The following is a 122,716-nucleotide window of genomic DNA, read 5'->3' as shown; positions in this document are numbered from 1 at the left end:
TCAACAAGATCAGCTCTCATCCTTCGGTGTCTGGCTTAGTCCAGCCAATCCCGGGGCAGCTTCTTCGACGATGAGCGATGTATTTTTTATTATGAATCTTGAGCGAATCTGAAAGGATGTAACGTGGGAGTGAATGAAAAAGTCAGACCTAAATGTGTAATGTTGGGAGCGTCTGCTATCATACTGCACAATTCTGAAATGGTAAATTTAAACTCTGCACTGTGATCTGGGGGGGGGGGGGGGGGCAGCCTGAAATTAGGGAGGACGCAGATTCAATTGTAACTTTCAAAACTAAATTGGATAAATACTTGGAGGAAAGATTTGCAGGACTGCGGGAAAGAGCGGGAGTGGTGAGAATAATTGGGTCGTTCTTTCTGAGGCCCAGTACGGACAGGACGGGCGTGGGCCTCTGCCAGAGATATATCAACAAATTCATACCTTGATGTTGGGCAATGTCTAAGGTTAAAAGTTAACTTTAACTTATCATCATTGACTGTGTTCTGTGCCAGCTGTCTATGGTCTTGTGAAATGGGCACCATTGCCAATTCCCATCGCCATTCATCGAAACATCCGACTCTGGCTCCCACTCGAAGACTGGCTTCCGAGTTTTTATATTTGTTTCTGAATGTATCCCTGCTCAATAGTTACCTCACCCGCAACACCAGCCTGCATTTATATAGTGCCTTTTCTTTAGTAAAAATACCACAAGGCACATCACAGGAACATTATGTGGACATAATTTGAGACCAAGTCACAAAAAGAGGCATCGAGATGTGAATCAGAAATGCCTGACAGAAAGAAAGAGAGGCAGAGAGGGGAGAGAGGGGGGGGGAGTGAGAGAGGGGGGGGGGCGGGGGGGGGGGAGAGGGGGGGGAGAGGGCGGGGCGGGGGGGAGAGGGGGAGAGAGGGGGGGAGAGAGGGAGAGAGGCAGAGAGGGGGAGAGAGAGGCAGAGAGGGTGGGAGAGGGGGGGGAGAGAGGGAGAGAGGCAGAGAGGGGGAGAGAGTGGGAGAGAGGCAGAGAGGGGGAGAGAGGGGGGGGGCGGGGGGGGGAGAGGGGGAGAGAGAGGGGGAGAGAGGGAGAGAGGCAGAGAGGGGGAGAGAGAGGCAGAGAGGGGGAGAGAGGGGGGGAGAGGGGGAGAGAGAGGGGGAGAGAGGCAGACAGGGGGAGAGAGAGGCAGAGAGGGGGAGAGAGGGGGGGGAGAGGGGGAGAGAGAGGGGGAGAGAGAGGCAGAGAGGGGGAGAGAGGGGGGGAGAAGGGGAGAGAGAGGGGGAGAGAGGGGAGAGAGTGGGAGAGAGGCAGAGAGGGGGAGAGAGGGGGGGCGGGGGGGAGAGGGGGAGAGAGAGGGGGAGAGAGGGAGAGAGGCAGAGAGGGGGAGAGAGAGGCAGAGAGGGGAAGAGAGGGGGGGGAGAGGGGGAGAGAGAGGGGGAGAGAGTGGGAGAGAGGCAGAGAGGGGGAGAGAGGGGGGGAGAGAGGGGGAGAGAGAGGGAGAGAGGGGGAGAGAGAGGGAGAGGGGGGGGGAGAGGAGGAGAGAGAGGGGGAGAGAGGGGCAGAGAGTGGGAGAGAGGCAGAGAGGGGGAGAGAGAGGCAGAGAGAGGGGGAGAGGAGGAGAGAGAGGGGGAGAGAGGGGGAGAGAGAGGTGGAGAGAGGGGGAGAGAGGGGGAGAGAGAGGCAGAGAGGGGGAGAGAGAGGCAGAGAGTGGGAGAGAGGCAGAGAGGGGGAGAGAGAGGCAGAGAGGGAGAGAGAGAGGCAGAGAGGGTGGGAGAGGGGGAGAGGGAGAGAGAGGGGGAGAGGGGGAGAGAGGGGGAGAGAGAGGCAGAGAGGGGGAGAGAGAGGCAGAGAGGGGGAGAGAGAGGCAGAGAGGGGGGGAGAGGGGGAGAGAGAGTGGGAGAGGGGAAGAGGGGGAGGGAGAGGCAGAGAGGGGAGAGAGGGGGAGAGAGAGGCAGAGAGTGGGAGAGAGGCAGAGAGGGGGAGAGAGAGGCAGAGAGGGAGAAAGAGAGGCAGAAAGCGGGAGAGAGGCAGAGAGGGGGAGAGAGAGGCAGGGAGGGGGAGAGAGAGGCAGAGAGGGGGAGAGAGAGACAGAGAGGGGGTGATGTTTAGGGAGGTTAATCCTGGAGATTAGGCCCTCAACATTGACATCACTGGTGGAATAGCTAAACTCAGGGATGTGCCAAAAGGCAGAGTTGGAGGAATGTAGAGATCGGGTAGGACTGGAGGGAGTTCGAGTGATAGGGGAGGGGTGACGTCACAAAGAGATTTGAAAACACGTTTGAGATATTTCTGGATCAGGAGCCAATATTTCTAATCTCCAGTGATGAGCCATCTGGGAGTGAGAGAACATCACGGGTATTTTCCTTGACTTGACTGTGAACCAGTCAACATCCTGTCTGATGGACTAGGTTGTCCTCTGGAGCACCTGGAACTGGGTGAAATGAGTGAAAACCAGTAGAGACAAGGGCTTGTTGCTTCATTCACCGCATCAGGGGACGAGTAACAAAACCATATCACAAAGGCCCACGAGGAGGAGATGCAGCAAATCCATTGCTATACAAACCTTTCCCTGTGGGTGTGATCGAAATGTTCAGAACAGATTCTTCCAATAGTGTATTAGGTCACACAATTCCTCTTCTTCAAAAAGTGATTGAATAAATAAAACACTGAATGGTCCTGCTGCTTAGTAACTACACAGTTGTGTACATTGGTCTCCTTGCTTAAGGAGGGATATAATTGTACAAGAAGCAGTTCAGAGAAGGTTCGCCAAGTCACCCCACTCCACTCCACACCACTATCTGTCCCTAGTTGCCCTTTGACCCACTGCTCACCTTTGTTCTGCCATTAACACATCCTAATCTCTTTATGTGCCACTATCTCAGCCTTAATCACCCCCATTGACACTCCTTTTTGTCTTTTGTGCTTGACTTCTTTGTCAATCTCCACCTATCGCTGGCCCCTATCCAGCTCCACAGTATAAATCTGACCCTATTTCCAGTCCTCCCCAGCTTTGAGAAAGAGTCACCCAGGCTCGGGACGTTAGCTCCGTTCTGTCTGCTGTGGGGGGAGCAACCCCAGCTTCTCCACATTCACTGGATTCATTCACCCTGCAACCAGCCCCGTAAATCTCCTCTCTAACCTTTCCAACGCCTTCCTCAAGCTCAGGGTCCAGAACTGGACACAGCCCTCGAGCTGAGGTTTAACAAGTGATTTATAAAAGTTCATCTTAACTTGCTTGCTTTTATACACCGTCCTCTATTTATAAACCCAAGGATCTGAATGTAGTTCTTTTTTTAAAATTGCTTTATCAGCGTTCCTAACACCTTCAAAGTTTTGCATCTGTGATTGGACTAGAGAGCGGGAGAGAGAGAATACAGGACAACACATCAAATCTAATTTCACTCTTGGCGGAATGCGTAAACAGTTGGCAGAGGTTACAGAAAGCTCTTTTGCGGGAGACTTTAATATTGAACTAACCAAGCATCTTAGTGCGGGGGAATGCTTTGAAAATAGAAAGGAGCATAAACAACATAAGAACATAAGAGCAGGAGTTGGCCATTCAGCCCCTCGAGCCCGCTCCGCCATTCAATACGATCATGGCCCATCTCCTCTCGGCCTCAATTCCACTTTCCTGCCCATTCTCTATAACCCTTCAACCCACTACACAAATCCATTTCAGCACTGCTATTCGCTGCTTCCTGAGAGGGGTGTGTACACCACGATTGTTGTGCTGAGTGTTTCTGTCACATGACTCTCTGATCGCAGGAGCTTTAAATATTAAAATTGACCTCAATTGGCCCAATTCCCCCACTCACATTCTGGGCGGGATTCTCCCCTACCCGGCTGGGCGGGGGGGGGGGGGGGTCCTGGCGGGATGGAGTGGCGTAAACCACTCCGGTGTCGGGCCGCCCCAAAGGTGCGGATTCCTCCGCACCTTTAGGGGCCAAGCCCTCACCTTTAGGGGACAGGCCCGCGCCGGAGTGGTTGCCGTCCCACCGGCTGGAGTGGAAGGCATTTGGCGCCACGCCAACCGGGGCCGAAGAGACTCCGTCGGCCGGCAGGAGTCCGCGCATGCGCGGGAGCGTCAGTGGCTGCTGACGTCATCCCCCACCCATGTACGGGGGGGTCACCTCCGGGTCGGCCGTCGCGGAGGGGAAAGAGTGCCCCCACGGCACAGGCCTGCCCGCGGATCGGTGGGCCCCGATGGCGGGACAGGCTACCGTGGGGGCACCAGATCGCCCCGCGCCCCTCCCAGGACCCCGGAGCCCGCCCGCGCCGCCTGGTCCCGCTGGTAAATACCTGGTTTAATTCACGCCGGCGGGACCGACATTCCAGCAGCGGGACTTCGGGCCATCGCGGACCGGAGAATCGCCGGGGGGGGGGCGCCGACCCGCGCGCTGCGATTCCCGCCCCTGCCAAATCTCCGGTGCCAGAGAATTCGGCGGCCGGCGGGGGCAGGATACACGCCGTCCCCGGCGATTCTCCGACCTGGCGGGGGGGTCGGAGAATTTCGCCCTCTATGGTATATTAAATACCACGATCATACAGTGTGCATTTTCTGTGTCATACTTAATTCCTTGAACATTTTCCCCATAAAACTGTTCCGGCAGAGTGTCCAATTAACCCGCCTGGGAAAAATACGGCACATTGAAAATCCCGCAGCACTGACTGAAGGCCATTCTGCCCATTCAACCTGTGCTGGCCCGATGAAGGAGCGAGCAAATTAGTTTCACTCCCCTGCCCTTTTCTCTCGAGCCTGAACATTTCTCACAGTCAAGTGTTTGCCCAGTTCTCATTTGAAAGTCCCGGTTCAATCTGTTTCCGTCGCCTTTCAGGCATCACCTGCCAGATCCCAATAACTTGCTGTGAGCGAAAGAAACTCTCCTCATCTCCCCCTCTGCTTTTCCTTTACCAAATGCCTCCAATCTGTGTCTGCTTGGTGACTGTTCTTTCCTCTATCCAAGCCTTTCATGATTTTGAATTCCTCCCCTTCCCTGCTCACCAATCCCAATTTATAGAACATTACAGCGCAGTACAGGCCCTTCGGCCCTCGATGTTGCGCCGACCTGTGAAACCACTCTAAAGCCCATCTACACTATTCCCTTATCGTCCATATGTCTATCCAATGACCATTTTGAATGCCCTTAGTGTTGGCGAGTCCACTACTGTTGCAGGCAGGGCATTCCACGCCCTTACTACTCTCTGAGTAAAGAACCTACCTCTGACATCTGTCCTATATCTATCTCCCCTCAATTTAAAGCTATGTCCCCTCGTGCTAGACATCACCATCCAAGGAAAAAGGCTCTCACTGTCCACCCTATCCAATCCTCTGATCATCTTGTATGCCTCAATTAAGTCACTTCTTAACCTTCTCTCTAACTAAAACAGCCTCAAGTCCCTCAGCCTTTCCTCATAAGATCTTCCCTCCCTACCAGGCAACATTCTGGTAAATCTCCTCTGCACCCTTTCCAATGCTCGTCTCTCCTCACTGCAGCTTGTGAACTCACTTAACCTAACAGCAGTAATCAATGGAACATTTGAGAGATAACGCCTTATCTAAGAGTTCCTTCACCAGAGCTGGTTTCTGGATTTTATTATAGATTTACTGCAACACAGTGTGTGTGTGCAGAAGTTAATCATTTAAAGAGTATGTCTGTATTCTTAAACAGAATTGTGCTGGAAAGACGAGGCTACATGTCCAAACAATCGCTGACAAGTTAACTTAATTACAACAGGCATTTTATACCCGGAGCCTCACCTGTTGAGGGGTGAGATTCGTTGGCAAGGCTGCCGTTTATTGTGTTGCATTGCAGACAGTTCGGAGAAGATTCGCTCGGCTGATTGCTGGGGTGACGGGGATGCCTTGTGAGGAAAGGTTTAAGCGAGTCGGACCAATACTCACTGGAGTTTAGAAAAATGAGAGGTGATCTGATTGAAATGTAAGAAGTCTTACAGCACCAGGTTAAAGTCCAACAGGTTTGTTTGGAATCACTGGCTGTCGGAGCACAGCTCCTTCCTCAGGTGAATAAAGAGGTGGGTTCCACAACCACGTATATAGACAAAGGCCAGGATACTCCAAAATCTCGGCCAAGTGTTTACGCCGGCGTAAAGACCGGAGTGGTGTACGCCGGCATCAACGGGCCTCCTGGGCCAACAACTCAGAGGTCTTCAGGGGGCTGGAGTGCTGCTCCGGTGCCGAAAGGGGGCCTGGCATGGGCAGTGTGGGTCCGTGCATGCGCGCGGTTGCCGTCTCCGTGCCGGTGCGGAGCAACATGGCGGAGACCTACAGCGGGCCCGCGCAGAAGGAGGTAGGCCCCCTCCAGATCGTGGGCGCCCGCCGATCGGTTGCCCCAATCACGGGCCTGGACCCCGTGGAGGCCCCCCCCTGGAGTCAGATCCCCCCGCCCCTCCACCAGGACGACCACAGCGGCTGCGGGTCTGAGCTCCTGCCGGGTGGTACCAGGTTGGAACCACGCCGGCGGGACTCGGCGGAACTCGGTGGGAGTTCGGCGGGTCGCCTGCGGAGAACCGCCGCAGGGGTCGCGGCAATTGCACTCGGGCGACTAGTGGGTCTGCGGGGAATCGTGGAAATGCTGTCACGCCGGATTTCCGGCATGAACGGCTATTCTCCGCCCCCGCGCCGGGCGTGATTCCGATGCGGAGGGTCAGAGAATTCCGGCCAAGTCAATGATGCAAGATGATACTTCGAATGTGTGACTTTGCAGGTAATTAAGTCTTTACAGGTCCAGACGGAGCGACTGGAGAGAGATTGAAATGTATAAGATCCTGAGGAACCTTCACAGGGTGGATGCTGGGAGGATGTTTCCCCTCATGGGGGGAACGTACAATTCGGGGGGGACACCATTTTAGAATAAGGCGTCTTCCAAATAAAACAGAGATGGGTGATGGTTAATCTTTGGATTCTCTTCCCCAGCCAGCAGTGGAGGCTGTTGGGTCACTGAATATGATCAAGGCTGATTGGACTGGTTTTTGATCGACAAGGGCGTTGAACGTTATTAGGGGGTGGCAGGAAAATGGGGTTGAGGCCACAGCCAGCTCAGCCATGATCTGACTGAATGCTGGAACAGGTTTGAGGGACCGAATGACCGACTCCTGTTCCTATTTCTTCTCTCTTCTTTGTTATGGTGATGAGCCGCCATCTTGAACCGCTGCAGTCATGTGGTGTAGGTGCACCCACATTGCTGTTAGGGAGGGAGTTGCAGGATTTTGTCCCAGCGACAGTGAAAGAACGGCGATATATTTCCAAGTCAGGGTGGTGAGTGACTTGGAGGGGAACCTCCAGGTGGTGGGGTTCCCAGGTATCTGCTGTCCTTGTCCCTCTAGACGGTAAGGTTATTAGGGGGTAATGGTCACTGATGACTGCACAATCTTCAGCACTGTTCGTGACTCCTCACATAATGAAGCAGTCCCTGTCCAAAAGCAATAAGAACTGGACAATATCCAGGCTTAGGCTGATAAGTGGCAAGTTACATTCCCGTCACACAAATGCCTAGCAAAGACCATCTCTTACAAGACGGGATCTAACCATCACCCCATGACATTCAATGGCATGACCATCGCTGAATCCCCCACAATCAACATCCTGGGGTTACCATTGATCAGAAACTGAACTGGACTCGCCACATTAATACTGTGGCTACAAGAGCAGGTCAGAGGCTGGGGATCCTACGGAGAGTAACTCACCTCCTGACTCCCCAAAGCCTGTCCACCATCTACACGGCACAAGTCAGGAGTGTGATGGAATACTCTCCACTTGCCTGGATGAGTGCAGCTCCAACAACACTCAAGAAGCTCGACACCATCCAGGACAAAGCAGCCCCGCTTGATTGCTCCCCCTTCCACAAACATTCAAGCCCTCCACCACTGACCAACAGTGGCAGCCGTGTGTACCATCTACAAGATGCACTGCAGTAACTCACCAAGGTTCCTTAGACAGCACTTTCCAAACCCACGACCACTACCATCTAGAAGGACAAGAGCAGCAGATACCTGGGAACCCCACCACCTGGAGGTTCCCCTCCAAGTCGCTCACCACCCTGACTTGGAAATATATCGGCCGTTCCTTCACTGTCACTGGGTCAAAATCTTGGAACTCTCTCCCTAACAGCACGGTGGGGTGTACCTACATCTCAAGGACTGCAGCAGTTCAAGAAGGCAGCTCACCACCACCTTCTGAAGGGCAATTAGGGATGGACAATAAATGCTGGACTAGCCAGCGACGCCCACATCCCGTAAATGAATATTAAAAAATCTCAGGTTTGGAAGGTGCTGCCGAAGGAACCTTGTCAAGTTACTGTAGATAGAACACACTGTTACCACTGTGCACCATTGCTGACGGTGCAAGTATTAAGGTAGCTTGTCAAAGGCTATTCCCGTTGTTCGCACCCCCTGCCGCTTCGGAACCTGTGACCGGGGTCACCATTGGTGGGACGAGAAGATCCCGCCAGCAGGAATGACCAGAACATTTTGGCCATTGTCTTTACACGGCGCAGGTGTCTGAATGGAATGTGGACATGTTGACATTGGCTGTTTTTCTGCATGACGTTCTTTGTTTGGAGAGTTGAACACTTTCCTTCAGTACGTGCATTTCATGACATAGCTGTGGGCGGCAACCATCTTGTGGTTTACTTGAATATTGTCTCACTCCCTCTCTCTGGGGTCTTATTTCCCTCTCTCTGTTGGCACGTTCAGAGTTGTCATCTCAATGTTTAGACTTGCTGCAGCTGAGAAGAGAGTTGTTATCTCCCATCCATGATCTGGACCTTGAGGCCTTCCTTCTTATCACTGCAGTGGGCTGTTGGATGAATTTGTCCTTCGGTATGAATATCAGGCCATCATATGGCTTTACCCTTAGTCTCAAAGGTTTCATTTTTGCATCACCACTTTGCACAAGTCTGTGAAGGTCAGTATGTTGCATGATGCCCCAGGGTGTATCTAACCATGATGCCCCAGGGTCTATCTAACCATGATGCCCCAGGGTGTATCTGACCATGATGCCCCAGGGTCTATCTAACCATGATGCCCCAGGGTGTATCTAACCATGATGCCGCAGGGTCTATCTAACCATGATGCCCCAGGGTGTATCTAACCATGATGCCGCAGGGTCTATCTAACCATGATGCCCCAGGGTCTATCTAACCATGATGCCCCAGGGTCTATCTAACCATGATGCCCCAGGGTCTATCTAACCATGATGCCCCAGGGTCTATCTAACCATGATGCCCCAGGGTCTATCTAACCATGATGCCCCAGGGTCTATCTAACCATGATGCCCCAGGGTCTATCTGACCATGATGCCCCAGGGTCTATCTGACCATGATGCCCCAGGGTCTATCTAACCATGATGCCGCAGGGTCTATCTAACCATGACACCCCAGGGTCTATCTAACCATGATGCCCCAGGGTGTATCTAACCATGATGCCCCAGGGTCTATCTAACCATGATGCCCCAGGGTCTATCTAACCATGATGCCCCAGGGTCTATCTAGCCATGATGCCCCAGGATCTATCTAACCATGATGCCCCAGGGTCTATCTAACCATGATGCCCCAGGGTCTATCTAACCATGATGCCCCAGGGTCTATCTAACCATGATGCCCCAGGGTCTATCTAACCATGATGCCCCAGGGTCTATCTAACCATGATGCCCCAGTGTCTATCTAACCATGATGCCCCAGGGTCTATCTAACCATGATGCCCCAGGGTCTATCTAACCATGATGCCGCAGGGTCTATCTAACCATGATGCCCCAGGGTCTATCTAACCATGATGCCCCAGGGTCTATCTAACCATGATGCCCCAGGGTCTATCTAACCATGGTGCCCCAGGGTCTATCTAACCATGATGCCGCAGGGTCTATCTAACCATGATGCCACAGGGTCTATCTGACCATGATGCCCCAGGGTCTATCTGACCATGATGCATCACGGTGTATCTAACCATGATGCCCCAGGGTCTAGCTAACCATGATGCCCCAGGGTCTATCTAACCATGATGCACCAGGGTGTATCTAACCATGATGCACTAGGGTCTATCTGACCATGATGCCCCAGGGTGTATCTAACCATGATGCCCCAGGGTCTATCTAACCATGATGCTCCAGGGTGTATCTAACCATGATGCCCCAGGGTCTATCTAACCATGATGCACCAGGGTGTATCTAACATTTCCTTTTTGTTTGATATTTTCCTCTGTGGTAATCATGGTTACAGTCACAAACTGATTGTCTCCTATACATTTGACTGAACCAACCTGTTGTATGTATGATGTCTAGCTCTCCGTCAGACACTTGTGTGGATAGCTCTCCAGTGGCCATCTGTATCAGCTTGTTTTCCTTTTTCAGGCCAAGCACTTGTGTAAAATGATTCTGTTTCTTGCAGTTAAAACGCTGCTATCTCCATGCTGGACAATCCTTCCTTTCCTGTGAATGCTGTGCTGCATCCTGTCCATTCTCTGCGATTACTCAGCTCTCTTGGCTTACAGCGTCTCTCTGCAGAATGTATCTCCTGGTCTGCTCTGCAATATATGTTCCAGCTGCCGTTTCACAACTTCCGCACTTCAACTCATGTCAATCACTTTCTTTAGCATCAGATTCCCATCTTTCAGTAGACTTTCTTTCACTGAGGTGGCCCTCACTCCTAAAACCAAACTATCTTTGATCAGATCATCTTTCAGTTGTCCAAAATCACATGATTCTGCGAGTCACATTACTGCCATGATGTACCGTTCAATTACCTTGTTTTCACTTTGAACTCTAGTTTTGAATACATAACGTTCATATGTAACATCATCTCAGCGTTCAAAAAGTGTATTCAAGGCTTTCAAAATCTATGTCATCTTTTTTGTTTGCTCATTAAATTAAGGGTGATATACGCTTTGTAGCATTACCTCCCAGCAGTGTTAAAAGTATAACCACTCTCATCATTTCAGGCTTCTTAATTAAGTCTGTTGCAATCTCAGTTTTGCCATTATAATTGCAAAACCTGCCAGGTTTGCCATGCATCAGTTTTTAACTGGACTGGAGATGAAATTGAAAACTTTTCTGTCGCCATTTTTACTCACTTTGGTCATTTACTTGCAGACTTTGGCCTTGTCTCCTTTTTCTCTGCAGCCAGTAACTTCACTCGCAGCTTGTGTGTACTTTTCTTTTGACCTTCTCTTTGCAGACAGTAATTTCACTTGCAGCCTGTGTGTGCTTTTCTGAGCTGTCTCTCCTGCCACTCTGTTTTCCTTTGTTCTTTTCAGCAACTTTTTTCCTGCAATTACTGAACTTTTTGTGGGTTCTCGTTGTCCTCTCTGCTCCTTTTGCAGGTTTCAACAATCTATATTTTGTCTGGTCTCGGACACCATGTTGCAAGTTATAAGGACAACTGTACTTCTCCAGTTTGTGTTTCTGTGAGAGGCTTTTATTGAACTGATCTTAAGGTGTCTAAGTACGCAGCCATGCGGGGCTCCGGTATTGAGGGCTATCGTGCAGGAGGTTTTGTTGTTCATTCTTACTGATTATGGTCTGTGGGTCAGAAAGTTGAGGATCCAAAAATAGCCATGCTGAAACATATATTGAACTGTTTAATCGCATATATCGCAACGATACAAATGCTGCATGATGGCTTTCTCTACACCCTGATGGGCGGCACGGTAACACAGTGGTTAGCACTGTTGATTCACAGCTCCGAGGTCCCAAGTTCGATTCCCGGCTTGGGTCACTGCCTGTGCGGAGTCTGCACATCCTCCCCGTGTCTGCGTGGGTTTCCTCCGGGTGCTCCGGTTTCCTCCCACAGTCCAAAGATGTGCAAGTTAAGTGGATTGGCCATGATAAATTGCCCCTTAGCGTCTAAAAAAAAGGTTAGGTAGGGCTATTGGGTTACGGGGATAGGGTGGAGGTGTGGGAGGTAGTGTGCTCTTTCCAAGGGCTGGTGCAGACTCGATGGGCTGAATGGCCTCCTTCTGCACTGCAAATTCTATGATTCTATGATCTATGTCTGCCCCTGAGATGGACTCATGCTCGAGTCACGGACTATGGCTAGTCAGTTAGCCATGCAGTACAGGATTGCATTTCCAAAACCCAAACAGCAGGGCTTGAATGTCAAAGGTATGGATGGAGTTCTGATCAAATGGGCTGCTTTTTCCCAGATGGTGTTGAGCTTCTTGAAGCTCATATCAGAAAATAATATACGCAGGCTACGCAATTCACCACCTATTCAGTTTCAATGGGTGGAGAACAGGGGGTGGGGTGTTTGCAATTTCCTGCTATCTACCTGAGGCAGGTAAGTTTCTGAACTGAGAGCATGTACTTGGAAGGGGGGGGGGGGGTGTGGGGGGGGGGGGGGTAATCAGGTACCGTCCAGAGAAGACCCATAGGGAACTGCTGGAACTGTACATTATAGTTAACGTGTTAAATAAAATAAGTTTTGTGTTTCTCTACAACTTGGTGTAGACTCCTTTCGCTGCCCCGTACAAAGGTATTCAAAACCATCTGGACTTCACCATCGGAATCCTTATAAGTCCCAATTGGATCCTTACCACCTGAGAGACACAACCCTCAGGTACGGCGACGTCAAGAAAAAAAGCAGCAGGAATGAAATTCTAATTCCCTGCACTAGCGACCTGGTGATATGCAATCCCGAGGTATTAGCAACACCGCTGCCAGCCAGCAAGGCCGCTGATCCTGCTGGTTTCATCTTTCATCTGCTTTTCCAAACCTTCTTGTACTGACAGCCAGGAATTCATTCACTTTCTCCTCCCGTTTGATGGATCTCGATTTGCAGAAACAGGAAAATGGAAACAAAACTAACACGAAGGCACAAAACAAACTCCAATTAACAACAATTCCACAAAGGTGTCCGAGCGGACAGATAGGAAGGTGAGGAGATTTAAGGTATTTTATGGATGATACTACAAAGTCTCATCATCCAAACACCTGTCGTCTCCCAGTTTTGGTTTCAGCAAATTGTGGATTTGTTTACCTTCTGGAAGATTTATATTTAGTTCTGGTTTTTACTTCAAATGTCACGCTGCCGAGTAACATGTGGATGGCAAGCTCTCCTTCTGGCCTCTGGGAAATGCCAGGGAGGGGGAGGCAGCCGTCTGACCGTTTGGAAGGACATTGGAGGGGGCGTGCCGAGATAAGAAGCTCGCTGGCTGAGACCAGGAGGCCAGTGAACCGTGCACCTTCGCCACCCACGGCCTTCCTCCGCAGTCACTGCCAGCCCAGGGCCAGGCTGCTGAAGTCAAATCGGGGTGATGCTTATCACAGAATTGACCAACACGGCACAAATCCGCGTCTTATAAGACGAAATGCCAGGAGGCTAAAAAAGGCCTTTCAGGTGGGCAGGAGCAGGAACCTAATAAACGTTTATCGATCTCAGCTTTGACGTTTCGAATTGACCATCAGCCTCAACAGCTTCCTTGGGGGTGAAAGTTCCAGATTTTCCTCCCCTTTGTGTGAGGAATTCTTTCCTGACATCACCCCCAACGGCCATGCTCCAACTTTAAGATTCTGTCCCCTTGTTCTGCCCCCCCCTAACCGCCCATCCCCCCCCCCCCCCCCAATCGCCCATCCCCCCCCCCCCAACCACAAGAAATAATTTCTCTCTTTCTACTCGATCAAATCTTTCTTAAATACCTTGTGGTAAGCCACTGTGTTCTGATATTAGAGGTTTGTGGTAGTCTGTGTAGAGGTATTACGGTACCTGGTAATGCTGGAACACCATTGGTAGATATTGTATGCTTCCTATTGGTCAAGCTGTATGGTAGCTCCGCCCTGCAAGGCGGGGTATAAGAGCCCGTGCCGCTCCAGCAGCCTTCATTCTGTACCTGAGCTGCTGGGGGAAACATCTAGCTTATTAAAGCCTTCAGTTGGACTACAACCTCACTTTAGTGGTCATTGATTGTGCATCAAGGTTGTACGGTAGAACCTGCGCTACAGGTTCACCTGTGGCCCCTGCATGCTAGCTCCGCCCAGGAAGCGGAGTATAAATATGTGTGGCCTCCAGCTCGCAGCCTTTCGCCAGCTGCTGTGGGAGGCCACACATCTGATACTAATAAAGCCTCAGTTTGGATTCAACTTTGTCTCCAGTCAAATTAATCGTGCCTCAATTTATTAGTATCAGATTCAGAAGATGGACCTCTGGATTAAACCAGATCGACTGCAGCTGGATCCACACGCAAGCGACGCCAGAAAGGACTTCCAACACTGGCTAGCTTGTTTTGAAGCGTATATCAAAGCGGCGCCAACACCTGTTCCAGAGATTCAGAAGATCCAGACATTGTACTCCAGACTCGGCTCCAAAGCCTTCCCGCTGATCCAGATGCGCCCAATTACGCTGATGCCATGACTCGACTCAAAGAAAATTATGAGCAGAAGACGAACACGCTCTTCGCCAGGCACGCGCTCGCAACTTGTACTCAACTACCTGGTGAGTCAATCGAGGGCTTCTGGAGGGCCCTGATCCCACTAGTTCGGGACTGTGACTGCCAGGACGTTATAGCTAAGGAGCACTCAGATCTCCTTATGCGGGACGCTTTTGTAACCGGGATTGGGTCCGATGTTATCAGGCAGCGGCTCCTAGAAGGGGCCACGCGCGACCTCGCAGAGACTAAAACACTAGCGCTCTCCATGACGGTCGCCCTGAGCAATGTACAGTCCTATGCCCCCAACCGCGCAGCCCACTCCTCCTACGCTTCATGGGCCCCACAGGCAGCCGCCCCAGCGGGGGCACTACCCACCCAATACGCTTGCGCTACACGCCAACCAGTGATCTCCGGGGGGCCCCGATGCTATTTTTGCGGCCAGCAAAAACACCCCCGCCAACGCTGCCCGGCCCGCGCTGCCCTTTGTAAGGCCTGCGAGAAGAAGGGCCACTTCGCTGCGGTGTGCCAGGCCCGCTCAACGGCCGAGGTCGCCCCCACCCTCCCCGGTCACGGACAATGGGCGCCGATAGCCTCCTCTCCTCCCCAGGCCATGTGAGAGCAATGGGCGTCGTTCATCTTCTCCCCCGCACAACACGTGCATTTCATGGGCGCCGCCATCTTGCTCCACCCCCGCAACGTGCGTTCCATGGGCGCCGCCATGTTGTAAGCCCCAGGATCTCCGGGCGCCGCCATCTTGTCCACCCCGCAGCACGTGGACACCAACGGCATTCCAGCACCTCAACTCAACGGCTGCCTCACTACCCGACGATCAACCACTGCTCGCCTCCATGGCACTCGACCAGTCTCGACCACAAAACCTGACCAACGCATCCGCCGGCGTGAAAGTCAACGGCCATGTGACCTCCTGCCTGCTGGACTCCGGGAGCACTGAGAGCTTTGTTCACCCAAATACGGTAAGGCGCTACTCCCTTAAGGTACACCCTACCAATCAGAAAATCTCCCTGGCCTCCGGATCCCATCACGTAGCGATCCGGGGGTACTGCATGGTCACGCTCGCAGTAGAGTTCCACGGCTTTCGCCTCTATGTCCTCCCTAACCTCTGTGCTGCACTTATCCTCGGCCTGGACTTCCAGTGCAATCTCCGGAGCCTGACCCTTAAATTCGGCGGACCCTTACCACCCCTCACTGTATGCGGCCTCGCGACCCTAAAGGTCGATCCTCTTTGCCAATCTAACTCCAGATTGCAAACCCGTCGCCACCAGGAGCAGATGGTACAGCACCCAGGATAAGGCCTTCATCAGGTTCGAGGTCCAGCGGCTGCTTCTGGAAGGCATCATCGAGGCCAGCAACAGCCCCTGGAGAGCTCAAGTGGTCGTAGTTAAGTCTGGGGAGAAAAACCGAATGGTCGTGGACGACAGCCAGACCATCAACAGGTACACGCAGCTCAACGCGTAACCCCTCCCACGCATATCTGACATGGTTAACCAGATTGCACAGTACCGGGTCTTCTCAACGGTAGACCTGAAATCCGCTTACCACCAGCTCCCCATCTGTAAATCGGACCGTCCATACACCGCCTTCGAGGCAGACGGCCGGCTATATCACTTTCTTAGGTTCCCCTTCAGCGTCACCAACGGGGTTTCGGTCTTCCAAAGGGAGATGGACCGAATGGTCGGCCGGTACGGCTTGCAGGCCACGTTTCCATACCTAGACAATGTGACCATCTGCGGCCATGACCAGCAGGACCACACGCCAACCTCGTTAAATTTCTCCACACCGCCACTCTCCTCAACCTCGTGTATAACAAGGAGAAGTGTGTGTTCCGTACAAACCGCTTAGCCATCCTCGGCTACGTGGTCCAGAACGGAGTTCTGGGGCCCGATCCCGACCGCATGCGCCCCCTCATGGAGCTCCCCCTCCCCCACTGCCCCAAGGCCCTCAAAGGTTGCCTGGGGTTCTTCTCATATTACGCGCAGTGGGTCCCAAACTATGCGGACAAGGCCCGCCCACTCATAGAACAAAGAACAAAGAACAAAGAAAAGTACAGCACAGGAACAGGCCCTTCAGCCCTCCAAGCCCGTGCCGACCATGCTGCCCGACTAAACTACAATCTTCTACACTTCCTGGGTCCGTATCCCTCTATTCATCCCATCCTATTCATGTATTTGTCAAGATGCCCCTTAAATGTCACTATCGTCCCTGCTTCCACCACCTCCTCCGGTAGCGAGTTCCAGGCACCCACTACCCTCTGTGCAAAAAACCTGCCTCGTACATCTACTCTAAACCTTACCCCTCTCACCTTAAACCTATGCCCCTGAGTAATTGACCCCTCTACTCTGGGGAAAAGCCTCTGACTATCCACTCTGTCTATGCCCCTCATAATTTTGTAGATCTCTATCAGGTCGCCCCTCAACCTCCGTCGTTCCAGTGAGAACAAACCGAGTTTATTCAACCTCTCCTCATAGCTAATGCCCTCCATACCAGGCAACATTCTGGTAAATCTCTTCTGCACCCTCTCTAAAGCCTCCACATCCTTCTGGTAGTGTGGTGGCCAGAATTGAACACTATACTCCAAGTGTGGCGTAACTAAGGTTCTATACAGCTGCAACATGACTTGCCAATTCTTATACTCAATGCCCCGGCCAATGAAGGCAAGCATGCCATATGCCTTCTTGACTACCTTCTCCACCTGTGTTGCCCCTTTCAGTGACCTGTGGACCTGTACACCTAGATCTCTCTGACTTTCAATACTCTTGAGGGTTCTACCATTCACTGTATATTCCCGACCTGCATTAGACCTTCCAAAATGCATTACCTTACATTTGTCCGGATTAAACTCCATCTGCCATCTCTCCGCCCAAGTCTCCAAACAATCTAAATCCTGCTGTATCCTCTGACAGTCCTCATCACTATCCGCAATTCCACCAACCTTTGTGTCGTCTGCAAACTTACTAATCAGACCAGTTACATTTTCCTCCAAATCGTTTATATATACTACAAACAGCAAAGGTCCCAGCACTGATCCCTGCGGAACACCACTGGTCACAGCCCTCCATTTAGAAAATCATCCTTCCATTGCTACTCTCTGCCTTCTATGACCTAGCCAGTTCTGAATCCACCTTGCCAGCTCACCCCTGATCCCATGTGACTTCACCTTTTGTACTAGTCTACCATGAGGGACCTTGTCAAAGGCCTTACTGAAGTCCATATAGACAACATCCACTGCCCTACCTGCATCAATCATCTTTGTGACCTCCTCGAAAAACTCTATCAAGTTAGAGTTAACTCTATCAACTCGATCATACAGTCCACTCACTTCTCCCTGATGGCTGAGGCCCAACAGGCCTTCGCCCGGATCAGAGCTGATATTGCCAAAGCTCAGGAGCCTCAGCCCTTGACCCTGTCCAAAAGGTATGAGGCACTTGCTCCCTGTGTGGATGGCGAACAGGGCTGTAGGAAGGATAAGTCAGCTGACCAAGGCACCATGGTTCAGCAGGCCTTACAAAGGGAGGGAGTAAATAGGCAAGTTGTAGCTGTAGGGAATTCTATTATCAGGGGGATAGATAGTATCCTTTGTGAGCAGGATAAAGAGTCCCGCATGGTATGTTGCCTGCCCGGTGCTAGGGTGCGGGACATCTCTGACCGGCTTGAAAGGATACTGGAGAGGGAGGGGGAGGATCCAGTTGTTGTGGTCCATGTCGGTACCAACAACATAGGCAAGTCTAGGAAAGAGGACCTGTTTAGAGATTATAAAGAGCTAGGATTCAAATTAAAAAACAGGTCCTCAAGGGTCATAATCTCCGGATTACTGCCCGAGCCACGTGCAAATTGGCATAGGGAGGCAAGAATAAGGGAAGTTAACACGTGGCTGAAAGAGTGGTGTGGGAAAGAGGGGTTCCTTTTCATGGGACACTGGCATCAGTTTTGGGACAGGGGGGACCTCTACCGTTGGGATGGTCTCCACCTGAACCGAGCTGGGACCAGTGTTCGGGCGAAAAGAGTAAATAGGATGGTCAATAGGACTTTAAACTAGAGATTGGGTGGGAAGGGAAAGTCAGGGAACCACGAGGTGAAGTAATCAGTGGGAAGCGTAGCTGCTTAGGAATACAAAAAAGCACGAAAAGACAGAACTCAGGAGAGGTTACGATAGTCCCCGTCTCACAAAATATGACACAGTGTATGGAAAGGCTCAGTAAACCAGGTCCACCACACTAAGAAAACAAAAAGGGACGGTCAATAGAGAATTAAAGGTGCTATATTTAAATACGCGCAGTGTACGGAACAAGGTAGATGAGCTTGTGGCCCAGATTGTGACTGGCAGGTATGATGTGGTAGGCATCACAGAGACATGGTTGCAGGGGGTTCAGGACTGGCATTTAAACATCCAGGGATTCACAACCTATCGAAAAGACAGAGAGGTGGGCAGAGGGGGCGGGGTTGCCTTGTTAATTAGGAATGAAATTAAATCAATAGCACTAAACGACATAGGGTCAGATGATGTGGAGTCTGTGTGGGTAGAGTTGAGGAACCACAAAGGCAAAAAAACCATAATGGGAGTTATGTACAGGCCTCCTAACAGTGGTCAGGACCAGGGGCACAAAATGCACCACGAAATAGAAAGTGCATGTCAGAAAGGCAAGGTCACAGTGATCATGGGGGACTTCAATATGCAGGTGGACTGGGTAAATAATGCTGCCAGTGGACCCAAGGAAAGGAATTTCATTGAATGTTTACAGGAGGGCTTTTTGGAACAGCTTGTGATGGAGCCCACGAGGGAACAGGCCATTCTGGACTTAGTGTTATGTAATGAGCCAGACTTGATAAAAGATCTTAAAGTAAGGGAACACTTAGGAGGCAGTGATCATAATATGGTAGAATTCAGTCTGCAATTTGAAAGAAAGAAGGTAGAATCAGATGTAAAGGTGTTACAGTTAAATAAAGGTAACTACAGGGGCATGAGGGAGGAACTGACAAAAATAGACTGGGAGCAGAGCCTTGTGGGAAAGACAGTCGAACAGCAATGGCAGGAGTTTCTGGGAGTAATTGAGGACACAGTACAGAGGTTCATCCCAAAGAAAAGAAAGGTTATCAGAGGGGGGATTAGGCAGCCATAGCTGACAAAGGAAGTCAGGGAATGCATCAAAGCAAAAGAGAAAGCCTATAATGTGGCAAAGAGTAGTGGGAAGTCAGAAGATTGGGAAGGCTACAAAAACAAAAAGAGGATAACAAAGAGAGGAATAAGGAAGGAGAGGATCAAATATGAAGGTAGGCTAGCCAGTAACATTAGGAATGATAGTAAAAGTTTCTTTAAATGCATTAAAAACAAATGGGAGGCAAAAGTAGACATTGGGCCGCTCCAAAATGACGCTGGTAATCTAGTGATGGGAGACAAGGAAATAGCTGAGGAACTAAATAAGTACTTTGCATCAGTCTTCACAGTAGAAGACATGAGTAATATCCCAACAATTCAGGAGAGTCAGGGGGCAGAGTTGAATATGGTAGCCATCACAAAGGAGAAAGTGCTAGAGAAACTAAGAGGTTTAAAAATTGATAAACCTCCGGGCCCAGATGGGCTCCATCCTAGAGTTCTAAAGGAGATAGCTGAAGAAATAGTGGAGGCGTTAGTTATGATCTTTCAAAAGTCACTGGAGTCAGGGAAAGTCCCAGAGGATTGGAAAATCGCTGTTGTAACCCCCCTGTTCAAGAAGGGAACAAGGAAAAAGATGGAAAATTATAGGCCAATTAGCCTAACCTCGGTTGTTGGCAAGATTCTAGAATTCATTGTTAAGGATGAGATTCCTAAATTCTTGGAAGTGCAGGGTCGGATTAGGACAAGTCAGCATGGATTTAGTAAGGGGAGGTCGTGCCTGACAAACCTGTTAGAGTTCTTTGAAGAGATAACAAATAGGTTAGACCAAGGAGAGCCAATGGATGTTATCTATCTTGACTTCCAAAAGGCCTTTGATAAGGTGCCTCACGGGAGACTGCTGAGTAAAATAAGGGCCCATGGTATTCGAGGCAAGGTACTAACATGGATTGACGATTGGCTGTCAGGCAGAAGGCAGAGAGTTGGGATAAAAGGTTCTTTTTCGGAATGGCAACCGGTGACGAGTGGTGTCCCACAGGGTTCAGTGTTGGGGCCACAGCTGTTCTCCTTATATATTAACGATCTAGATGACTGGACTGGGGGCATTCTGGCTAAGTTTGCCGATGATACAAAGATAGGTGGAGGGGCAGGTAGTATTGAGGAGATGGGGAGGCTGCAGAAAGATTTAGACAGTTTAGGAGAGTGGTCCAAGAAATGGCTGATGAAATTCAACGTGGGCAAGTGCGAGGTCTTGCACTTTGGAAAAAAGAATAGAGGCATGGACTATTTTCTAAATGGTGACAAAATTCATAATGCTGAAGTGCAAAGGGACTTGGGAGTCCTAGTCCAGGATTCTCTAAAGGTAAACTTGCAGGTTGAGTCCGTAATTAAGAAAGCAAATGCAATGTTGTCATTTATCTCAAGAGACTTGGAATATAAAAGCAGGGATGTACTTCTGAAGCTTTATAAAGCACTAGTTAGGCCCCATTTAGAATACTGTGAGCAATTTTGGGCCCCACACCTCAGGAAGGACATACTGGCACTGGAGCGGGTCCAGCGGAGATTCACACGGATGATCCCAGGAATGGTCGGCCTAACATACGATGAACGTCTGAGGATCCTGGGATTATATTTATTAGAGTTTAGGAGGTTGAGGGGAGATCTAATAGAAACTTACAAGATAATGAATGGCTTAGATAGGGTGGACGTATGGAAGTTGTTTCCATTAGCAGGGGAGACTAGGACCCGGGGGCTCAGCCTTAGAATAAAAGGGAGTCACTTTAGAACAGAGATGAGGAGAAATTTCTTCAGCCAGAGAGTGGTGTGTCTGTGGAATTCATTGCCACAGAGGGCGGTGGAGGCCGGGACGTTGAGTGTCTTTATGACAGAAGTTGATAAATTCTTGATTTCTCGAGGAATTAAGGGCTATGGAGAGAGAGCGGGTAAATGGAGTTGAAATCAGCCATGATTGAATGGTGGATTGGACTCAATGGGCCGAATGGCCTTACTTCCGCTCCTATCTCTTATGGTCTTATGGTAGACGAAACACTTCCCTTCCAAGTAGAAAGCGATGCATCGGACGTCGCCCTTGCCGCCACCCTCAATCAGGCAGGCAGTCCCGGGGCATTCTTTTCCCGCACCCTCCATGCCTCTGAAATTCGGCACTCGTCCGTCGAAAAAGAGGCCCAGGCTATCGTTGAGGCTGTGCGACATTGGAGGCATTACCTGGCTGGCAGGAGATTTACTCTCCTCACTGACCAACGGTCGGTAGCCTTCATGTTCAACAACAGACAGCGGGGCAAGATAAAAAATGATAAAATCTTGCGGTGGAGAATCGAGCTCTCCACCTATAATTACGAGATTAAGTATCGCCCTGGCAAACTCAACGAGCCCCCAGACATCCTATCCCGAGGTACATGTGCCAGCGCACAAGTAGACCGACTCCGGACCCTGCACGACAGCCTTTGTCACCCAGGGGTCACTCAGTTGTACCGTTTCATAGAATTGTCATAAAATTTACAATGCAGAAGGAGGCCATTCGGCCCATCGAGTCTGCACCGGCTCTTGGAAAGAGCACCCTACCCAAGGTCAACACCTCCACTCTATCCCCATAACCCAGTAACCCCACCCAACACTAAGGGTAATTTTGGACACTAAGGGTAATTTATCATGGCCAATCCACCTAACCTGCACATCTTTGGACTGTGGGAGGAAACCGGAGCACCCGGAGGAAACCCACGCAGACACGGGGAGGATGTGCAGACTCCGCACAGACAGTGACCCAAGCCGGAATCGAACCTGGGACCCTGGAGCTGTGAAGCAATTGTGCTATCCACAATGCTACCGTGCTGCCCGTTAAGGCATGAAATTTGCCCTACTCCGTCGAGGAAGTAAGGACAATCACCAGGGACTGCCAGGTCTGTGCGGAGTGCAAGCCGCACTTCTACTGGCCCCTTTGAACGCCTCAACGTGGATTTCAAAGGCCCCCTCCCCTCCTCCGATAGACACACATATTTCCTCCGTGTTAATGATGAATACTCCCGGTTTCCCTTCGCCATCCCTTGTCCTGACATGACATCTGCCACCGTCATTAAAGCCCTTAATTCTATCTTCACTCTGTTTGGCTCCCCGGCCTACATCCACAGTGACAGGGGATCCTCATTCATGAGTGATGAGCTATGTCAGTTCCTGCTCAGCACGGGTATCGCCTCCAGCAGAACAACGAGCTACAACCCCCGGGGAAACGGACAGGTAGAAAGGGAGAATGGGACAGTACGGAGGGCCGTCCAGCTGGCCCTGCAGTCCAGAAATCTCCCGGCCTCCCGCTGGCAAGAGGTCCTCCCTGATGCACTACATTCCATTCGCTCATTACTCTGCACTGCTACTAACAGTACACCACATGAACGTCTTTTTGCCTTCCCCAGGAAGTCCACATCCGGGGTGTCGCTCCCGACTTGGCTCACAGCTCCGGGAACCGTGCTTCTCCGTAAACATGTGCGGCTCCACAAGGCGGATCCGTTGGTGGAAAGGGTGCACCTGCTCCACGCAAACCCACAGTACGCCTACGTGGCATTCCCCGACGGCCGCCAGGATACCGTCCCCCTCAGGGACCTGGCCCCAGCAGGTTCCACCCCCACACCACCCCCATCGCCCCCGGCGCCACCCTCCCCTCCCCCCCCCCCCCCCAGGACCGTCCGTCCTCCCCCTGCCCACCCCCGTCGATGAAGAGGATTTGGGCACGCTCCCGGAGTCAACTTCGACCACAACAGCGCCAACATCGCTGTCACCACTTCGCTGATCTCAAAAGGACCATCAAGGCGCCGGACCGGCGAAACCTCTGACCGGCCCGCCAGATGCCAAGAGACATTTGTTTTTGCTGCTCTGTAAATATTAAAATTGCTGATTGTATGTAGTTATCCACCACACCCGCCGGACTCAATTTTAACAGGGGGTGAATGTGGTAAACCACTGTGTTCTGGTATTAGAGGTTGTAATGTAGAACCTGCACTGCCGGTTCACCTGGGCCCCTGGATGCTAGCTCCGCCCAGGAGGCGGGTTATAAATATGTGTGGCCTCCAGCTCGCAGCCATTTTGCCAGCTGCTGTGGGAGGCCACACATCTGGGGCGAAATTCTCCCCCAACGCCAAAAACGGCGCCAATCAGACGGGCATCGCGCCGCCCCAAAGGTGCGGAATGCTCCGCATCTTTGGGGGCCGAGCCCCAACATCGAGGGGCTAGGCCGACGCCGGAGGGATTTCCGCCCCGCCAGCTGGCGGAAATGGCGTTTGTTGCCCCGCCAGCTGGCGGAAATGGCGTTTGGTGCCCCGCCAGCTGGCGCGGAAATCCGGCGCATGTGCGGGAGCATCAGCGGCCGCCGACAGTTTCCCGCGCATGCGCAGTGGGGAGAGTCTCTTCCGCCTCCGCCATGGTGGAGGCCGTGGCGGAGGCGGAAGGGAATGAGCGCCCCCACGGCACAGGCCCGCCCGCGGATCGGTGGGCCCCGATCACGGGCCAGGCCACCGTGGGGGCACCCCCCCGGGGTCAGATCGCCCCGCGCCCCCCACAGGACCCCGGAGCCCGCCCACGCCGCCTGGTCCCGCCGGTAAATACCAGGTTTAATTTACGCCGGCGGGACAGGCAATTTCTGGGCGGGACTTCGGCCCATCCGGGCCGGAGAATTGAGCGGGGGGTCCCGCCAACCGGCGCGGCCCGATTCCCGCCCCTGCCCAATCTCCGGTACTGGGGACTTCGGCGGGGGCGGGATTCACGCCGGCCAACGGCCATTCTCCGACCCGGCGGGGGTCGAAGAATGACGCCCCTGATACTAATAAAGCCTCAGTTTGGATTCAACTTCGTCTCCAGTCAAATTGATCGTGCCTCATACCTCAGTTAGATAAACCCTTAGTCCTGTACAGACAAGAGAACGCAGCATAGTCTGTCCAAGTGGGCTTTGTTACTCTCCTCATTTAATTTAATTTGGTGCTTATCCTTGATCTCCGCTTGAGGTCTTCGCAGCTGCCAAATCCCCCCTCTTCCAGGATGTTCAGTCTCTCTAAATACCCCAAACCCAGTTCCCCCACCATGTCTCCTCCATTGCAGTCAGCTGCCGGGATATACACTGGCAATGTCCCACCTTCCCGCTGGGAACTCTCTGTGAGCCAATGGAGAACCCATGGCTGGAGACTGGGTCCGGATTACGAGGGTAACGGAGGTCCCAGTCCAGACACAATGAAATGAAAATTGCTTATTGTCACAAGTAGGCTTCAAATGAAGTTACTGTGAAAAGCCCCTAGTCGCCACATTCCGGCGCCTGTTCGGGGAGGCTGGTACGGGAATTGAACCGTGCTGCTGGCCTGCTTTGGTCTGCTTTCAAAGCCAGCGATTTAGCCCTGTGCTAAACATCACCACAGAGAGGGTAACCCAGCCCGTGAGCAGTCCCAGTCTGTCAGCTCTGCCCCACAGGGCCTTGAACCCTGAGTCATTGGCATTACTGGGGCCATGTTGATTTTGGATCAATGGAGTCCTTCGCCAATGTATTGCTTCACCTGTGGGCCACTGAACCCCTGATTTCGGCACATTTGTGTCACACCACGACCTTGGGTTCAGAGGTTATTAATGTTCCATTGGGAATTCTACCAAAAACAGATAAACCCTACACAATATTTACTTGCAACACTTTAACCGTCACTACATTTGAAAACAAATTCATTGGTTGTGAAACAGTTCTGGACATCCTGTGAAAGGCCTGGGGCTAATGTTTCCTATTTAGTGTAATCCTTGGGTAGTCAAAATGAAATTTATTCTTGGGACTCGGTGTTAGGAGGTGGTTTTGTTGCAGTGTTCAGAGTCCCTGCCTCGGAACCAGGAGCTTGGGGTTCACATCTCACTCCAGGACTTGAAAGCCAAGGAATGTGGCCAAAGAGGTTCAGTATCAATTTGCCAATTCTTCCAATATTCCTCAGGGGGAGATTCCTGGTCAGTCACGTTTGATGTGGAGTGGTGCCCCTCAGCTTCAGGCTTCTGTCCAATTGTTTGCCTGCATCTTGGGCAGGGTTCTCTGTTTGAGGGGAGGCGGGAACCTCCAATGGGCTTTGCGGGCACTTTTAAACAAAATTTAGAGTAACCAAATGATTTTTCCAATTAAGGGGCAACTTAGCGTGGCCAATCCACCTACCCTGCATATCTTTGAGTTGTGGGGGCGAAACCCACGCAGACACGGGGAGAATGTGCAAACTCCACACGGACAGTGACCCGGGGCTGGGACCGAACCCGGGTCCTCGGTGCCGTGAGGCAGCAGTGCTAACCACTGCGCCACCGTGCCGCCCAACCTTGGGAACACCTAATATAAAAATTTACCCCTTTGGCCAACTGTGAGGTCCACCGCATCAGGGCCGTGCTGGCAAATGCTTTCACCAATCTCCGCCCACGTGAATGCCAACCGAGAGAGCCAGAGGCATGGAGAATCCGGTGCCCAGCCCAATAATAGGATGCCAATGATCCATTGGCGTCCTCCTGCCAGAGCGGTGCGTGATTCCCGATGCTGCTGCCAGCAGGGGGCTGGAGCATCATAATGGGCACCAATCCTGATTTTTGCCCGACGCAAGAGTCACTGCTACGCCGGGAACTCCGCTACCGCAAGCGGCCGATGGAGAGTCCTGGCCCTTGTGTCTCCGGACGTTGGAAGTCTTCAAGTGTAAGAATAGATGTTATTCCAGGCCTTGAATAGTTAATGATCAACATGTATTTAGCGCTTCACATTGCAATTTTATACACATGCAACAGAGGGTTTTTTTTGCTTCTTGGCTGCAGGTAGTTGATTGGTGGCCAAGAGTGTTTGCTATTAGAGAGGGCGAGGGATTGCTCAATGCATCATTTTTGCCAAGAAGGAGAGGGGCAATTTCATAATGGATCCTGTACAGGCAGCCAGGACAGGTCTCTGCAACGCTTAATAATTCACTTCGCTGTTTTACTTTGGGAAAACATGAGATAAGGGAAATTATATTGCATTGCCTGAGATGAGGTCATTGCTAATTGAAGGTATCCGAAGAGTGAGCCATCTTATCCTGCAGGTATTGCAGATGTAGTAACAAGTCAGTCGGACAAAATGGATACTCTTCAATTCTAGTTATAATTAGGAGATACAAAGAGCAGGCAGCTGGACCCACTTGTCTGCCAAAAATACATAGCAAAGGCCAACTAACATCAGCTGGCCAGATCTACATCTGAGAAATTCATCAAGTAGCACACAATTCCCCCGCGGTGCGTCAGATGCCAGGTCCCGGCCAGATGCTGCGCCTGTGTTTTCAGAAAAGTTAGTTAAAATATTCCTAGTTTAATGTTAGCCATAATCTAAAAATTCCAGACAATGGGTGGGATTTCCACAACCGTTTTCCTTGGGCGGGTCCGGCAACGGGAGTGAAACACCTGGCGAGATGTCCAAATTGCATTTCACATCGACATAAAAACGTGATGTGATTGCCCCCCCTCCCCCCCGCTCCCTGCCAATGACGTGATTGCCCCCCCTCCCCCCCCGCTCCCCGCCAATGACGTGATTGTCCCCTCCTCCCCCCGCTCCCCGCCAATGACGTGATTGTCCCCTCCACCCCCCCCCCCCCCCCCCCCCGCTCCCCGCCAATGACGTGATTGTCCCCTCCTCCCACCAGTGACCCAGGTGTCCCCAATCCCCACCAGTGATGTAATTGTCTCTTCTCCCAGGGCAGCACGGTGACGCACTGGTTAGCACTGCTGCCTCACGGCATCGAGGACCCGGGTTCGATCCCGGCCCTGGGTCACTGTCCGTGTGGAGTTTGCACATTCCCCCCCATGTCTGCGTGGGTCTCGCCCCCACAACCCAAAGGATGTGCAGGGTAGGTGGATTGGCCACGCTAAATTGCCCCTTAATTGGGTACTTTAAATTTACTTATTTAAAATTGTCCCACTCCCTATTAGTGTTAATCAACACAAATTCAATAAAACTCTCTTTTCGGGAGAAGGAGTTACATCTAAATATCCTCCCACAAGATTAAATGAATGAACAAAACTTTGGCAGATGGAGTTCAATCTGGAAAATGTGAGATTATCCAGTTTGGATTCAAGAAAAGATTCAGAAGCCATAAACTGGAGAGGAATTGGGGAGAATTGAAAATCCTCTCCTTAATCTAGCCATTGGAGCTGAATAACACTCTGATAATCTGTGCTGTGACCTTTCCAAGGTCACTATGTCCTTTGTAAGATGCAGAACCACACAATAGCCCAGATGTGGTCAGTTCGGATAACTGGAGCAAAATTCCATCCGCTTTATATTCTCGCTCTCTCGTTGCAAAGATTAACACTCCATTAACTTCATTGATTATTTTTTTGTACCGGATGCTATGTTTTAATGTTCTATCCAAATGGATACCTAAATCTCTTTGGACTGTTTCTAGCTTTTCACCATTTAAATAATGTTTTGATCCAATCTTTCTTCACCCAATCCTGATGACCTCACATTCGCCCAATTTAAAATCCCTCTGCCAGGGTTTTCCCCAGTCGCAGAATGTGGCGTCTGTCACATCAAATCTCCTATTTATACAGCGCTGTTACCCGAGTAAAACATGCCAAGGTATCGCCACGAGGTCACAGCACACACTGAGTCCCTGAGATCAGGCGGTCAAAAGCTTTGTCAAAGAATTGAAGAGTGTCTTCGAGGAGGAGGCGGGGATGGAGGAGTGAAGAGGGAGCGAGTCCCAGAGAGGAGGGTGCCAGGTAGCTGAAGGCAGAGCGGGAAGGAGGCGTGGACAATGAGTGGTGATTGTGATGTAGGTGCCTGAATGAGGGGCATTTACACCAGGGACAAGGCCTCACCCTGTAGAAGCAGCAACAGACCAGTCGGTACTGAATGGCCCAAGAGGGTTCTGTTAGCTATTCTGTAGCTGGGTAGAAAGATTGATTGCGCCAAGCAGATGTCAGTGATTCACTCTTTTAAACATGTCAATTTCAGAATGCTGACTCTATCATTTTTCACAGTAAAGTATTTAATATTTCAGACCCGGTTACAGTAATGGATGAATTCAGATTTTTATAAAATCCATTTTCACAGAGACATGGGTCCCCAGGCCATTGCCCTGGCTCCCTGGATTAAGAGTTTGAGTGTCACCACCACCTCCTCAAATTAATTTGTTACCGTTTCGAGCCCATAGGGACCCTCCTACAGAACTGAGAAAGGTTCGAGCTATACACTTGGAGGGGGGGGGGGGTTGCAGAATGGAAGGTCAGTGATAGGCCGGAGTTAATGAGAGATTGGCAAAGATGTCCTGGGCTGCAGAAGGCGGAGGACAGATATGTGGACACGAGAGCAAAATGTAATACCCGCCCTATAACCTCCTCCCTCCTCACTGCCCAATGACTCAAACACTCCTTCCTGGTTAAGCAGCATTTCACTCACACACTCACACACACACACTCACACTCACACACACACACACTCATACTCTCTCTCACACTCTCACACACACACACACTCACACACACACACTCATACTCTCTCTCACACTCTCACACACACACACACTCACACACACACACTCATACTCTCTCTCACACTCTCACACACACACACACTCACACACACACACTCATACTCTCTCACCGACACTCACACACACACGCACACTCACACTCACACACACTCATACTCTCTCACCGACACTCACACACACACACACACTCACACTCACACACACACACACTCATACTCTCTCTCACACTCTCACACACACACACACTCACACACACACACTCATACTCTCTCTCACACTCTCACACACACACACACTCACACACACACACTCATACTCTCTCTCACACTCTCACACACACACACACTCACACACACACACTCATACTCTCTCACCGACACTCACACACACACACACACTCACACACACACACTCATACTCTCTCTCACACTCTCACACACACACACACTCACACACACACACTCATACTCTCTCACCGACACTCACACACACACACACACTCACACTCACACACACTCACACCCACACACACACTCACACTCGCACACACTCATAATCTCTCTCACACACTCACACTCTCACACACACTCACACTCACACACACACACACTCATACTCTCTCTCACCGACACTCACACACACACACACTCACACTCACACACACACTCACACACACACTCACACTCATAATCTCTCTCACACACTCACACTCTCACACACTCTCACACACACACACACTCATACTCTCTCTCACCGACACTCACACACACACACACACTCACACTCACACTCACACACACACTCACACTCATAATCTCTCACACACTCACACTCTCACACACACTCACACACACACTCTCACACACACACACTCATACTCTCTCTCACCGACACTCACACTCGCACACACACACACACACTCACACTCGCACACACACTCAGAATCTCTCTCACACACACACACACACATACTCTCTCTCACGGACACTCACACTCTCACACACACACAGGCACACTCTCACACACATACACTCACACACACACTCACACACACACACACTCACACTCGCACACACACATTCACTCTCTCTCACACACACTCACACTCTCACACACATACACTCTCACACACACTCACACTCACACACACACACTCATACTCTCTTTCACACACACTCACATTCACACTCTCACACACATACACTCACACACACACTCATACTCTCTTTCACACACACTCACACTCACACTCTCACACACATACACTCTCACACACACTCACTCTCACACACACTCACACTCACACACACTCTCTCACACACACTCACACACACACTCATACTCTCACACAAACACACTCACACTCTCACACGCACTCACTCACACACACACTCACTCTCACACACACACTCACACTCTCACACACATACACTCTCACACACACTCACACTCACACACACACACTCATACTCTCTTTCACACACACTCACACTCACACTCTCACACACATACACTCTCACACACACTCACACTCACACACACACTCATACTCTCTTTCACACACACTCACACTCTCACACACATACACTCTCACACACACTCACTCTCACACACACTCACACTCACACACACTCTCTCACACACACTCACACTCACACACACACTCATACTCTCACACAAACACACTCACACTCTCACACACACACTCACTCACTCTCACACACACACTCATACTCTCACACACACCACACTCACACTCTCACACACACACACTCACACGCTCACACACACTCACACTCTCACACTCATACTCTCTCTCACACACACTCACACTCACACACATACACTCTCACACACACTCACACTCAAACTCTCTTTCACACACACTCACACTCACACACACACTCACACTCTCACACACATACACTCTCACACACACTCACACACACACACTCACACACACACTCACTCTCTCTCACACACACTCTCACTCTCACACAAACACACTCACACTCACACACTCACACTCTCACACACATACACTCTCACACACACTCACACTCAAACTCTCTTTCACACACACTCACACTCACACACACACTCACACTCTCACACACATACACTCTCACACACACTCACACACACACTCACTCTCTCTCACACACACTCTCACTCTCACACAAACACACTCACACACTCACACTCTCACACACATACACTCTCACACACACTCACACACACAACTCACACACACACACACACTCATACTCTCACACAAACACACTCACACACACTCACACTCACACACACACTCACACACACTCACACTCTCACACACATACACTCTCACACACACTCACACTCACACACACACACTCATACTCTCTTTCACACACACTCACACTCTCACACACATACACTCTCACACACACTCACTCTCACACACACTCACACTCACACACACTCTCTCACACACACTCACACACACACTCATACTCTCACACAAACACACTCACACTCACACACACACACTCACTCACTCTCACACACACCACACTCACACTCTCACACACACACACTCACACGCTCACACACACTCACACTCTCACACTCATACTCTCTCTCACACACACTCACACTCACACACATACACTCTCACACACACTCACACTCAAACTCTCTTTCACACACACTCACACTCACACACACACTCACACTCTCACACACATACACTCTCACACACACTCACACACACACACTCACACACACACTCACTCTCACACACACTCTCACTCTCACACAAACACACTCACACTCACACACTCACACTCTCACACACATACACTCTCACTCTCACACACATTCACACACACAACTCACACACACACACACACACTCATACTCTCACACACACAACTCACACACACACACTCACACTCATAATCTCTCTCACACACTCACACTCACATACATGGGGTGGGATTCTCCGTTGTGTGACGCAGAAATCGCATTCGGTTATTGGCTGGAGAATCTCTTTTGACACTAAAATCGGGGGAGGTGCCTGTTTTCAGATGCTCCGCCCCCTCCAAAGCAGCGTAATCAGTGAGCGCGCCGCACACCGTTGGGACGGATCAGGACGTTACCTGAAGGCTCCGCCCCCGATGGGCCGACTTCCTGACGGCGTCGATCACGTGTGGTCTGAGGTTTCACCAACATAGCGTGGTGGCTGCGGACTGTGCGCAGCGCCGCCACAGTCTGGGGGGGAGCTGCTCCGCGGGCCAAGGGGGCTTCGGCGGGGACTGGGGGGACTGGTGGGTCCGGGGGTGGCGAAGGAGCATACAGGGGGCACTCTCTGGCAGGCTGGGTCCGCGTGCGGTCGGCGCCATGTTGTACATGCGCAGCCAAGGACCCGCCAATACTCCGGCCATTTCTGTCGGGAACGCTGGGGGCCGGGAACCCCCACCGAGCGCAGCATCGGGGCGGGGGCGCCACGCAGCATCAGGGCGGGGGTGCCGCGCTTCATCGGGGCGGGGGCGCCGCGCTGCATCGGGGCGGGGGCGCCGCGCTTCATCGGGGCAGGGGCGTCGCGCAGCATCGGGGCGGGGCCGCCGCGCAGCATCGGGGCGGGGCCGCCGCGCTGCATCGGGGCGGGGGTGCCGCGCTTCATCGGGGCGGGGGTGCCGCGCTTCATCGGGGCGGGGGCACCACGCAGCATTAGGGCGGGGGCACCACGCAGCATCGGGGCAGGGGCGCCGCGCTGCATCGGGGCGGGGGCGCCGTGCAGCATCGGGGCGGGGGCGCCACGCAGCATCGGGGCGGGGGTGCCACGCTTCATTGGGGCGGGTCGCCGCGCAGCATCGGGGCGGGGGCGCCGCGCAGCATCGGGGCGGGGGCGCCGCGCTGCATAGGGGCAGGGGCGCCGCGCAGCATCGGGGCGGGGGCACCGCGCTGCATCGGGGCGGGGGCGCCGCGCTGCATAGGGGCGGGGGCGCCGCGCAGCATCGGGGCTGGGGCACCGCGCAGCATCGGGGCGGGGGTGCCGCGCTGCATCGGGGCGGGGGTGCCGCGCTGCATCGGGGTGGGGGAGCCGCGCAGCATCGGGGCGGGGGTGCTGCGCAGCTTCGGGGCGGGGGTGCCGCGCTGCATCGGGGCGGGGGTGCCGTGCTTCATCGGGGCGGGGGTGCCGCGCTTCATCGGGGCGGGGGAGCCGCGCTCCATCGGGGCGGGGAAGCCGCGCTGCATCGGGGCGGGGGCACCGCGCAGCATTGGGGCGGGGGTGCCGTGCTGCATAGGGGCGGGGGCGCCGCGCTGCATCCGGGCGGGGGCGCCGCGCAGCATCGGGGCGGGGGCGCCGCGCAGCATCGGGGCGGGGGCGCCGCGCAGCATCGGGGCGGGGGCGCCGCGCAGCATCGGGGCGGGGGCGCCGCGCAGCATCGGGGCGGGGGCGCCGCGCAGCATCGGGGCGGGGGCGCCGCGCTGCACCGGGGCGGGGGCGCCGTGCAGCATCGGGGCGGGGGCGCCGCGCAGCATCGGGGCGGGGGGCGCCGCGCTGCATCGGGGCGGGAGCGCCGGGCAGCATCGGGGCGGGGGCGCCGCGCAGCATCGGGGTGGGGGCGCCGCGCTGCATCCGGGCGGGGGCGCCGCGCTGCATCCGGGCGGGGGCGCCGCGCTGCATCCGGGCGGGGGCGCCGCGCTGCATCCGGGCGGGGGCGGACGCGCTGCATCGGGGCGGGGGCGCCGCGCTGCATAGGGGCAGGGGCGCCGCGCAGCATCGGGGCGGGGGCACCGCGCTGCATCGGGGCGGGGGCGCCGCGCTGCATAGGGGCGGGGGCGCCGCGCAGCATCGGGGCTGGGGCACCGCGCAGCATCGGGGCGGGGGTGCCACGCTGCATCGGGGCGGGGGTGCCGCGCTGCATCGGGGTGGGGGAGCCGCGCAGCATCGGGGCGGGGGTGCCGCGCAGCTTCGGGGCGGGGGAGCCGCGCTGCATCGGGGCGGGGGTGCCGCGCTTCATCGGGGCGGGGGTGCCGCGCTTCATCGGGGCGGGGGAGCCGCGCTCCATCGGGGCGGGGGAGCCGCGCTGCATCGGGGCGGGGGCACCGCGCAGCATTGGGGCGGGGGTGCCGTGCTGCATAGGGGCGGGGGCGCCGCGCTGCATCCGGGCGGGGGCGCCGCGCAGCATCGGGGCGGGGGCGCCGCGCAGCATCGGGGCGGGGGCGCCGCGCAGCATCGGGGCGGGGGCGCCGCGCAGCATCGGGGCGGGGGCGCCGCGCAGCATCGGGGCGGGGGCGCCGCGCAGCATCGGGGCGGGGGCGCCGCGCTGCACCGGGGCGGGGGCGCCGTGCAGCATCGGGGCGGGGGCGCCACGCAGCATCGGGGCGGGGGCGCCGCGCTGCATCGGGGCGGGAGCGCCGGGCAGCATCGGGGCGGGGGCGCCGCGCAGCATCGGGGTGGGGGCGCCGCGCTGCATCCGGGCGGGGGCGCCGCGCTGCATCCGGGCGGGGGCGCCGCGCTGCATCCGGGCGGGGGCGCCGCGCTGCATCCGGGCGGGGGCGGACGCGCTGCATCGGGGCGGGGGCGGACGCGCTGCATCGGGGCGGGGGCGGACGCGCTGCATCGGGGCGGGGCGGACGCGCTGCATCGGGGCGGGGGCGCCGCGCTGCATCCGGGCGGGGGCGGACGCGCTGCATCGGGGCGGGGGCGCCGCGCAGCATCGGGGCGGGGGCGCCGCGCAGCATCGGGGCGGGGGCGCCGCGCTTCTTCGGGGCGGGGGTGCCGCGCAGCATCGGGGCGGGTCGCCGCGCAGCATCGGGGCGGGGGCGCCGCGCAGCATCGGGGCGGGGGCGCCGCGCTGCATAGGGGCAGGGGCGCCGCGCAGCATCGGGGCGGGGGCACCGCGCTGCATCGGGGCGGGGGCGCCGCGCTGCATAGGGGCGGGGGCGCCGCGCAGCATCGGGGCTGGGGCACCGCGCAGCATCGGGGCGGGGGTGCCGCGCTGCATCGGGGCGGGGGTGCCGCGCTGCATCGGGGTGGGGGAGCCGCGCAGCATCGGGGCGGGGGTGCTGCGCAGCTTCGGGGCGGGGGGTGCCGCGCTGCATCGGGGCGGGGGTGCCGTGCTTCATCGGGGCGGGGGTGCCGCGCTTCATCGGGGCGGGGGAGCCGCGCTCCATCGGGGCGGGGGAGCCGCGCTGCATCGGGGCGGGGGCACCGCGCAGCATTGGGGCGGGGGTGCCGTGCTGCATAGGGGCGGGGGCGCCGCGCTGCATCCGGGCGGGGGCGCCGCGCAGCATCGGGGCGGGGGCGCCGCGCAGCATCGGGGCGGGGGCGCCGCGCAGCATCGGGGCGGGGGCGCCGCGCAGCATCGGGGCGGGGGCGCCGCGCAGCATCGGGGCGGGGGCGCCGCGCAGCATCGGGGCGGGGGCGCCGCGCTGCACCGGGGCGGGGGCGCCGTGCAGCATCGGGGCGGGGGGCGCCGCGCAGCATCGGGGCGGGGGCGCCGCGCTGCATCGGGGCGGGAGCGCCGGGCAGCATCGGGGCGGGGGCGCCGCGCAGCATCGGGGTGGGGGCGCCGCGCTGCATCCGGGCGGGGGCGCCGCGCTGCATCCGGGCGGGGGCGCCGCGCTGCATCCGGGCGGGGGCGCCGCGCTGCATCCGGGCGGGGGCGGACGCGCTGCATCGGGGCGGGGGCGCCGCGCTGCATAGGGGCAGGGGCGCCGCGCAGCATCGGGGCGGGGGCACCGCGCTGCATCGGGGCGGGGGCGCCGCGCTGCATAGGGGCGGGGGCGCCGCGCAGCATCGGGGCTGGGGCACCGCGCAGCATCGGGGCGGGGGTGCCACGCTGCATCGGGGCGGGGGTGCCGCGCTGCATCGGGGTGGGGGAGCCGCGCAGCATCGGGGCGGGGGTGCCGCGCAGCTTCGGGGCGGGGGAGCCGCGCTGCATCGGGGCGGGGGTGCCGCGCTTCATCGGGGCGGGGGTGCCGCGCTTCATCGGGGCGGGGGAGCCGCGCTCCATCGGGGCGGGGGAGCCGCGCTGCATCGGGGCGGGGGCACCGCGCAGCATTGGGGCGGGGGTGCCGTGCTGCATAGGGGCGGGGGCGCCGCGCTGCATCCGGGCGGGGGCGCCGCGCAGCATCGGGGCGGGGGCGCCGCGCAGCATCGGGGCGGGGGCGCCGCGCAGCATCGGGGCGGGGGCGCCGCGCAGCATCGGGGCGGGGGCGCCGCGCAGCATCGGGGCGGGGGCGCCGCGCAGCATCGGGGCGGGGGCGCCGCGCTGCACCGGGGCGGGGGCGCCGTGCAGCATCGGGGCGGGGGCGCCACGCAGCATCGGGGCGGGGGCGCCGCGCTGCATCGGGGCGGGAGCGCCGGGCAGCATCGGGGCGGGGGCGCCGCGCAGCATCGGGGTGGGGGCGCCGCGCTGCATCCGGGCGGGGGCGCCGCGCTGCATCCGGGCGGGGGCGCCGCGCTGCATCCGGGCGGGGGCGCCGCGCTGCATCCGGGCGGGGGCGGACGCGCTGCATCGGGGCGGGGGCGGACGCGCTGCATCGGGGCGGGGGCGGACGCGCTGCATCGGGGCGGGGCGGACGCGCTGCATCGGGGCGGGGGTGCCGCGCTGCATCCGGGCGGGGGCGGACGCGCTGCATCGGGGCGGGGGCGCCGCGCAGCATCGGGGCGGGGGCGCCGCGCAGCATCGGGGCGGGGGCGCCGCGCTTCTTCGGGGCGGGGGTGCCGCGCAGCATCGGGGCGGGGGCGCCGCGCAGCATCGGGGTGGGGGCGGACGCGCTGCATCGGGGCGGGGGCGCCGCGCAGCATCGGGGTGGGGGCGCCGCGCTGCATCCGGGCGGGGGCGCCGCGCTTCTTCGGGGCGGGGGTGCCGCGCAGCATCGGGGTTGGGGGCGGACGCGCTGCATCGGGGCGGGGGCGCCGCGCAGCATCGGGGCGGGGGCGCCGCGCTTCTTCGGGGCGGGGGTGCCGCGCAGCATCGGGGTTGGGGGCGCCGCGCTTCTTCGGGGCGGGGGTGCCGCGCAGCATCGGGGCGGGGGCGCCGCGCTGCATAGGGGCGGGGGCGCCGCGCAGCATCGGGGTTGGGGGCGCCGCACTTCTTCGGGGCGGGGGTGCCGCGCAGCATCGGGGCGGGGGTGCCGCGCTGCATCGGGGCGGGGGCGCCGCGCTTCTTCGGGGCGGGGGTGCCGCGCAGCATCGGGGCGGGGGCGCCGCGCTGCATCCGGGCGGGGGTGCCGCGCTGCATCGGGGCGGGGGCGCCGCGCAGCATCGGGGCGGGGGCGCCGCGCAGCATCGGGGCGGGGGTGCCGCGCTGCATCGGGGCGGGTCGCTGCGCAGCATCGGGGCGGGGGCGCCGCACTGCAACGGGGCGGGGGCACCGCGCTGCATCGGGGTGGGGGCGCCGCGCAGCATCGGGGTGGGGGCGCCGCGCTGCATCGGGGTGGGGGCGCCGCGCAGCATCGGGGTGGGGGCGCCGCGCTGCATCGGGGTGGGGGCACCGCGCTGCATCGGGGTGGGGGCGCCGCGCAGCATCGGGGTGGGGGCGCCGCGCTGCATCGGGGCGGGGGTGCCGCGCAGCATCGGGGTGGGGGTGCCGCACTGCAACGGGGCGGGGGCGCCGCACTGCAACGGGGCGGGGGCACCGCGCTGCATCGGGGCGGGGGTGCCGCGCAGCATCGGGGTGGGGGCGCCGCGCTTCTTCGGGGCGGGGGTGCCGCGCAGCATCGGGGCGGGGGCGCCGCGCTGCAACGGGGCGGGGGTGCCGCGCTGCATCGGGGCGGGGGCGCCGCGCTTCTTCGGGGCGGGGGTGCCGCGCAGCATCGGGGCGGGGGCGCCGCGCTGCATAGGGGCGGGGGCGCCGCGCAGCATCGGGGTTGGGGGCGCCGCGCTTCTTCGGGGCGGGGGTGCCGCGCAGCACCGGGGCGGGTCGCTGCGCAGCATCGGGGCGGGGGCACCGCGCTGCATCGGGGAGGGGGCGCTGCGCTGCACCGGGGCGGGAGCGTCGCGCAGCATCGGGGCGGGGGTGCCGCCCTTCATCGGGGCGGGTCGCTGCGCAGCATCGGGGCGGGGGCACCGCGCTGCATCGGGGAGGGGGCGCTGCGCTGCACCGGGGCGGGAGCGTCGCGCAGCATCGGGGCGGGGGTGCCGCGCAGCATCGGGGTGGGGGCGCCGCGCAGCATCGGGGCGTGGGCGCCGCGCAGCAGCGGGGCGGGGGCGCCGCGCTGCATCGGGGCGGGTGCGCCGCGCAGCATCGGGGCGTGGGCGCCGCGCAGCAGCGGGGCGGGGGTGCCGCGCTGCATCGGGACGGGGGCGCCGCGCAGCATCGGGGCGTGGGCGCCGCGCTGCATCGGGGTGGGGCGCCGCGCAGACTCGGGGCGGGGGCGCCGCCGACTTTTTTGTAGTCCGACTAGACACGTGCTCCGGACATAACCTCAAAATCAGAGAATCCAGTTTACAAACTCTCACTCACACACACACACTCACAAACACACGCTCTCAACACTCGTACACATGCAATTCACACTCACGCCCACACACTCACACACATATGCACACAGTCATACACACACTCAGGCTCTGTGTACACACACAGGCCCCTTCACACTCACACAAACACCCTTATGCATGGGCTACACACACATTCTTACACACCCAAATCCTTCCATACAAATACTCTGAAATACAGACACATCTCAGCACGGGTATACTCTTCCACACTCTCTCCTATAGATACTCCCCTACAAGCACCCCCCCGCCCACACATTCAAACACGCTGATACACCGATTGTCAACGTATTTATTCATCTCTTGTCTCAATTTTTGCAGCATTCCTGTGCCCCCCCCCCACCCCCACCCCCCACTGCAACGGGACCCACAGTTTCTGACACGGCGAGTGGTTTGGTTAACCTGCCTCTAGACTATGACTCATGTCTGATGCCATTACAATTCCCTGGCTACATTTTCTTCGACATAATGGAACCATCGTTAATCAGCCACAAACTCACACCAGGACTTTCTTTCAGTCCATTAGCAAAGAATATCTAAACTGGAATCACGTGGACCTAATCACAATACCCTGCACGCAACAAAACACATCAAATATTATTCCTTTTAAAATCCGCCTGTCTTTTCATTTGCAACCTTTAATTTCTCTTTCTCACCTCCTGCATTGTCATGGCGGCCGGTACCATCCCATGCAGCCAGGAGAAAATGGCGGCATTTTGGACAGTTTGGCAGAGCGCAGAGTAAGTGTAAATACAAATAACGTTTCTCAGCTTCTACATTTACCTGTAAAATCCAAAAGCTCTGACCATCTGGTCTATCGGTTCGATATAACGATGTAGCGATATAACATATAACGATGGGCAAAATTCACCCCCTCGCGCCATTGGCAGCGGAGTTACCGATGAGGCGGGCGGGGAATCTGGCGTGGTGAGGAAAACCGGTTCAGCGCCGGGCTCCGGACCCCGCTGGCGGTGGGATGGAGGTTGGAGGTTCGCGCTCCGTGCCAGCGAGACGGTACACATGGGTCATTGGGAGCGGTTTACAGCCACTGAGCGGACCGGGCAGCAGGACCTGCGTGATTCGCCTGTCCTCCGGGCCAGGAGTCAGGTGGACGAGAATCGGTGCGGATATTGACAAACGTGGCCCTGACGCTGTGGACCCCGCCCTGGGACAAGGGGGTAAACACTGCATCGAAGGGACCCCCACAATGCAAGACCTCTTTATTTAGGGGGTCTCTGGCTGGGGGTCCCTTTATTTAGGGGGTCTCTGGCTGGGGGTCCCTTTATTTAGGGGGTCTCTGGCTGGGGGTCCCTTTATTTAGGGGGTCTCTGGGGGGCAGGTTGGGTCAACCCCGTACTGGGGGGAAGGTGGAGACACATAAAATGTGTGGGGCGGAGGGAGTTGCTGAATTGCGCAGGGGGGGGCGGGTGGGGTTGTTCAGCTGTGGGATTTCCCCACCTGCCGCCCGCTTGGTATGCAGCCCGATAGTGGGAATCCCTCGCAATCCTCGCCATGGAACAATTTGCATGGCTAAGGATTGGGAGTGGCTTCCTGTGCAACGCAGCCCCAGCAGGAGAACATAGAGATTCTCCATTGCCCGATGCCGATATTGAAATCGGCGATGGGGCAGAGATTCGACTCCGGAGCCGGTTTGACACCAGTCAGCCAGGCTCCGCCCCCTCCGAAATGCCGTCATCGTGTTGCGCGCCGCGTGCCTTTGCAATGGTGTTGTTGCATCATCGGCCGGCGCTCCCACGATGCTCTGCCCCTGATGGACCAAGTTCCCAATCGCACGGTTACCCGTCTGGTCTCAGCCAAGTTCCCAATCGCACGGTTACCCGTCTGGTCTCAGCCAAGTTCCCAATCGCACGGTTACCCGCCTGGTCTCAGCCAAGTTCCCAATCGCACGGTTACCCGTCTGGTCTCAGCCAAGTTCCCAATCGCACGGTTACCCGTCTGGTCTCAGCCAAGTTCCCAATCGCACGGTTACCCGTCTGGTCTCAGCCAAGTTCCCAATCGCACGGTTACCCGTCTGGTCTCAGCCAAGTTCCCAATCGCACGGTTACCCGTCTGGTCTCAGCCAAGTTCCCAATCGCACGGTTACCCGTCTGGTCTCAGCCAAGTTCCCAATCGCACGGTTACCCGTCTGGTCTCAGCCAAGTTCCCAATCGCACGGTTACCCGTCTGGTCTCAGCCAAGTTCCCAATCGCACGGTTACCCGTCTGGTCTCAGCCAAGTTCCCAATCGCACGGTTACCCGTCTGGTCTCAGCCAAGTTCCCAATCGCACGGTTACCCGTCTGGTCTCAGCCAAGTTCCCAATCGCACGGTTACCCGTCTGGTCTCAGCCAAGTTCCCAATCGCACGGTTACCCGTCTGGTCTCAGCCAAGTTCCCAATCGCACGGTTACCCGTCTGGTCTCAGCCAAGTTCCCAATCGCACGGTTACCCGTCTGGTCTCAGCCAAGTTCCCAATCGCACGGTTACCCGTCTGGTCTCAGCCAAGTTCCCAATCGCACGGTTACCCGTCTGGTCTCAGCCAAGTTCCCAATCGCACGGTTACCCGTCTGGTCTCAGCCAAGTTCCCAATCGCACGGTTACCCGTCTGGTCTCAGCCAAGTTCCCAATCGCACGGTTACCCGTCTGGTCTCAGCCAAGTTCCCAATCGCACGGTTACCCGTCTGGTCTCAGCCAAGTTCCCAATCGCACGGTTACCCGTCTGGTCTCAGCCAAGTTCCCAATCGCACGGTTACCCGTCTGGTCTCAGCCAAGTTCCCAATCGCACGGTTACCCGTCTGGTCTCAGCCAAGTTCCCAATCGCACGGTTACCCGTCTGGTCTCAGCCGTGCGGGAACCCGGCCTGGCCATTGTTTTTAAAAAAAAATAATTTTTATTAAAATAATATCAACAACAAAATACAGAAAGAAAAGACCACCCCCCCCCCCCCATGTACATAAATAATAAATTAACAGCCTTCATCAACACAAAGGCAAGGCCGCTGCTGACCATCTTCTAGCGTTCTGCCAGGAAGTCTAGGAACGGCTGCCACCGCCTAAAGAACCCGTGTACCGATCCCCTTAAGGCGAATGTCACCCTCTCCAATTTAATGAACCCCGCCATATCGCTGATCCAGGATTCCACGCTTGGGGGCCTCGCCTCCTTCCACTGAAGGAGAATCCTTCGCCGGGCTACCAGGGACGCAAAGGCCAGAATTCCGGCCTCTTTCGCCTCCTGCACTCCCGGCTCCTCTGCCACCCCAAATATTGCGAGCCCCCAGCCCGGCTTGACCCTGGAACCGACCACCCTCGACACCGTCATCACTACACCCTTCCAAAATTCCTCCAGCGCTGGGCTTGCCCTGAACATATGGGTGTGATTCGCTGGGCTCCCTGAGCTCCTAACACACCTGTCCTCACCCCCAAAGAACCGGCTCATCCTTGTCCCGGTCATGTGAGCCCTGTGCAGCACCTTAAACTGTATGAGGCTGAGCCTCGCGCAAGAGGAGGAAGAATTCACCCTCCCCAGGGCATCCGCCCACATCCCCTCGTCAATCTCCTCACCCAACTCCTCCTCCCACTTACCCTTTAGCTCCTCCACCGAGGCCTCCTCCTCCTCCTGCATCACCTGATACGTTGCCGAAATCCTTCCCTCTCCAATCCACCCCCCCGGCAGCACCCTGTCCTGGACCCCGTGTGGCGGCAACAGTGGGAAGTCCACCACCTGCCGCAGAACAAACGCCCTTACCTGCATATATCTGAAGGTGTTCCCGGGGGAGCCCAAACTTCTCCTTCAGCTCACCCAGGCTCGCGAACTTCCCGTCTATTCACCCATCCTTCTAAAACCTACCCTGTGCCAGCTCAGAAACCCTCCCTCCATCCTCCCCGGGACAAGCCGGTGGTTCCCCCGAATCGGGGACCACACCGAGGCCCGCACCTCCCCCCTGTGAGTCTCCATTGCCCCTAAATTTTGAGGGTAGCCGCCACCACTGGGCTAGTATGTATACCTCGTTGGAGGAAGCGGCAGCGGCGCCGTCACCAGCGCCTCCAGGCTCGTGCCCACACAGGACGCCATCTTCAGCCTCTTACATGCCACCTCATCCCCCTCCATCACCCATTTACGCACCATTGCCACGTTGGCGGCCCAATAATACCCACAGATGTTAGGCAGCGCCAACACCTCCCCATCCCTGCACCGTTCCAGGAACACCCTTCTCACCCTCGGGGTCTTCTGCGCCCAAACAAACCCCATAACGCTCCTATTAACCCGCCTGAAGAAGGCCCTAGGGATCAGGATGGGGAGGCATTGGAACAGGAACAAAAACCTCGGGAGCACCGTTATTTTAAATGACTGCACTCTACCCGCCAGGGAGAGTGCAGCACGTCCCACCTCTTAAACTCCTCCCCCATCTGCTCCACCAGCCTCGTGAAGTTAAGCTTATGTAGGGCCCCCCAGCTCCTAGCCACCTGGACCCCCAGGTACCTGAAACTCCTCTCCGCCCTTTTTAGCGGAAGCTCACCAATCCCCCTCTCCTGGTCCCCCGGGTGCACTACGAACAACTAGCTCTTCCCCATATTAAGCTAGAAATCCCCGAACTCCCTGAGGATCCTCATCACCTCCGGCATTCCCCCCACCGGGTCCGCCACATATAGCAGCAAATCATCCGCATAGAGCGACACCCGATGCTCCTCCCCACCCCGCACCAGCCCCCTCCAGTTCCTCGACTCCCTCAATGCCATGGCCAGGGGATCAATCACCAGTGCAAAGAGCAGGGGGGACAGTGGACACCCCTGCCTCGTCCCCCGGTGTAGCTGGAAATACTCTGACCTCCTTCTGTTCGTGGCCACACTCGCCACCGGGGCCTCATGCAGCAGCCTCACCCACCTGACGAACCCCTCCCCGAACCCGAACCTTTCCAACACCTCCCACAGGTACCCCCACTCCACCCTATCAAAGGCCTTCTCCGCATCCATCGCCGCCAATATCTCCGCCTCCCCTTCCATCGCCGGCATCATTATAACATTCAAGAGCCTCCGTACATTGGTATTCAACTGCCTCCCTTTCACGAACCCCGTCTGATCCTCGTGTATGACCTGCGGCACACAGTCCTCTATCCTCATGGCCAAAACCTTTGCCAGCAACTTTGCGTCTACATTTAAGAGTGAGATCGGCCTGTATGACCCACACTGTAGGGGATCCTTGTCCCGCTTCAGGATCAGGGAAATCAGCGCTCTAGACATCGTCAGGGGCGGAGCCCCCCCTTCCCTTGCCTCGTTAAAGGTCCTTACCAACAGCGGGCCCAGCAGGTCCGCATACTTCTTGTAAAATTCAACCGGGAACCCATCCGGCCCCGGTGCCTTCCCCGCCTGCATGTTCCCTATCCCTTTGACCAACTCCTCCAACCCAACCGACGCCCCCAACCCCGCCACCTGCCCCTCCGCCACCCTCGGAAACCTCAGCCGATCCAGGAAGCGTCCCATTCCTCCCTCTTCCAGTGGGGGCTCAGACCGGTACAGTTCCTCGTAGAAGTCCCTGAAGACCCCATTGATACCCACCGCACTTCGCACCGTGCTCCCTCCTCCATCCCTAACTCCCCCGATCTCCCTCGCTGCCTCTCGCTTCCGAAGCTGGTGCGCCAGCATCCGGCTCGCCTTTTCGCCGTATTCATATACCGCCCCCTGCGCCTTCCTCCACTGCGCCCCCGCCTTCCTGGTGGTCAACAAATCGAACTCAGCCTGGAGGCTACGCCGCTCCCTAAGCAATCCCTCCTCCGGGGCCTCTGCGTACCTCCTGTCCACCCTCACCATCTCCCCCACCAACCTCTCCCTCTCTCTCCTCTCACCCCTCTCTTTGTGTGCCCTAATAGAGATCAGCTCTCCTCTGACCACCGCCTTCAGCGCCTCCCAGACCACCCCTACTTGCACCTCCCCATTGTCATTAGCCTCCAGGTACCTCTCTATACACTTCCGGACCCGCCCGCTCACCTCCTCGTCCGCCAGCAACCCCACCTCTAGGTGCCACAGCGGGCGCTGGTCCCTCTCCTCCCCCAACTCGAGGTCCACCCAGTGCAGAGCATGATCAGAAATGGCTATCGCTGAGTACTCCGTATCCTCCACCCTCGGAATCAGGGAGTCAATCCGGGAGTAGGCCTTGTGGACATAGGAGAAGAATGAGTATTCCCTGGCCCCCGGCCTCGCAAACCTCCATGGATCCACCCCTCCCATCTGGTCCATTAACCCCCTCAGCACCTTGGCCGCGCCGGCCTCCCGCCCGTCCTAGACGTAGAGCGATCCACTGCCGGGTCCAGCACCATGTTGAAATCTCCCCCCCCATTATCAGGCCCCCTGTCTCCAGGTCCAGAATCCAGCCCAGCATACGCCGCATCAACCCCGCATCGGCCCAATTCGGGGCGAATACATTGACCAACATCACCCACTCCCCCCGCAGCTAGCCACTTACCATCACATACCTCCCGCCATTGTCTGCTCGACGCCTCGAACGACACTCTTTTCCCAACCAAGATCGCCAGCCCCCGATTTTTTGCATCCAAGCCCGAGTGAAACACCTGCCCTACCCCACCCCTTTCTCAACCTTACCTGATCCGCCACCCTCAGGTGCGTCTCCTGAAGCATGGCCACATCCGCCTTCAGCCCCTTCAGGTGCGCGAACACCTGGGTCCACTTGACCGGCCCATTCAGTCCCCTTACATTCCAGGTTATCAGCCGGATCACGGGGCTACTCACCCCTCTCCCCCGCCGACTAGCCATAGCCCTTCCTAGGCCAGCCACGTGCCCGTGCCCCCCGCACGGCACGTTCCCCACAGCGGCAGACCCCCGCCCCAACCTCCTCTACCAACTCCAGCTCCCGCTTGGCCATTCCAGCAGCAACCCGGTCCCCCCACCACCCCCCGCCCCAGCTAGATCCCCCCCTAGCTGCATTGCTCCCCCCATTGCACTCCCGTAAGTCAGCTGACTCCTGCTGACCCCGGCCACTCCCGCTGCTCCATCGACCCCCCCCCCCCCAGTGTGGAACTTCCCCTCCCACCCCCGTCCACCAGCGGGATCTCATCCATTCCACTCCCAGCACGGGAGAAAAAGCCCGCGCCACCCAGCTCCGGCCCCGCCCCTTCAGCCCTAAACGCGGGGAAAAAAGCCTGTGCTTTCCACCCGCCCATCCCCGCCTCCCCTGGCGCAGCACCCTTTCCAGGCCCGGTCCCACTACCCCCAACTCAGGCCCCCCCCCCCGCGGGGCCCCATCTCCCCTACCGACCATCAACCCCCCAAGCAGTTTACCTACCCCCCCCCCCCCCACGAGCCCGCCCGGCAGACCTAATTAAAACATTGCCCAATCAACCCCCAAAAACAGAGAACCCCCCCTCGAAACACAACCCAACAATCCCCAACCATCCTCCACCGCGACCCCTCGTTCCCCACCCTTAGTCCGAGTCCAGTTTTTCAGCCTGAACAAAGGCCCACGCCTCCTCCGGGGACTCAAAATAATGGTGTTGATCCTTATAGGTGACCCATAGATGCGCCGGCTGCAGCATACAGAACTTCACCCCCTTCCTGTGCAGCACTGCCTTCGCCCGGTTGTAACCGGCCCTCTTCTTCTCCACCTCCGCGCTCCAATCCTGGTAGATCCGGACCTCCGCGTTCTCCCACCTGCTGCTCCGCTCCTTCTTGGCCCACCTTAACACACTCTCTCGATCAGCAAACCGGTGGAACCGCACCAGCACCGCCCGCGGCGGCTCGCTGGGCTTGGGCCTCCTCGCCAGCACTCGGTGGGCCCCCTCCAGCTCCGAGGGCCCCTGAAAGGCCCCCGCTCCCATCAGCGAATTCAGCATGGTGACCACGTAAACCCCCACGTCCGATCCCCCCACCCCCTCTGGGAGACCCAGGATCCGCAGGTTCTTCCGCCTTGACCGGTTCTCCATCTCCTCGAACCTCGCCTGCCATTTCTTGTGGAGCTCCTCGTGCGCCTCCACCTTCACCGCCAGGCCCAGGATCTCGTCCTCGTTCTCTGAGACTTTCTGCCGGACCTCCCGGATCGCCGCCCCTTGGACCGTCTGGGTCTCCAGCAGCTTATCGATTGAAGCCTTCATCGGCTCCATCAGCTCTGCTTTCAGTTCCTTAAAACAGCGCTGGAGAAGCTCCTGCTGCTCTTGCGCCCACTGCCTCCACGCTGTCTGGTCTCCGCCCGCCGCCACCTTGGTCCTCCTCCCTCGCACCTTTCTCTGCTTCAATGCCACTTTTGTAATCGCCCCACTCCTGGTCCAAGCCATACACTATCAGGGGAATGTTGCTGTCCCCTTCCCACACCAGGAAACGTCGAACAAGCACCGTTACGGGCCCTAAAAAGAGCCCAAAAGTCCGTTTTTGGCAGGAGCTGCCGAACGTGCGACTTAGCTCCGCATAGCCGCAACCGGAAGTCGCGTGGCGGTTGTTGACCGTGTCCTGCGCCGCCACACTCGGCCGGGATCCATGCCGCTGCCTGGGGGGGGGGGGCTTCTGCGAGGGCTGGGCGGACCGGTGAGGGGTGGCCAGGGGTTGGGCTGTGGGATCGTGGATGGCGGGTCGGGCCCGCGCATGTTGTCAGCTGTGCGCGGCCAGGGGCCCGGCCATTCTGCAGCTGTTTTTGGCGTGGGAGGCGGGGGTTTCATTCGGTGCCGATGCCAACCTCTCACCGGTCCCGGAATCGGTGAGGGTTTCACGCAGATTTGTTTGGTCGTAAAAGACCGCACGTGCTCAGCTGGCGTCAGCACTCAGCCGCTGAAACAGAGAATTTCACCGACGTTTAATCCATCATCACCACCGTCACAAAGACTGTCTGCTTTGTACCTCCATAACATGGCAGATAGGCACGACAGATGCAGTATAATGTGGATAAATGTGAGGTTATCCGCTTCGGGAGCAAAAATGGGAAGGCAGATTATTATTTGGGTGTAAATTGAGAGAGGCGGATACTCAGCGAGACCTTGGTGTCCTCGTGCATCAGTCGCTGAAAGTAAGTGATGCGCGATCAATTACACTCAAGACGAAGTGATTTCATAACTGAGGCTTTAATCGACTAGAACTTGTTCCCCAGCAGCTTCGGTACAGAAAGGCTGCTGGGACGGCACCGTTGCTTATACTCCGCCTGTCAGGGCGGAGCTACGTAACAACAGCCACTGGTAGACTCCTGGGTCTAACCAATGGTCATCAGCCTCTTAGGTACCGCAATACCTGGTACTACCACAGTAAGCATATGGGTACAGCAGGCAGTAAAGAAGGCAAATGGTAAATTGGCCTGGAGTATTGTGGGCAGTTTTGGTGTCCTTATCTGAGGACGGATGTTCTTGCTCCGGAGGGAGAGCAGCGAAGGTTTACCAGACTGATTCCTGGGATGGTGGGACTGTCATTTGAGGAGAAACTAAGTCGGTTAGGATTATAGGGCGAACTTCTCCGTAATCGGCGCGATGTCCGCCGACCGGTGCCAAAAACGGTGCAAATCAGTCCGGCATCGCGCCGCCCCAAAGGTGCGGAATCCTCCGCATCTTGAGCGGCCGAGCCCTAACCTTGAGGGGCTAGGCCCGCGCCGGACTGACGTCCGCCCCGCCAGCTGGCGGGAAAGGCCTTTGGTGCCCCACCAGCTGGCACGGAAATGACATTGCCGGGCGGCGCATGCGCGGGAGCGTCAGCGGCCGCTCACGGCATCCCCGCGCATGCGCAGTGGAGGGGGGTCTCTTCCACCTCCGCCATGGTGGAGACCGTGGCGGAGGCGGAAGGAAAAGAGTGCCCCCACGGCACTGAAAACCTCATCAAAGCATTTATACCCCGAGACTCGACCATTTAACTGGTCTCCTATACAACCACCCAGCTTACACCCTCTATAGTCACGTGTGCATCGCTCTGCTCAAAATCCCAACCTGCACTAAATCCTGTTCACTCCTTGCGCTTTCTGACCAGGCCAGCTCTCTCTTAAACAACACCTTGATTTTAAAATTCTCAATCTTGTTTCAAACCCCTCCATGGCCTTGCCCCTCCCTATCTCTGTAACTCCTTCAGTCCTAAAGGCCTCCACCAAGGCTGTTCTTCTCCAATAAAGCTGAAAGTACTGCGAAAACCCAACAGGTCTGGCCGCTTCCGTGGAGAGAGAACCAGAGTTAAGGTTTCGAGTCTGTAGGACGCTCCTTCAGAGCATCTTCTCCGAGTCTGCCCTCTGGAGCAACTCCAACTTTAATCACTCCACCATCACCGGTTGTGCCGTCAGCTGCCTGGGCCTCAAGCCCTGGGATTTCTTCTCTCAGAGGGCAGTTAATCTGTGGAATTCTTTACCGCAGAGAGCTGGAGAGACTGGGTCGTTAATTATGCTCAAGGCCGAGACAGACAGATTTTTAATCAGTGAGCGAATCGAGGGTTATGGGGATAAGGTGGGAAAGTGGAGTTGAGGATTATATCAGATCAGTCAGGATCTTCTTGAATGGCCGAGCAAATTTAATGGACCGAATGGCCGACATCTTATGGAATTATCATTGAATTCTCTTCCTAACCCCTCCACCTCTCTCCTTCCCCCTTTTAATATACACCCCCATGATTACTTCTTTAATCAAGATTTGATCACCTGCCCTGGCATCTAATTATGGGGCTCAATTGTCAAATTGTGTCCTGTAAAATGGGCCATTTTCCTATATTAAAGGCGCTACATAAATGCAATTTATTGTTGCTGCTTTATGAAGTCATCACCAGACCTCATTGAATAATTTTTGTCTGTTTAGTTTGTCTTGTTTCAAATCGAACCTCAAGCACAATACATTTTGGATATGGACAGTTGATGTTTTTGTCGATGACATCATGCCGTCTTGTCCTTTTCACAGAGTTTTGATGTTACAGGCATCTGTAACTCATTAATTATTAAACAATTTACACTCCTTCAGTGCAAATGGTGAACCTTTGAAATATACCAAGCCCCAAGATATCATTCAAGGGATACGATGACTGCACAAAACAACCTTCATTTTATAGTTTGACAATCTACTTGTGACTAAGGTTTGTGACAAACAGGACGACCGGTGCTATTGAAGGACAGCCTTCCGCTATCTCGTGTTTCTTTTCTTCATTCGTGGGTGTTGGTTGTGGCTGGGAAGGCCGACATTTATCACCCATCTCTAATTGTCCTTGAGAGGACGCTGGTGAACTACCTTCGTGTCTGCCCCGAGTGACTCACCCGGACATTTCAGAGGACAGTTAAGAGTCAACTATATTTCACGTGGGTCTGGAGTCGCATGGAGGCCAGACTGGGTAAGGACAGAACTCCTCCCTTGAAGACCATGAGTGAATCAGATGGGTTTTTACAACAGTCCAGTAGTTTCATGGTCACCGTTCCTAGCTTTATTTTCCCGATATTCATTTTCAAAAATCATTTCCTGGATGTGGGCTTCGTTGACTAGGCCAGCATTTATTGTCCATCCCTAGTTGCCCATGAGGAGGTTGGTGGTGAGCTTCCTCCTTGAACCGCTGTAGTCCCTGCAGTGTAGGTACATCCACCGTGCTGCTAGGAACGGAGTTCCAGGTTGTTTCCCCAGTGAAGCAACGGCCGATATATTTCCAAGTCAGGTCGGTGAGTGGCTTGGAGGGGAACCTCCAGGTGGTGGGGCTCCCAGGTATCTGCTGCTCTTGTCCTTCTACATGGTAGAGGTTGTGGGTTTGGAAGGTGCTGTCTAAGGAGCCTTGGTGAGTTCCTGCAGTGCATCTTGTAGATGGTACACACGGCTGCCACTGTTAGTCGATGGTGGAGGGTTTGAATGTCTGTGGAAGGGGGAGCAATCAGATGGACTGTTTGGGCCTGGATGGTGTCAAACTTCTTGAGTGTTGTTGGAGCTGCACTCATCCAGGCAAGTGGAGAGTATCCCATCACACTCCTGACTTGTGCCTTGTAGATGGTGGACAGGCTTTGGGGGGTCAGGGGGTGAGTTACTCGCAGTAGGATTCCTATTCTTTGACCAGCCCTGGTAGCCCAGTATTTATATGGCTAGTCCAGTTCAGTTTCTGATCAATGGTAACCCCCAGGATGTTGACAGTGGGGGATTCAGTGATGGTAATGCTATTGAATGGCAAGAGCAATAATGGACAATGTCTCACATTGCCGGGTAGATGCCAGGGTTGTAGCTGCACTGGAACAGCTTGGCTAGGGGTGCGGCAAGTTCTGGAGCACAAGTCTTCAGTACTATTGCCAGGGTGTTGCCCGGGCCCAGAGCCTTCGCAGTGTCCAGTGCCTGCAGCCATTTCCTGATATCACGTGGAGTGAATCGGCTGAAGACGGACATCTGTGATGCTGGGGACCTCCGGAGGAGACCGAGTCGGATCATCCACTCGGCACTTCTGGCTGAAGATTGTTGCAATACCTCAACCTCGTCTTTTGCATAGATGTGCTGGGCTCCTCCATCATTGAGGACGGGGATATTTGTGGAGCCTCCTCCTCCAGTGAGTTGTTTAATTGTCCACCGCCATTCACGGCTGGGTGTGGCAGGACGATAGAGCTTAGATCTGATCAATTGGTTGTGGAATCGCTCAGCTCTGTTACTTGCTACGTCTGCAGTTTGGCAACAGTTAACGTAGTGTAAATACCCCAATTACCGTGGTGCGATTTGAACTCGCATCCAGACCTCTGGATTAATAATTTGTCTATCCACGAGATTTTATACAGGGCCTGTCACACAGAATGGGAATTCCTGAATGTAAAACCTCCCACAGGTCCCGAAAGACGGGCTTGTTAGGCGAATTGGACATTCTGAATTCTCCCTGCGTGTACCCGAACAGGCGCCGGGATGTGGCGACTAGGGGCTTTTCACAGTAACTTCACCGCAGTGTTAATGTAAGCCTACTTGTGACAATAATAAAGAGTATTATTATTATTAAGTGACCCCCCGCCCCGCCCAAAGAGTATCATAAACCACAGAAAATAGTTTGTGCCAAGTTAATTGCCTTTAGAATAAAGTATCAACTTCAGACCAAATGCATCATTTAAAAGGACAACATTTGCAATGGGGGAGTTATTCTTCAGTATGAGGAATCTCGACTGACCAACAGCTGCACCATCTAGTGGTGACAGTCTGGACCTGCAGCCCTCAAATCCACTAACTGATAGAACGGGCATTTAGACTGATCACACCTCTCTGAAATAATCCTATAAACAGGGCTGGACTGGCTCTCCTGGTATTCCCATGGGAAAAGGTTGACATTACAATGCCATGGAACCAGTGGGGCTGATCCAGGTGGGGAAGGGGCCGAGGGAGCTGGTTCGAAAACTATCTAATTCACTTTACTGCAATTTTCTATTCATTAAATTTAAAATGAAATCAGGGACAGTCTCAGTGTCTCAGGTGAGCACGTGAGCAGCAGGAGTGTCTAGCTGCAACTCCTCAACGCCACATTGCGCGACTGGAGCTGCTGATGGACTCACTATAGAGCGTCTGTGATGCTGAGCACATGGTGGGTAACGTGTCCAGCGAGCGGGTCACACCGCAAGCAAGGACTCCACAGAGGGGAAAGCTTTGTGCGACCACCAGGAAGAGCAGTAGGCGTTGGCAGAAGATGCAGGTGTCCCTTGTGGTCACCTGCCTCTCAAACAGATACACCATCTTGGATAGTGTTGGGGGTGATGGCCTCTCAGGGGAAAGTCTGCAGCCGGCGTCTGGGCTGAACTTCCTGCAGTTCAACCTGGATGGACCTTTAGACAAAGACCAACAGGTCAGAGCGAGGTCAGGGGCGGGATTCTCCGTTCCTGAGTCAATGTTGATGCCGGAGCAGAATTCGTGGAGTTCCAGGACAGCAAAACCAGCGCCGCACCTGGACCCATTCAGCGCCTGCGGAGGGGCTAGTACTGGCACCGTGCGGACCACAATCCACCCCAATGAGAAACGGGGCGGGATTCGCCGGGTTTGGGATTGACACTCGGGAGGCTGACAAGCTGCAGCCGCACATACACTTTACACTCCCCACAACCCCTACCCCAGACACGGAACATTACCTGAACCGGGCGCTGGCCCCTCCCTGGTGCACACACCCACCCTCTGGTCATCAAAATGTCCCCGGTGCTGGGGCCCAGCCCCTGGGTGTTCGGATGTTGGGTGCTGCACCTGTGTTGTTGCCTCCTGCAGTGTTCAGGTACACTGTCCAGGTAGCACAGTCCAGTTGGGGTGCTGGGCAATAACTCCCGCATGTTACAGGACCCGCCCACCCCTGGGATGTGTGAAGTGCTCACTTAACTACAATTGCCAATTCCCAATTAACCTTCAGCCACGGCCAGAGGCCTCCGCGGTCAGTGGGAGTTATGGGGGTCAGTGGGGCAGGTGGGCTGGAGCTGAGGTTGCCCCCAGAACAAGAACACAGGCCAGGGGGTGGAATAGCCACGGGGAGGCCATTCCTACAATTAGGATCGTAACCCGATCAACATCCAGCACGGTTCCCGTGTTCGACTTCTCGCGCAATCTATCAGCCTTGTCGAGCTCTCGCTTAAGTGCAACGCAGCCATTTTAATCGCACCCTTAGAATTATTTTCATCTCTGGGGAGCTGAACTCGCTGGCTCCTCAGAGATCGGGCCGCCATTTTGAAAGGGGCAGATGCCACAGAGGTTGTGGGAGTGAGACCCACGCAGACACGGGGAGAATGTGCAAACTCCACACGGACTGTGACCTGAGGCCAGGATCGGACCCGGGTCCTCGGTGCCGTGAGGCAGCAGTGCTAACTACTGTGCTGCCATGCCAGCCTGGCCTCCATAAATCTAGTAGACACACCCTTTATGATCAACAAATACGGATTCCCACTTTCTGTCTTAGGAAGCCGTCCCACGCGATCAATTAGGACCCCAGTAAAAGATTCCTGAATTGCTAGAATGGGTATTAAAGGTGCCGGTTTGATTACCGCTTGAGGTTTCACTATTACCTGACATGTGTGACATGTACAGCAAATTTCAATTACACCCTTATGCAGTCCAGGCCAATAAAAATATTTTTGTATTTTTGCTCGAGTTTGCCTTCCTCCAAAATGATCCGCTACTGAAACCTCATGTGCTACCCGCAAAATCTCTTACCCACTGGTAATACAACTTGATGAACTTCTGCCCATTTTTCATCTGCCTGAATATGTAATGGTCGTTTCTTCCTCATAAACACATTCTTTGTAATGTAATAACACTCCGATAGACTCGGATTCTATTTCTGTATATGCTTTCTGACACAACTGCTTTATCTCTGAATCCTTCTGTTGTAATTCTACCAACTTTCCTGAATTAAAGATGTCCGCCTCACCCACTGCCTCATCTTGTTCTTTATCAACCATCTGGTCAAAGATTGTTTCTGGTAACTGGAGCTCAGCCTCCCTGTCATTACACCTTGATTTCTCCTCCTCCTGTCTCACCCTGTAGCTTTGTGATCTTGTCACCACACAGTCAGGAAACACCCCAGGATATGCCTCTTGCAACACCCCAGTTGCTCGACTTTCCACTGGCATTTCAACCACAGCAGGCATCACACTCACCTGTATTTATGGGGAGCTTGTTCAATAAATCTGGTTAATATCGAGAATTCTCAAGCAAATATTTTATTCAATAATAAACTTTGCATTCCTTGATTGTCAAAACAGAAAGAAAAAAGAATAACTTGCATTTATATGGGGTGTCATTCTCCGACCCCCTGCCGGGTCGGAGAATGGCCGTTGGCCGCCGTGAATCACGCCCCCGCCCCCGCCGAAGTCTCCGGTACCGGAGATTGGGCGGGGGCGGGAATCGGGCCGCGTCGGTTGGCGGGACCCCCCGCTCAATTCTCCGGCCCGGATGGGCCGAGGTCCCGCCCAGAAATTGCCTGTCCCGCCGGCGTAAATCAAAGCTGGTATTTACCGGCGGGACCAGGCTGCGTGGGCGGGCTCCGGGGTCCTGGGGGGGGCACGGGGCGATCTGACCCCAGGGGGTGCCCCCACGGTGGCCTGGCCCGCGATCGGGGCCCACCGATCCGCGGGCGGGCCTGTGCCATGGGGGCACTCTTTCCCTTCCGCCTCCGCCACGGCCTCCACCATGGCGGAGGCGGAAGTGACTCTCCCCACTGCGCATGCGCGGGAAACTGACAGCGGCCGCTGACGCTCCCGCGCATGCGCCGCATTTCCGCGCCAGCTGGCGGGGCAACAAACGCCATTTCCGCCAGCTGGCGGGGCGGAAATTCCTCCGGCGCCGGCCTAGCTCCTCAATGTTGGGGCTCGGCCCCCAAAGATGCGGAGCATTCCACACCTTTGGGCCGGCGCGATGCCCGTCTGATTGGCGCCGTTTTTGGTGCCAGTCGGCGGACATCGCGCCGTTGGGGGAAAATTTCGCCCATGGTGTTTCACACTTACAGCTGATGAAGTACTTTATGAAGTGTAGAGTCACAGACATAATTTACTTTCTTACTGTCCTTGATCAGTATGTTTTGCATGGAAAGAAGTGAATATTTTCTTACCCTTGGAGCGTGTAGTCCAATTAAATCATTCAGCAACAACCTTTTGTGAGTTTAAAATAAGGTTTGTCATTCTCACCAAAATAATGCAATGTCACATTCTCAGTCTTACACATACACACCAGAGTATTGGACACCGATGAATACAGTGCTCTTTTGCAGATTAAAGTTAATTTAGTCTCTGATTTATGATTTCCAGTCTCTCATGTGGCAGGTTTGTGATTTCTCGAGTAGATTCCATGAGTTAAAGTTGAAGAAAGGGCCCTTGTAAATCGAAGGGTGCACAGCAGGTTGTGAGGTTTCTTGTAGTCAAACATCCAGGAGTTTGGTTCTCAAGTGAACTTTTAACTGTAACAGGTTATGTATTTTGGTTGTTTTATGACTCGCAGTTAGTTGCCCTTGAATTGAGTAGCTTGCTGGGCCATTTTTGAGGGCATTTAAAAGTCGACTGCGTTGCCGTGGGTCTGGAGTCACGTGTAGGCCAGGCCGGGTAATAAGGGTCCAGTCCATGAAACCAGCTTTGACCACAGCATTAGCACTTCTGAATTCCACACAGTCTGCTGGATGGGGGAGGCCATTGTAATACTATGGGAATTTGATAGTGACCAACGGGTTTCAATCTTCCCTTTTGTCCAGTATGAAACATGGAAGCAGACAGTCTGTAAATTCCATAATCTTTAGGTATTTGGTCCATCTTTAAACAATGAGATGTGTGAATTCCCAAAATGTCTATGAAGTACCCTTCTTCATGTCTGTATTTAATGAGGTACTCGCCAGAAACGTTATACTATCGACAGTCCAAATGCCAAATGTCACATGATTTGCCACAGCCATTGTAACAGCTGGTTTGCGTCCAATTTTTAAAAGTATTGACTGATTATAAAAGCAGGGAGGTCCTGTTGGAGTTGTACAGAACTTTGGTGAGGCCACAGCTGGAGTACTGTGTGCAATTCTGGTCGCCACATTATAGGAAGGATGTGATTGCACTGGAGGGGGTGCAGAGGAGATTCACCAGGATGTTGCCTGGGATGGAACGTTTAAGTTATGAAGAGAGGTTGGATAGGCTTGGAATGTTTTCACTGGAGCAGAGAAGGCTGAGGGGTGACCTGACTGAGATGGACAAGATTCTGAGGGGCATGGACAGGGTGGATATGGAGCAGCTGTTCCCCTTAGTTGAACGGTCAGTTACGAGGGGGGCACAAGTTCAAGGTGAGGGGCGGGAGGTTTAAGGGGTATTTGAGGAAAACCTTTTTACCCAGAGGGTGGTGACGGTCTGGAACTCGCTGCCTGGGAGGGTGGGAGAGGCGGGTTGCCTCACATCCTTTAAAAAGTACCTGGGTGAGCACGGTAGCACAGTGGATAGCACAATTGCTTCACAGCTCCAGGGTCCCAGGTTCGATTCCAGCTTGGGTCACTGCCTGTGTGGAGTCTGCACATCCTCCCCGTGTGTGCGTGGGTTTCCTCCGGGTGCTCCGGTTTCCTCCCACAGTCCAAAGATGTGCAGGTTAGGTGGATTGGCCACGATAAATTGCCCTTAATGTCCACAATTGCCCTTAGTGTTGGGTGGGGCTACTGGGTTAAGGGGATAGGGTGGAGGTGTTGACCTTGGGTAGGGTGCTCTTTCCAGGAGCCGGTGCAGACTCGATGGGCCGAATGGCCTCCTTCTGCACTGTAAATTCTATGATCTTCTATGATCTATGATCTATGAGCACTTGGCACGTCATAACGTTCAAGGCTATGGGCCGTGCTGGCCAATGGGGTTAGGTGGGCAGGTCAGGTGTTTTACATGTGTCTGTGCAGACTCGATGGGCCGAAGGGCTTCTTCTGTGCTGTATTATTCTGAGATTCTGTGAAAGTTGATATTATGGCCTGTCTGTGCTAGGCATGACTGTAATTACTGTTTTAATGCAGGGGACATGACAGGCGGTATGTGCACAGCAAGCTCCCACATTCAGCAATGACATAATGACCAGATAATCTGTCTTTTTCCCCGATTTGAATGCTTGTACAAAGCCATAACTGCCTCACAAGAAGAAACTGAACAATTAACTGAGTTTAATGAGATAAATATCACCTGTCACTCGTTGCAATGATTCCTGCACAATCAGCAGAAATTGGGTGATTCACGGTCGGCACCCGCTAGCAACATCCTCATCGAATTTCCTACTAACGTCTCAGGACAGTTAGTGCACACAGAGGCCAGAATTTACCAGCCGTTTACGCCAGTGGGATCTTTCGCTGATGGCACCGCCCCCCCCCCCCCCCCCCCCCCCCCCCCCCCCCCGCCGCCACGAGTTTCCCGTCGGCAAGGTGGCATTCAGCAGGGAACCCCATTGGGAATGGTGGGACCAGAGAATCCCACCACCAGACTATGGCGGGTTTCCTCCATGGCGCGTTGCAAGGAAAACCCCGCCCAGCATGTTTGACTATTAAATGCAACCTTTGTGTCTAATTACACAGCTTCACATCTCCATTTGTTGGTGAGTATCTTCAACATTTGTTCTACACTTTCTGCAGGTGAGTTGCTGTTCTGACGAGTCTCACCTCGCTTCTGAATGTAAAGCCTCTGTTGAGGGGGTTGGAGAAAAAAGCTTTCTGCTGAGAAAAAGTGAAAGCACTTAACTACTTTTTATGTGGTCAAGAGCTGTCAGTCACAGCGAGATGTTTATAACCATTGGGCGAACTTCTCCGATATCGGCGCGATGCCCGCTGACTGGCGCCCAAAATGGCGCAAATCAGTCGGGCATCGCGCCGCCCTAAAGGTGCGGAATGCTCCGCATCTTTGGGGGCCGAGCCCCAACCTTAAGGGGCTAGGTCGGCGCCGGACGAATTTCCGCCCCGCCAGCTGTCGGAAAAGGCCTTTGGTGCCCCGCCAGCTGGCGCGGAAATTACATCTCCGGGCGGCACATGCGCGGGAGCGTTAGCGGCCGCTGACGGCATTCCCGTGCATGCGCAGTGGAGGGAGTCTCTTCCGCCTCCGCCATGGTGGAGGCCGTGGCGGAGGCGGAAGGGAAAGAATGCCCCCACGGCACAGGCCCGCCCGCGGATCGGTGGGCCCCGATCGCGGGCCAGGCCACCGTGGGGGCACCCCCCGGGGCCAGATCGCCAGATCGCCCCGCGCCCCCCCCGGAGCCCGCCAGCGCCACCTTGTCCCGCCGGTAAGGTAGGTGGTTTAATTTACGCCGGCGGGACAGGCATTTTAGCGGCGGGACTTCAGCCCATCCGGGCCGGAGAATCGCAGGGAGGAGCCCGCCAACCGGCGCGGCGCGATTCCCGCCGCCGCCAAATATCCGGTGGTGGAGAATTCGGCAACCGGCGGGGGCGGGTTTCACGCCAGCCCCCAGCGATTCTCCGACCCGGCGGTGGGTCAGAGAATCTCGCCCATTGTGTGAAATTTCAAAGCAGGGTACCTGAGATCCATTCAAGCGAGAAGGGAGATGAAGTTAAACAATCCAGACATCTGGCTGTCTAGATGCCGTCAATCACGGCCTAGTAAAAACTCTTGTCAGGGGAGATGATGCTTCCACTTTTGGAAAGTCCAAAACTAGTATCCACAAATATAAGACAGTCATTAATAAATTGGACTGTGAGTGTGCGAAACCCACTCCCACAGGGAGTGGTGAGGTGAATAATGCAGACACATTTAAGGGTAAGATGGATAAACACATCAGGGAGGAAGGAATAGCAGGACGTGTTAATCGGGTGAATGGAGTGGGTAGGAAGGTTGTCTGGAGCAGAAAGGCTAGCATTAACCAATTGGGCTGAATGGCCGATGTTCGGGGCTGTACACTTGATGCCAGGAAGGTCAGAAAAATGAGTCCGCCCGCAATACAGCAGCGGAAACATTCGGCGTGTTTCCATAGAAATCTGGAAATAAATCGAGCTAATTGCTAACAGAATTATTTATGCTTTACTAATGAAATCATCCGAATGAGGATAAGACTTGTCACCTTACAGACAGAATTGTTGCCCGAAAAAAACAGACTGTTGCCCAATTAATTATCGATTGCCCTTCATTGCCCTCAATGAACAATCTGCTTCACAGAACGGCCCTCAAATTCTGTCAGTCATAATTGAGATCAGGGGCGGGATTCTGCGGGGCGGGCAACTCCAGCGGGACGGAGCGGCGTAAACCACCCTGGCATCGGGCCGCCCCAAAGGTACGGAATGCTCCGCAGCTTCAGGGGCTAGGCCCGCCCCGGAGTGGTTTACGCCGCACTGGCCTGCGGGGAAGGGGCTTGGCGCCACCGCCAACCGGCGCCGAAGGGCTTCCGCCGGCCGGCGCGAGATGGCGCATGTGTGGGAGCGCCAGCGTGTGTTGGCATCATCCCAACGCATGTGCAGGGGGGGTTCATCTCCGCGTCGGCCATCGCGGGGGAATAGCAGCCGACGCAGAGGAATACAGTGGCCCCACGGCACAGGCCCGCCCGCGGATCGGTGGGCCCCGATCGCGGGCCGGGTCACCGTGGGGGCAACTCCCGGGGCCAGATCCCCCCGCGCCCCCCGAGAACCCCGGAGGCCGCCCACGCCGCCAGGTCCCGCTGGTAAGGACCTACTCTAATTTACACCGGTGGGACCGGCAAAAAAAACGGGCGGCCACTCGGCCCATCACGGGCCGGAGAATCGCCGGTGGGGCCGCTGCCAGCGGCCGGCGCGGCGCGATTCCCACCCCCTCCAAATCTCCAGCGCCAGAGAATCCGGCAGCCGGCAGGGGCGGGATTCACGCCGCCCCCCGGCGATTCTCCGACCCGGGGTGGTTGGACAATCCCGCCCCTGGACACTCAACAATCTCACAATCAGTATTCAGTGGTGGGGATGTAAATCGATTTGCCCCTGCACCCCTTCACACAACGCAGAATCCCAATTCCAAATAAACATCCTTATGTGGCATTCTCTGCAATCGGGGGGTTGTCCTGCTCGATGGTCAGTTTAGAAATGGGCTTTGCTGAATGTGGATCCTGCAACAGAATTAAAAATGCATTAAAGACAGAAGATAAATATTAAATCGTAAATTAATTTCATCATAAATATCCAAACCTGAACGGCATCTGGCATTAAATTAGCTTAACTATTTATCAGCTTATCTGGCCTGGCCATGATAAAGTTCACTAAACCTTCCTCTCCTCGTCAAATCCTCCCAATACTGCATCCTCCTCCTGGAGAACGTGCTAAAATCAGCTTCCTTCCCCCACCAGCACTGCCCACCCCCTTCAACTCCTGTCAGCTGCCCTCTGTGGTCTGACCTCTGTTACATTTTCTCATCAGGAAAATAATAATAATCTTTATTGTCACAAGGAGGATAACATTGACACTGCAATGAAGTTACTAGTTGCCACATTCTGTCGCCTGTTTGGGTACACAGAGGGAGAATTCAGAATGTCCAAATTATCTAACAAGCACGTCTTTCGGGACTTGTGGGAGGAAACCGGAGCACCCTGTTGCTCAGAAGGGAAGGGGGAAGAGCAGCAGAGCATTAGTAATTGGGGACTCGATAGTCAGGGGCACAGATAGGAGATTTTGTGGGAGCGAAAGAGACTCATGTTTGGTATGTTGCCTCCCAGGTGCAAGGGTACGTGATGTCTCGGATCGTGTTTTCCGAGTCCTTAGGGGGAGGGGGAGCAGCCCCAAGTCGTGGTCCACATTGGCACTAACAACATAGGTAGGAAAGGGGACAAGGATGTCAGGCAGGCTTTCAGGGAGCTAGGATGGAAGCTCAGAACTAGAACAAACAGAGTTGTTATCTCTGGGTTGTTGCCCGTGCCACGTGATAGTGAGATGAGGAATAGGGAGAGAGAGCATTTAAACACGTGGCTACAGGGATGGTGCAGGCGGGAGGGATTCAGATTTCTGGATAACTGGGGCTCTTTCTGGGGAAGGTGGGACCTCTACAGACAGGATGGTCTACATCTGAACCTGAGGGGCACAAATATCCTGGGGGGGAGATTTGTTAGTGCTCTTTGGGGGGGTTTAAACTAATGCAGCAGGGGCATGGGAACCTGGATTGTAGTTTTAGGGTAAGGGAGAATGAGAGTATAGAGGTCAGGAGCACAGATTTGACGTCGCAGGAGGGGGCCAGTGTTCAGGTAGGTGGTTTGAAGTGTGTCTACTTCAATGCCAGGAGTATACGAAATAAGGTAGGGGAACTGGCAGCATGGGTTCGTACCTGGGACTTCGATGTTGTGGCCATTTCGGAGACATGGATAGAGCAGGGACAGGAATGGATGTTGCAGGTTCCGGGGTTTAGGTGTTTTAGTAAGCTCAGAGAAGGAGGCAAAAGAGGGGGAGGTGTGGCGCTGCTAGTCAAGAGCAGTATTACGGTGGCGGAGAGGATGCTAGATGGGGACTCATCTTCCGAGGTAGTATGGGCTGAGGTTAGAAACATGAAAGGAGAGGTCACCCTGTTGGGAGTTTTCTATAGGCCTCCAAATAGTTCTAGGGATGTAGAGGAAAGGATGGCGAGGATGATCCTGGATAAGAGCGAAAGTAACAGGGTAGTTATTATGGGAGACTTTAACTTTCCAAATATTGACTGGAAAAGACATAGTTCGAGTACATTAGATGGGTCGTTTTTTGTACAGTGTGTGCAGGAGGGTTTCCTGACACAATATGTTGACAGGCCAACAAGAGGCGAGGCCACGTTGGATTTGGTTTTGGGTAATGAACCAGGCCAGGTGTTGGATTTGGAGGTAGGAGAGCACTTTGGGGACAGTGACCACAATTCAGTGACGTTTACGTTAATGATGGAAAGGGATAAGTATACACCGCAGGGCAAGAGTTATAGCTGGGGGAAGGGTAATTATGATGCCATTAGACGTGACTTGGGGGGGATAAGGTGGAGAAGTAGGCTGCAAGTGTTGGGCACACTGGATAAGTGGAGCTTGTTCAAGGATCAGCTACTGCGTGTTCTTGATCAGTATGTACCGGTCAGGCAGGGAGGAAGGCGTCGAGCGAGGGAACCGTGGTTTACCAAAGAAGTGGAATCTCTTGTTAAGAGGAAGAAGGAGGCCTATGTGAAGATGAGGTGTGAAGTTTCAGTTGGTGCGATGGATAGTTACAAGGTAGCGAGGAAGGATCTAAAGAGAGAGCTAAGACGGGCAAGGAGGGGACATGAGAAGTATTTGGCAGGTAGGATCAAGGAAAACCCAAAAGCTTTTCATAGGTATGTCAGGAATAAGCGAATGACTAGGGAAAGAGTAGGACCAGTCAAGGACAGGGATGGGAAATTGTGTGTGGAGTCTGAAGAGATAGGCGAGATATTAAATGAATATCTTTCGTCAGTATTCACTCAGGAAAAAGATAATGTTGTGGAGGAGAATGCTGAGACCCAGGCTGATAGAATAGATGGCATTGAGGTACGTAGGGAAGAGGTGTTGGCAATTCTGGACAGGCTGAAAACAGATAAGTCCCCGGGTCCTGATGGGATTTATCCTAGGATTCTCTGGGAGGCCAGGGAAGAGATTGCTGGACCTTTGGCTTTGATTTTTATGTCATCATTGGCTACAGGAATAGTGCCAGAGGACTGGAGGATAGCAAATGTGGTCCCTTTGTTCAAAAAGGGGAGCAGAGACAACCCCAGCAACTATAGACCGGTGAGCCTCACGTCTGTAGTGGGTAAAGTCTTGGAGGGGATTATAAGAGACAAGATTTATAATCATCTAGATAGGAATAATATGATCAGGGATAGTCAGCATGGCTTTATGAAGGGTAGGTCATGCCTCACAAACCTTATCGAGTTCTTTGAGAAGGTGACTGAACAGGTAGACGAGGGTAGAGCAGTTGATGTGGTGTATATGGATTTCAGCAAAGCGTTTGATAAGGTTCCCCACAGTAGGCTATTGCAGAAAATACGGAGGCTGGGGATTGAGGGTGATTTAGAGATGTGGATCAGAAATTGGCTAGCTGAAAGAAGACAGAGGGTGGTGGTTGATGGGAAATGTTCAGAATGGAGTTCAGTTACAAGTGGAGTACCACAAGGATCTGTTCTGGGGCCGTTGCGGTTTGTCATTTTTATCAATGACCTAGAGGAAGGCGCAGAAGGGTGGGTGAGTAAATTTGCAGACGATACTAAAGTCGGTGGTGTTGTCGATAGTATGGAAGGATGTAGCAGGTTACAGAGGGATATAGATAAGCTGCAGAGCTGGGCTGAGAGGTGGCAAATGGAGTTTAATGTAGAGAAGTGTGAGGTGATTCACTTTGGAAGGAATAACAGGAATGCGGAATATTTGGCTAATGGTAAAGTTCTTGGAAGTGTGGATGAGCAGAGGGATCTAGGTGTCCATGTACATAGATCCCTGAAAGTTGCCACCCAGGTTGATAGGGTTGTGAAGAAGGCCTATGGAGTGTTGGCCTTTATTGGTAGAGGGATTGAGTTCCGGAGTCAGGAGGTCATGTTGCAGCTGTACAGAACTCTGGTACGGCCGCATTTGAAGTATTGCGTACAGTTCTGGTCACCGCATTATAGGAAGGACGTGGAGGCTTTGGAGCGGGTGCAGAGGAGATTTACCAGGAATTTGCCTGGTATGGAGGGAAAATCTTATGAGGAAAGACTGATGGACTTGAGGTTGTTTTCGTTGGAGAGAAGAAGGTTAAGAGGAGACTTAATAGAGGCATACAAAATGATCAGAGGGTTAGATAGGGTGGACAGTGAGAGCCTTCTCCCGCGGATGGAAATGGCTGGCACGAGGGGACATAGCTTTAAACTGAGGGGTAATAGATATAGGACAGAGGTCAGAGGTAGGTTCTTTACGCAAAGAGTAGTGAGGCCGTGGAATGCCCTACCTGCTACAGTAGTGAACTAGCCAACATTGAGGGCATTTAAAAGTTTATTGGATAAACATATGGATGATAATGGCATAGTGTAGGTTAGATGGCTTTTGTTTCGGTGCAACATCGTGGGCCGAAGGGCCTGTACTGCGCTGTATCGTTCTATGTTCTATGTTCACCCGGAGGAAACGCACGCGCACACGGGGAGAATGTGCAGACTCCGCACAGACAGTCACCCAAGCCGGGAATTGAACCTGGGACCCTGGCGCTGTGACGCAACAGTGCTAACCACTGTGCTACCATGCTGCTTCAACTGATTCCCTCACGCTCACCCACACCCCCAGGTGAACCCCACACCCCACCCCCACCCCTTCATTCCAGCCTTGATCCCCAAGGGATATTAACCCGTTAACAGCAGTTTATGGGGGGATAGATAACTTAGTGTATGATTCCTTATTGTAAGCCTTTTATAACATCCCCTTGATAAATGCAATAAACAGGACATCCACCGTACATACTGAGCCTGAGATAGATCCTCAACCTTTCCATTTTCCACAGCATCATTCTTCCCATAAGACACTTCACCTGCAATTTGTCAGAAAACATCCAAAATAACAACATTAGACGGTGACACATTAAGGACTATTTTTTGATGTTGTCAAAGAACAAAGAACATTACTCAACAGGAAGAGGCCCTTCGGCCAGCCAAGCCTGTGCTGATCCACATTCCTTATTTAGTCCTATTACGTATTGCCCAAATGATCGTATCTCTCCATTCCCCACCCATTCTTTTGTCAATCAAGATACATCTTAACGCTGCTATCATGCCTGCTTCCACCACCTCCACTGGCAACGCATTCCAGGCACCCAACACCCTCTGAGTGAAAAACATTCCCGCACATCTGCCCCAAACTTTCCCCCTCTCACCTTGAACCTGTATCCCTTTGTATTTGGGGCTTCCACCCTGGGATAAAGCATCTGACTGTCTATACCCTGTCTATACCTCTCATAATTTTGTAGAGTAAGAGAACTGGGTGACAGCCTTGGTTAATACACTGTCCTTTGACCTCTGCGACCTTTATTTATTCTTTAATGGGGTGTGAGTGTCGCTGATGATATGTTGCCCATCCCGAACTGTCCCTTGACCGGAAGGCTTGGGCGGAATGGCTTGGACGGAATGGCTTGGACAGAGTGGCTTGCGAGGGAAGTTAAGAGTCAGTCACACTGCTGTGGGAGTCACGTGTAGGTCAGACCAGATAAAGATGGCAGATTTCCTTCCCGAAAGAACATAGCGAACCAGATGAATTTTTTTATGACAATTGATAAAAATCTCAAAATCCAGAATTATTAATTGATTGAATTAATTCCACCAGCTGCTATTGGGGGATTTGAACCTGTGCCCCCAGAGCATTGTGGGGGCTTCTGGATTACTAGACATTATGACCACACCACTGCTGTCCCTTTAACCAACCCACAGCAATAGGAATGATACTCTCCACTCCCCAACTGTCATGATAGGGAGATATTAGGAATTTGGGTCCAGAAATGGGGTCCAAGATGTAGCAGGTAATTTAAGGGTTAAACAGACTAAAGGAAAAGACTGCTCGCAGCAGAGTAAGAGGGAGACGTTCACAGCCTGAGTCACCTTGTCCCATTCAGACCTAACCTCGTTAGTGGGATTACACAGGATGTCCCGGCTCAGGAACGATGATCCACTCAAGATCCATTGTCATTCGGGACAGCCTTGATTTACCAAGCCATTAGCCAATCACAGAGTCTGATTACCAATTTGTCTGTCAGTGGAAGGTTAGTTGCATACAAATAGCATAGCTCTGTTCTCTGTATAGACATGAGTGGGCAATCATCGAAGATAACGATAATAGATTCAAGTCTGGCCACCTCAGGGAAGAACCTTTGTTTTAGGAGCTGGGTGGAGCTTGGAGAGCGAGAGAGGAAATACTGTTTTGAATAGTTACAGGCAGAAGGCTGTGGAAACAGACCAGAAAGGTCATGAAAGCTCTCACCGAGGCAGGCTTTGAAAAAGGATTCTGAACCAATGTTCTTACCAGAAGAAAAACAGCTTTGTAAATGCAAGTATTTGCATTTACAGCAGTAAATTGAAGGGGTGTAGGTTAGGTTGATCTTAGATTAGGATAAGTGGTTGGCACAACATCGTGAGCCGAAGGGCCTGTACTGTGCTGTACTGTTCTATGTTCTATATTACCTTTGTCTGTCTCTGATAGTGGAACAAGAGCTGAATGCCCCGGAACAGTGTTGTTTAATGGGAACTTGTGTGTTAAGGTTCCGAAACTGCATGTAATCTCTTAATGTTAGAGCTGAAGTAAAAGTTTAAATATTGTTTTCTATTCTTTCATTTTAATAAATTTTAAAAAATAATAACTAAGCCTTATTTCTGATATTATCACTCCCGGATTGAATCAATCTTCCCGCACCGCATTAAAAACTTCAAAACGTTACGTGCCTGGTTCAGTATCTTAGCCACTGTTGAGGGCTGGCCAGGTGTCCGTAACACCCATTATGAAATTAGGTTGGAAATGAAAGTGTCTCCATATGAGAAAAAGTGGCTTCAGTTTGTGATAAAGTGGAACACTCACTCGCAGAGACTTTAAGAGCGGCAGTGCAAGAAATATATCTGTCAAACTGGTGCAACTGGAGTTAGTTTAATGAATGACCTCTCTGGGGTCTCTCTGCCCTGCTGCAGTTGATCCGGGAATTCTCATTCAGCCATGGGAGATCCAGTCATTACTGGGAAATCTCACAATGTGGTGGAGGCAGCAGGAAAATTAAAAACAAGAAAGTCAGACTTCTACTTGGTGGTGACTCTGTAAACTAAACTGGTAATGAAAGTAAATTAGTGCTGTGCTAAATCAGCTCTTAGGTTCCTCATGTGCGTTAGAATTTGAGTTAAGTCTGCCCCATCCATTTAAAAACATTGGACACTACCTGGGCTGGAGTGAATGGGTCAGGGCTGACGACAGAGTCTGGCCACCATTGTCCTGCAATAGGGTCACAGGGCGTAAACCTAAGTGAAAAAGTCCACTTCACATAGGAAAACTGAAGCCAGCAGAGAAAATGTCCTCCCCATTAGCTTTGGCCAGGTTTGAACCCAGAGATAAAAGCACAGTGGAGTAAATGTTGGCCTTCAGCACACAGTTAGCAAACGGGCAGCTCGACCACAGTAATATATCCCATCTGCTTTTCAATCTATCAACATTAGTCCAGAATATAAAGCTAGTCCCAGTAATGTAGACCATGAAAATATCATCGATTGTTGTAAAAACCCATCTGGTTCATTAATGTCCTTTAGGGAAAGAAATCTGCCGTCCTTACCCAGTCTGGCTCCATGTGACTCCAGGCCCACAGCAATGTGGTCCACTCTTCAACTGCCCTCAGAAATGGGCAAGACACTCAGTTCAGGGGCAATTAAGGATGGGCAATAAATACTGGCCCAGCCCAGCGAAGCCCACATCCCCCGAAAGAATATACTTTAAAAATAATAATCTCAGGCATCTTGGGAAGTGTCTTTCATGTGTAGATTATCCCTCTGCGAAATTACAATCCATGTGGTAAAAGAGAATTAGATAATAATTGAAGGGGAAACATTTTAAGCTCTTTGAAGACAAGGATTGATTGATTCACTCTGTCAAAGAGCCAGGACAGGTATACTGGGCCAAATGGCCTGTTGCGCACAGTGTCATTCTAAGATTCTAATATCTAATCAATTACAATATTATGGGTGCAATTTAACAGCCTCGTTCAGCCCGACTTGGAGTCGGGACGAGGCGGGGGAATCTCGTGAGATGCCTCTCGCAAGATTTGCGACCCTCGAAATGCCTCGCCAGAGTTAACGAAATCTCGCGAGACGTCGAAATCTGGATCTCGCCCTCACTGGGCTGGCAGTTTCAGGGTGCCGAGGTGCCGGGTTGGCACTGCCAGGGATCGGGTCTAACAAGCGGAGGCCTAACAAATGGAGGGGGGGAATTAATGGGTGTTCCCCAGGGCCTCCCTGAGGTTGTGGGGGGGGGGGGGGTGGAACGATCAGGGCAGCCAGACAATATGGCGCCCCGGTAGACGAGGGGCCTTTCCGGCTGGGTTCGCCAGCAGGAAGTGACTCAAGTGCGACCTTGGCGGAGAGAAACTCGCCGAGGCCCAAACAAACAGCAAAGTGCCGCTGAATAGCCGTGTGTTTCTTGGCGCTGCAGCCTCAGAGGAATACCCAGCCCAACACGCCCAAACCTGGACATAGATTTTGTTTCCTTGAATCGCGCCCTTTGTCTCCAATCCTTATTTCTTTCCCAAGCTGTAATTATTTTTGGTTTTGTTCTGAAGTCTCCTCAACGATGCTCAGTGAACTCAGGGATGTAGCTGGTGGGATGAGGGAAACATCTGGGAGGACCTCTCATGCTTTCAGTACATTTACTCTGCTGATTACCAGTCATTATACAAAGATGTGCAGGTTTGGTGGATTGGCCATGACCAATGTATTACGGGGATAAGGTGGGTGAATGGACCTAGGTAGGCTGTTCTTTTGCAGGGTCGGTCCAAACTCGATGGGCCAAATGGCCTCCTTCTGCACTGTAGGGATTCCATGGATAAAAAACGCTGGTCTGTTTGATGTAGCACTCACTTGGTTGACATCGACACAGCTTCTCCCACTTTCTCTGCTAAAGAACGGGACTTTAATCATCAATAGGTTCCGATTCAAAGTACAAAAGGAATTGATAAACTGCAAAAACCACATCTGGATGCTACCAAGCTCTGTGCTGGTTTCCAGAGGTGACCCACAACAGTTGCCCTAATCCAATGGAGTTAAGCATTCCCACACAAACTCCAATCTCACTTTGAATTTGGCTGTTCAGAATTGTTGCATTTTGAATGATTCAGACGATAAATGTTTTCAGGAACCGTTCATACCAGCATCTGTATCGGTTGTCCTTATAGAGATGAGAGTCACTTGGTCTTTATCTGTAATTGCTCTGCATAGATTTTGTGGAAAAGAGAATCACAATTAAGAGGTAATCTCTTAATTACAATATCCAAAAACTACATCTTAACATGGCAGAATGAGTCAGTATGTCCCACTGTTTTCATTGCAAGTTTAATTACCCCCAACAATGGTAATCCTCTCTTTCATGAGGTTTGGGCATAACCAGAAGTTATTGTCCATCCCTAATTGCCCTGGAACTGAGTGGCTTGCTAGACCTTTTCAGAGGGAAGTTCAGAGTCAACCACATTGCTGTGGGACTGGAGTGATATGTAGGACAGACTGGGGAAGGACGGCAGATTTCCTCCCCTGAAGGACATTAGTGAATCAGTGGGTTTTTACATGATGGAGTTGAGTAGTATTACAGGTATTTATTCCTTTAAAAGAGATTTTAATAATTGCTGAGTTTTTAATGTTTGTGACACAGTGATTCTGCTGCATGGTGATCATGGCAGCTTCACCCTGCACTCAATCAGGAAGAATCGCGGGTCACTGTTACAGTATTGTTATAATTTGCGGGATCACATTGCATCGCCTCTTTAGATTCTTCAAATAAACAAACAACAGGAGCGAAATTCTCCGGAAACGGCGCGATGTCCGCCGACTGGCGCCCAAAAGGGCGCCAATCAGACGGGCATCGCGCCGCCCCAAAGGTGCGGAATGCTCCGCATCTTTGGGGGCCGAGCCCCAACATTGAGGGGCTAGGCCAACGCCGGAGGAATTTCCGCCCCGCCAGCTGGCGGAAATGGCCTTTGGTGCCCCGCCAGCTGGCGCGGAAATGACATCTTCGGGCGGCGCATGCGCGGGAGCGTCAGCGGCCGCTGACGGCATTCCCGCGCATGCGCAGTGGAGGGAGTCTCTTCCACCTCCGCCATGGTGGAGACCGTGGCGGAGGCGGAAGGGAAAGAGTGCCCCCACGGCACAGGCTCGCTCGCGGATCGGTGGGCCCCGATCGCGGGCCAGGCCACCATGGGGGCACCCCCCCGGGGTCAGATCGCCCTGCGCCCCCCCCAGGACCCCGGAGCCCACCCACGCCGCCTTGTCCCGCCGGTAAGGTAGGTGATTTAATTTACGCCGGCGGGACAGGCAATTTATCGTCGGGACTTCAGCCAATCCGGGCCGGAGAATCGAGCCGGGGGGCCCGCCAAACGGAATCCTGCCCCCGCCGGTTGCCGAAGTCTCCGGCACCAGATATTCGGCGGGGGCGGGATTCACGCCAGCCCCCGGCGATTCTCCGACCCGGCGGAGGGTCGGAGAATGTCGCCCCTGGAGTCTATTTTGGAAATGAATAACAGGACTCTGTATAAGGTTTTGGCTGTCAACAGCTGAATATATATTTGATGGACTCCTCACTTCTGACTTATCAGTTTATATTTTAAAAGTCACCGTAGTCCCAGGGGATATACAAATATCAATTTGTAACCAGTTGCTCACAAACAAGCGGCGCAGTGAGAGTGTGAAGCATGTCTACATTTATCTACATTTATCCTGTCTGCATAGATTCAGTTCTTTTAATAAATTATACTCACTGGTCTGACGTGCTGTTTTTCGCCTCTGTTCAAAGAACAGAAATAAAATGCTTGAATTGTGGAAATGATAAACAAAGCTGATCTTTTTCTCAGTAAACTTTCTGCAACACATTTCCCATTTAGACCCAGCCAAGCTCCTAACAAAACAGAACATAAGAACTAGGAGCAGGAGTAGGCCATCTGGCCCCTCGAGCCTGCTCCACCATTCAATGAGATCATGGTTGATCTTTTGTGGACTCAGCTCCACTTTCCGGCCCGAACACCATAACCCTTAATCCCTTTATTCTTCAAAAAACTATCTATCTTTATCTTGAAAACATTTAATGAAGGAGCCTCAACTGCTTCACTGGGCAAGGAATTCCATAGATTCACAACCCTTTGGGTGAAGAAGTTCCTCCTAAACTCAGTCCTAAATCTACTTCCCCTTATTTTGAGGCTATGCCCCCTAGTTCTGCTTTCACCCGCCAGTGGAAACAACTTCCCCGCATCTATCCTATCTATTCCCTTCATAATTTTATATATTTCTAAATTCCAACGAGTACAGTCCCCAACCTCTCTTCGTAATCCAACCCCCTTAACGCTGGGATTAATCTAGTGAATTTCCTCTGCATACCCTCCAGTGCCAGTATGTCTTTCTCAGGTAAGGAGACCAAAACTGAACACAATACTCCAGGTGTGGCCTCACTAACACCTTATACAGTTGCAGCATAACCTCCCTAGTGTTAAACTCCATCCCTCTAGCAATGAAGGACAAAACTCCATTTGCCTTCTTAATCACCTGTTGCACCTGTAAACCAACTTTTTGCGACTCATGCACTAGCACACCCAGGTCTCTCTGCACAGCAGCATGTTTTAATATTTTATCATTAAAATAATAATCCCTTTTGCTGTTATGAAATGAATGAAATGAAAATCGCTTATTGTCACAAGTAGGCTTCAAATGAAGTTACTGTGAAAAGCCCCTAGTCACCACATTCCGGCGCCTGTTCGGGGAGGCTGGTACGGGAATTGAACCGTGCGGCTGGCCTGCCTTGGTCTGCTTTAAAAGCCAGTGATTTAGCCCTGTGCTAAACCAGCCCCTGATTATTCCTACCAAAATGGATAACCTCACATTTGTCAACATTGTATTCTATCTGCCAGACCCTAGCCCATTCACTTAAACTATCCAAATTAACCTGTGGTAATCGGGTCTTGATGGTGCTGCAGGGTCGAATGGGGGTGGGAGGTATACAATTAGGCACAATGCCTACCTCTCCCACACCCTCACCCACTGCTATTATATGCAGGGTGGTGTAAGTGTTAGACAGCACATCCACCCATGGGCAAAATGAGTCTTGCTAATGGCCAATTAATTGCCACGTGAGAGCCTCATCCTAACCCTCCTGTGGGGGTGGAGGACAGAGTCAAGTGTGAAGCCCAGAAGGCTTATGGCAGGCCAGGCCGGGAGGGGGGTGGAGGCTGGGTGCAGTCCCAGCAGTGGCCACCACTCCTAGTGGTGCTGCTGGCACCAACGTTGTGGCTATTTGTTTGGCTGCAGCAATCCCCTCCTGGCCTGGTACCTGGCAGTGCCCCTGTCAGCCTAGCAGTGCCAGGGTGGTACTACCAGGGTACCTAGGTGACACTGCCAGGGTGCCAGGCTGGCAGTGCTAGGGTGCCTGGGTGCCAGAGTGTGTGCCAGGGTGCCACCCTGCCCTGTACCCCAACCACCCAGTAGTCTCTAATGGCTGGGAGACCCCCTCAGATGCCGTTACGACTGGTCCACATTTATGGAAACGAGTCCTAAATGGCACCCTGGCGAGGTATCCCAGGAGCGGGCGTTAGGTTACGGGCTCCGGGGGAATCCTGCAAACATTTATTTAAATTAGCCTACTGAACATTTAACTATGCAGATCTGAATCACGTCCAGTGAGGTGAGATCACGATCGGGACATCTCATTGAATCCCGTGAGGCATTTCAAGCATTGCAGATCTTGTGAGTTGCCTCTTGCGAGATTCAACAACCTCGTCCCAACACCACGTTGGGCATGACAAGGCTGCTGAATCACACCCGTACTCTCTCAAGAGGAGAAGGACGAAGGAGAGATATGTTTGGGATTCCAGGTTTTCAGGGATGTATGGAAACTTAACTAGATCCAGCAAAGATATTTTGTTGGCAACAGAATTCTAAGTCTCAGGTGCACAGAATGTTTAAGGCACCTGGAGAGATGTAGCAATGGAGAACCTCCACCTCATTCACTCTGTCACCAGTCCTGCCAACGGTAACTACCCGGGCCCACGCAAGAGCAGAATACGGGCAGGTTTGCATTTACATATCGCCTTTCATGATCCCTGGACTGACTGAAGCACCTTCCAAACAATGAAGTTCTTCTTGAAGTGAAGTCTTTGTTATAATGTGAGGAAACCGGGCAGCTCAATTTCACACAGCAAGATCCCACACACAGTAAGGTGATAATGACTGGATAATCTGTGTCTGTGATGTTGATCTCCTGTGAAGTGACGCCATGGGAGCCTTTACATTCAAGTGACGTAGAAACGGAACCAACAGATTGCCCCGAAAATGACAGAGGAGTAAAAGGTGAGGGAGGAATCCCAATCTCTGGATGGGAGTAGGGAGGGGTAAATCCAGTGCAATGTGGAAGGACTGTTTCCGACACAAGAGAGGATTCAGCGACTCTTACTACAGAACTGGAGAAGGAAAGTGCCTGGGAACTTGAGTGCGTGGGATCGATGGAAACCTGACCTTCTCCTCTCTTTACCATGAATGGCCATCACAGAAACAGGCAGCACAGTAGGAGGCCTTTCAGCCTGTCGTGTTTGTGCCAGGTCATGGACCATTTACTGAAGCCTTGCAAATTTCCCCTCTTCAGACGCACTGACCCGATGAGTAACCAGGTGCTAATAACCAGCAACTATTTTGGCGATGATCTTTGCGTCCTCACTCTCCACTGGGGTTGTACTGGATGATTGGAGGGAGGCGAATGTTGTTCCCCTGTTCAAGAAAGGGAATAGGGAAATCCCTGGGAATTACAGACCCATCAGTCTTACGTCTGTGAGCAGCAAAATATTGGAAAGGATTCTGAGAGATAGGATTTATGATTATTTAGAGAAACATAGTTTGATTAAAGAGAGTCAGTATGGCTTTGTGAGGGGCAGGTCATGCCTCACAAGCCTCAGTGAATTCTTTGAGGATGTGACGAGACACATTGATGAAGGTTGGGCAGTGGATGTGGTGTATATGGATTTCAGCAAGACATTTGATAAGGTTACCCATGGTAGGCTCATTCAGAAAGTTAGGGGGCATGGGATACAGGGAAATTTGGCTGCCTGGATACAGAATTGACTGGCCGAAAGAAGACAGCGAGTGGTAGTGGATGGACAGTATTCCGCCTGGAGGTCAGTGACCAGTGGTGTCCCAGATCTGTTCTGGGACCTCTGCTCTTTGTGGTTTTTATAAATGACTTGGATGAGGAAGTGGAAGGGTGGGTTAGTAAGTTTGCCGATGACACGAAGGTTGGGGGAGTTGTAGATAGTGTTGAGGGTTGTTGCTGGTTACAGCAGGACATTGACAGGATGCAGAGCTGGGCTGAGAAGTGGCAGATGGAGTTCAACCTTGATAAATGTGAAGTGATTACATTTAGAAGGTTGAATTTGAATGCTGAATACAGGGTTAAAGGCAGGATTCTTGGAAGTGTGGAGGAACAGAGGGATCTTGGAATTCACATACATAGATCCCTCAAAGTTGCCACCCAGGTTGATAGGGTTGTTAAGAAGGCGTATGGTGTGTTGGCTTTCATTAACAGGGGGATTGAGTTTAAGAGCCGCGAGGTTTTGCTGCAGCTTTATAAAACTCTAGTTAGACCACACTTGGAATATTGTGTCCAGTTCTGGTCGCCTCATTATAGGAAGGATGTGGATGCTTTGGAGAGGGTACAGAGGAGATCTCCAGGATGCTGCCTGGACTGGAGGGCATGTCTTGTGAAGAAAGGTTGAGGGAGCGAAGGCTTTTCTCATTGGAGCGAAGAAGGCAGAGAGGTGACTTGATAGAGGTGTACAAGGTGATGAGAGGCATGGATAGAGTGGATAGCCAGAGACTTTTCCCCAGGGCGGAAATGGTTGTCACAAGGGGACATCATTTTAAGGTGATTGGAGGAAGGTATAGGGGAGATGTCAGAGGTTCTTTACACAGAGAGTGGTGGGTGTGTGGAATGCACTGCCAGCAGAGGTGGTGGAGTCAGAGTCATTCGGGACATTTAAGCGACTCTTGGACAGGCACATGGACAGCAGTAAATTGAAGGGGTGTAGGTTAGGTTGATCTTAGATTAGGATAAATGGTCGGCACAACATCGTGGGCTGAAGGGCCTGTACTGTGCTGGACTGTTCTATGTTCTGATGTGGTGATTCACCTGAGGAAGGAGCAGCGCTCCGAAAGCTAGTGTTTGAAACAAACCTGTTGGATTTTAACCTGGTGTTGTAAGACTTCTTACTGTTCTATGTTCTATCTATGTTCTATCTGATGAAGATGCATCAAAGAAAGGCAAGAGGTGGAAACCCCACAGCGTTGGGTAAGGGCGGAACCTACAACCAATGAGGGGGATGTGAGAGAATTTTGCTATTTCAATATTCCTTGTTTTTGAACAGACAGTGAAAAAGGAATTTTTACTGTTACCTCGCTTTTGCTTCCGATAATTTCTGCATTTGAATCTGAGAACAATGAGAGTGATGAGAACCATCATTGCGATGGCAAGCAGCAGGACCAACACAAGGTTTTCTAAAGGAATAGAAATTTGTAACAATGGTTAGAGGAAACCAACTAACAAACAGCAATCAACAGCTCGGAGTGAAGGTAGCATCCTTGCCATGAATCCTTGGTGCATTGCCATACACCTCCCTTTAACTATAGAAATTAAAACACTGGGAAACACCAAAAACAGCTGGGGGTTTTAAGTCAAGTGAATGATCAGGGGCGAGAATCTCCGACCCCCCGCCGGGTCGGAGAATCGCCAGGGGCTGGCGTGAATCCCGCCCCCGCCGGTTGCCAAAGTCTCCCGCACCTGAGATTCGGCGCGGGCGGGAATCGCGCCGCGCCGGTTGAAGGGCCCCCCCGCTCGATTCTCTGGCCCGGATGGGCTGAAGTCCCGCCGCTAAAATGCCTGTCCCGCTGGTGTAGATGAAACCACCTACCATACCGGCGGGACAAGGCGGCGCGGGCGGGCTCCGGGGTCCTGGGGGGGGGGGGGGGTGCGGGGCGATCGGGCCCACCGATCCGCGGGCGGGCCTGTGCCGTGGGGGCACTCTTTCCCTTCCGCCTTCGCCACGGTCTCCACCATGGCGGAGGCGGAAGAGACTTCCTCCACTGCGCATGCGTGGGAAGCTGTCAGCGGCCGCACACGCTCCTGCGCATGCGCCGCCCGGCGGGGGGTCGGAGAATCTCGCCCCAGATGTATGTCAATAGAGCAGCCTACATTCACCTCAGAAAAAGTAGCTTTAAGTGTCCCCCACATCCCTCACCCTGAGGATCAGAGCCTCAGGAGTTAGATCAAAAACAGAGACTAATCAAGCTTGTATTCTCTGCAATATCGAAGGTTAAGGGGTGATTTGATTGAATTTTTTCTAGGATTTTGAATGGAATTGATAGAGTAGACGGAGAGAAACTTTCTCTGTGGGTGGCGGGCAGAGGACACGGGGAGGTGAGCTGATGGTCAGAACCAGGCCATTCAGTGGAGGAGTTCGGAAACACAAAGGGGGTTGGAAGTGGAGAGCTCGCTCCCAAACTAGGTTCCACCTCAATTAACCATTTGAAAGCTGTGATCAGTCAAGTTTTGCTTTAAAGGTTATTCAGGGGGTACGGAGCCAGGATGGATAGAAACATAGAAATATAGAAAATAGGAGCAGGAGGCGGCCATTCGGCCCTTCAAGCCTGCTCCGCCATTCATTACGATCATGGCCGATCATCCAACTCAATAGCCTAATCCTGCTTTCCCCCCATTTCCTTTGATCCCCTTCGCCTTCAGTGCTATATTTAACTTTTTAAAAAACGTATGTGTTTTGGCCTCAACTACTTCCTGTGGGAGTGAATTCCACAGGTTCACCACTCTTTGGGTGAAGCAATTTCTCCTCATCCCTTCCCTAAATGGTCTACTCTGTATCCTCATTCTGTGCCCCCTGGCTCTGGACACCCCCACTATCGGGAACATCCTTCCTGCATCTACCCTGTCTAGTCCTTTACACAGAGGGTAGTGGGTGCCTGGAACTTGCTGCCGGAGGAGGTGGTGGAAGCAGGGACGATAGTGACGTTTAAGGGGCATCTTGACAAATACATGAATAGGATGGGAATAGAGGGATACGGACCCAGGAAGTGTAGAAGATTGTAGTTTAGTCGAGCAGCATGGTCGGCAAGGGCTTGGAGGGCCGAAGGGCCTGTTCCTGTGCTGTACATTTCTTTGTTCTTTGTTCTTTGTCCTGTTAGAATTTTATCGGTTTCTATGAGATCCCCCCTCATTCTTCTGAACTCCAGCGAATACAATCCTAACCGATTCAATCTCTCCTCGTACGTCTGTCCTGCCATCCCAGGAATCAGCCTGGTAAACCTTTGCTGCTCTCCCTCCAGAGAAAGAACATCCTTCCTCAGATAAAGAAACCAAAACTGCCCACAATACTCCAGGTGTGGCATCACCAAGTGTCGTGGAAATTATAATAAAGACAAATTCTTCGAGGTTCTATTTAAGGAAATTTACTTACACAAATATATTTGTGGAGAGAGAGTGTTCCGGCTGCATAGCCAGTGCACCGCACTCTGAGATTCGATTGAAGGAAGCATGGGCGTCATTCTCTGACCCCCCGCCGGGTTGGAGAATCGCCGGGGGCTGGCGTGAATCCCGCCCCCGCCGGTTGCCGAAGTCTCCGGCACCGGAGATTCGGCGGGGGCGGGAATCGCGCCGCGCCGGTTGGCGAGCCCCCCCACTCGATTCTCCAGCCCGGATGGGCCGAAGTCCCGCCGATAAATTGCCTGTCCCACCGGCGTGGATTAAACCACCTTTTGAACGGCGGGACAAGGCGGCGTGGGCGGGCTCCGGGGTCCTGGGGGGGGGGGGCGCGGGGCGATCTGGCCCCGGGGCGTGCCCCCACGGTGGCCTGGCCCGCGATCGGGGCCCACCGATCCGCGGGCGGGCCTGTGCTGTGGGGGCACTCTTTCCCTTCCGCCTCCGCCACGGTCTCCACCATGGCGGAGGCGGAAGAGACTCCCTCCACTGCGCATGCGTGGGAAACTGTCAGCGGCCGCTGACGCTCCCGCGCATGCGCCGCCCGGGGATGTCATTTCCGCGCCAGCTGGCGGGGCCACAAAGGCCGTTTCCGCCAGCTGGCGGGGCGGAAATTCCTCCGCCGCCGGCCTAGCCCCTCAATGTTGGGGCTCGGCCCCCAAAGATGTGGAGCATTCCGCACCTTTGGGGCGGCGCGATGCCCGTCTGATTGGCGCCGTTTTGGGAGCCAGTCGGCGGACATTGCGCCGTTTCGGGAGAATTTCGCCCCATATCTTTATAGTCTGAAATAACAGCTAGAAGTAAACAGCCATGTTTCTATTAAATAGACCTTGGAAAGTACGTAAGCTGAAATACGTAGTCCGTATGTTCTTGCCCTTGGATAAAAACAACTCGAGTACACATTTTGTTGTCTTTTGGAGGACAATGTGTTATCATAATAAGGCCGAGACCAAAATATTAAGCATTATTTCGTTTATGTTACCTGACCTACATATTTTCGCTCAAAAGCAGTGTTAAGCTACATAGTCAAGCATTTCCCAGCATGCTTCTAATTTGGCAACTCATTAATTTCCCTTCCACACCAAGGCCCTGTATAATTGCAACTACACATACCTGCTCCTGTACTCAAATCTTCTGAAACAGTGCACACCATGGGCGGGAATCTCCGCCGATGGAATTCTCCATTTCCCGACGGCGTGGGGCTGCCCCACATTGGGAAACCCCATTGACCGGCCGGAGTAACAGAGAATCCCGTCGGCGGGCCGGGGCAGAAATGTGGCTCGGCGGGGTGGAGAATACAGCGCCATATTTACAAAATGAGTAAATGATTTAAGGTACAAAACGGCAGGACAGGCTCGAGGGGGTTGAATGACTTCCTCCAGATCCCATGTTTTGTTTTAACGATCGATTTGTTCACCACACAATAATCTCCTCTCCCTCCCTTCCCCACCCCCACTGGTCGAGAACACGAGTGAATGAATGGTTCTTACTGTCAATTGGCAAGTCTCGATCTGGAGCTTCATTTGTGACTGTGTCATTCCTGGATTCGTCTTTCAAAGATACAGGTGCCCCTAGTGATATGTAAAAATTATAAAACTTTCAGACATCGATCATCGTAAAGACTAGAAAATTCCAGCTCAATAAACTCAAGGTAACTCTCATTCAATTTTACTCCAATAGCAGAGAACTGCCTGGTGTGTACTTCCACCAGTCAATACTAAAACATTCATAAATACAACCACAAGTCAATTAAAATGATCCCACAGGGGTTTAAGGTGTTCCTGACTGTTGCTCTATTTATTTATCTCAATGAACCACAAGTTTTTCACTTATATCGATCAAATGACCACACAACCAGTTAGTTAGTTCAAAAGATGGTTTATTTACATACACAAGAGTTATCTCAACATGCAAACACAACATCTACTACGAGTTAAACTACAATATCAGCTACAATAACCTATACTTAACTTCAGGGCGACCAGCACTGTGCAAATGGATAAAGGCCTTTATCTGGATTTCACTTGGCTGGTTCGAAGGAAGTGGCTCTGTCTCTGCTGGGCTCATCCGTCAGGTAGCGATCGTTGGTCTTGAACTTGGCTGGCTGTTCCTGCTGCAATTGGGTTTGGCACAGGCCGGATCCAAGAGAGACAGAACACATGGCTGTGCTCTCATTTATCCCTCTGGGATTTCACGCTCTTTGGGGCGGTCCCTAACCTTGGACCCAATAGTTCGACAGGGCTCTGGGGCGAGATTCTCCGACCCCCCGCCGGGTCGGAGAATCGTCGGGGGCTGGCGTGAATCCCGCCCCCACCGGTTGCCGAAGTCTCCGGCACCGGAGATTCGGCGAGGGCTGGAATCGCGGCGCGCCGGTTGGCGGGGCCCCCCGCGCGATTCTCCGGCCCGGATGGGCCGAAGTCCCGCCGCTAAAATGCCTGTCCAGCCGGCGTAAATTAAACCACCTACCTTACCGGCGGGACAAGGCGGCGCGGGCGGGCTTCGGGGTCCTGGGGGGAGCGCGGGGCGATCTGGCCCCGGGGGGTGCCCCCACGATGGCCTGGCCCGCGATCGGGGCCCACCGATCTGCGGGCGGGCCTGTGCCGTGGGGGCACTCTTTCCCTTCCGCCTCCGCCACGGTCTCCACCATGGCGGAGGCAGAAGAGACGCCCTCCACTGCGCATGCGTGGGAAGCTGTCAGCGGCCGCTAACGCTCCCGCGCATGCGCCGCCCGGAGATGTCATTTCCGCGCCAGCTGGCGGGGCACCAAAGGCCTTTTCCGCCAGCTGGCGGGGCGGAAATTCGTCCGGCGCCGACCTAGCCCCTTAAGGTTGGGGCTCGGCCCCCCAAGGTGCAGAGCATTCCGCACCTTTGGGGTGGCGCGATGCCCGTCTGATTTGCGCCGTTTTGGGCGCCAGTCGGCGGACATCGTGCCGTTTCCGTAGAATTTCGCCCCCGATCACTCTCTTCGATTCCACCAAAAAAGGATCGGGTGCCTTGGTAGCTGGGTGGGTCCTTAGAGGTCATTGACCTTGGCAGTTGTGCTTTCTGAGTAAGGGGAGTGGTACCGATCAGTCTGTGGCTGTACCGGTTGCTTGATTGGAGTCTTATTGTCCTGGGAAAATGGGCCATTAAAATGCAAACGAGCGGTGGTTTCGGTCGGGTCTGGTTATCTGCGTTTTAGATACACACAGGCTGTGTATCTGTCTGAGTCCTGGGTTGGCCATAATTCCCATGGTCCTTTGCAGGTGGCCATCTTAGATGGCTACATGACAATATAGATATCGCAAATAAAGAAGACTCATAAAATCATACAATGCAGGAAGCCATTCAACCTATTATAGACCTGGAAAAAAGGTTTTAATATAACTTGGCCACTTTTACACTACTTTAAGATTATATTCACTATAGTAAAGGTGTTATGTATTTAAGTAATGCATCCCTGTTGATGAAGTGTCACGTGATCTGTAATAACGTCAGCAGAGTGTCTGTGCGGACTTTAATCCTCCATCTTGTATTGTATCAGCGACATCTCCTGAATAAACCTTGCATCGTGCCTGGAATAAATCCAAGTGTGTGGCACCTATTCTCTTTGCGGCACATTGAGAACGTAACAAAAGAGAACACTGGCGACGAGGATTGAGGAAAGAGAAAACTGTTGAGGCGCTGAAAATGCTGCCGAGAAAAGTGAAAACAGCGAAGAGAGGGGAGGAGAAGATTATCGGGGCCGCATTCAAACGTCGATCGAAGGAAAAGCTGCTGATGCAGAAAGTTTGGGAAAAGAAACAAAGCCCAATCATGGGTAAACAGAACACAAGCTGGAAAAGCTTGCTTGCCGTTGGAAGTGGGAAGACCCTAAGCTGCAGAGATCACACACGCAGCAAAGTGAAACGGGCTGAGGGAACGGGAATTCAAACATCTTTCCGATTCTGTACAAGCCACAACGTGAACAAGACAAACCGCAGTCCGGACAAAGGAATTAATATTTTACATTGTGGATGAGGAGACTCTTGTTTCATACATAAAATAAAAGAAGTACGAAGAGAGATTTCAACTTTATCTCACAGCAAATCAAGTACCAAAGAATCTAAATGTTGCAACATTTCTCAGGTTGGGGGAGAGGGGATGGGGAGGGGGGGTAAACCCTTTTCGTCAGTGCAAAGCCCACGCCATTCGGCAAAGTCGGGAGAAAGGGGTGCGATCGAAGCGAATTGGCACTGCCAGGCTGGAACCCAGGTAGCACTGCCAGGGTCCCAGGCTGGCAGTGCCAAGGGGCACAAGTGGCAACAGCAGTGTTAGGATGCCATCCTGCCCAGGGGACAACCACCCGGGAGCCTCCGATCCCCCGGGAGAACCACCTCCGCACAAGTGCCGTAGCGTCTGGGCCCGTTTGTGGCGACCAGTACTGAATGGTGCTCATCTAATGTCTCTGAGGCGAAGTGTTAGAGCCCAACACCTCGGGGAGTTGTTGTGGAGCTGTATGTTAGAGTGAGGCTAGCTACTCACTCTAATATGCAGATTTGCCCAATACTGATCCTGCCCACAATGGGCAGGATGCAGGTTGCGACATCTCACGAGATACCATTTGATCTCGCAAAGCGTAGCGAGCCAGGTAGATCCCAGAAGAGGCCTCTCCCGACACCTACCGGCTGTGTCGTCGCCCCGTTTGCTTGAATGTGGGCGCGATGCGGCCTGTAGATTGCACCCATCTACAATGAATTAATGAAATTCGAGAAGGGTATTTCTCACCAAGACCACTTGGAATCGCAGTAAGGTTTGGTTCGTGTGAAGGTGAAAGCATCTTACAATTTGTGGTGACCTTAAGAAGATTAGCAAAAGTTTGGTGCAACACTGGACGACACGCTTCGTGATAGGCTAATATGTGGATTCCGCTACAAAGCTATTCAGAGAAAGCTGCTAATCGTAAGCGACTTAACTCTTAGTTCTCCATCTTGGTATTGTATTGGGCGGCACGGTAGCACAATGGTTAGCACTGTTGCTTCACAGTGCCAGGGTCCCAGGTTCGATTCCCGGCTTGGGGCACTGTCTGTGTGGAGTCTGCACGTTCTCCCTGTGTCTGCGTGGGTTTCCTCCGGGTGCTCCGGTTTCCTCCCACAAGTCTGGTAATTTGGACTTTCTGAATTCTCCCTCTGTGTACCCGAACAGATGCCGGAATATGGCGACTATGGGATTTTCACAGTAACTTCATTGCAGTGTTGATGTAAGCCTACTTGTGACAATAAAGATTATTATATAATGAGCAACATCACCTGAATAAACCTTGAACTGTGTTTAAGAGAAATCCAAGTGTGTGGCTTCTCCATAATTATTTTTTTTCCGGCACATTGAGAATATAACATAAGGGGCGAAATTCTTTCGAAACGGCGCGATGTCCGCCGACTGGCGCCCAAAACGGCGCCAATCAGACGGGCATCGCGCCGCCCCAAAGGTGCAGAATGCTCCGCATCTTTGGGGGCCGAGCCCCAACATTGAGGGGCTAGGCCGACGCCGGAGGAATTTCCGCCCCGCCAGCTGGTGCGGAAATGACATCCCCGGGCGGCGCATGCGCGGGAACGTCAGCGGCCGCTGACAGTTTCCCACGCATGCGCAGTGGAGGGAGTCTCTTCCGCATCCGCCATGGTGGAGACCGTGGCGGAGGCGGAAGGGAAAGTGTGCCCCCACGGCACAGGCCCGCCCGCGGATCGGTGGGCCCCGATCGCGGGCCAGGCCACCGTGGGGGCACCCCCCGGGGCCAGATTGCCCCGCGCCCCCCCCAGGACCCCGGAGCCCGCCCACGCCGCCTTGTCCCGCCGTTCAAAAGGTGGTTTAATCCACGCCGGCGGGACAGGCAATTTATCTTCGGCCCATGTGGGCCGGAGAATCGAGCGGGGGTGCCCGCCAACCGGCGCGGCCCAATTCCCGCCCCCGCCGAATATCCGGTACCGGAGACTTCGGCAACCGGCGGGGGTGGGATTCACGGCAGCCCCCGGCGATTCTCCAACCCGGCGGGGGGTCGGAGAATGACGCCCAAGGTAACAACATCAAGACACCATTTTGTACGAACACTGAGCTAAAACAGCCAGTTTATGCTTTATAACATTGACATTCAATGGCATTACCATCAGTGAATCCCCCACCATCAACATTCTGGGGGTTACCATTGACCAGAAGCTGAACTGGACCCAGCCATATGAATACGGTGGCCACAAGAGCAAGTCAGGGTCTGAGAATCCTGTGGGCAGACACTCACCTCCTGACCCCTCCAAAGCCTGTCCACCATCTACAAGGCACAGGTCAGGAGTGTACTGGAATACTCTCCACTTGTCTGGATGAGTGCAGCTCCAACAACACTCAAGAAGCTCAACACCAGCTCATTTGATTAGCACCTCTTCCACAAACATCCACTCCCTCCACACCGTCGACAGGTGACAGCCGTGTACACCATCTACAAGGGGCACCGCAGTAACTCGCAGAGCCTGCTGAGGCAGCACCTTCCAAACCCACGGCCACTACCATCTAGAAGGACAAGAGCAGCAGATACCTGGGAACCCCACCACCTGACAGTTCCTCTCAAAGCTGCTCACTGTCTTGACTTGGAAATATATCGCCGTTCCTTCACTGTCGCTGGGGTAAAATCCCGGAACTCCCTCCCTAAGGGCACTGTGGATGTACCTACACCTCAGGGACAGCAGCGGTTCAAGAAGGCAGCTCTGGCACCACCTTCTCGAGGGCAATTAGGGATGGGCAATAAATCCTGGCCCAGCCTGTGATATCCACATCCGATGAAAGAGTTTTAAAAATCACACACATGTATTAATTAATAATTACTGCATAATAAGGTGAGAGAATAGGGTAGTGGTATTGTCACTGGACTAGTAATGCAGAGAGCCAGGGTAATGATCTGGGGACCCGGGTTCGAACCCCGCCATGGTAGATGGTGGGATTTAAACTCAATAAAACATCTGGAATTAAAAGTCTAATGATGACTACGTTCACCACTATGACCATGAAACCATTGTCGATTGTCATAAAAACCCATCTTGTTCACTAATGTCCTTGAGGGAAGGAAATTTGTCGTCCTTACGTGGTCTGGCCTACATGTGACTCCAGACCCTCAGCAAACTGCCCGAGCAAACCGCTATAAAAACACGAAAAAGGAATGAAACTGGACGGACCACCCGGCATCGAACCAGGCACTGGAAGCGACAACGGAAAACCCAGCCCTGCCGACCCTGCAAACTCCTCTTTACTTTTAAAAAAATATATATTTTATTCAAATTTTTCGGCCAAACAAAACAATACAAAGGTTTTCCCTTTTTACAACAATAAAACAATATATATAACAGTGACCGTTTTTAACAAATGAATAAATAATATATAAACTAAATGGCAACTGCCATAACAAAAATAATAACTCTCCCAGATAATAAAATCAAACAATCCAATATACATAACCAAGTACAAATATCTATACAAAAACACCCCTGAGGACCCACCCGAGCCCTCCCCCCGCCCTCCCCCCTGGGTTGCTGCTGTTACCTTCCCATTTCCTTTATCGTTCTGCGAGGTAGTCAATGAACGGTTGCCACCGCCTGGTGAACCCTTGAGCCGAACCTCTTAGTGCAAACTTTATCCGTTCTAGTTTTATAAACCCTGCCATGTTGTTTATCCAGGTCTCCACGCCCGGGGGTTTGGCTTCCTTCCACATAAGCAATATCCTTCGCCGGGCTACTAGGGACGCAAAGGCCAAAACATCAGCCTCTCTCGCCTCCTGCACTCCCGGCTCTTCTGCAACCCCAAATATAGCCAACCCCCAGCTTGGCTCGACCCGGACCCCCACCACCTTCGAAAGCACATTCGCCACCCCCACCCAGAACCCCTGCAGTGCCGGGCATGACCAAAACATGTGGGTGTGGTTTGCTGGGCTTCTCAAGCATCTCCCACACCTATCCCCTACCCCGAAAAATTTACTGAGCCTTGCTCCGGTCATATGCGCCCTGTGCAAAACCTTGAATTGTATCAGGCTTAGCCTGGCGCACGAGGACGACGAGTTTACCCTACGTAGGGCATCTGCCCACAGCCCCTCTTCAATCTCTTCCCCCAGCTCTTCTTCCCATTTTCCCTTCAGCTCATCCACCATGATCTCCCCCTCGTCCCTCATTTCCCTGTATATATCCGACACCCTACCATCCCCCACCCATGTCCCTGAGATCACTCTATCCTGAATCTCCTGCGTCGGGAGCTGCAGGAATTCCCTCACCTGTTGCCTCGCAAAAGCCCTCAGTTGCATATACCGAAATGCATTCCCTTGGGGCAACCCATATTTTTCCGTCAGCGCTCCCAGACTCGCAAACGTCCCGTCAAAGAACAGATCTCTCAGTTGCACAATCCCAGCTCTCTGCCATGCTCCAAATGCCCCATCTATTCTCCTCGGGACAAACCTATGATTATTTCTTATCGGGGACCGCACCGAGGCTCCCGTCCTTCCCCTATGCCGTCTCCACTGCCCCCAAATTTTCAGTGTTGCCACCACCACTGGACTTGTGGTGTATTTCTTCGGGGAGAATGGCAACGGCGCCGTCGCCAGTGCTTGTAGGCTGGTTCCTTTGCAGGACGCCATCTCCAATCTCTTCCACACCGCTCCCTCCCCTTCTCCCATCCACTTACACACCATTGAGATATTGGCGGCCTAGTAGTACTCACTTAAGCTCGGTAGTGCCAGTCCCCCCCCCTATCCCTGCTACGCTGCAAAAAACCCCTCCTCACTCTCGGGGTCTTCCCAGCCCACACAAAACTCATGACACTTTTCTCGATTTTCTTGAAAAAAGCCTTCGTGACCATCACCGGGAGGCACTGAAACACAAAGAGGAATCTCGGGAGGACTACCATTTTGACCGCCTGCACCCTACCCACCAGTGACAAGGGCACCATGTCCCATCTCTTAAAATCCTCCTCCACCTGTTCCACCAATCGTGTTAGGTTAAGCCTATGTTAGGTTCCCCAACTCCTGGCTATCTGAATCCCTAAGTACCGGAAATCTCTTGTTACCTTCCTCAGCGGTAAATCATCTATTCCCCTGCTCTGCTCCCCCAGATGCACCACAAACAATTCACTCTTCCCCACATTCAATTTGTACCCCGAGAATTCCCCAAACTCCCTGAGTGTCTGCATTATCTCAGGCATCCCCTCCACTGGGTCCGCAACATACAGCAATAAATCATCTGCATACAATGATACCCGGTGTTCTTCTCCTCCCCTGAGTACTCCCTCCACTTCCTGGAGCCCCTCAGTGCTATGGCCAGGGGCTCAATTGCCAATGCAAACAGTAACGGAGACGGGGACACCCCTGTCTTGTCCCTCTATAAAGACGGAAGTAGTCAGACCTCTGCCTGTTCGTGACCACACTTGCCACCGGGGCTCTATATAGCAGCTGTACCCATCCAATAAACCCTTCTCCAAAACCAAATCTCCTCAACACTTCCCACAGATAGTCCCACTCCACTCTGTTGAATGCTTTCTCGGCGTCCATCGCCACCACTATCTCCGCCTCCCCCTCTGGTGGGGGCATCATCATTACCCCTAGCAACCTCCGTATGTTCGTGTTCAGCTGTCTCCCCTTAACGAACCCAGTTTGATCCTTGTGGACCACCCCGGGGACACAGTCCTCTATCCTCGTCGCCATCACCTTGGCCAGGGGCTTGGCATCTACGTTTAAAAGGGAAATGGGCCTGTAGGACCCACACTGCAGCGGGTCTTTTTCCTTCTTCAAAAGTCACGATATCGTCGCCTCCGACATAGTCGGGGGCAACTTCCCCCTTTCCCTGGCCTCATTAAAGGTCCTCGTCAAAAGCGGGGCCAGTAGGTCCATATATTTCCTATAAAATTCCACTGGGAATCCATCTGGTCCCGGGGCCTTCCCTGCCTGCATGCTCCCAATCCACTTCACCACCTCCTCCATCTCAATCTGTGCTCCCAGTCCCGCCCTCTCCTGCTCCTCCACCTTCGGGAATTCCAGCTGATCCAGGAAACACATCATTCCCTCCTTCCCTTCCGAGGGCTGAGCCTTATATAACCTCTCATAGAATGCCTTGAACACCCCGTTCACTCTCTCCGCTCCCCGTTCCATCTCTCCCTCCTCATCTCTCACCCCACCTAGCTCCCTCGCCGCTCCCCTCTTCCTCAATTGGTGGGCCAGTAGCCGACTCGCCTTCTCTCCATACTCATACTGTACAGCCTGTGCCCTCCTCCACTGTGCCTCTGCCTTACCCGTGGTCAGCAGGTCAAATTCCACATGCAACCTTTGTCTTTCCCTGTACAATCCCACCTCCGGTGCCTCTGCATATTGCCTGTCCACCCTCAAAAGTTCTTTCAACAATCGCTCCCTTTCTTTACCCTCTTGCTTCCCTTTATGTGCCCTTATGGATATCAGTTCCCCTCTGACCACCGCCTTCAACGCCTCCCAGACCACTCCCACCTGAACCTCCCCATTGTCATTAAGCTCCAAGTACCTTTCGATGCACCCCCTCATCCCTAGACATACCCCCTCATCCGCCAATAAGCCCAAATCCATTCTCCAGAGTGGGTGCTGTTCTTTTTCCTCTCCTACCTCCAGGTCTACCCAATGTGGAACGTGGTCCAAAATGGCTATGGCCGTATACTCCGTCCCTGTCACCTTCGGAATCAGTGCCCTTCCCAAGACAAAAAAGTCTATCCCTGAGTATACCTTGTGAACATGGGTGAAAAATGAGAACTCCTTACTCCTAGCCCTAATAAATCTCCAGGGGTCTACTCCTCCCATCTGCTCCATGAAGTCCTTGAGCACCCTGGCCGCTGCCGGCCTCCTCCTGGTCCTGGACCTCGACCGGTCCAGCCCTGGATCAAGCACCGTATTGAAGTCTCCCCACATTACCAACTTTCCCGCCTCCAGGTCCGGGATACACCCCAACATATGCCTCATAAAATTTGCATAATCCCAGTTCGGGGCGTATACGTTCACCAGAACCACCGCCTCCCCTTGCAATCTGCCACTCACCATCACATATCTACCCCCACTATCCGCCACTATGGTCTTTGCCTCAAACCGTACCCGTTTCCCCACTAAGATAGCCACCCCCCTATTCTTCGCATCTAAACCCGAATGAAACACCTGCCCCACCCATCCTTTACGTAGTCTGACCTGGTCTGTCAGTTTCAGGTGCGTCTCCTGCAACATAACCACATCTGCCTTTAATTTCTTTAGGTGTGCGAGTACCCGTGCCGTTTTAATCGGCCCGTTCAGCCCTCTCACGTTCCACGTGATCAGCTGGGTTGGGGGGCTCTTTACCCCCCCCTTGTCGACTAGCCATCCCCTTTTTTAACCCAGCTCCTCACCCAGTTCCCACATACCTGTATATCCCACCGACGGTGCCCCCCCCCGTCTCGACCACCCCATCCCATCACAGCTCCCCCTTCTCCTTAGCAGCAGCAACCCAATTAACCCCCCCCCCCTCCGCTAGATCCCTTTCTAGCGTAGTTGCGCCCCCCATGTTGCTCCCAGAAGTCAGCGAACTCTGGCTGACCTCGGATTCCCCCCTTGCCCTCGGCCCCCACTGTGCGAGGCCCCCTCCTTCCTGCGTCCCTGTTCCCGCCATAATTACCATAGCGCGGGAACAAAGCCCGCGTTTCCCACTCGGCCCCGCCCCTAATGACGCATTTCCCTTCTCCTTCCCACCGGCGCCCACAGTTCCTCATACTCACTCCCCGCCCCCCCAACATGGGGAAGAGAGAAAAGTTACAGGATCACAGAATTAACAAATTGAAAAATCATCCCCCCGCCCTTCCCTTTCCTCGCCCCACATAATCACCCCACCACTTTGTCCCAGAAGCTCTTTCTGTCGCCAGACTATTCCAGCTTCTCGTCCACAATGAATGTCCACGCCTCTTCTGCCGTCTCAAAGTAGTGGTGCTTCCCTTGGTGTGTGACCCACAGTCTCGCCGGTTGCAACATTCCAAACTGAACCTTCTTTTTGTGAAGCACCGCCTTAGCCCGATTAAAACTTGCCCTCCTTCTCGCCACCTCCGCACTCCAATCCTGGTACACGCGGATCACCGCGTTCTCCCACCTACAGCTCCGAGTTTTCTTTGCCCATCTGAGGACCGTCTCTCTGTCATTGTAGCGGAGAAACCTCACCACTATAGCTCGAGGTATTTCTCCAGCCTTTGGTCTTCGCGCCAGAACACGATAGGCTCCCTCCACCTCCAAAGGGCCCGTCGAGGTCTCCGATCCCATTAGCGAGTGAGGCATCGTGCTCACATATGTCCCGACGTCCGCCCCTTCTGCGCCTTCGGGAAGACCCAGGACTCTTAAATTCTTCCTCCTCGAATTATTCTCCAGGGCTTCCAACCTCTCCACACACCTTTTGTGCTGTGCCTCGTGCGTCTCTGCCTTCACCACCAGGCCCTGTATTTCATCTTCGTTTTCAGCAGTCTTTGCCTTCACGACCCGAAGCTCCAGCTCCTGGCTCCTCTGCTCCTCCTTTAGCCCTTCAATCGCCTGTAATATCGGGGCCAACACTTCCTCCTTCAACTCCTTCTTCAGCTCTTCCACACAGCGCCGCAGGAACTCTTGTTGCTCCGGGCCCCATAACAAACGGCCACCTTCCGACGCCATCTTGCTTCGAGCTTCCTTTCCTTGCCGCTGCTCCAGAGGATCCTCCGCAATCCGGCCGCTATCCTCTCCCTTATCCATGCGTGTCCGGGGGGATTCCCTTCTGGTTTACCGCACAGTGTTTCTGGCCATTTAAATTGCCGTTGGGGCTCCTATTAAGAGCCCAAAAGTCTGTTCCAACGGGAGGTGCCGAAACGTGCGACTCAACTGGTCATTGCCGCACCCAGAAGTCCGCAAACTTCTCTTTACTAACATAAGAAGGTAAGAATTAGGAGCAGGTGTCAGCCATCTGGCCCCTCGAGCCTGCTCCGCCATTCAATGAGATCATGGCTGATCTCTTTGAGGACTCAGCTCCACTTACCCGCCCGCTCACCGTAACCTTTTATTCCTTTACTGTTCAAAAATCTATCTAACTTTGCCTTAAAAACAAAGTCAACCACAAGTCAATTTGAATTGAGGCTTCCTAGAGGCCTCCAGGTCGCCTCAACTGCTTCACTGGGGAGGGAATTCCACAGATTTATGACCCTTTGGGTAAAGAAGTTTCTCCTCAACTCAGTCCTAAACCTATGCCCCTTACTTTGAGATTATGCCCCCGAGTTCTAGTTTCACGCGCCAGTGGAAACAACCTCCCTGCTTCTATCTTAACCATTCCCTTCAGAATTTTATATGTTTCTATAAGATCCCATAGATCTATAACATCTCGGGGCTTGTGCCAAAGTTGGGAGAGCTGTCTCACAGATTAGTGAAGCAACAGTCTGACATAGTCATACTCACAGAATCATACCTTTTTTTTTAAAAGTAAAAGGTTTTCTAATACAGTTTTAAAGTGGCCATCGTAAAAAGCAACACTGCGACTTACAACACTTACGCCAGGACCTACGGGACACTCAGCCCCTGGAACACTGGTGGTCTGACGCAGCCTTTCCTCTGACTGGACCTGGTCTTCCCACTGGCTTGCCTCAGTGCACTGGGAGACACAGACCCCCACCTTACAGAATCATACCTTATAGATAATGTCCCAGACAGCACAATCACCATTCCTGGGTATGTCCTGTCTCACCGGCAAGACAGACCCAGCAGAGGTGGCGGGGGGCACAGTGGGATACAGTCGAGAGGGAGTTACCCTGAAGGTCCTCAACATCGACTCTGGACCCCATGAAGTCTCCTGGCTTCAGGTTAAACATAGGCAAGGAAACCTCTTGCTGATTACAATGTACAGGCCATCATCAGCTGATGAATCAGTACTCGGCCCATGTTGAACACCAATAAGAGAGAAAAACATACTTGACCTCATCCTCACCAATCTGCCCGCTGCAAATGCATCTGTCCATGGCAGGATCGGTAGAAGTGACGACCGCACAGTCCTTGTGGAGACAAAGTTCCGTCTTCACAGTGAGGATATGCTCCATCGTGTTGTGTGGCACTACCACCGTGCTAAATGGGATGATGTGGAGATGCAGGCGTTGGACTGGGGTGAGCACAGTACGAAGTCTTACAACACCAGGTTAAAGTCCAACAGGTTTGTTTCGATATCACTAGCTTTCGGAGCGCTGCTCCTTCCTCAGGTTCACCTTTAACCTGGTGTTGTAAGACTTCATACTAAATGGGATAGACTTCAAACAGATCTAGCAACTCAAGACTGGGCATCCACGCGGCGCTGTGGGGCCATCATCAGCAGCAGAATTGTATCAACCCCAATCTATAACCTCACAGCCCGGCATATCCCCCACTCTACCATTACCACCCAGCCAGGGGAGCAACCCAGGTTCAATGAAGAGTGCAGGAGAGCGTGCCAGGAGCAACATCAGGCAGACTGAAAAATGAGGTGTCAACCTGGTGAAGCTACAACACAGGACTACTTGTGTGTCACACAGCATAAGCAGCAAGTAATAGACAGAGCTAAGCGATTCCACAATAAACGCATCAGATCTAAGCTCTGCAGTCCTGCCACATCCAGCCGTGAATGGGGGTGGACAATTAAACAACTCACTGGAGGAGGAGGCTCCACAAATATCCCCATCCTCAATGATGGAGGAGCCCAGCACATCTGTGCCAATGACAAGACTGAAGCATTCGCAACAATCTTCAGCCAGAAGTGCCGAGTGGATGATCCGTCTCGGTCTCCTCTGGAGGTCCCCAGCATCACAGATGTCCGTCTTCAGTCAATACGATTCACTCCACGTGAAATGGCTGAAGGCACTGGATACTGCAAAGGCTGTGGGCCTTGACAATATCCTGCCAATAGTGCTCCCTGAACTTGCCACACCCCTAGCCAAGCTGTTCCAATGCAGCTACAACTCTGGCACCTACCCAGCAATGCGGAAAATTGCCCAGGTGTGTCCTGTAAACAAGAAACAGGACAAATCCAACCCAGCCGATTACCGCCCTATCAGTCTACTCTCCATCATCAGTAAAGTGATGGAAGGAGTCATCAACAGTGTTGTCAAGCGGCTCTGACTCAGCAATAACCTGCTCACGGACTCTCAGTGTGGGTTCCGCCAGGGTCACTCAGCTCCTGACGTCATTACAGCCTTGGTTCAAACATGGACAAAACAGCTGAACTCCAGAGGTGAGGTTAGAGTGACTGCCGTTGACATTTTTTTTTGACCGAGTGTGGCATCAAGCAGCCCTCGCTAAACTGGAGTCAATGGGAATCAGAGGGAAACTCTCTGCTGGTTGGAGTCATCCTGACACAAAGGAAGATGGTTGTGGTGGTTGGAGGTCAATCATCTCAGCTCCAGGACATCACTGCAGGAGTTCCTCAGGGTAGTGTCCTCGGCCCCAACCATCTTCAGCTGCTTCATCAATGACCTCCCTTCCATCATAAGATCAGAAGTGGGGATGTTTGCGGATGACTGCACAATGTTCAGCAGCATTCGCGACTCCTCAGATACTGAAGCAGTCCGTGTCCAAATGCAGCAAGACCGGGACAATATCCAGGCTCGGGGCTGACAAGTAGCAAGTTACATTCACGTCACACAAGTGCCAGACAATGACCATCTCCTACAAGAGAGAATCTAACCATCGCCCCCTTGACATTCAATGGCATTACCATCGCTGAATCCCCCCTATCAACATCCTGGGGGTTACCATTGATCAGAAACTGAACTGGACCCAGCCATATAAATACTGTGGCTACCAGGGCAGGTCAAAGGCTAGGAATTCTACGGTGAGTAACTCACCTCCTGACCCCCCAAAGCCTGCCCATCATTTCCAAGGCACACGTCAGGAGTATAATTGTCGCGATTTATCAAAATCTTGGAATTCTTGCATTTGTCTTGACGAGCGCGAGGTGAAAAACGTCAACAACATGTCTCTAATATTGGCAATATTCCAGTTTGGCCATCCTGTGGATAAACCTTACCATCTGTGGATGCTTCCTTTGCAAAGTGTGTTGTGGAATCGGAATCCGTTCCCAGGTTTCCAGGCGGAGTTGAATTGGCAGCTGGAGGAAATCCTGGAGATTCTGGGTGTGAATCAATGTTTCCTCCTGTGGTACAGAATACATTAATCCCGACACTGGCTGCAAAAGTACTTTGTGCTCAACTTAACTCTCAGGTTAAAGATAATTTCTAATGAACAGGTAAATGGTGGAAGTAGTTCATTGGATGTTCCTTACTGAGGGATCGCCACAGAAAGAAAATGCTCCCCTTCGGAGAGGGTGCGGAGGAGATTTACCAGAATGGCGGCAGGGGTGAGGGACTTCAGTTATTGTGGAGAGATTGAGATTTTCTCCTCGGAGCTGAAAGCACTAGGGGGGTGGGGGGGGATGTGATAGAGGTGTTCAAAATGACAATAAGAATATATAAGGAAAAACAGCGTTCATTGGTCAGTCAGTGGGGGAAGCAGGTTGAAGAGAATTGAGAAAAGACGATAAGGATATTTTATTTTTCGACAGCGAGTTATTGTGATCGGGAATGCGCTGGCTGAGAGTGTGGAGGAAGCAGATTCGTTAGGAACGTTCAAAATGGATTTGGGATACATACTTGTGGGGGAAAGCATGCAGGGCAATGGGTAAAGCGCAGTGGAGGTGGGGCTAATTGGACGGCTCTTTACAGAGTCAGCGCACACACAATGGGCCAAATGGCCTCATTTTGCATCGTGAGATTCTGAGTAAATCTGATTTGAGTTTCCAGCCAGACACCAGTAGATGGAGCACGATACACAGGAGGTGATGAGGGGAGAATTGGGTTGCTCATGTTAATAATAAGGAAAAGCATCACTTAAATGGAAGCAGTGGAGCTAACCTGGAGGCACTCTGCTGAATATCTCAGCAACAATGTAAAAATGCAGTAGTGACAACGTATTCTCTCCGATCTCTCTTTTCACAGCACATCTTTCTGTTACATTTGAACAGCTGTTAAATTGGGGTCGGCCCAGTATCACAGGGTAAATTTGAGTCTGTACTCAGAACGAGAGAGTCAATGCTACAAGCTTTTTTCTAACTTATACTCCAAGGTTTCACAGTGAGGAAAGGAAGGCATTACTGAATCCATTGCTGGCCAACCCCCTTGAGAGAGAAAGACACAGAAAGACAGACAGATAATGAGAGAGAGGGAGAGACAGCGAGGTACAGACAGAGAATGACAGACAGACAGTGATCAAGACACAGAGAGACAGACAGACAGAGATAGATAGGCAGACAGAGAATAACAGGCAGTGAAAGAGAGACAGACAGGCTGAGAAAGATGAACAATGCAAGAGAGAGAGACAGGCAGAGACAGATGGAAAGACAGATGGAGAAAGAGAGATTTGCAATTCTGTAGGACATTCGACCAGTTCATGAGGTTCCAAAGTGCTTCCAAAGGGCCTCGTGAATTGTGTATCCCAAGAAATATTTTTACATTTCTGAATTAAGATTTTCCAACATTATTTCTTGGCCATCAAAGTCCATTGAACCTTTTCGGGCAAATCCAACCATTCACTAAAGTGTGGGCAGCAGTGCTTGTAGGCAATATTAAACTGCGAATTAAATACAAGGCCAATGGTGTCAGTTCTTTGACAGTCTTTTGACAGATTTTACAGTTATTTGACAGCGTTAATAGTTATTTGACAGTCATTTGACAGTTCCTTGACAGTTCCTTGACTGCTCTGGGATACCAATGAGTCTATGCACTTTTGATGCTCAATCGTGTTTACTTCTAAAAGTCCCAAGGGGTGCCTTACCTCTCCTAAAAGTGTCCTGGGACCCTATCCAAAGGAGTACTATACCTCTCCAAACGGGTACTCTAGCTATCCAAATGAATCCACCAAGTTCAGACATCGTCTTACCTGGTGTAATCTGCATACTCTGAATTTCACACTCCTGGCCTACTGGGAGCCAATTAAAATCATAGAACAATTACAATTGGTTGGCATTGGTTGGCATGAAAGGGGCAAGGGGTGTATATGGGGGGGTGAGGTATGAGGGCTGGGGGGTAATCTTTTGCTTCAACCCTTTCTAAAATGTAATTCAACAAAGTGTCTGATCACAGAGGTGGGCCTCCCACTTCACCCTTCCCCACACCCAGCAGCCTCCACAGTACTTACAGGACGGCATGTCCAGCTCCTACTCCAGCCCAAACCCTGAAATGAACATCCAAACTACAGGACATCATTTCTGAAGGCTCGGTTCACAGAGCCAAACTCAGGCATGAAAGTCTGGGTCATTGTCTCTCTAACCCATCTGTGTAGACCCTCATGAGTATGTTATCAGGGTTATAGCTTGTTAACCAATGTTCAAGTCATTAGTTGCGCGTCTTCCTTTCTGCACATTAATTACTAACCATTACCATGTGTTGTAGCCGCAGAATCAGATATTAAAGTTCTTGTCTCAGCTTCAGATGATGGTCTGGTTGGTGTTGAGGTTGATAGTTCTGCGTATCCCCCTGCAGTGTACAATAGTCTATGTTAGTACCACCCTGGATGTCCAGAAACTGTTTAACATCGTTCATGCCTTTTTGGACCCAGGAAAGAATAGATAGAATAGATAGATAGACTGATACAGCACCAAAGGAATCCATTCAGCCCAACATACCTATGCCAGCCCTTTCAGACAGCCATCCATTTCGTTCCACTCCCCTCTGCGTATTCCCTGCAGACGGCAAATCTTTCCACTTCTAGGAAAATGATTATTCAATCAGTTTTCGCCTCTCTATCAGGTAAGCGCAGTCCAGGTCACAACAACTCTCTGCCTCAAGGCAGCATGGTGGCGCCTCACGGCACCGAGGTCCCTGGTTCGATCCCGGCCCTGGGTCACTGTCCGTGTGGAGTTTGCACATTCTCCCCACGTTTGCGTGGGTTTCGCCCCCACAACCCAAAGATGTGCAGGCTAGGTGGATTGGCCACGCTAAATTGCCCCTTAATTGGAAAATATGAATTAGGTACTCTAAATTTATTTTTAAAAACTTTTGTTTTGTTAACGTTGAGGGAGAGATTGTTGTCATTGCACCGTGACACTAGGTTCCCTATAACCCTCCTGTACCCTGACTCATCGTTGTTTGAGATCCGACCCACTATGGTCGTGTCATCAGCAAACCTGTTGATGGAGTTGGAGCCAAATTTTGCCACACAGTCGTGTGTGTACAGGGAGTATAGTAGGGAGCTAAGTATACAGCCTTGCGGGGCCCTGGTATTGAGGGCTATCGTGGAGGAGGTGTCGTTGTTTATCCTTGCTGACTGATTGTGGTCTATGGGTCAGGAAGTAGAATAGCAGGTAACAGTGTGCAAATGCAGAGGATATTCAAAGGAGGAACCTCTGTGTGTGTAATATTGACTGATACTCTCAGGATGAGACACAGATTTACATTGCCCATGTCTTAAATTCTGAAATATTTGTTGTGTTGTTAGCTTTTCCTGCTATCCATCTGCTGGAAATTTACTAAGGCTGATGCAAACACCAGCGATAAACAAGGTTCACCTGGTAGGAAACACAGAGGTAAACAAAATAGACAGGACAATTAGTGGCACTGTGATCTGCCGGTCGGTCGATAAGTTATGTGAAAGATTGAGATTGGTAGAGGAGTCATCCCTTTAATGAGCTGAGCTTCAGAGAGAGGTGAGGTTCCGTCACAATGCCATTTTGCCAATTACCACTGGGAGTCCTTCGTTTGGGAGTCGAATTATAGAATCTTTCTGTACAGGAGGACGACATTCGTCCCATCGGGTCGGTGCCACTTAGTTCCACTCCCCTTCCTAATTGGCCAATCTTTGATTCAAACAGATTTCCTGGTGGAAAGCAAGGATGACAGATCAGACCAAAACTGAATCAAACCAGTTACTGATGCAGGAATGTATGAGACTGGGAATATAGACAGTTAAGGTGATTGGGAAAAGCGAGGAGAGTGGATCTGATAAGTATTATTGGATATTTTCCTTGATAAGAGTGAACTAAAACATTGGCCTGTGTCGAATCTGGGTCTTTGTCACAGAAAACAGGAAACAGTCACTCCCCATGAATGTGAGACTGATGATCTCGAATCTCTGGCAATTTACCCTGAATCACGAATCAACTATCATACATTTAACCATTCATACTGAATAACTAACTATTTACATTAATCACTAACCAGCCAATATGCAAGTAACTATTTATACCGAATCACTAACTATTTACACTAAATCACAATTGTGGAAGGGAAATTAATGAGTTGCTCACTAAGAAGCATGCTGGGAATATTGCCTATATTTTAACACTGCTTTTGAACGAAAATAAGTAGGTACGGTAACATAAACAAAATCCTGCTTAGTATTTTGGTTTCGGCCTCATTATGACAACAAGTTGTTCTTCCGAAGGACAACAAAATGCCTACTTGAATTGTTTTTAAACAAAGGGCAAAACATTCACATTTCCTCTTGCGTATGTTCCCAAGGTTTATCTCTGCAAAGTTGTTTATTTCACACTGTAAATATAATGGTTTCCAACTGTATAACGCAGAGTACGGAGTAATGGCTGTGCATCCAGACCACAGCCCTCTCCGCAAATATTGGTGTTAAATAAATTTCCTTAATCGAACCTCGAAGAATTTGTCTTTATTATAATTACCACGACAACTAACCGGCTAACACATTCAACTATTTATACTGAATCACTAACTATTTACACTATATCTCAAACCAGCTAATGTACATGTAACTATTTAGACTGAGTCATTAATCAGCTAACATATATCTAACTATGCTTCAGTGCTGCTTGGACAAGCTGAGTGAGTGGGCAAATGCATGGTAGGTGCAGGGTAATATGTATAAATGCGAGGTTATCCACTTTGGCAGAAAAAAACAGGAGGACAAATTATTTGACAGTGCGGCACTCCCTCAGTACTGACCCTCTGACAGTGCAGCACTCCCTCAGTACTGATCCTCTGTCAGTGCAGCACTCCCTCAGTACTGACCCTCTGACAGTGCGGCTCTCCCTCAGTACTGCCCCTCTGACAGGGCAGCACTCCCTCAGTACTGACCCTCTGACAGCGCGGCACTCCCTCAGTACTGACCCTCTGACAGTGCAGCACTCCCTCAGTACTGACCCTCTGACAGTGCGGCACTCCCTCAGTACTGACCCTCTGACAGTGCGGCACTCCCTCAGTACTGCCCCTCTGACAGTGCAGCGCTCCCTCAGTACTGACCCTCTGACAGTGCGGCACTCCCTCAGTACTGACCCTCTGACAGTGCAGCACTCCCTCAGTACTGACCCTCTGACAGTGCAGCTCTCCCTCAGTACTGACCCTCTGACAGTGCGGCACTCCCTCAGTACTGCCCCTCTGACAGTGCAGCGCTCCCTCAGTACTGACCCTCTGACAGTGCGGCACGCCCTCAGTACTGCCCCTCTGACAGTGCAGCGCTCCCTCAGTACTGACCCTCTGACAGTGCAGCACTCCCTCAGTACTGACCCTCTGACAGTGCGGCACTCCCTCAGTACTGACCCTCTGACAGTGCGGCACTCCCTCAGTACTGACCCTCTGACAGTGCAGCACTCCCTCAGTACTGATCCTCTGTCAGTGCAGCACTCCCTCAGTACTGACCCTCTGACAGTGCAGCACTCCCTCAGTACTGACCCTCTGACAGTGCAGCTCTCCCTCAGTACTGACCCTCTGACAGTGCGGCACTCCCTCAGTACTGCCCCTCTGACAGTGCAGCCCTCCCTCAGTACTGACCCTCTGACAGTGCAGCGCTCCCTCAGTACTGACCCTCTGACAGTGCAGCACTCCCTCAGTACTGACCCTCTGACTGTGCAGCACTCCCTCAGTACTGACCGTCTGACAGTGCGGCACTCCCTCAGTACTGCCCTCTGACAGTGCAGCCCTCCCTCAGTACTGACCCTCTGACAGTGCAGCGCTCCCTCAGTACTGACCCTCTGACAGTGCAGCACTCCCTCAGTACTGACCCTCTGACTGTGCAGCACTCCCTCAGTACTGACCCTCTGACAGTGCAGCACTCCCTCAGTACTGACCCTCTGACAGTGCAGCACTCCCTCAGTACTGACCCTCTGACAGTGCAGCACTCCCTCAGTACTGACCCTCTGACAGTGCAGCACTCCCTCAGTACTGACCCTCTGACAGTGCAGCACTCCCTCAGTACTGCCCCTCTGACAGTGCCGCACTCCCTCAGTACTGACCCTCTGACAGTGCAGCACTCCCTCAGTACTGACCCTCTGACAGTGCAGCACTACCTCAATACTGACCCTCTGACAGTGCAGCACTCCCTCAGTACTGACCCTCTGACAGTGTAGCACTCCCTCAGTACTCACTCTCTGACAGTGCGGCACTCCCTCAGCACTGACCCTCTGACAGTGCCTCACTCCCTCAGTACTGACCCTCTGACAGTGCGGCACTCCCTCAGTATTGATCCTCAGACAGTGCAGCACTCCCTCAGTATTGACACTCTGACAGTGCAGCACTCCCTCAGTACTGACCCTCTGACAGTGCAGCACTCCCTCAGTACTGACCCTCTGACAGTGCAGCACTACCTCAATACTGACCCTCTGACAGTGCAGCACTCCCTCAGTACTGACCCTCTGACAGTGTAGCACTCCCTCAGTACTCACTCTCTGACAGTGCGGCACTCCCTCAGCACTGACCCTCTGACAGTGCCTCTCTCCCTCAGTACTGACCCTCTGACAGTGCGACACTCCCTCAGTACTGACCCTCTGACAGTGCGGCACTCCCTCAGCACTGACCCTCTGACAGTGCCTCACTCCCTCAGTACTGACCCTCTGACTGTGCGACACTCCCTCAGTACTGACCCTCTGACAGTGCAGCACTCCCTCAGTACTGACCCTCTGACAGTGCAGCACTCCCTCAGTACTGACCCTCTGACAGTGCAGCACTCTCTCAGTACTGACCCTCTGACAGTCCAGCACTCCCTCAGTACTGACCCTCTGACAGTGCAGCACTCCCTCAGTACTGACCCTCTGACAGTGCAGCACTCCCTCAGTACTGACCCTCTGACAGTGCGGTACTCCCTCAGTACTGACCGTTTGACAGTGCAGCACTCCCTCTGGGCTGACTCTCTGACAGTGCGGCACTCCCTCAGTACTGACCCTCTGACAGTGCGGCACTCCCTCAGTACTGACCCTCTGACAGTGCAGCACTCCCTCAGTACTGACCCTCTGACAGTGCAGCACTCCCTCAGTACTGACCCTCTGACAGTGCAGCAGTCCCTCAGTACTGACCCGCTGACAGTGCAGCACTCCCTCAGTACTGACCCTCTGACAGTGCAGCACTCCCTCAGTACTGACCCTCTGACAGTGCGGTACTCTCTCAGTACTGACCCTCTGACAGTCCAGCACTCCCTCAGTACTGACCCTCTGACAGTGCAGCACTCCCTCAGTACTGACCCTCTGACAGTGCAGCACTCCCTCAGTACTGACCCTCTGACAGTGCAGCGCTCACTAGCCAGTCGGGTTATTCCCGGGAGACGGCTACCATCCACTTCAGTCTTGCTCATGAGATTGAAATGAATGCAAATTAGGGTTAATAATATTCTCGCCATTTCTGGCTGAGATCTGGAACTCCCCTCCGGGAATGGGCCGGTGAATCGCAAAGTGATTCACGCCCAGCTTCAACCTTGACTTTTCCTGCTATTTACCGGGCATGTCCAGATCCGGGCCGTGCAACAGGGCGGGTAAACCGTGCTGATGGAATCAAAATCATTGCAAGAAGATTTAGAAAGAGCTGAGGAGAATTATTTTCACTTAGAGTTGTGTGGATCAGAAATGTTCGACCTGGCGATGGTGAAAGCCGATTTCAGAAATAACTTTCACAGGGATTTTTTTTATTCTCCTCCTTTTTCACATTTTCTCCCAAATTTACACCCATCAACAATAAACAATAATCAGTAACAAATGTAATGTCAATCCCCACATCAATAACAACGATCCCATCCACCCACCAAACCCCCAAACATTAGCCCGCATGTTAACATAAACAAATGACAAAAAGGAATCCGGAATCACCCATAGTCACCATTAACACATACAGTCCCCCTCCCCACAACCCTCCCACTCCCCCCCCCCCAATGTTTGATGTGATCCAATTCTCGAAAGTGCATAATGAATAACGCTCATGAATTGTAGATCCCCTCCATCCTTCCCCTCAGTTCAAATTTGACCTTCTCAAGAGTCAAGAATTCCAACAGGTCCCCCCGCCACGCCAAGCTGACACTACCCCCTTCTCCAGTCCCCCTGTCGTCAGCACCTCCTCCAGCAATGTGGAGGCCGGCTCCACCGGGAAGCTCCGTATCTCCTTTCTGGCAAAGTCTCGAACCTGCATCTATCCAACCATTTCCCCCTGCTCCAGCCCATACTTCGCTTCCAGCTCCTTCAATCCTGCAAACCGAACCCCAAGAAACAATTCTTTTAGTGTCCTAATTCCTTTCTCCTCCCATCTCCGAAAGTTTCCATCCCACTTCCCTGGCTCAAATCTATGGTTCCCCGAATCGACATTTCCCTTGACCCTGCCCCCAGCCCGAAGTGTTGGCGAAACTGCCTCCAAATTCTCAATGAAGCTATTATTACCGGACTACCTGAGTATTTCCCCAGGGCTATCGGGAGCGGCGCTGTTGCTAGCGCCTTCAATCCCGACCCCCTACACAAACTCTCCTCCAATACATCAGGTTCGGACAACCCAAACCCCCTGCCTGCCTTCCTCTCTGTAGTAGCACCTTTCTAATTCTGGGCACCTTCCCTCCCCATATGAACGACGTAACCCTTTCCTCAATCTCTCTAAAAAATGCCTTTAGCAGGAAAATCGGCAGGCATTGGAAAATAAACAGAAATCGCGGCCACACGTTCATTTTAACCGCCTGTACCCGACCCGCCAGTGACAGAGGGAGACCATCCCACCTTGCCAGATCAGCTTTCACTCTCCCCACTGTGGTAGTATGCATTAGGGGTCATGTGGGACTGTGAAGCCGTGATGTCATTGGCTGACAGATCCCGGGTCCTGGTTGGCTGTTGATCTCTAGCTCCGCCCTGAAGGCGGAGTATAAGAACCAGGAATTCTCCCCGCAGCTCCAGTCTGTTGCTGAACTGCGGGGAACGAGTCACGCTTAATAAAGCCTCATCGACTTCACCTCTATTCGTCTCTCGGGAGTCTTTGTGCGCTACAATTTATTAAGCGTGCTTAAAGGACTATGGAGCTCAGGATCTTCCCGGAATGCCTGAGGATCAGCCCCCACGCAGTGAACGCAGCAGCAGTTTTTAAACACTGGCAGACTTGTTTCGAAGGCTACCTCCGAACGGCCCCTGGCCGGGTCACAGAAGACCAGAAACTACAGGTCCTGTACTCGATGGTAAGTCCGGAAATTTTCCCTCTCATAGAAGATGCAGAGGATTTCCAGACGGCGTTCGCAGCACTAAAGAGCATCTATGTTCACCCAGTGAACCAGATCTACGCACGCTACCAACTCGCAACGAGACGGCAAAGTCCCAGAGAATCGCTGGACGAATTCTACGCCGCGCTGCTAATTTTGGGACGGGCCTGCAGCTGCCCGCCGGTAAACGCGATTGAACACACGGACATGTTAATTCGCGATGCGTTTGTGGCTGGTATGAACTCTCCCCAAATCCGCCAAAGACTTTTAGAAAAAGAGTCGCTAGGACTCTCAGAGGCACGGGCCCTTGCAGCCTCACTGGATGTGGCCGCGCGAAATGCCCGCGCCTGCGGCCCCGACCGCGCGGCAGCCCCTTGGGCTCCGTGGACCCCCGTCGCGACAACCCCCCCCCCCCCACAGGCTTGCGCGGTTCAGACGCCAAGTCGTCCCGGGGGAGCCCGCTGCTATTTCTGCGGCCAGGCGAAACACCCCCGGCAGCGCTGCCCGGCCCGCGCAGCGATTTGCAAGAACTGCGGGAAAAAGGGCCATTTCGCGGCTGTGTGCCGGTCCCGGGGGGTCGCCGCTGTCCCTGGAGAAGAAGGAGTCCTGCGCATTCCAAACGCTCCCCAACTCCCCCAGCGCCCAATGTGCGACCCGCAGGCGCCGCCATTTTGGGTCCGGGCCACCACGAGGGGAGGAGGGGCGCCGCCATCTTGGGACCCCCCAGACCTGCGCGACGCATGGGGGCGGCCATTTTGTCCACCCCCGCCGCCATCTTGTGACCCCCCAGCCATGTGCGATGTATGGGGGCGGCCATTTTGTTCACCCCCGCCGCCATCTTGGACGGCAACAATGGACCACAGCATCGACGGCTCCACGGGGTTCGAGGAAGACGCTGAAGCACTACGACCACGTCTGGCCTCAATGACGTTGGACCAAGCACGGCCCCGGACGCTCCAGACGACGACAACAACGGTGCTGATCAACGGACACGAGACACCATGCCTGGTCGACTCCGGGAGCACAGAAAGCTTCATCCACCCCGACACGGTAAGACGCTGTTTTTTGACCATCCGTCCCAGTGCGCAAAAGATTTCCCTAGCTGCAGGATCCCACTCCGTACAGATCAAAGGCTTCTGCATAGTGACCCTAATGGTGCAAGGGAGGGAGTTTAAAAACTACAGGCTCTACGTCCTTCCCCAACTCTGCGCGCCCACATTACTGGGATTAGATTTCCAGTGCAATCTGCAGAGCCTAACTTTCCAATTCGGCGGCCCAATACCCCCACTCACTATCTGCGGCCTCGCAACCCTCAAGGTTGAGCCCCCATCCTTGTTTGCAAACCTCACCCCGGATTGCAAACCCGTCGCCACTAGGAGCAGACGGTACAGCGCCCAGGACCGGACATTTATTCGGTCCGAAGTCCAGCGGCTACTGAAGGAAGGCATAATCCAGGCCAGCAATAGTCCCTGGAGAGCACAGGTGGTAGTAGTAAAGACAGGGGAGAAGCAAAGGATGGTCATAGACTATAGCCAGACCATCAACAGGTACACACAGCTAGATGCGTACCCTCTCCCCCGCATATCCGACATGGTCAATCGGATTGCCCAATATAAGGCCTTCTCCACCGTGGACCTCAAGTCCGCCTACCATCAGCTCCCCATCCGCCCAAGTGACCGCAAGTACACAGCCCTCGAGGCAGACGGGCGATTATACCTCTTCCTAAGGGTCCCATTTGGCGTCACAAACGGGGTCTCGGTCTTCCAACGGGAGATGGACCGAATGGTTGACCAACACGGGTTGCAGGCCACGTTCCCGTATCTTGACAACGTAACCATCTGCGGCCACAATCAGCAGGACCACGACGCCAATCTCCAAAAATTCCTCCAGACCGCTAAAGCCTTGAACCTCACATACAACGAGGACAAGTACGTTTTTAGCACAAACTGGCGAGCCATCTTGGGATATGTAGTGCGCAATGGGATAATAGGCCCCGACCCCGAACGTATGCGCCCCCTCATGGAATTTCTCCTCCCTCACTGCTCAAAAGCCCTAAAACGCTGCCTGGGGTTCTTTTCATATTACGCCCAGTGGGTCCCCCAGTACGCAGACAAGGCCCGCCCCCTAATACAGACCACGACCTTCCCTCTGTCGACAGAGGCATGCCAGGCCTTCAGCCGCATCAAAGCGGATATCGCAAAGGCCACGATGCGCGCCATCGACGAGTCCCTCCCCTTCCAGGTCGAGAGCGACGCCTCCGACGTAGCTCTAGCGGCCACCCTTAACCAAGCGGGCAGACCCGTGGCCTTTTTCTCCCGAACCCTCCACGCCTCAGAAATCCGCCACTCCTCAGTGGAAAAGGAAGCCCAAGCCATAGTGGAAGCTGTGCGACATTGGAGGCATTACCTGGCCGGCAGGAGATTCACTCTCCTCACTGACCAACGGTCGGTAGCTTTCATGTTCGATAATGCACAGCGGGGCAAAATTAAAAATGACAAGATCTTAAGGTGGAGGATCGAGCTCTCCACCTTCAACTATGAGATCTTGTACCGTCCCGGAAAGCTGAACGAGCCGTCCGATGCCCTATCCCGCGGCACATGTGCCAACGCACAAATTAACCGTCTCCAAACCCTCCACGAGGACCTCTGCCACCCAGGGGTCACTCGGTTCTACCATTTTATAAAGTCCCGCAACCTCCCCTACTCCGTGGAGGAGGTCCGTACAGTCACAAGGAACTGCCACATCTGCGCAGAGTGCAAACCGCATCTTTTCAGGCCGGATGGTGCGCACCTGATCAAGGCTTCCCGTCCCTTTGAACGCCTCAGTCTGGATTTCAAAGGGCCCCTCCCCTCCACCGACCGCAACACATACTTCCTGAACATGGTGGACGAGTACTCCGGTTTCCCCTTCGCCATCCCCTGCCCTGACATGACAGCGGCCACAGGCATTAAAGCCCTTAGCACCATATTCACACTGTTCGGTTGCCCCGCATACGTCCATAGCGACAGGGGGTCCTCCTTCATGAGTGACGAGCTGCGCCAGTTCCTGCTCAGCAAGGGTATAGCCTCGAGCAGGACGACCAGCTACAACCCCTGGGGGAACGGGCAAGTAGAGAGGGAGAACGGCACGGTCTGGAAGACCGTCCTACTGGCCCTACGGTCCAGGGATCTCCCAGTTTCACGGTGGCAGGAGGTCCTCCCGGACGCCCTCCACTCCATCCGGTCACTACTCAGTACCACCACTAACCAAACGCCTCATGAGCGCCTCCTTGTCTTCCCCAGGAAGTTCTCCTCTGGAACGTCGCTGCCGACCTGACTGGCGGCCCCAGGACCCATCTTGCTCTGGAAACATGTGCGGGCGCACAAGTCGGACCCGTTGGTCGAAAGGGTTCACCTCCTCCACTCGAACCCGCAGTACGCCTACGTGGAGTACCCCGACGGCCGACAGGACACGGTCTCCCTGCGAGATCTGGCGCCCGCCGGCAACACACACACCCCCTCGACACCAATCACCCCCTCCCTGCCACCGGCGCACCCCGCTTCCCGGGAGGATCGGTCCTCCTCCCAGGTCCGACCAGAAGTGAAGCTGAAGCAGAAACCGTAAAGCTCCCGGAGGCGACAACACTGGAACAAGCACCACCACCACCGGGCCTGAGGCGATCGACAAGGACGACCAGACCGCGCGCCCGACTCGTGGCATCGGTGTAACACTAGAATGTTGTGGACTTCGAGAATGTTTTTTTTTCCTTTTCCCTCTTACGAATACTGTAAATAGTTCAAAACAAAAAACCCTGTACATAGCCCAGTGTAGGGCACTGTAATGACATGCAAAAGTTTTTTTCCTCCCAGGACCAGCCTTGTAAACCCCTACCACCATGCGAAGCACCACCCCGCCGGGTTCATTTTTAACAAGGGGTGAATGTGGTAGTATGCATTAGGGGTCATGTGGGACTGTGAAGCCGTGATGTCATTGGCTGACAGATCCCGGGTCCTGGTTGGCTGTTGATCTCTAGCTCCGCCCTGAAGGCGGAGTATAAGAACCAGGAATTCTCCCCGCAGCTCCAGTCTGTTGCTGAACTGCGGGGAACGAGTCACGCTTAATAAAGCCTCATCGACTTCACCTCTATTTGTCTCTCGGGAGTCTTTGTGCGCTACACCCACCAAACTAGAAATGTTGTACCTGTGGAGCCCCCTCCACTCCCGAGCAACCTGCACCCCCAGGTACTTTCACAGGGAATTGACAGGTTTTGGTGTATGAGAAATTTACAGAGATACAGACAGAACGTGATCAAGTAGGATGTAACTCCTCTCTCAAAGAGCCAGCACAGGGTTGATGGACTCAGTGGTTTCCATCAGTGCAGTTGGTGGCTCTGACTCTGCTCTGTGACCGGGCTTGTGTATTTTCCTCAATTGGTTCCCTCGCATCGATGAAAGTCCTTGAAAAATAGTCGGATCATTCTGATTCCAATGTGTCCCATTTCTTTCTATTTTCTCGTGCTCCACATTTTCTGATATTCTCAATTTGGTTTGAGTGGGGATGCCAGCAAAACTGAAATCAGATCACGTCTCCCACATCCTCCCACATCTGTCTACAATTACCATTCATCAACAAACATTAACTTGTCTCCAATACATCTACATTTCCACCTTCCGCATGACTCATCCTTGTTCTAAGTGGGAGTTCAAACCCTTGTAGCTGCTGCTATCTGTCTTGGCTACACAATCTCAGCGAATGTCTTTTTACAGAATCCACGCTACCTGGATCAGGGGTTGCTGGATTGTACCAATGACGGCGAGAAAAAAAAGTCCCTGAAGAAGCCCGGCAAAATATTTAGGAGAAGAAGTCTCCAAACAATTATTATCGAGGTGATGAAAGAATGCAGATGGAAGGAGATGTGTTATCTGACTGGTGTGAGAGCCCTTGTGCGACAAGAGTGTGTCTCAAGTGTAGCTCTCGACAAGGGTCACCTGGTCAAAGGTCTGTTCATTAAGATTGATTGAAACCCTCCCCACATTTCTGTTTGTCTTCCAGTGCCTCCCCATCTTCATCCCAAAGGCCTTTTTCAAGCGGGTGAATAAGGTTATTTTGGGCTTTGTGTGGGCGAGTAAAACCCCGCGAGTGAAGAAAGTGTTGCTGGAGCGCAGTCGGGGGGAGGGTGGGTTGGTGCTGCCAAACTTCTGCAATTACTACTGGGCGGCTAATGTAGCCATGATTAGGAAGTGGGTAGTGGGGAAGGGGTCGGTGTGGGAGCGGATGGAGGCGGCGTCATGTAAAGACACCAGTTTGGGAGCACTGATAACGGCATCTCTTCCATTCTCGGCGGCCTGATACGCCACAAGTCCGGTGGTGGTGGCGGCTCTGAGAATCTGGGGACAATGGAGGAGATGTAAGAGAGGGGAAGGAGCATCGGTTTGGACCTCGATTTATAATAACCATCGGTTTACCGGGTAGGATGGATGGCGGGTTCCGGAGTTGGCAAAGGGCAGGAATTAGAAGGATGGGGGATCTATTTCTAGATGGGAGCTTCCCCAGCTTGAAAGCCTTGGAGGATAAATTTAAATTGCCAGCAAGGAATGGGTTTAGGTATTTGCAGATGCGAGACTTCCTGAGAAAGCCGGTTCCGGCCTTTCCGCTGCTGCTGCCACGGGGGATACAGGATAGAGTAGTTTCCAGTACCTGGGTGGGAGAGGGGAAGGTATTGAATATTTACCAGGCGCTCTCGCAGGCGGAGGAAACTCCGGTGGAGGAGCTCAAGGGCAAGTGGGAGGACGAGCTAGGAGGAGAGATAGAGGTGGGTCTGTGGGCGGATGCCCTAGGCAGGGTTAATACATCCTCACCATGTGCCAGGCTCAGCCTGATACAATTTAAGGTAGTCCACCGGGCACACATGACAGCGGCTAGGATGAGCAGGTTTTTCGGGGTAGAGGACAGGTGTGCGAGGTGCGCGGGAAGCCCAGCAAATCAAGTCCACATGTTTTGGGCATGCCCGAAGCTCAGAGGGTTTTGCTAAGGCAATGTCCACGGTGCTAAAAACACGGGTGGTGCCGAGTCCGGAGGTAGCGATCTTTGGAGTGTCGGAAGAGCTGGGAGTTCAGGGGGCGAAAGAGGCCGACGTCCTGGCCTTTGCCTCCCTGGTAGCCCGGAGACGGATCTTGTTAATGTGGAGGGACTCGAAGCCCCCGAGTGTAGAGGCCTGGGTTAGTGACATGGCTGGGTTTCTCAGCCTCGAAAATAAAGTTCGCCCTAAGAGGGTCAATGTTCGGGTTCCCCCGGAGGTGGCAGCCGTTCGTCGACTTTCTCGGGGAAAACAAAAATGTCAGCAGATGCAGTATTCCGGTGGGGGGGGGGGGATTGTTGTTGTATGGTTGGGGTGTGTGAAGATTGGGATGGGGGGGGAAATGTTTATTGTACCATGTTTATGTCATTGTTATTGTTATTATTATAAAAACTTTCAAATACCCTAATAAAAATATTTTTTTTTAAAGAATGATTGAAACAGTGAGTTTAGTCTCCAGATAAGATGCACAAATTAATGAAGAGAATGGATGTGTTGGAGGGATGGATTGGATCCTCAACACTGACGTACAGAACTGCCAGAGAGCAGCAGGTACAAAGAAAAGTACAGCACAGGAACAGGCCCTTCGGCCCTCTAAGCCCGTGCCGAGGTAGCAGAGGCACTATTACAAATATCAATAAATTATTAGAAACAGGAATATCCAGGTGCTGGTTTAGCACAGTGGGCTAAACAGCTGGCTTGTAATGCAGAACAAGGCCAGCAGTGTGGGTTCAGTTCCCGCACTGGTCTCCCCGAACAGGCGCCGCATGTGGTGACTAGGGGCGTTTCACAGTAACTTCATTGAAGCTGACTTGTGACAATAAGCGATTATTATTATTGTCTGACCAGTCTGACAAAGGAAGTCAAAAAGGACCTGCAAAGATGGAACACACTCCCACTCTCCCTCGCGAGGAGAGTCCAGACGATCAAAATGAACGTGCTGCCCAGGTACCTCTTCCTACTTCGATCCATCCCGATCTACATCCCCAAGGCCTTTTTCAACTCACTGGACAAGTTAATCATGACTTTTGTATGGGGGAGGGAAGAATGCTAGGATCCCAAAGAAGGTCTTACAGAAAACGAAGTCCAGGGGAGGGCCAGCCCTCCCAAACCTACAGTACTACCACTGGGCAGCGACAGCAGAAAGAGCAATGGGATGATTAAGGAGCCAGAAGCCGAGTGGGTGCGTGCGGAGGAGGCCACCTGCAGGGGGACCTCGCTCTGGGCCTTCGCTATGGCGGCACTCCCATCCCCACCCAAAAAACACTCCAGCAGCCCAGTGGTGATAGCCAACCTCCAGTCCTGGAACCAACTACGGCAGCAATTCAGCCTGACCGTAATGTCCTCCAAGGCCCCCATCTGCAACAACCGCATGTTATCACCAGCGCTGACTGGCGCCACCTTCAAAAGGTGGAGACAGGACGGGGGGACACTGACAGTCAGGGACCGATACACCGACGGCAGGGTCGCAACACTGGACGAACTGACGGAGAAATTTCAGCCAGCTAAGGGCAACAAACCCAGATACCTGTAGCTTAAAAACTTCCTACAGAAGGAGACAAGGACATACATGCGTCCACCGTGACAGACGCTACTAGAGGAATTAGTCTGGGTGTAACATTCTAGGTAAAGGAAACTGTAGAAACTGTACAAACGACTGATAGAGAGGGCCGACTCTGTACAGGACGCAACAAGAAGGAAATGTGAGGACGACTTGGGGCTCGAAATAGGGTGGGGACTCTGGAGCGAAGAACTGCACAGGGTCAACTCCACCTCCACATGCGCAAGGCTCAACCTAACGCAGCTAAAAGTGGTACACAGAGCCCACTTAACAGGAACCCGTATGAGTAGGTTCTTCCCGGAGGTGGAGGATAGATGTGAACGGTGCCAAGGAGGCCCGGCCACACCACCCCCACATGTTCTGGTCTTGCCCCAGGCTTGCTGGGTACTGGACAGCCTTCTTCGAAGCAATGTCCAAGGTGGTGGGGGTGAGGGTGGAGCCATGCCCGAAAGTGGTGGTCTTCGGGGTATCAGACCAGCCAGATTTCTTCATGGGCAGGAGGGCGGACACCCTTGCCTTTGCTTCCCTATCACCTGCCATAGAACCCTGCTTGGCTGACGGTCAGCAGCTCCCCCCAAAGCTGCAGACTGGCTGGCGGTCAGCAGCCCCCCCCAAAGCTGCAGACTGGCTGGCGGTCAGCAGCCCCCCCCAAAGCTGCAGACTGGCTGGCGGTCAGCAGCCCCCCCCAAAGCTGCAGACTGGCTGGCGGTCAGCAGCACCGCCCAAAGCTGCAGACTGGCTGGCGGTCAGCAGCCCCCCCAAAGCTGCGGACTGGCTGGCGGTCAGCAGCACCCCCAAAGCTGCAGACTGGCTGGCGGTCAGCACCACCCAAAGCTGCGGACTGGCTGGCGGTCAGCACCACCCAAAGCTGCGGACTGGCTGGCGGTCAGCAGCACCACCCAAAGCTGCGGACTGGCTGGCGGTCAGCAGCACCACCCAAAGCTGCAGACTGGCTGGCGGTCAGCACCACCCAAAGCTGCAGTCTGGCGGCCTGGCCTATCGGAATTCCTCCAAATTGATAAAATCAAATTCGCCATCCGAGGGTCGGGTGACGGCTTCCTCAGAATATGGGAACCATTCACCCAACTGCTCCGGGACCTGTTTGTGGCCAACGAACAAATAAAGAAATAATTAAGTAGCCAAGAGCCAGGGGAAAGTAGCCAAGACATGAGAAAAGAGAGGTAAGAGAGGGAAGACCCGGGGGGGGGGGGCTGCAATTGAGAGTAGCCAATCACAGCTGAAAAGAAAGGGGAGCAGCAGGGAGGGAGGGGAGGGAGGGGGGAGAAGGGGGCAGTGAAAGGAGGGGGAGGGGGGGGGGGGCAGTGAGGGAGGAAAGACAAGGAGAGAAGAATAATAGAGAGGAGCCAGAGGGGAGGAAAGAGGAGGGAACACAATCTGGAGGGAGAGCACAGGAAATAACAACACAGCAGCGCAACAGAGGGTAAGGAAGAGCACAAGAGGAAGAAACGGCAGATGGCCGAAACGGAGGCAAACGCACAAAAACGAAAAAAGAAAAACTGACTGAGAAATGCAGGAGACATCAGGGTCGCCAGTCCCCTGCCCCTCGCACCCGGTTTTGTTTCGCTTGATTTGTTTGTATTAAAATAAAACAGAAACGAAAGCGGGGAGAAAGCCCCACTCCCCAGTGTCATGTGGAATGACATTTTCTCTCCGTTGCTTCTCTCTGTAAACACTTAGCCTGTTTTTATTTTCCCACCCCTTGTTTTTTTAGTTTCGTAGTGTTTTTGTTATTTCTTTTTGGTTTTTCTGTGTATATATCTGTAAATACACCACGCAGAAAACCCAATAAAAACATTCTTAAAAAAAAGAAACAGAGACATACAGGATTAGCCAACAGTTATTTCTCCATTGAAAAGGGGAGATACAATAAATCCAGTGCCACCACAATGCCCAAAAGGAAAAGTCACATTTGATCAACCTCATTCTTTGAAGTGGATGTAATGTATTTAGATTTTCTAAAGGACTTCAATAAGGTACACTTGGCAAACACATACCTAGGTTCATGTGGGGGTGGCACAGGGGTTAGCACTGCTGCCTCACACACCAGGGGCGAAATTCTCCCCCAACGGCACGATGTCCGGCAACTGGCGCCAAAACCTGCGCCAATCAGACGGGCATCGCGCCGGCCCAAAGGTGCGGAATGCTCCGCATCTTTGGGGGCCGAGCCCCAACATTGAGGGGGCTAGGCCGGCGCCGGAGGGATTTCCGCCCCGCCAGCTGGCGGAAATGGCGTTTGGTGCCCCGCCAGCTGGCGCGGAAATGCGGCGCATGCGCGGGAGCATTAGCGGACGCTGACAGTTTCCCGCGCATGCGCAGTGGAGGGAGTCTCTTCCGCCTCCGCCATGGTGGAGACCGTGGCGAAGGCGGGAGGGAAAGAGTGCCCCCACGGCACAGGCCTGCCCGCGGATCGGTGGGCCCCGATCGCGGGCCAGGCCATCGTGGGGGCACCCCCAGGGTCAGATCGCCCCGCGCCCCCCCCCCAGGACCCCGGAGCCCGCCCACGCCGCCTGGTCCCGCCGGTAAATACCAGCTTTAATTTACGCCGGCGGGACAGGCAATTTCTGGGCGGGACTTCGGCCCATCCGGGCCGGAGAATTGAGTGGGGTGGCCCGCCAAGCGGCACGGCCCGATTCCCGCCCCCGCCCAATCTCCGGTACCGGAGACTTCGGCGGGGGCGGGGGGGGGGGGGGATTCACGGCGGCCAATGGCCATTCTCCGACCCGGCGGGGTGTCGGAGAATGACGCCCAAGGTTTAACTCCGACCTCGGGCCATTGTCTGGAGCTGACACGTTCTCCCCGTGTGCGTGTGGGTTTCCTCCGGGTGCTCCGGTTTCCTCTCACAGTCCAATGATGTGCAAGTTAGGTGGATTGGCCGTGATAAATTGCCCCTCAGTGTCCAAAGGTTATGTGGGGATGCTGGGTTAGAACGTAGAAGCGGGTGTAGGTAGGGTGCTCTTGCAGAGGGTTGGTGCAAAACTGATCGGCCGAATGGCCTCCTTCGGCACGGCAGGGATTCTATTGCTCGATATGGCGATGTTGGTAAAGAGCAAAACAGAAAGCGAACCAGCTAGAAAACGGAGCGTGGGTCAAGATGAAGTGATTAGATGTTGCAATCGTGCAAAGGGGTGAAATGAGGAAAGGGAGGGGGTTCAACACCTCCATACACAAATGGGTCCAAACGTTTTTATGACAGTGCGGCACTCCCTCAGTACTGACTCTCTGACAGTGCAGCACTCCCTCAGTACTGACCCTCTGACAGTGCGGCACTCCCTCAGTACTGACCGTCTGACAGTGCGGCACTCCCTCAGTACTGACCCTCTGACAGTGCAGCACTCCCTCAGTACTGACCCTCTGACAGTGCGGCACTCCCTCAGTACTGACTCTCTGACAGTGCGGCACTCCCTCAGTACTGACCCTCTGACAGTGCAGCACTCCCTCAGCACTGACCCTCTGACAGTGCAGCACTCCCTCAGTACTGACCGTCTGACAGTGCGGCACTCCCTCAGTACTGACCCTCTGACAGTGCAGCACTCCATCAGTACTGACCCTCTGACAGTGCGGCACTCCCTCAGTACTGACCCTCTGACAGTGCAGCACTCCCTCAGTACTGACCCTCTGACAGTGCAGCACTCCCTCAGTACTGACCCTCTGACAGTGCAGCACACCCTCAGTACTGACCCTCTGACAGTGCAGCACTCCCTCAGTACTGACCCTCTGACAGTGCAGCACTTCCTCAATACTGACCCTCTGACAGTGCAGCACTCCCTCAGTACTGACCCTCTGACAGGGCAGCGCACCCTCAGTACTGACCCTCTGACAGTGCAGCACTCCCTCAGTACTGACCGTCTGACAGTGCGGCACTCCCTCAGTACTGACCCTCTGACAGTGCAGCACTCCCTCAGTACTGACCCTCTGACAGTGCAGCACTCCCTCAGTACTGACCCTCTGACAGTGCAGCACTTCCTCAATACTGACCCTCTGACAGTGCAGCACTCCCTCAGTACTGACCCTCTGACAGGGCAGCGCACCCTCAGTACTGACCCTCTGACAGTGCAGCACTCCCTCAGTACTGACCCTCTGACAGTGCAGCACTCGCTCACTGACCCTCTCACAGTGCGGCATTCCCTCAGTACTGACCCTCTGACAATGCGGCACTCCCTCAGTACTGACCCTCTGACAGTGCAGCACTCCCTCAGCACTGACCCTCTGACAGTGCAGCACTCCCTCAGTACTGACCCTCTGACAGTGCAGCACTCCCTCGCTGACCCTCTGACAGTGCGGCATTCCCTCAGCACTGACCCTCTGACAGTGCAGCACCACTCAGTACTGACCCTCTGACAGTGCAGCACACCCTCACTGACCCTCTGATAGTGCGGCACTCCCTCAGTACTGGCCCTCTGACAGTGCAGCACTCCCTCAGTACTGGCCCTCTGACAGTGCAGCACGTCCTCAATACTAACCCTCTGACAGTGCAGCACTCCCTCAGTATTGGCCCTCTGACAGTGCAGCACTCCCTCAGTACTGACCCCCTGACAGTGCGGGACTCCCTCAGTACTGACCCTCTGAGAGCGCAGTACTCGCTCAGTACTGACCCTCTGACAGTGCAGCACTCCCTCAGTACTGACCCTCTGACAGTGCAGCACTCCCTCAGTACTGACCCTCTGACAGGGCAGCGCACCCTCAGTACTGACCCTCTGACAGTGCGGCACTCCCTCAGTACTGACCCTCTGACAGTGCGGCACTCCCTCAGTACTGACCCTCTGACAGTGCGGCACTCCCTCAGTACTGACCCTCTGACAGTGCGGCACTCTCTCAGTACTGACCCTCTGACAGGGCAGCGCACCCTCAGTACTGACCCTCTGACAGTGCGGCACTCCCTCAGTACTGACCCTCTGACAGTGCGGCACTCCCTCAGTACTGACCCTCTGACAGTGCGGCACTCTCTCAGTACTGACCCTCTGACAGTGCGGCGCTCCCACAGTATTGACCCTCTGATAGTGCGGCACTCCCTCAGTACTGACCCTCTGACAGTGCAGCACTCCCTCTGTACTGACCCTCTGACAGTGCGGCATTCCCTCAGCACTGACCCTCTGACAGTGCAGCACTCCCTCAGTACTGACCCTCTGACAGTGCAGCACACCCTCACTGACCCTCTGATAGTGCGGTACTCCCTCAGTACTGGCCCTCTGACAGTGCAGCACTCCCTCAGTACTGGCCCTCTGACAGTGCAGCACTTCCTCAATACTAACCCTCTGACAGTGCAGCACTCCCTCAGTACTGACCCTCTGACAGTGCAGCACTCCCTCACTGACCCTCTGACAGTGCGGCATTCCCTCAGCACTGACCCTCTGACAGTGCAGCACTCCCTCAGTACTGACCCTCTGACAGTGCAGCACACTCTCACTGACCTTTGATAGTGCGGCACTCCCTCAGTACTGGCCCTCTGACAGTGCAGCACTCCCTCAGTACTGGCCCTCTGACAGTGCAGCACTTCCTCAATACTAACCCTCTGACAGTGTAGCACTCCCTCAGTACTGGCCCTCTGACAGGGCAGCACTTCCTCAATCCTGACCCTCTGACAGTGCAGCACTCCCTCAGTACTGATCCTCTGACAGTGCAGCACTTCCTCAGTACTGATCCTCTGACAGTGCAGCACTTCCTCAGTACTGACCCTCTGACAGTGCAGCACTCCCTCAGTACTGACCCTCTGACAGTGCAGCACTCCCTCAGTGCTGACCCTCTGACAGTGCAGCACTCCCTCACTACTGACCCTCTGACAGTGCAGCACTCCCTCAGTACTGACCCTCTGACAGTGCGGCACTCCCTCAGTACTGACCCTCTGACAGTGCGGCACTCCCTCAGTACTGACCCTCTGACAGTGCAGCACTCCCTCAGTACTGACCTTCTGACAGTGCGGCACTCCCTCAGTACTGACCGTCTGACAGTGCGGCACTCCCTCAGTACTGACCCTCTGACAGTGCAGCACTCCCTCAGTACTGACCCTCTGACAGTGCGGCACTCCCTCAGTACTGACTCTCTGACAGTGCGGCACTCCCTCAGTACTGACCCTCTGACAGTGCAGCACTCCCTCAGCACTGACCCTCTGACAGTGCAGCACTCCCTCAGTACTGACCGTCTGACAGTGCGGCACTCCCTCAGTACTGACCCTCTGACAGTGCAGCACTCCCTCAGTACTGACCCTCTGACAGTGCGGCACTCCCTCAGTACTGACCCTCTGACAGTGCAGCACTCCCTCAGTACTGACCCTCTGACAGTGCAGCACTCCCTCAGTACTGACCCTCTGACAGTGCAGCACACCCTCAGTACTGACCCTCTGACAGTGCAGCACTCCCTCAGTACTGACCCTCTGACAGTGCAGCACTTCTTCAATACTGACCCTCTGACAGTGCAGCACTCCCTCAGTACTGACCCTCTGACAGGGCAGCGCACCCTCAGTACTGACCCTCTGACAGTGCAGCACTCCCTCAGTACTGACCGTCTGACAGTGCGGCACTCCCTCAGTACTGACCCTCTGACAGTGCAGCACTCCCTCAGTACTGACCCTCTGACAGTGCAGCGCTCCCTCAGTACTGACCCTCTGACAGTGCAGCACTTCCTCAATACTGACCCTCTGACAGTGCAGCACTCCCTCAGTACTGTCCCTCTGACAGTGCAGCACTTCCTCAATACTGACCCTCTGACAGTGCAGCACTCCCTCAGTACTGACCCTCTGACAGTGCAGCACTCCCTCACTGACCCTCTCACAGTGCGGCATTCCCTCAGTACTGACCCTCTGACAATGCGGCACTCCCTCAGTACTGACCCTCTGACAGTGCAGCACTCCCTCAGCACTGACCCTCTGACAGTGCAGCACTCCCTCAGTACTGACCCTCTGACAGTGCAGCACTCCCTCGCTGACCCTCTGACAGTGCGGCATTCCCTCAGCACTGACCCTCTGACAGTGCAGCACCACTCAGTACTGACCCTCTGACAGTGCAGCACACCCTCACTGACCCTCTGATAGTGCGGCACTCCCTCAGTACTGGCCCTCTGACAGTGCAGCACTCCCTCAGTACTGGCCCTCTGACAGTGCAGCACTTCCTCAATACTAACCCTCTGACAGTGCAGCACTCACTCAGTATTGGCCCTCTGACAGTGCAGCACTCCCTCAGTACTGACCCCCTGACAGTGCGGGACTCCCTCAGTACTGACCCTCTGAGAGCGCAGTACTCGCTCAGTACTGACCCTCTGACAGTGCAGCACTCCCTCAGTACTGACCCTCTGACAGTGCAGCACTCCCTCAGTACTGACCCTCTGACAGGGCAGCGCACCCTCAGTACTGACCCTCTGACAGTGCGGCACTCCCTCAGTACTGACCCTCTGACAGTGCGGCACTCCCTCAGTACTGACCCTCTGACAGTGCGGCACTCCCTCAGTACTGACCCTCTGACAGTGCGGCACTCTCTCAGTACTGACCCTCTGACAGGGCAGCGCACCCTCAGTACTGACCCTCTGACAGTGCGGCACTCCCTCAGTACTGACCCTCTGACAGTGCGGCACTCCCTCAGTACTGACCCTCTGACAGTGCGGCACTCTCTCAGTACTGACCCTCTGACAGTGCGGCGCTCCCTCAGTATTGACCCTCTGATAGTGCGGCACTCCCTCAGTACTGACCCTCTGACAGTGCAGCACTCCCTCTGTACTGACCCTCTGACAGTGCGGCATTCCCTCAGCACTGACCCTCTGACAGTGCAGCACTCCCTCAGTACTGACCCTCTGACAGTGCAGCACACCCTCACTGACCCTCTGATAGTGCGGCACTCCCTCAGTACTGGCCCTCTGACAGTGCAGCACTCCCTCAGTACTGGCCCTCTGACAGTGCAGCACTTCCTCAATACTAACCCTCTGACAGGGCAGCACTCCCTCAGTACTGACCCTCTTACAGTGCAGCACTCCCTCACTGACCCTCTGACAGTGCGGCATTCCCTCAGCACTGACCCTCTGACAGTGCAGCACTCCCTCAGTACTGACCCTCTGACAGGGCAGCACACTCTCACTGACCCCCTGATAGTGCGGCACTCCCTCAGTACTGGCCCTCTGACAGTGCAGCACTCCCTCAGTACTGGCCCTCTGACAGTGCAGCACTTCCTCAATACTAACCCTCTGACAGTGTAGCACTCCCTCAGTACTGGCCCTCTGACAGTGCAGCACTTCCTCAGTACTGACCCTCTGACAGTGCAGCACTTCCTCAATCCTGACCCTCTGACAGTGCAGCACTCCCTCAGTACTGATCCTCTGACAGTGCAGCACTTCCTCAGTACTGATCCTCTGACAGTGCAGCACTTCCTCAGTACTGACCCTCTGACAGTGCAGCACTCCCTCAGTACTGACCCTCTGACAGTGCAGCACTCCCTCAGTACTGATCCTCTGACATTGCAGCACTTCCTCAGTACTGACCCTCTGACAGTGCAGCACTTCCTCAATACTGACCCTCTGACAGTCCGGCACTCCCTCAGTGCTGACCCTCTGACAGTGCAGCACTCCCTCAGTACTGACCCTCTGACAGTGCAGCACTCCCTCAGTACTGACCCTCTGACAGTGCAGCTCTCCCTCAGTACTGACCCTTTGACAGTGCAGCATTCCCTCAGTACTGACCCTCTGACAGTGCAGCACTTCCTCAGTACTGACCCTCTGACAGTGCAGCACTCCCTCAGTACTGATCCTCTGACATTGCGGCACTCCCTCAGTACTGACCCTCTGACAGTGCAGCACTTCCTCAATACTGACCCTCTGACAGTGCAGCACTCCCTCAGTACTGACCCTCTGACAGTGCGGCACTCCCTCAGTACTGACCCTCTGACAGTGCGGCGCTCCCTCAGTACTGACCCTCTGACAGTGCAGCACTCCCTCAGTACTGACCCTCTGACAGTGCAGCACTCCCTCAGTACTGACCCTCTGACAGTGCGGCACTCCCTCAGTACTGACCCTCTGACAGTGCGGCGCTCCCACAGTACTGACCCTCTGACAGTGCAGCACTCCCTCAGTACTGACCCTCTGACAGTGCAGTGGGGGTCAGCACCTGCCCTCTATCCAGCCCCACTGCTTCACGCCCCCCATGCTCTAAAGTATAAATTTGACCCCATTTTCCGTTCTCTCCAGCTTTGGCAAAGAGTCGTCCAGACTCTCCCCACAGAGGAGAGTCCCCGTCAGACCTGCTGAGGCTGTCCAGTACTTTCAGTCTTTGTTTCACATTCCAGCATCTGCAGAAATGTGCTTTTATCTTCGTGTTTACTCATTCAGTCTGGGAAACTTTGTTCTCCAACAACCGCACTTTCTATTCGAATGATCCCATTCTCAATACTTCACACTAGCTACACCACAGAATACAAAGAGCAAAGATCAAAGAAATGTACAGCACAGGAACAGGCCCTTCGGCCCTCCAAGCCCGTGCCGACCATGCTGCCCGACTAAACTACAATCTTCTACACTTCCTGGGTCCGTATCCCTCTATTCCCATCCTATTCATATATTTGTCAAGATGCCCCTTAAATGTCACTATCGTCCCTGCTTCCATCACCTCCTCCGGTAGCGAGTTCCAGGCACCCACTACCCTCTGTGTAAAAAACGTGCCTCGTACATCTACTCTAAACCTTGCCCCTCTCACCTTAAACCTATGCCCCCTAGTAATTGCCCCCTCTACCCTGGGGAAAAGCCTCTGACTATCCACTCTGTCTATGCCCCTCATAATTTTGTAGACCTCGCTCAGGTCGCCCCTCAGCCTCCGTTGAATATCTGCTGTGGTTAGAAATAAACGGTGGGCAAACTCCTGAAATAAGTCTTCCCAACTTTAAGCTATATTTCAGCCACTCATGCCACCATCCGGCATCTGAAAATGCCTGTCTGATCTGAGCAAATCTCTGAGCTGGAGCTGAATTATGTGAAGCTGGTTGTTGTAATACTGAAGGACGCATTATGAAGGAAGAGGCAATATGGACGTAGGAATTAGAAGCAGAAGTCGTCAATTCAGCCCTTCGAGCCCGCTCCGCCATTCAATCAGATCCTGGCTGATCTCTTCCTGGTCTCTAATCCACCTCCCCGCCTGCTCCCCATGTCCCTTTAACCCGTTATTTTATCAGAAATATATCTATCTCTTTGTGGAAACCATTTAATGACTCAGATTCCACCGCACTCTGGGGCAGCGAGCTCCACAAATTCACCACCCTCTGCGAGAAGTAGTTCCTCCTCATCTCAGTTTTAAATCTACCGCCTCTCAACCTATATCCGCGACCTCTCGTTCCAGATTGCCCCACAAGGGCCAACATTTGGTCCACATTTACTTTATCAATCCCTTTTAGTATTTTATAAACCTCGATCAGATCCCCTCTCATCCTTCTAAACTCCAGCGAGTATAAGCCCAAACTGTTTAATCTCTCCTCATCCGTCAACCCTTTCATCCCCGGAATCAATCTGGTGACCCTCCTCTGAGCTGCCTCCAATGCCACCCCATCCTTCCTCAAATAAGGAGACCAAAACTGGACACAATACTCCGGATGTGGTCTCACCAACACCCTATACAGCTGCAACACTTCTCTACTATTAAACCCTAGACCTATTGCAATTCCGGATCCGTGGTTAAGTCATGTGAAGGGATAAAAATGGTCATTCCACTGCCTGGTTTGTATCTGGGAATATCCTCAGAGTAATACTCCGGACACCTGATGGAGCTGTTGTTCATCAGCCCCACGGAATGAATCCTCGAGTATCACTGCCTTTGCTCAGCTGTTTCTGAGTCCTTGAAAGGAACAAAAGAAAGGAACGGGAACACTTCCTTACCGAGCAACGTGTGAGAGAAGCACAACAGCCAAACAACGGTTTCAGCCCAGGACCTCATGTTCCCGCGTCTATATCCCGGGATCGCAAACGCTGGCTACTTCTTTTCCGATCTGGCGATGACCAGCTCACCGAATGTAGGGAAAAGGTTTGAACCAACAGGGAACACTCCTGGTTATTTTAGAACTTCCTGCGATAAGTAGCAGCAGGAAATCTGTGCAACCTGACTGAAATGCAGCCAAGAGGACAGTTTTGTTACAATGATTTACAACAACTCAGCAGGGAGATAGTGAAAATAGGAAGACTGCAATAAAGATAGCGCTGCTAAAACCCCGGGTCACTGCTGAGATCCAGCGTCTATTCGAATGAACTCTCCCAGGTCCATGATAAACTCAAACACATAGCTGTGCGAACAGTACAAACTCATTATTACATCAAGTGCACCCTTGTTTTGAGCAATTAGACGCTGGGTCTCTGAGTTATGCATCATGTCTGCAACTAATGAGGTGGTAACATTTAAAGCAGTCTTTCTCAATCCAGACAATTACAAACAGAATGAGCTTGGTGCCAGTCAATATTACCAAGAGCATCATTGGAGAAACACACATTTTCAAACAAAGCACAGCTTTTCAAAACAAGCAGATCAACTGAATCATCCTTTCCAGCTCAAACAAAGATAATCTTAAATGCTAAACCGTTAAGTTAGCTCCAGAGATTTGAGCACGGAATCCTGGTTCACATTCGTCTCCAGTCCTGAGGGAGTGCTGCACTGTCAGAGGGTCAGTACTGAGGGAGTGCCGCACTGTCAGAGGGTCAGTACTGAGGGAGTGCTGCACTGTCAGAGGGTCAGTACTGAGGGAGTGCTGCACTGTCAGAGGGTCAGTACTGAGGGAGTGCCGCACTGTCAGAGGGTCAGTACTGAGGGAGTGCCGCACTGTCAGAGGGTCAGTGCTGAGGGTGCGCTGCACTGTCAGAGGGTCAGTACTGAGAGAGGGCTGCACTGTCAGAGGGTCAGTACTGAGGGAGGGCCGCACTGTCAGAGTGTCAGTACTGGGGGAGTGCTGCACTGTCAGAGGGTCAGTACTGAGGGAGTGCTGCACTGTCAGAGGGTCAGTACTGAGGGAGTGCTGCACTATCAGAGGGTCAGTACTGAGGGAGTGCCGCACTGTCAGAGGGTCAGTACTGAGGGAGTGCTGCACTGTCAGAGGGTCAGTACTGAGGGAGTGCTGCACTGTCAGAGGGTCAGTCCTGAGGGAGTGCTGCACTGTCAGAGGGTCAGTACTGAGGGAGTGCTGCACTGTCAGAGGGTCAGTACTGAGGGAGTGCTGCACTGTCAGAGGGTCAGTACTGAGGGAGTGCTGCACTGTCAGAGGGTCAGTACTGAGGTAGTGCTGCACTGTCAGAGAGTCAGTACTGAGGGAGTGCTGCACTGTCAGAGGGTCAGTACTGAGGGAGTGCTGCACTGTCAGAGGGTCAGTACTGAGGGAGTGCTGCACTGTCAGAGGGTCAGTACTGAGGGAGTGCTGCACTGTCAGAGGGTCAGTACTGAGGGAGTGCTGCACTGTCAGAGGGTCAGTACTGAGGTAGTGCTGCACTGTCAGAGAGTCAGTACTGAGGGAGTGCTGCACTGTCAGAGGGTCAGTACTGAAGGAGTGCTGCACTGTCAGAGGGTCAGTACTGAGGGAGTGCTGCACTGTCAGAGGGTCAGTACTGAGGGAGTGCTGCACTGTCAGAGGGTCAGTACTGAGGGAGTGCCGCACTGTCAGAGGGTCAGTACTGAGGGAGTGCTGCACTGTCAGAGGGTCAGTACTGAGGGAGTGCT

General features: G+C 53.6%; 1 protein-coding gene across 4 annotated transcripts; it reads right to left on the bottom strand.

Annotated features, from left to right (window-relative positions):
• Positions 1 to 58,830: 58,830 nt before the first annotated feature.
• Positions 58,831 to 121,155, bottom strand: LOC140408258 (uncharacterized). Of its 4 annotated transcripts, none has more exons than XM_072495219.1 (9): positions 120,898 to 121,155; positions 95,407 to 95,508; positions 93,006 to 93,131; positions 78,489 to 78,569; positions 74,907 to 75,008; positions 70,241 to 70,265; positions 68,642 to 68,703; positions 64,216 to 64,291; positions 58,831 to 59,901 (listed from the first exon to the last, which is right to left on the bottom strand). In XM_072495219.1, exons 1-9 carry the CDS (start codon positions 120,953 to 120,955, stop codon positions 59,868 to 59,870), a joined length of 666 nt encoding a protein of 221 aa, XP_072351320.1. In that variant the 5' UTR covers positions 120,956 to 121,155; the 3' UTR covers positions 58,831 to 59,867. The 4 variants fall into 4 exon arrangements, with proteins under 4 accessions (XP_072351320.1, XP_072351318.1, XP_072351319.1 ...); XM_072495217.1 differs by having other exon boundaries at positions 64,221 to 64,291; XM_072495218.1 differs by having other exon boundaries at positions 64,221 to 64,291; positions 95,413 to 95,508; positions 120,898 to 121,147.
• Positions 121,156 to 122,716: the final 1,561 nt, after the last annotated feature.

Source organism: Scyliorhinus torazame, chromosome 3 (assembly GCF_047496885.1).
Source record: "Scyliorhinus torazame isolate Kashiwa2021f chromosome 3, sScyTor2.1, whole genome shotgun sequence".
Taxonomy (NCBI): domain Eukaryota; kingdom Metazoa; phylum Chordata; class Chondrichthyes; order Carcharhiniformes; family Scyliorhinidae; genus Scyliorhinus; species Scyliorhinus torazame.
This window is presented reverse-complemented; position numbering and strand designations above follow the sequence as displayed.

Bases quoted from the DNA above. Each gene is read 5' to 3' on its own strand.
- LOC140408258 (XM_072495217.1), bottom strand. From the start codon at position 120,955: ATGAGGTCCTGGGCTGAAACCGTTGTTTGGCTGTTGTGCTTCTCTCAC. The intron at 93,132-95,406 runs GTTAGTAATTAA...TCTGTACCACAG, and splicing joins GGCTACAACACATGGTAATG to GAGGAAACATTGATTCACAC. The intron at 64,292-68,641 runs GTATGAACGGTT...GACAAATTGCAG, and splicing joins GACAACCGATACAGATGCTG to GTGAAGTGTCTTATGGGAAG.